The sequence below is a fragment of the Limanda limanda genome, chromosome 3 (genome assembly GCF_963576545.1).
Source record: "Limanda limanda chromosome 3, fLimLim1.1, whole genome shotgun sequence".
In the NCBI taxonomy this organism is placed as follows: domain Eukaryota; kingdom Metazoa; phylum Chordata; class Actinopteri; order Pleuronectiformes; family Pleuronectidae; genus Limanda; species Limanda limanda.
In genome coordinates, this window is record NC_083638.1 from 15,503,799 (window position 1) to 15,647,977 (window position 144,179).

Here is a 144,179-nt window from a genome sequence, read left to right on the forward strand (position 1 = left end):
CACACTGCCCAAACACATGCACGCTCTCATGCATGTATAAGTATATACTTAACCCTGCAAACAGCGCAGGCAAGAAAAAAAAAGCCAATGAGTGAAAAGCCAACTCAAATACAGCGTGTGCAAGGTGGCACTGTTCCAGTGATTAGGATTAATAGCTAAATTGTCACCGCAACAGCTACGGCTGAGCGCCTGCATATATAAGAATATGTTCCACTTCATGAGGCTGGTGGTGGCAGCACATTCACCCGAGCCACATCACTGTCAGCTGTCATGCTACACAGTTTGATGTGGCATTACAAGCATTATTGGCAGGTTGTCCATGAGCCTACCTTAGCGGTAACAGAAGGAAACCAGAGGGGCTCTTAATTGGTTCTGGTTTTAAACAACTGCAAATCACGTGTCAATCATATAAAATGTCAGGAGAAATAGCCCATGAACCAACTCGGAGAGGGTTTTATTTTCCCGTCGACATTCCTCTCATGCTCAGCTAAAGAGGTATTTAACAGTTCACTCCTGACTTAAAACCCTGTAAGCCGCGGTGCAGGAGACGGAGCCAGCGTTTACCTCTCAGCCAGGCTATAGGTTGGTCAGAGGTTCCCTGGATTCAGACTGAGCAGAGGCCCAAAGCTGTAATTACATGTGAACAGATGGCCTTGCTGGAGGACTCCCCTCCCTCCATTCCTCCCTCTCCCAGACCCTCTACACCTGCAGCGCTGTGAGCTCTCGCCGCCCTCACAGTGTTGTTCCTCATGGATTATTGTCCATGGTAAATGCAGGGCTGGCAGCTCGGCTTCACAGTCGGGGCAAGCGGCTGCGTTACCAGGGAGCAATGAGCTCCATCACGAAAACAGCAGAAGGCATCACGCCCTACCTGGCCAACAATCTGTGAGCACCATATCAAATAATGTGAGTCCTTGGGCTGCATGTTGTGTTACTGCTTCTACACACAAACCACGGAGAGATCTGAAAATTCCCAAAGGAACGGCATCCCTTTATCCAAAGATGTAGTAGGTATCCTGTTCTCACTGGGTATAAAATAGAAAATATTTACTTTTCCTGAGAGTTTAAATAAGAGCTGTGTTCACAGACTGCAGCTGCAAGAAAAGAAAAATGCAGAGCAGAGTGGAAAGGCGTTTTCTGAGAGTTATGTGGACTCCCATGAGATAGAGCCGGAGTGGGATAGATGCTTGCTGCTCTAACCATGTCCTTTGTTCTCAAAGCAGGTGATTTATGAGAGAGGGATATGAATAAAGGCTCTGTTGTGTTTCCATGCGATTCTTCGACCTGGTGAAGAAAAAGGCACAAAGATATATTTCAGGCCAACTCTGTGCAATTTGTCAGACAGGGACGATGGACAGAAAGAAAACAGGAGACAAAAAACAGGCAGAAACTCCTGGAGAATACACGTAGTTAGTTTAATAAGGCCTCATGCCAATAACTTGAGGCCACTGCATAAATGATTCAGGGGCCCTGCAGTTTCACAAACAGGAGATTGCAGATATTTCCTCTTTTTTTTTCTGGCCCCAGTTGAGCTGTTTTCCATGGCCTCATTTCTTGTTTTGAGTGTGTTTGATAGAGATAGGGCAGCTCCGGGCTTTAAAATGTAATGATTTGTCAAATCAAAATGATATATTTACCACTGAGCGATCCGTTCACCAGATTCTAGATGCACAAACTTCCTTTTTAATCAAAGGCAGCAAAATGACACTGTGCGCTGTCGACTGAAAACTGCACCCAGATGACTTTATCGCAGGAGGAAATAAATTATGTCTCCCCTCCCTCCCTTTGTCATGTGTGTTTGTTATAAAACTGTCAACCAGCAGAAGCAATTACAGCATTGTTTGTGCCCACTCCACGCTGACGGTTGGCTGCTCCTTGTCAGGGTTCAATCCAACATCTCATCCGTCAGGGTTCGAAACGCCAGGGCTGCCGTCCTGCACGCCGCTACAGAGGTTGCTGCAGAAATCTCCCACTGTGTCTAATGACTGTAAGATCACACCTCTTGCCTCTCTGGTGGTCCGTTACTTAGCGCTCAACAAGTACGCAGTCCACCTGCCTGCTTTAAGGGTCTGCTCTTTTGCAATGTGGCTGTGGACCTGCTTTCCCTGTGTTTAACAGCAGGAGGAGGAGCAGGCTCCCCGTGCCCAGAGACACACAGAGCTGTAATTACACTTAGAAGTGAGAGAAGGCAGGGCAACTGTGCAACGGTACACACCCACTCTCTCACACACACACACACACACATATAATCACATACTTTATAGATCATGATACGATTATAGGTCATGAGTAATACAACATAGGAACTGTACATCCACATGCAGGGGTTATCTTTCTTACAGCACCGTCTGTATATAGTTCACACACACACACACACACACACACACACACACACACACACACACACACACACACACACACACACACACACACACACACACACACACACACACACACACACACACACACACACACACACACACACACGGCAAAGGTGATTTACAATAGCAGTGAAAGGAGAACAGGCAGCAGTGAAGGAGAGGGAAGAGGAAGGCCATGGGGAGATGAAGTTGGGTGTAGACACAGACAACTTGTCACACTTATTCTGGAAACTGCTTGAGTGGAATCCACTTCCAAGGAGGAGGAGTCCAGAGAAGCTTTGGCTTACATCCACCCAACTCTGCTCCTTTGCTGCACCAGTTATGAAGCGACGACAGTAACTGTTAGTTTCTTATTTTTAAGCGGACCCAAAAGTGCAGACAGAGAACACGGCAGGTAGATGGTAGGAAAAGGTTTATTGGAAATTCCAATAAGGCAGGCAGGTAGCAAGCAGGTAGCAGGCAGGGAGCTGGCAGGTAGCAAGCAGGTAGCAGGTAGCACTCTGTGGCATAGAGTAGAGCCAGGAAGGTGTGCAGCTGAATCACACAGGTAAACAGACGATCTGGCAAAGACTGGGGAGATGAGCTGAGGCTTTATGGAGTGGAGGTGGAGTTGATTAGATGAGTCTCAGCTGCGAAGGTGTTCCACAGGAGGCCCCTCCCAGCTCCAGCCACCTATGGAAAGGGAACAGTGGGGGAAGGGATTACCTGGTCCTGACGTCCCCCTTTCATTGAAGTGTGCCACTGAGATACATTTATAAATGTCACTGACTATACCTGTGTTTGACAAGATAAACATCCGGCAATGTATGTTATGGCCTAATATATACAGCTATGAAATTATTAACTTTTAAGATTCCTGATCATTATTGTCATCACACTCAGGTACAATGAAATTATAAGAGGCTTCTCTCTCCTAGATATACACTATATGGACAAAAGTATAGGGACACACCTCTTAATCATCGAATTGAGGGGTTTCATTCAGTCCCATTGCCATTGGTTGGACCAGCTCCCTTAGTTGAGGTAAAGGGAAATCTTAATGCTTCAGCTTATCAAGACATTTAGGACAATTCTATGCTTCCAGCTTGGGGAAGGCCCATTTCTGTCCCAGCACACCTGTAGGTGTAATAGGAGGTGTCTCAATACCTTAGTTGAAATAGTATACGTATATAGGTGTACAAATAATAAAATATACAGAAATATAGCGGGAAAACAACAAAAGAAGCAGTGAAAACAACAATAGAAGCAGCCTACAAGAAATTATACAGTCCACATTCCCAAATTTGGCCAAAGGCTGGGTCTTGCCCTGCATGAACCTTCTTCTTGTTCACGGAATCTCCCCTCCCACCTATCCTTTGAGGGTAATGGGGCTGGGGGCGGGGTGCACCATGGACAGTTCACCAGCATATTACAACATACACAGACAAACATTCACATTTAGATCCTCCGATTAACCTAACCCCGATCTACATGTCTTTGGACTGTGGGAGAAAGCTGGAGTATATAGATTCATTGAACCTAGGATTCAAACCAGTTCTGGTGCTTACCACTGTATCACCATGCCGCCCTAAAGTCAAACACCCTGCTTTGAAAAAGTGCTGAAATTAATAAAAAACACAAATGCAGGTGTCCTCAAGGCTTCTGACACCATGTTCACCCTATTTGAAACATTCAAATTCATAATCACAGTAACATTTATACATTTCTCATAAGAAGATATAATATGGTTATTAGAACGTTACTTGTCGTAGAGCAGTGTCTTTAATAAATGTTTCTCCTTGGAGAACCCCTCTACTTTTGCTCTGTTACTTGAATCAATCAAATACAACAGGTAGCATGTGTATGCCACTTCCTTCCGCATTTCTCAGCAGTGTATTTGGTGGTTGAATTTAGTTAAAGTTTTGTATAGTATTTTCTTAATGTATAGAACAAGATAAGGTTGTATTTTCTTGTAACTTTCTTCACGTTGGACCATCAGCTTAAACACGTACACTGTGTCTGGATGTTGGGATCTTCAGCCTGGTTAAAAAAAGGTTCAGCTATGAATGAGTAATCCTTCTCCTGAGGTGGACTCCATCAATTTTCCCCTGAAGAGTAAACAGCCTCATGATGGACAAAGGAAAGTCCAGGCCGGGTGCATCGTGTCCTTTTAGCTTGTTACTCATACACGAGAGCTCATACATATATTATCACACAGATGTTGATGCGCCCCATAACTTCTAGATAATGTGGCTATAATGTTGTTGAGCTGTAATCGCTGTTTTCATCTGCCTGTCATATGCTCAATTAGCTGCCGATGGGAATTCCTCTGGGCTTTATTTGAGTCATTTAATCCAGTAAATATCATTTGAGAGAGAAATCAGCCGCTATAGGTCGGCTGCTTGACATCTGTGCACACCCATGATGTTAACAACACAGCCGTCATTTCACTTTTTAATCGTCAGACCTTTATAATTTGCCCACTATGCTTTTGAAATGTGCTGCGCATGATGACTAAACATTCCTGGAGGAGTTGAAAGTATGCAAATGAGAGGTCAAGGTTGTGGCAGTCAGACTTGATGTAATTTTGCATCTTGGCAGCTCCACAGTCGGAAGAGTCCAGTTTTTTTTTCCTCCTCTGTTTTCAGTTTCTTCTGGGAGTCCATGAGAATGTGACAGTGTTTCCATCCCCCTGCTACATTATGCACGTGGCCCTCTTATTACTTCCTGCTTCCACGCTCTCTGGCTACACGCGGAGGAAACAGGCTGGCGTGACTGACAGAACTGGCTCAGGAAAAGAAAATAATGGAAAATAAAGGAACTCTACACACTATTTCAGATGTAATTGGGGATTGCATCTGTAGGGTGAAGTGTTTTTTTTTCATTCAGAACAAAGTTACTAATGGCTCTAAATGCTGCTGCCTCACTGCACTCACACTGTTACACCGGTTACTATCAAAGCACAGTTTTCAGTTCTACAAAATACGGACACTTTTTATTGTTTGTGTGCTGGACGTTGTTTGCAGAGCTTTTTATAAACAAGTCTATGGTGCGGGGTGAAGTTAGAAAACTTTGTGTTCATCCTACCTGGTTCATCTGCAGTCCAGATTCTTGTTGTTCGGGATTTGTACCCTCATCATTGAATGCACTTAATGTAAGTTGCTTTGGATAAAAGCATCAGTAAAATGAAATGTGATGTATTGTAATACCGTTCATGTCTGTGGTTTTTAATACGTTTGGATGCTTTACTCAATCTGTGATTAGGTTTCATACTTGCATGTTGGGTATTTCAGAGGTCTGTTAAGCAATCCACACATCTTCATACCCAAGTTCACAACTTTTAAAAATCCATCGTGTACATATGCCAAGTCTGAAGTAGATACGATGAATTGTGCGCAAGATATGCATTCATTCCTACAGACAGTCAGTTCATGTTTGGTTATAAAGTCATAGTTTGTAAAAAATATAATTTTCAATGTTTGACTTGTTCCACCTATCACTGATTTCATGTGTCCTATACTTAATGTTAACGATCTGTATTCATCGCCTTTCACCCCTTCATTCATACAATGCATTCATCTGCAGCACGATTCTAGCACACATCACTCCTACACTGCTGGCACAACCTTCAGTGGCCATTTTAGGTTGAGTATCTTGCCCAAGGACCCTCACATGTGGAGGAGACTGGGATCAACCCTCTAACTAGAGGGCGCCCCGCTTTTCCACCTGAGACACAGCTTGATTTGTGACCCTTTTGTCAACCAGAAGGTTATACTCTTCATTTTAGAGAGGGCACTGATCCACATCTTTTATACAGTGTCAGTTATATTAGCTTAGTAAATGTTATCATGTCGATTACCACGTAATGTGATTTATTGGATCATTTGTCCCGTTGGTCATTCAACCAGAAAAAATACAACGATTAACATAGACACCAGGATATCGTCGTTATCTGTTGATAAAACTAGAATTTACACTCCCACAGATAATGAAGATATATTACACAGTAAATTAACACAAACATGGACTCCACAAATGTATCACTAACAGTAAGAAATTAAATCAGGAAATTTGCTACCTCCTCATCATCATTACATCTGTGTAAAATAAATTGATTATTCTCTACAAGCATTTCAACTCAGGACAAACAGTATCTCCTGTGTTTGTCGTCCAGGCACTGTCTGTGTCTCTGCTTTATTCTATAGTTTATCCACCGGCTTATTGCTCCGTCTTGAAATCTCTCACTTACTTCCAGGTGCTCTCTCCTGAACAAAGTTGACTACAAGTACAAAGAAAAGACAAAAAGGTGACACTGACAAATTGACTTACTTTGTCTCGGGCTCTTATATCATGGTTCCAGGTGATTACATTTACTGTGTGACCAGGGGACGGCCTGTGGCTAGAATAATCAGTTTTCTCTGAATGGTCATTTTCCTTTCAGTCACCTCTGATATTACAATGTTATTTCATTCAGCTACACTTCGTTGCGTGTGACTCATTTAATTGGGCTTCCCAATGTAATGCTTTTGGATACATCCTCCCATCGAAATTATCAGCTCTCTTAGCTCTAGCTGATGGACAAAAACATAAAACAAATGTGCCATTAAAATTTTGCCTGATTTTAAGTATCCTGAAATTATCTATTTTCTACAGTGAAAATCCTGAAATCATCTATTCCACAGTGAAAATGTTGGACTTTACTTTGAAAAATATCTAAATCTATAAAGTAAAAAGGTTTGATATTCAGTATGTACTTAGTCAGAGATGTCCTGAACACAGGCATATCAGTCTCTCTCTGACCTTTTTGGGCAAAGTGTTTTTACAGTACTTTGAACGATCCTGAAATGATCTACTTTCTACAGTGAAAATCCTGAAATCATCTATTCCACAGTGAAAATGTTGGACTTTACTTAAAAAAATCTCCAAATCTATACAGTAAAAATGTTTGATATTCAGTTACGTAGGTAGTCAGAGAGGTCCTGAACACAGGCATATCAGTCTCTCTCTGAACTTATTGAGCAAAGTGTTTTTACAGTACTTTGAAGTATCCTGAAATTATCTATTTTCTACAGTGAAAATCCTGAAATGATCTATTCCACAGTGAAAATGTTGTACTTTACTTTGAAAAATATCCAAATCTATAAAGTAAAAAGGTTGGATATTCAGTATGTACTTAGTCAGAGATTTCCTGAACACAGGCATATCAGTCTCTCTCTGAACTTATTGAGCAAAGTGATTTGACAGTACTTTGAAGTATCCAGAAATTAACTGATTTGATTGTACACATGTTGGACTTTACTTTGAAAAATATCTTAATCTATATAGTAAATATGTCTGATATGCAATACATTGATAGTTTGAGAGGTCCTGAACACAGGCCTTTCAGTCTCTCTCTGGAATTATTGATCAAAGTGTTTTTACAGTACTTTGAAATATCCAGAAATTAGCTACTTCAAGCTAAAAATGTGTGACTTTTATCTTGTAAAATCTCTAAATTGATACAGTCAAAATGCTTTTCATAAAAATGACACGTGAGACGATATATACTTCTTGTGAATATAATCCAATCCTTTTCCTTTTCAATAATGTGTTGTGTATATGCTCCCTGTCAACAGTTTATTTTGAAAAAATGCTTTGGATGCATTTACCATAAATGTCAGTATATGCGCGCAGTAGAATATCTGTGTTGGCTGATTTGACCACAGAGACACGAGTGTCGGCTGGCTTGACCGCAGTACACTGACGGACCAGCAGTGCATGCGGACACTGGGATGGAACCACTGACACTCTGTTAAGTGAACAACCCCTTTTACCTCCCACTCAGTCAATCCTAAACAAACGGACTGAAGTCGGACTCAACAAAAACAACACAACACACAATATGCCATTCCTGTAGCCTTCATCGAAACAGCCAACAGGTGAAGCAATAAAATACATTACTTACACCACATCCAACTCTGTTAACCATACCAAGGGTGGGAGGATCCCGGGTGTGAGTTCATCCTCATCACTTGCTGCTTTATCTGTGAATCGGGTTGCTCCTTTTTTTCTTGTCGATGTACTTTTCTAAAGAAATCACGAGATTTGCCGCAGTTCTCCTGAAGCCGGTCTGCTCGCAGCGGAAGTAACTTAGTGACGTCGGACGTACCTGAGACAGTGTCAAGGGTTGACCAATAAAATTAGATTAAAAAAAACCCATCATCAATACCTGTGAATAAAATTGGGAGTGTCCCGGGCACAAAGAGCAAAGGTTGCCAAAAGTTTCAGGACCCACAATCACATCCATTTGGCCGGCGCCACACACCCAGAAGTATTATGTATTTAGAAATGAACAAAATACTATTTTAAAATAACGTGTGTTGAATGCTCACAGGTGATAAGGGTCAACCAGGAGCATTGCTGAGGTAAAATATTATTATATAATAAAACTATGTTTAACAGTTTTATTGAGGATTTTTTTGTCTCAGGACGCCCCCCACTACCCGCATTTTAACCATCTGCTACTGGTTTTCACCTCCTTGAGGTTATTTAAGATTAAACATGAGAGACCTGCACGCAAACCTTGTTAAACTGCTTCACATACGTAGATGATTTCCTTTGATTCAAAGCCAATACGTTTTTATGAATGCTAGTTTTTCAGCCATCTTAACTCGATGCTTCAATGCTCCGAAACAGCAAATATTTGCCTTGTAGTGTGCAAGGGAATCTTACAGAACAATGGTTCAAAATGACCCAGATGTCTTAACACATTTGCACATACTTTATGCACATTGAAGAAAAGTAGACTTTTGTACAATATCTCACTAAATATATTTACATGACATACAATTCGCCATCAGTGCAATACATAGGAATGTTGCATATTTACCAAATGTTAGACTCTTTCCTTTATGAAGAAAAATAATTCCGATGACAGAAGCTGATATAACTAATGTGTAAAGTAACATGTGCAACTCTCATATTTGTTAACAGCTTCACAGGAAATAAAAAAAATAAAATCTTAGTACCACCCTATCAACAATCAAATAGTAAGCATTGAAAAAGTAATAGATCACATGTACATATTTATCTTCATACATGTAATGGATTGCTTTTGTACAAATATTTTAAATAACTTTGGCAGTTAATCAGGAACAAAGTTATCGGAAAAATATGAAACAATAATATCAAACTGTCAGCAATGTCATGTAAGCTTGCTTTCCAAAGCTCATGTTCACAGTGGTCATTCAGAAAGGCTGGAAGCCGATGGCTGAAAACAAAGAACGAAAAAGCCAAAGAAAAGGAAAAAAAAAAGTTTCCATCCTTTCTGCTAAGACTGTTAGCACTGGAGGCTGTCGTCATTGTTGTCATGGTTATAAAATTACAAACACCTATGAAGGTTTACATAGCAGTCATCGCCATTTAAAAAAACACGGTCTATTTTTCAGGTCGACTTAAAATACAAACAGTTTGAAGGCAAGGGGACAGGACCCTGCTCGGTGGTCACCGTGGAATCATGGGAGAGACATGACCGAGAAGAGGACATGCACAACAGTGCTGTGTGGAAGAACGTGAAGCCGAGAAACGAGGGTGCAAAATGAAAGACTTTGCAACAATCAGAACGCCACACGGTCAGAAAAGGACTTACACCGGACAACTTAATCGAGCAAATTTCAAACATACTAAGTTCACCATTAGTCATATACGTTGGTTCTGTTCTTTTTTTCCACTGGTTTGGCACTTTATTGGAACAAATCTCTGTTCAAAAAGACTAAATGTTGTACAAAAGGTATTTCATGTATCGTTAACATAACTTGTAGAATATAGTACTTAATAGTAAGCATACGGTAAGTAAACACTTGTACATACTGTAGTTTTAAAATGAACATTCCAACAGATGTTTTACGCACATGCACAAAAACAAACAAACAAACACAACTCTCTCTCTCTCTCTCTCTCTCTCTTTCTCCCGCTGCCTCGCCACACTTGGGCCTCCTCCGCTTCTCTTTGGACAATCTGTCTCTCCTGCTGTTTCCAGCCTCTACCCTGAAAGAACAACTGTTGCTACTGCTCTCTCTCCTCCCGCTGTTTCTCCTTGTCCCTCTATCGCTTACTTAAGACAACACAACTCTTTTTAATACTGCATTCTCGCTCATTACGACACTTCCTCCGCCGAGCGTGTGTCCGTCTTGAGACGCACAAACTCTTTGGCCACCTCGTCGTTGGTCCTTTGAGAGAGTATCCTCATGATGGTGAGACCCGTTTCGTCCATTGAGATGCTTTTCATCAGGGGGTAGCCGGCTGAGCAGCTGCCCTTGTCCGCCAGCTCTCGGAGCTGGATGACCGTCATGCCGATGATGCGGTCCTCGCGGGCGAAGCAGTAGTCCTTCACTGAAACGTGCAGCTCGTAGTACTCCGGACCGTGTTCATTACTCAGAACACTGCGGGAAATGACACAGGGAGATGAGAGAGGTGAAGTGAATCTTAATATAATGTGAAGTTCAAAAGTAATTGAAACTGTTATGATTCATCCTGCAGAACTGGACATGAGTGCAGACCTGTTGCTCTTTGGACACTGCTTTGCTCATAGCTGAATACAACGTCTCACTTAAGTGACTGGCTGAGACCTTTCCTAAATGAGAAGCCTAGTGGCGCAGCTGTGATTGGACAACTCAATCATGTTTGCCCACAGAATGAATGTGTCCATTCAAGTTAGTCTTTTTCTAATTATCCCCCTGCAACTTAATGGCTTCTTAAAAATTCAAATTACAAAGCCAGGAGTAAATCTATATGGAAATGGGCTTGTTTTGATTATGTTGCTGCTGCTACAACTCTCTAGGATCCCTTTAGCTCCGTCACTTCCCTCGGTCCGACTATTAGGAGTACAGTCCGGACCAGGGGACAGGCTTATACACCACTGTGTAGGGCTGCTCGATTATGGAAAAAATCATAATCACGATTATTTTGGGCAAAAACGAAATCACGATTATTCAAACGATTATTAATATGTGCCCTTATTTTTTTAAATGACTAACCGGAAGTACCAGTCACTTCTGGTTCCGGTAAACACCGATTACGGCTGTGTGTCTTATTCCTCCGTGAAACCATGCAGGATATCGGTGCCTGGGTGGGGGGCTATGAGGACCATCATCATTTACCCCTTAACCCCGACATTGAACGGGTTCCATACAGCAACAAGCGGAGAATCGCGAGCTGACCCGCGCGGGTCCGGTGAGAACAGCCGGCGGCTGCACGCTGGAGAGTGGACGCTGCTCGGTGCGGCCGCTAAACTGGATTCGTCGGATTCGTGTTCCCATACAACATAACTTTTTCTACACTTTTTGTCGATCAGACAGGGCTGCCCCCCCTCTGCCATTTTCCACTCGCGCTGTTTTTGAATTACCTCCGGTCCCCACACACACCTCGCCTCCTTCACTTCACAGCTGCTTGAGAGCGAGTGCCAGTCAGCGGGGCCGTGTTGAATGCTTTGGGGGAGGGACTGAATTGCGCATGCGCGTCTCTTTAGAAAAAAATGCCAAATAATTGTTTCAACTCGATTATAGTAGTTTGGAGATCGTTTGACCAAATAATGGTAATCACGATTATATTTCGATTAATTGAGCAGCCCTACCGCTGTAGTCTCTTGACCTTTTACAAACGTTCCAATAAAAAAGAGAAGAATTGCGGCATCTGCAGATGATTCAGTGCTTGGAACGATTGGGGGATTTGACAGTAAAGTATGAGAGGTATTATGCAGCATATAGGTTTCTGCAGGCTATTTTGTAGCGTGCAGATAGCTAATGAAGACTGGATTAAAGGTGGGGCAGCATACAGTACAGAATGATGCCCGACATTTTGTAGACTGATGCCTTTTCTAAACTTCTGCAGATATTTCTTAAACAGATATTTTACACTCAGTTTTAAACCATCAATTTACAAATATCTCCACCTAGACGAAAACACAAAAATAATTACAAATGGTCAAATGAGCATGCCTTGCCAGTAGGTGGCGTTAACCTCAGCTGTGGTCCAAGTAATGTTGGACGAGGCATAAGCCTGTGAATGTTACATTTAGACCAAGCAGTGTTAACCAAACTTAGTAACTTGATCTGAACTTGATGTACATCATTTCCATAGCTTCTCTCAACCTCTGTAACAAAAATGAAGGAAGCAGGATTACTCACTACTGGAATGTTTCATTGTACTTTGGTGACCAATTGTTATTCTTGGTCTTGGTGCTGAATTTGCGCTTCTTGTCAGCCAGGTGTGGTCCCACGGCGTTGACCTCCACAAATGGACGGAACATGGCGTTGGTCTGCCAGATGAGGTTGTCCACGCCAACAACTGAGAAATGCAGAGGAAAGAATAATCAGCAGCAACATCATAGGTTGAAGAAACTTAAAGAAAACCAATGTCAAACATTAACGCTATTCTGAAATTTTATAAAACCAAAAATAGAAATAATGTCTCAACAATAGATGCAACACAGCTGAAGTTCAGCTCCTCATCCTGTGATAATGGATTTTCCCTTCATTGCAACTTACAGTACATATATGGTTGCCATAGTAGCCTAACTAGCAATCACACTTTCACATTGCTGCTGCTGGCTGATCACAGCTGATTGCTGGTTGTTACTGCAGGGGGAGGATCAACCGATATTGCCGCTCATATGAGGGAGATGTTCTCATGTTAGTCTAGTTTTTGTTAAAGAAAATGAGAAAGCACAATCAAAGTGTGTGTGATTACAGCAGTGGACAGAAAACGGTGGTGCATATGCACAAAAGGAAATCACAGCAGAAAGATTTAAAAATGATTGAATCAAAAATTTGAAGCTCATTACTGCCACTCTCTCCCTTCTCGTCTTCCTCTCAAGCTTTTCCATGAATTCAATGGGTCCAGAAAGTAACTGCCTGGATCCTCACCACAACTCCTTCCATCGAACACATCACCTCTGTCTTCAAACAATCACACTGACTTCCTAGCAAACATCACATTAAGCTCAAGAGTCTCCTTCTTACCTTCTCTACCTCTCTGACCTCACCCAACACTCTTCCTCCTCCAACCTCCTCCTGCCTGCTTATCCCCCATGGAGTCGAGGGCCTACAGCTGTGCCGCCCCTCATCTCTGGAACTTTCTTCCAAAAGCGAATCCCTGCTATTAACTTATCCCCACATTCAAATCTTTTTATATTAGCTAACTTTGTGTGGCCATGCCCTGTCTGAACTCTTGTTTTACTCATGTTCATTTTATATTAATTTTATCGGTCATTTAACATATGTTGTTTAATTAGTGTCCTGATATTTTGCTGGTTTTGGACTGTTGTTGTATCTGTGAGATGTCCATAAGAAGGTGCCCATAATTAAAATACATTATTATTTATGATTATTATTTATAAAATTGAGTTAGATTCTGAACAAGTAAATACTAGATAATTTGGTAAATTAAGTAGCTCTATTCTGAATCAAGTCTCATCTATTGGCTCTGTGAGGCTGTGTTTAGGGACAGCGGAGCTTGGAGCTGATGCTAACATATTCCAAACAACAAGGCTAACATGCTGATGCTATAATATTTACAATGTTCACCATCGAAGCTCAGTGTTCTAGCATGCTAACCTATGCTCAATAGAATCAAACACAGCTGAATCTGATGGCAATGTCAGAAGTGTTGCAGATATTAGTTTTTTATGACACTTTACACCTGCTGATGTCGCTAGATGAGCTGTTAATGAGTCACCAAAGTTATTACAATTCTGCCTGAGGTAGACATGAATATGCAAATAAAGTTTTAAGGCTATACATTCAATTATATGCAAAACAACGAATATCAACCTCCTGCGGTGTTAGAGAAACATGCAGTCAGGGGATCATTAAGACCACCAGGCTGCATCCTCCTCGGAGCAAAAATGTCTCTAACAAATTTTATTGCCATCCATCCAATAGTTGATGGGATATTTCAATCTGAACGAAAGAGGTGGACCAACCTCTGGACCCACCAGTCAACCATAAAACCATGCTGCTTTACGAGCTTTACGACAAATACACACAATAAAAAGACAGATGATTCAGATCTATAAATCAGAAATGATGTAGCTGAGCTGCAGCTCTTTCACAGCCTCCGGCAGAACAGAGGAAACAAACCTACAGTGTGACTCCAGCTGTGGTATTGGTTTGCAAGGACTTTAATTATGTAATCAGTGAGTTAAGTTTAGATGATAATTATGTTGTTTGTATTTTTCTCTGAGAAACAAGCTCCAGGACTTATAACAATTCTTCTGAGCGGGGTCCCCACAGCACATATGAGATTACCAACATGAGCTGACAATGACGGGTTTTTGAATATTCACAGGTGTGTATACATTTGAATAGAGGAGACGATAAACAGGTTTGGGTATAGGGCGAGGCTCACCCTTCACGCTGACTTTGTGCTCCCCAGTGCCAGGGTGAGAGACGAGATTCACTTGCATCGACACCTCCCCCACCGATCCGTTGGATGACTGACCTGGACACACAACAAAACAGCAACAGGAGAATTGGAAAGAGTCTTGAATGAATCCGAGAGGCAGAGAAATAGAGAGATCAGGAAATGGGAACAAAAGACAGGGTATAAGGGCCGCATCCAAAACAGTGGGTGTTTTTTTTTCCCTATGTAGATGAGGTATTCAGAAATCGCTGTATAAACAGCTCTTTTTGTGTATATAAAACAGACAAACAAACAAAAGAACAGAAGAGTGTCGATTTCAAACCCATGACAGCCCGGTAGTGAACACAGCCGGGGTTTCCTTTTAGCTTCAGGCTAAGCAAAAACAACAAGAGGAAAAAACAACAATACCAGAAACATGAAATAATCTGCCAGGTTTGAAGAAACCACGGAAAAGAGGCAGATGGTGTGAGGACTTGCACTAAATAAATCATTTTATACAGGAGAAAATCCTTCAACCCAAAAGAGATACAAACAAAACATGGGATTTAACTGCATTCTGACATGTCGTGTGAAAATGAAAACTACAATTACTGTCTTGCGGTTTGTCATCTCGTAGTTTATGTCCATGTTGGTCCAGATTCATGATGAGTTACGGAGTTATAACATGTGCTGTGAGGTCAAATTGATGGAGTTGACTTTTGACAGCTAAATTCTTATCTGTTCATCCTTTGGTCAAAGTGAACATTTGTCCAAAATTTGAAAGACTTGTGCTCATTAGAGGGGTGGATGGCAGCATGGATGAACAACCTGAAAAGGTCGTGCCTCCAGCTTTGTGAAGCATCAGTGCAAAGGCAGAACAACCCATCAGTGAAGAGGTAGAGAGGGGACAAGGGTGAACAGGAAGAAAAAAAAACAGGAAACACCCTTTTGGGCATCAAGCGCTTCACAGTTCCTTCAGCATTACAGTTTCAATCATACCGGGACACGGTGTTGCCAGGAAACAATTACAATTGATTGCTGACCATGTGTCTGGTTTAACCAGATGCAGCAGGTCCTGCCCGTTTGAGCTGCCTCTAAAAAGAGCCTTGTGTGTCATCCAGCCAGGACAAACAGATGTTGAACACTGGCAAGCTAGTGTTGTTGACGAAGGAGCATGTTGATCCAATTGCTAATCAATATGTGCCAAACATGCAGTGCCCATTACGGCAGGTAATGAAGAAACAAGCCTTGTGATTTATTGTAATGATGCCCCGCGAGGGAGAGGAGAGGCAGAAAGAAACATTGCTGCTGCACAATTTAGGCACGGACTTGTGGGAAATTAACGGGCCGACGCTACAGCTGGTTTACGTCAGTTACATAACAAATGTAAAAACAAATAAGCTCTGTATGTTTGGAGGAAGTCAGGGATTAAACGTGGTCGGAATATGACAGGGAGGGACAGATTGAAGAATGAGAACAAGAGGAGATAAGATAAAGGAAAGCAGAGGAAAATAAAACTGAGGTGGCATTGAGGAGGGTCAGCTGATTAAAATACAAACAAAGGAACGGATAAGAAAGGCGAGTTGTAGGTGTCGGTTTGTTGTTTCACATTGCTCAATGAAATAGAATGGTTTTCGTTCATGCTACTGAGCAGTGATGATTCAACAGAAGATCACTTCACCAGAAAGAAACTGTGAGATATTCATACGATATGACTGCATGGTCAAACTTGTTCTTCATTTATGGTGTTACGTTATTTCCATTGAAGCATGAAGCAGCAACACAATCTCAGTCTGCTCCCTAACATACAGAGAGACAGACACGCGTCTGAGCGCACTCTTGGCAGGAATAAACCGGTGCATGCGTTGGTCTAAATGTGTCGCTGTCAGAGCACAGGGTCGGGTGATTAATGGAACAGTGTCCACTGTGCTACATCAAGCATCAGCACATCCCCACTGTGTTTACTGACCGAATGCACATCAACCACCTCACTACCTCCACTTATAGACATCACATCAGACCACTTCAGATAAAGAGCGACAACATGGTGTGAACTCGGAGGTGGGAAGGGATGGGAGGAGAGATTTAGCGAGGAAGAAAGAAAAGGAGGAACGCATCGAGTAAAGCTCAAAATAGCACACAGAGAAAAACGCCGTGCGTATATCCCCATCTGCCAGTCAGTGAGAGCGGCAGCGCTGATTGGCTCGCTGGCCGCCCGGCTGACTGGCTTTTTCCCACTGCCGTTCTGTTTTCCTGCCGCCTGCCTATGCATCGTTCTGCAAGGCTGAACTCACTGAGGCAACCAGGAGCTCGAAGCTCCACTGGGCTGAAGCCCCTCTCCACTCTCTGCGGACACCTGAAGGTTCTACCTCATTGTGGAGTCAGAGAGAGAGAGAGAGACGGAGGAGAAAAGTTCCACACAAAGAGATGAATGAGAGAACAATACAAAAGTGGGTCAGTGATGACAGAGAGGAAGAGGAGGGGCAGCAGAGCGGATAATTTATACTGATTTATACAACACATATAGCTTGTAAATTTGCCATGACAGTGTTTTTATGTGTTTCTAATGACGGAGAGAGCAAAGGAGCATTGGTGCAGCGAAACCCTCCAGGGCATAGGATGAGGAGGCCACAGATAACTTTGCTTATTTGTATTCCCTTTTTATTATTATATATTTACAGTGGCAGAGACAAATGACTGATAAAGTGCGACGATAAATGCAATTACTTCAATGTCCACTGCACAGTTAAGCCTGAAGAAAACGAAGTGACGCAGAGAGAGCTCCTCAGGACAAACACAGTGTAAAGAAAATGGAGCAGAGAATCATGGGAAAACGGCTCACTGCCGAGGCTGAACCAGCCAGAAATGATTATTTACAATCAATTCTAAATAGAAACAGAAGCTGGGAGTGATTTGGAGGTAATGAGAATTTTTTTTCCATTTATTATTTACAAAATATCTGACTATTATAGTGATAGAAACTATGACCAACAACAAGTTTGAAGTATCCGTAACTTACTTCTACGTTTATCAGAGTTTATTGAGATTAGTCAGAATATGTTTACTTACTGGTGGCTTAGAAAAGTAATATGTGTTGCTGGACAATAGAATCCAAAGTCTGTGCCTTTTTCACACCTTCTGGCAAACTTTGGCATAATTTTCTCAATATTTCTTGTTTTTATAGCAGCTTTCTTTTGGGCTGACTCCAAGCATGGAAAAAGGCTTAGAAAACTTTATTTAAAAAACAGTTTTGCGTGATTGAAACTAAGTTTTGAAGCCTTGCATAATGTTTCGATTAGCTGAAAAATAATTCAAATCTCTGCAAACATTATTTTGCATTTGAGTTTTTCCTCATCCAATTTTTCAGCAGTGTTTTTACAAAGTTTCTCCAACACATTTTCAGATTCAAATTTCATGTTTCAGATTTGTCACTGTTCTACCAGTTCATCCGTTTGTGAATCCCTGTCTGAAAACTTGGTCAACGTACAAGGGAGAAAAACACCTTCACTATCACAGTCTGTTATTTCAGAGGTGAGTTTCCCACACCATTTTTTTCACAGATTTACCCACACGTGTGAGCTTCCAAATCACATCAATTTTTGGCAGCAGCGTCCCGAAGCTCTGATCTGAAACTGTTGGTCAGAAGTCAGGATCCTGGTAACAGGTGTGTTTGCTCTGATCCAATTGATTGTTGCTGTTGAAGTACAGTATAATCACACGAGGTGTACCAGTTCAAAACCAAGTTTCAACCTTTCCAATTGTTTTTTTGCAGTATCGGAATATTTCATGATATTCATCCCATAGGATCCATGTGATTCCCATGTGAGAAATGTTTTATGGACAGAAAACAGCTGTTGATCAAAACATTCTTCACTTTTTGAGTAGTGAAGTGAATCCACTCCCGGAAATCACACATTAATGGGACCTGGCCTTGGCGAAAAAGCGAGATATCCTTACCTTGTGAGGTTTGGGTGCATATATATTTCTTGATCAAGGCATCTGTAGGTTGAGTGTAAAGGCTGAGAGCATATTTGAGGGACTTCATGTCAGGGCTCTTTTCGAGGAACGTTTTCTTCAACCCGTTTCCTCCAGCATGGAAATATTGCTGCAAAAAATAAAATAAAGAGAGTGAGAGGGAGAAACTCATATTTATGTATTACCAAGGTAAACGTAAACTTTGAAATGACTTGGGGATGTGATGGTAACGTCTTTTGAGTTCCAACACGACAGCGGGTTCATGTTTGCTGAGAAATAGATTATATGGACAGAATGTATACAAGGAGGAGCCAACACACACACAGAAACCAGCAGAGGAAACAAACACTTTTGCAGCGAGACAAAAAAGAAGCGAGGAGGGATGTAAGGACCTTATAGACTTCAACCTTCATGTATTTTATTCTTTGTTTAACATGATTTCTGCCTCTATAAAATAAATAAAGTTAATTCAAAGCACAGTGGATAGAAATAGGGCCAACAGATTATCTTCATCAGACGTGGGACGATGCATGATAGTAAATATTGTTTGACTGGTGTCAGGTCAATACTTCCCAGTGACTCGACACAGTCGGAGGCACAGTTCTCAGCCTCACCACTGACTCATGAGTCACAGAGTTTGACTGACACGTGCCTTCCATGAACTCAACATAATCTGACATGCAGGCCGGTGACTCACTGGGTGGAGGTATATTTATGCATGTTTGTACTCTCCGTCACACGTAAGCATTGAAACCAGAGCTGAGCTGAGTAATGATGAAGCTGTATCTTACTGTGAAATAATAACCAACTGTACACTGCATTGGTTAAAGCAACCTAGATAAGTGACATATTTTTCTTCTTAAGTATTTACAGTTTGTGTTACTAAATGACAAATTTTTTCAGGAAATTTAAGAATATTGCTTTTCATGGCATCTAGCTAACAATCCCATGAATCTCTGTTTGTCTGTATGGGGCTCACATATCTCGAGAGCTGTTCATCTATCCGGCTTCACACTCGGCATCTTTAGTTAAGGGCCAGAGGAAGTGCAGAGTTAAATTTTGCACATTTTGGACACACGATATGTTAAATATTAATAAACCTCCTTTAGACAGGTGAAAAGGTGTTTTGTAGCAGTGGCACTTTTACAGTTTCAGAAAGAAAACTGCATCCAGCATCACCACAGGGAAGCAAACAGCCCATTAATAACAGACGGGGTACTGCCCTATCATCATCACTTTAAGAATGTGTACTGGTCAAGAAAGTAATTCCATATTTTGAAATATGCCCATTATGTTACTGCCGGGCTGCATTTCTGCACTTCCTCTAGCAAAACAACCCAACAGCGACAACTAGCATGCTCAAAATATCAGCCTGCCTCTGGCAAAATGACCTGCCTAAATAACATCCTTCCACCATATCCTCCTTCTTGTCTTTTTTCCTCTTTCCTTATTTACCTTAACCTCGTTCTTTCTTAAATTTTTAATTTCCTTCTTTCTGTGTACTTTCATTTCCCCATCTTTCTTTGAGTCTTATCTTCTCCTCTGTCCTCACAGCTTACCAGGGGTGGACATTTAGTGGTGAATCAGTGGGAAGTAGCGCTTCTCTCTTTACTGACACATGTGTGTGGAAAGGGAAGCAATCTATTTATGTTCCAGCAAATTGGGGACGAGGATTAAATAGCTGCCTTTCTCCAACAATCCCTGGCAGGTGAGAGTTCAGAGAAAGGAACAAATGGTGCATTATTGTGTTTGTGTTAAATGGACTTCTCTGTGGGCCAGTGCATTTAGCCATTATCCCAGCCATTAGTTTTCAAGGGTTGAAGGTTCATGTCTATTTTCAGCGGGATAATCACTAAATGCACTCAAACTCAATATAATAAAGTACATACACAGCATTTGACGTCACTTATTAGTCCAAGTAAACGTGGTTAATGTAGTAAATACACAAATACTAGCAGTCAATAATAGCCTGTATATTATATGTTGTCACAATACAAAAATGTATAAAAATAATAACATACCTGCCCTAATATCTCAATAGTGATACTGAAGCTATACAATGGGCCTGTTGCCATTAATTGTTCATTTTAAATCTAATTTGACTAAATACAATGTGTTCAGTCGAGCGCAGACCTCTGAAAGAGAAGTATCAAGTCATTTTGTTCAGTTTATTTTAGTAATATACTGAGGTGTCATGGCTGATAATCCTGTGTTTGAGCTTCATCATCATGAACAGTTAGTATCAGATATTTTGATCAATGTCACACTCAATACAATGGTAGTTTATGTGTTAATAAACATTTTGTTGTTTGTTTTTTGTTTATGCAGGTGTGTTCTTTTTAATTAGCACATTCATGACATTGATGATTGGAATATTAAAAATAATTAGATCAATGTAACTGGGTTAATTAAAGTTTTAATGGGGTCGGTCTGACTATTGGCTTATTAAGTAAATAGCACCTTATTTCAAATTAAATGTCTGCCTTGTCAACAAGCAGTGGGTGGTTCATTTGAACACTTGTATTTGCATACGATCATATTCAGCCTCAGTAATAATTAAACTAAGACACTATTCTGACTTAAGCCGCATTATGAAGACATGTATAAGTCTTAATCACATTATAAAATCCTATTGGAGTTTTCACAGAGTTTTGTGAATGTCGAAATGCAACATTTACCAACTGCTTGACGATTCATGCCATAGGTGGAAACAAGGTGGAAAAATAAAAAGAAGTTGTAGCTTCTGCAAAATGCGAATGAAAACACCCAACTTGGTAGAGGGCAGCATCGTACAATTTACAGGCTGAGGATTTAAATCTGGTGGAATAAAGTTGGACGAGATGATGTAGTTGATGTACTGATGTGTGTCATAATGCTCTGTGATATGTTCAAGGTAATATTCTGTATTATTCTATCAGTAACTCATATAAACTCCTAAAACAAAATAATGCATTATTCTGAATGAAGTCAGAATATTGGCTTGCGTGTAAGCGAAGCCAGTGTCACTAAAAGTTAAAAGTACAAAAAAATGGGGTATGGTACCATTTTGAACGACAGGATATCGCAATACCTTTTATAAAATTGGTATAATGTGCTATAATAAAATGATTTGTGTATGAACACACACAAACATTGTTATTTGGCTTATTTTCAAAGCATGGCTCCCATTTAGTCTCTTTGAAAGCACCGATTTAAATATTGTGTGTGCAACTTGATCAGCCAACTCTCCTGCGACATTACTCAACTGTTAATTGACTGTTCTCATTGGAATACTGATGAAATTCCAGCGACATGATTGATCTAAACCTGCAGGTAGTTTCCTTGGAGACAGCAGAATCAATTCTTTTTTCTGGGCTCTTTATGACGCAGTGTTCCCCCTGTGGCACGTCACCGTAACTCTTCCCTTGTCCCTGAAGAACTGAGGCATGGTTCTTGAAATTGTCTCGTATCCCCTCACGATAAACAGTCGTATGGCTGTAATTTAACAGTGCTGCATTTCACACTTTTCTCTCGCCGAGAGGCGGTGGGCATCATTCCATATTCTTGGGATATTAATTACACATTTCTCAGATGGGGCTAAACTGGCATTGTGTCATGTTCGCCTGAAACTATTTTCTTCTCTCTGGCTTATTGAAAGTTAATTTCTGAGGCAATTTCTTGTGTCAACTACATTATGTCTCATCACGGCAAATGGGGGAGTCAGCCAGCACCTGTTACAAGTTAATATGCATCTGTGAGGTGACTGTGTAAGAATATTTCTTCAGTTTTAAGATTTAAACAGTCAGATGAAACAAAAATACACAAACAGTATTTTTTCTATTTCAGACATACTGTGTACCCCTGTCCCAGCACGTGAAATTGAAATATTAACATTACTATATATAAAAAATGTTCTACCAGTCCTCATTACCTGAGGCTTTTACACTTACCTTGCTTGTAAACACACTAATTTACAGTGCAGAGGAATAAATAAAGGAGAGGGGCCAATGACACTTCAGCCCTCGATGCCTAAAGCACATGACATGACTCACAGAAATTCAGCCTCCAGATACATTTAACAGCCTCTTATAAAATACTCATTTAAGTCAATTTGCATATCTGCGCTCTGCAGTGCCTTATGTAGCCCAGCTGTCCTTTATAAAAGGTCAAGTTTAGCCAGCCAGGTTTCTCTGGCTGCACAGCCAACAGTATAATCCATATAATACTCACCTTGATGGTAGGAAGCACAAGGTCCAAGGCTGCACACTGGCGTGGAGTCAGACTCCTGGCTTCCTCTCGAGTTACATGCTCCTGGAGGAACAACAGATCAAGTCAAACACACTGCAGAAGGCAACACAGCAACACAAGTCACATTCACACACTGAATTACGTGTAATGCCTCGACCTCAGGTGAACCATGATACTTGAGATATAGCATTAACTGTTTACAAAACCAGACAATTGCAGTCATTTTAAATGCAGTGTTTGATAAATTCATGACTCACAGCAGCCTAATAAATGTTTTTTATTGTCCAATTTGAATTTCTTTGGGTTGTTAATGTATTATATGAAAAACCTTTCCCAGGGTCTAGAAAACAATAAACTACACTGAAGCAAACTCAGATATAAAAGTATTCCACAGGATTCATGTAACTGCACATTAGTCCAAACCTTCACATGAGCGTGGTGTTGGCAGCTAACCTTCAATCAACACACAAAGGCAGAGGCTGGTACAATGAGCACTTCTGCAACAATAGTCAATCCTCTCTTTTGTATTCAGAATTAATTTGGCAGCTACTAAATTAACCATCAGTTTTATAATGATCTTGAAAAAATAAAATAAAAAACATTGCATGGTCTTTTTTGGATGCAAAAAACTCTGGTTATGGTGAGCTCCAAACTCGCTTTAGGATGCAGGCAAGTGGGAATACCCTTAAATTGATTTTTTTATTGATTTCTGGAGTAATTACTCATAAAAAGTGTGAATTATTTCAGCAAAATCTTACAATTTCTAGCTGTTTATAAGCAGTTAAAGAAAACTAGGTCAAATATGCTAATTGCAATTTTCATGACGTCATTGCATCACATTTGCATTCTGCCTGGTGTCAGCCAGTTTCAGCCCTTTATATGTTTTTGCCTCTCTCCGACTGTCTGTGCACACATATGCAGTATTCTACCACAGCTGGATTCCCATTAACGCTGTTCTCATTTACATGTTCTTCTGTTTCTGTTGTCAGACAACTAAACAAGTCTGAGATAGTGACTGAAATGAGGCACATTAAGATGAAGAGTTTAGCAGCAGTCACTTACAAGACTTTTCAAAGCTGCTGCTCTGCTCAGATATAATCCTGGAACATCGTCTGACAAAATCACTGTGTACTGTTGGTAAGCTACAGACAAAGTAGCGGCGCTGTGATTTCAGCCATAGTTACACGACAAATGATCACTCAGAGAGAAAGTTGGAAGCTCATTCAGGTCCAGATGAATGAGAAGCTCTGTGGGAATGTTGCAGTGCAGACAAAAACTGCACATCCTCCCTTCCATATGTGCTCGGACGGATAAGTGGCTCAATACAGAATCATTTGTTAGAGACAAACAGCCCCATAAAGTCCCTGCTGTTCCATGACTTCATGCCATTACATGTGTCAAGGGTCACAGCACTTTCAAAATGATGTGACACGTGATTCCTTTTGCGTGATAACCACCGTAGTTAATGAGGTTACAACCATTTATTTATAATTTTCTATAATAATTAATAAAAAAAACAGTGTGACTAATTGTAGCCCAACAACACAACAAGTAACACAATTAATTTAGTTTAGTTTAACAATATCACAGTATACACATACGCATCTAGACAAAAACAGTGATCTAGGTGTGCTGAGGATTATCCGTCATGATCAGGAGAAACGACAGAATGATAAACCACTTCAACGCTTAAGGAGGGAGACAGAGACACACCCATCTGTGCACTGATGTATACCATCCAGATGTTGCCTCAAAGGACATCCTGAACAAAACACAAATCCGACTACAAACACACCAACGTTCAGTTTGCAACCCCCAGTGGCTCAGAGTTAAAATACCTCTGTGAGGTGCAGACACGCAGCGGCTGTGAGTAAAACCAGTGAAACCACTGATCCAGTCCAACTACTCAGAGCACACGGGGGATTAAACATCCTCTGGTCACAACAGTAATTAGACACCAGCCTGGTTGTGTTGCACTAAGCTGCACTGTAATGCCAAAGCCTACAGTGGCTTACATGAGGATGTTTTAAAAAAAAAAATCCTCATATATTTCTTTTTAAAAGATGATAATGTGGATTAATAGGTTACGAGTGTCATGTTTCACATTTAACCTGTGCATGTCGGTATTATCTGTAGTGATTCTGAGCAGTGGATAATCACTTTGGATTCAGACATCATAGGGTTAGGTGGCGTAGGCTTTGTGTGTCTGCAACAATCTATTCGGACTTGTCGAAAAAATTACCTTCAGTTTTGACAGCTGGCCCAAGTCCTTGGCAGCACTGAAGATCATCTGAGCTCCTTGCTGTTGGAGAAACACACATTTTTTGGGGGGGTTATAACAGAATTAATAGAGAAACTGAATATGACGATAAGAGCAAACTAAAAAACATGATGCATGTGGCGAACATAAAGTAATTTCTATGATTTGTACCAAGGTTTAGGAAAACAACAGCTTGACATGATGGAATTAAAGCTCCACGTGTGAAGCCTTAGAGATGTCGTGTTGTTTCATCTCCTGTACAGTAATTTGTATGTTATGAGGGAGAGAGGTGGACAGATGGAGGAACTGGGAGACAGAGAAAAAGAGAGAGACAGGTGGAAGAGAAGAGGGGGGTGGAGGGAAAAGTCCGACAGATAAAAAGAGCAACAGAAAAAGGAAATTGTATCAAACTCACACTCTGGTCATTCAGCGGAGGGAGCACGATGGTCCTCTCGATGGTGTTCAGCACGATTTTCCACAGCTCTTTGAGGACTCGTTTCAGCACTGTCTTCTCACAAATCTTGGCGAATAACATCAGACTGCAAAGCGGCAAAAGAGAGGCCATTTGTCAGGTCAACTCTCAACAAGCACGAGCCTCAAACTGAGCCAACGCGGCTGAAAGCGATGACAAATCGTATAGAACAATTTTGAGTAAAGAAAGAAACACCTGTGATTCGTAGAATAAAAAGAAGCAGTTCTAAATGCTTTAATCTTGAGCTATTGTGAGTGCAAGGACTGGGAGACGGGGGGGGGGGGGGATTTGGTATCTCCATTATAAAGAGGATTCTCTGTAATACTCCATTGGCCTTAATGTTGTTCTGACAAATAGTTGACAGCGATTCTCGGAGCTCTGCTGAACCATATCATCGCTATTGTTCTTTCAAGAATGCCTCAAAAGTAAGTACGGAACCAGGGCTAAAATAAAAAAGACATTAACAGAGATGGAGATTGTTTCTATTGCAAAAAAACATATTTGATCTCATACTGTCCTAATAGAAATGGAAATATAATTATAGATGATGACCTCAGCCTTCACAGTGTCTGATGATTAAACATCAGTGATGAAGTGATCAACACAGAGCGAGGAGTCAATGGTTTTTCATCCTACGCGTGTGTCAACAAGTCTGCGTTCAAACAGATAAGAGCATCCTCTTCATTTAAATAGAATCACTGTGTTGACACAGCAGCAGGGGTGCAGACTCCAGAAACACAAGCAAAAAAATAGTGTAATCTGGCAATAAAGTTGAACCTGGCTCCTGCAACCGGTTTAAATAAGTAGAGCTTTGGTGTATTTGTAATGTGAAAGCTGTATTTCTACTGTTCACCTGTTATATTACTGTCTCACAGATACCTGACTCAATAGAAACACAATTCAGTTCGTGGGATTGTTTGAACACAGGCACCTTTTCGGTTTAAAATCCCATAAAGACTTTCTGCTGTGCTATAACTTAGAAATAATTGTTTTTTTCTCCTTAACAAGGCACAGAGGCTTCTGTTGTTTTCATTAACTTGCAGATCAATAAAAAATACTTGTAAAAATGTATAAGCTGGTACTTGAGTTTTACGCATGTGTGGTACTTGTGTTTCAAGAGGACAGTACATACAGTGGAGTGGATATAGGCCTCAGTTATTCATTGAGTTATGAATACAAGTTTTAATTAATAAAGATAAACTCAGAGATGATAGATGATCAACACTGACAGATGATTTATGTAATCAGGATATAACTATCAAACTTGAGGGCAATGAGGCTAAACCTGTGTTTGCTAGAGAGGGTCACACGTATTGCTTCTGTGTCACATGTTGAACAATAGACACCCACTTTTTATCCAGAAGGTCCATGAGAGGCCGGAGGACTGACTCTGCATCCATGGCAGCGTTGCTCCCTTTGGCCGGCCCTTTCATCTGCACCAGCTCCTGGTTCATCTGCTTCACACAGTCCTCGATCACAGGTTTGAAACTGGGTGAAAGGAAAACATCATCAAACATGATCCTTTTTGAGGAGGTGCAAGCTCGCTCCTGCTGGTCCCGTTAGATCATTGGAAAACTGTAAAGAGCAGGGGTGTCTTTTGTTTGAGCGGGAATGTTTAGCAACCTGCTGAGCTCTCTAAGCACTGTGCGCAGTAAGTGCTCAAGTCAATTACAGCCTGTCTTTCAGTAACTAAGAAGTCTTGCGCTGCAATTTCTTTGACATAATATGAAAATAAAGAGAGACATTAACCTTAATTAAAATGTTCTCATATAGAAACACACAGACTCACCTGGAGCCGAACACTCCGCTGAGCTCATCCAGCACCGTGTTGAGTCTATTCTGCAGCTCCTTTAGCAGACCACTGGCCTCTGCGTCCAGCTGTCAGTGAAAGACAGTCAGTTACTTCATTGTTACACTCCATATATTAGCACGCACTGACTAGAGCTATGTATCTCTGGAGGATGCCTCAACTGGGGCGGGGGGTGCTGGGCAGGAGGACGACAGGCACAGAGGAGAGTAACCTGTCTCGCTGGTGGCCTCCCACTCATTCTGCCTGCCATCTGTGCCGAGCGACATGCTGAATACAAATGGCTGGCTCACCTCCGAACACAATGATGACTGCTGGCCGAGTCATGAGACACGGTGTCAGCAAAGGAGGCATCCAGCGCTCTCGAAAGGAAACACTTTTGTGCACTATTACACATGTTACAGCAGAAAGTGTTTGTCAGCTAGTTACATCTCAGAGCATCAACTTGCGGTGACATATATACGCATATATATGTATCAAGTCTTGTATCTATGATCCGATGTTCAATCCTTTGACTGACTTTATATTTACGGGAATAAAATTCACACGTGTATTAAACGGCATTTATGTGCCCATGCATGGTTTGTGTTGGGTTTCTGCAGTGCCATAAATATGCATGTGATGGATGTCCGGATATGTTTTATGTCTGTGTTCGTCTGTGATTTTGGGCATGATCTGAGAAAATGCATGGGCGCATATTGGATATTTATGCTGTGTGATGTGTGAGTGTGTTTGTGCCAACTCCTGCATGTATGATGGCATTTTGTTTATCTCAGTGTGCATGATTTACATGTACAAATGTCCAAATATTGATGTTTTGGATGGAGGTGGAGGTCACACGCCGCCGAGGCTCAGTGCCCGAGATGGATGCGTGAGGCCAGGCACCGCATCACATGCATGACAGTTCGTCACATTAGAACTGAGAAGCCATGGAGCCGTTCATCTCACACATTTTAATGGCGGATGGCTCAGCTGGGAAGCAAATGTGTAGACTACACCTCTAATGGACGTTGTTCTTCTGCAGACAAGCCTCCAACTGCAGCATGACTGAGACACATTTATATAAGTGTGTGTATTTTTGTTCACACGCGTACTTGCTCATTGTGCTGTCACTTCAATGGAAGAGATTGCAACATGCAAGATTTTTCTGTCACAGATAAAAATGCTCATAAAGGTTAAAGATCTAATTTTGCTGTTTGATTAACGGATAAAATCTCTTCAAGTGATAGCAGAAAATACTGCAGGCCATGGTCCTTTATCAGCCCCCCTGTCCGGGGGAAAGTTTTAGACTGAGCTGTGATCTATAGCCTGGCAGTCTAAGAAATTAAGATTCTCAATTTTTTTTAAGGAACACTGTAAGTTAATGTAAATGCTGGCATAAGGAAGTTCCACCTGCTCTCTGATAAACCACTGCACCTGTCATTTCCTGAGGAGAAAACTCTGTTAATGACTCCGTGTGGTACCTGAGGCTTCACTCAAATGTCTACGACTACAGTCCTGTCAGAGAGGCTTTTAGTTAAATGTCATCGCAGACATTTCCATGCCTGTCTCTCCTCTAGTGTAGTCTCAATCGAAGATGCATCCCCTTAAATGTCAGGTTAAATGTATATGAAGGTACTATGAATAGATTCCTAATGTCTTTAACTTTTCATATGCACTGGAAAAGTAGTTTAAGTTGTCAAAAGGTGCACTTAATAATGTGAGGTCAATTTAACACATTCCTTGGACTCATTGATCGATGGAAGGTTTCATTATGGCGATCGAACTTTATGCAAAGGAAACATTATTTCTAGGATTTAGCTTCGGGCTTCACCATGGCAGCTTGTCTCACTGGACACTGACCGGCCTCCAGAGTCCTCCAGAGTGTACAACTCTCCCCTGGCTGACTGCCTATCAACTGTAGCTCAGCTTTGCTTTCCTTTCCCTGATTCAACAATGCATTGACTCACTGGCAGAGCGGTTAGTCCAAAAAATAATTTGCTCTTCACAGTGCCAAGTAAATAAAGGTTTGACAAACCGTCCTCGCAAAATGAGAAACGCATATCATCAAACAGGATGACACCCAAAATAAAGTCTGATATCACACCGGGGAGATCCGTCTGTGATGATTCCATAAATGTGGGCGCAGTGAGAGATTACTGCTAATCTCTGTTATTGGTAATGCTATGATAACAACTCCTGGTAATTAGACTGTCTCTCTGTGAGTTCATCACTGATAGGAAACTATTCTGTAATGAATAGGCCACTGTGCAAAGGGAGGACACTATCGGACAACTTTCACCTGAAATGCACTTTAGCTGCATCACCATCATTCAGGAGAAATTGCTTAAAATGCTCCTAAAGATAAAGCCTGATTGCCCATTAACCGTGAATGTTCACACCTTGACTTTTGGAGGCAATGTAAAGACTTGCGGTGCCGTTATTCTTCAGACAATAATGGCCTGGGAGTTAGCCAGGTCTAGATCTGCTCACTGTGAGAAAATAGCAGAACCTCGGCAGAGACAAACAGCTGGGGAGATTTGTAAGTGTTTGAGATGCTCATTAAACACAGCCTGAAAAATCGTATCCAAAGCATTTCATGGCTGCAGCCTGGGGGATGGATAGAGATGATCAAACCCACAGCCAGCAACCTGGTGAGCCTCTGCCTCCACTCCAAAAAAAGGGAGCAATAACGAATTAATATAAATACCACACCTCTAAATTAACCATGACTAGAGAAGTGTCAGACAGATATAAAGCCTTCTAGATTTAAAGATAGGATCGGGTGGGTTGAGCCACTATTCCCGAGAGCGCCTGGGATGGTGAGCTTGAGCAGCCTGTCCAGGGGGGTGATGGGTAATTCAGATTCCGTATGCTCTGTGGCACATGCTGCTAGAGGGGGGGGGTAGGGGATGAGAAGCGCGGGAGCGTGAGGGGTGGTGGGGAGGCACAGGGGGGAGGGGGCGTGCTTGTTTTATTCGTATCATTTGGTAAATGGCGGGAAGGGGTGTTGACGAGTCCTATTGCACACACCTTACAGAAGGACACAACCCCCTCCTCCTGGAGACAGAGAGAGAGAGCACAGAAAGGAAATGGGGGGAAGCAGAAGACACAACGACAGGAGACAAAACGCAAGGCAAGACAGGCATTAGATACTGGAAGAGAAACATGCGTGTAAGTCATAGGAAGCCGTGGTGACTGCTTCTCAGGTTAGACCGACAGAGTTGACAGGTCAACAGGGGAAATATTCAACGGTGCGTCACACCCAACACAAGGAATTACAAAGGTGGAACTCAATATTTACGAAAAATGTTAAGGAAACACGTTATACACAGGAGGATTAGAAATGAGGGAAACAGTGAAGGGGAACAAAGGATGGGGTCAGAAAGGTGATACCAACAAACTCATGTCTGATTAGTCGTTTTATTAGTAAGAACATAGCGAAGGGTTCAATTCACTTTCACTGATTTCATCTGAAATCATCATCTGAAATGATCACTGACATAGCAATGACACCGCATTTATTTCTCAGTGGAGAGCAGATCTGAGCCTTAATTTGAGGGTTATTTTAGCAACACAGAGAATCCTTTAAAGCCCTGGGAATGCTGTTTTTTTTGCCAACGTTGTGGTTTGACCTTCCCGTGGAAGGACGCACATCTTAGCAGCTCACATTATCATAAGTTTATAGGGGCAGAAAGTTAGATGTTTGTTTTACTTGTCTGTTTTAGAAACCTCAGTTGAGCTGAAAGTGCATTGCCTCAAACGTCAACGCAGACATAGCAGACACATGCACATGCACATAGGTAGGCACAGACCTGTTTTCCTCCCATGGACTCAAACATCTTCTCCAGTTGGACACGGAGCTGCTGGATGTTGTTGAGGAGGATGCATGGCTGTAGGAGCACAGTGAATAACATTAGTGCATTATTGTGTTTAAAAAAAACTGGTGCGCTACATTTCCTAGGGGCGCTGTGCTGGAACAGTTGCAGGCTCGAGCAAAACAAATCGTAAGAACAGTAAACTCCATCAGCTTTGATTTCCTGACACTTCATCTATACAGAGATACAAGGCTTCATACGCAGCAGTCAGCAGGGAAATGAGAGACAAACTACAACAGGCGGAGAAACGTCTGCACTGAATATATCAGGTATTATCGATTCTCAGCTCCACACAAAGTTTAACGGATGACAGACATTAATCACACGGCTTTTTATGGAGGCTGAGGGTAATCCTTCAAAGCTTTCAGTCAGTCGCACGTTATCTACATTATCAGCCCCAACAAAACAACAACTGACAAACATACAACACCCCAAAATTATGACAGTGGTAATGGATAGCACTAATCATAATTATACACCCCACAGGAGAGTGAGCTGAAAGCAGATAATGACCCATAGTGCCTCTGTAGTAACACACAATGATTTACAGGCACATCGGTATGAGGGTGATTTGATATTCAAATTAAGAACTAAAACAAATTGAGATTTACCACAGCTTCATGTGTCTAACTCTCTAACCAAAACATAAAGATCAGAGGTTCTTCACTTGGGGTCACTCCAGGTGGTCGCACAAGGTCACTTGAGGTTTTCTCAACAAATAGATCTGGTGTGACATTTGTAAATTTAATTCTTTTTTTATGTTAAATATACCTTCACCTCTTAACGCAAACATTACAAAAAAATTTAATTGTGTGGTCCAATAAACATGTCAAGTGCGTTTCAGCCCATAACAGAATTTTGCAATGGCAATTTTGTAAACATTTGGATCCAGTATTCCATATGTCTTTGTTAGCACATTGCTGCACATCTGGATGTGTTGATATATGCCAACGTTGGTAGGAATTATTAATTTGCACACACATTTTGTATCTTTAGAAAGTACTCATAGAAAACCACTCTGTGGTGCTAGAAGTGGTCTGGAACCTCATGAGTTGCAATATTGGGAACCTCTGATTCTAGCTCCTCATCTGTACTTATACCACCACTGCTCTCCTCTATGTTTGCTTGAGTTTGTTGACAACATACGGTCTTGGAAATAGATTGCAATGGCATGTGTCAGGTATTGTGTATGTGAAAGTCTAACAAATTAAAGATAAGGTTTAATTTAATGTAATCCTGCCACTGCTCTTCTACTTTTGCCTCTCATTCCTTTTCTTTCAGGCATCATCTTCAGTCCTCTCTCCAAAATGATCACTTCACGTTTTCTCTGGGATAACTGTAATAAGACTGTCAACACTGTGAAAGAAATGTGTTGCCTCTTACTGCAACTTTAAAGACCAATGTGGATAATTATGCGGCTCACAATGCTCTTTGTTTGGTCAGCCGTCACATTAAACAATTGTCAGAGAGCCCAGTAAATACAAATGGCTTTCCCTCATCAGCTACGGGCTGTAAAATGAATAATTGCAGCTCTAAATTAAGATTATGCTTAACTCAGACCAGGGCTCAGTTTAGAGAAGCCTGACTGTCTATTTAAACAGTTTCCCACATGGTCTCCATGCCAACTGGTGCCAACGGTTATCATGGAAACACCATCATCAGACTAAGCACATATGTATTTAAAAACAAACAAAAAACTTAGTTTCTAACATTGCAGGCTTTGAGTGGGCACTTACCACATTCTCCTTACTCAGATGTAATGGAAAGTCCTTGGATATGATTGCAGCATACTGCAGGAGAACTTTGTTGATAGTCTGTAGAGAGAGAGAGAGAGACAGTTTTATAATAACAGCTTGTCAGCTCTTCTTTTATTGAATTTTCTGGACCTGAACTTGAAAAACTTAAAGCAGTCACAAGATAATATCAAGATGATTTCAAATGGAATTAATATACCAAAGAGTCTCGTTAGATCAATGTCAAACTCTTAAAGTGGGAGTTACTACTCCCAGCAGGAGTATTCAGTGGGGGGTCTTTTCCAAAGATGCTGACCTTTGCAAAGCGGCACATGAAGTGAGCCAGAGCCTGTGGGTTCGGACACTCCAACTTCTTGATAATCTCAAAACTCTGGTTTAGTTGAGTAAACACGTCCACCACCGAACAAGAAAAGAGGGCGTGGTCTGAGGTTTGCTGGAACTGTGGAAAGAAGGAACAGTATTAGTGACGGCGGCCGTGAAAAGGAGGAGAAGGATGAAGGGTTGGGGAGAAAGAGGGGAAAGACAAGAGAGAAAGACAGATGTTTCTGTTTTCTCAGATCTCAAGACCTTTAAGCCCTTCATCATGGTGTAACTTTGGAGCGGACATCTCATAAATGTTTCAATTACTCTGGGACTACATCACAGTTTCTGTAGCATGGTGATGTACTATCAACTGTTTATAGTTAATAAGTGAAACCTTGATTTACACATAACTGTTGACGTGCACATTAAAGCCCCTACAAGGAGATCTTAATTGCTTATTTGAATATCGCTGCCTCTTTATGACCTACAAAAGCAAATAAGAAAATCAGGAAGAAAATTGGCTTCATCGATAAACTATTCTCTTTATCTGTGGTCGGGATGGATTACACGTGAAGTCAGAGCAATGATTTGCGGCAGAAAAATGTTTAGGCAGACGCAGAGAAAACAGAAATGCTCCAGGCTACGCGCTAGGATAACAGTCAAGGCCAAAGGCTAACCCATACAGAACAGCGCTCTCGAGTCTGTTCCTCACCAACTCGACGTCTCTTACAAATAAGATGTATGGGAATAGGAGGAGAAACACGATACATTACCTCATAGCTATGTATCCTGCAAACAGCTGTAATGGTGTGGTTTGACATTCCAGCCAACTTTACGCCCCTATACTACTCGGTATTGTGTCAGGGGGAGGAGGGATGAAGTATGGAAGTATGGTAAAACTCAAGGGTATTGTTAAATCAGTTCAAATATATTTTATGTATGAAGAGGTTGTAAACTGTTGTTGTTTCATGTTATAGCTAGCCTGGGTGCCAGACGAACTTAGCCCCGCCCACACAACTTTTGAGTTCGGGAAGTTCGGTCTGGCATTGCTCCGTTGGGGAGAAACTATGATCAAACCGAAGCGGTTCGGATCCAATCAAATTGTCAGGGCGGGCTTTATACGATGATGGACAGATGATCTACAGTGACGTAATCAACCACGTCACCAAAGAGCGCTGCCTGTCGCTGGAGAGCTGAGATGTGTAGATGCTGCCATTGAGTCTGTTTCAGCAGACATATAAATAAAAAGAGAGTTGGGGGGGGGGGGCACTGAGCTCCTCAGCACATATGAGACCAAAAAGACACATGTTGGGACGCTGTTAATGTTGGAGCAACAAGGAAGTGTATGCTTGAAAAAACGATTAACTGCCGTTTCTCCTCCTCCCTGGCCTCCTGCAGAGCCATGACAGCGGAGCTCTGCAGCGCAGCTGGCGGATCAGCAGCTCCGTAGATTTCTGGTAGCGACGGATCTCTCTCAGAGCCTCGGTACCGGCCGGTAACGGTACCGGGCCGGTCGCGGTACCGGGCATTGGGGCTTCTTAACGCCGCCGACGGCCGGGGCTCTCACGAGAAGCCCTGGTCTCCAGCTGCTTCCTGGGGGCTTTGCCTCCGGTGGATATACGAGCGGCATTTGCAGCATTTCCATTGATTTATTTAGAGAGTGAATAAACTAGTTAAACAGACAACTGACAACTATGCGTCGCTTGACATACGTCACATACTACGTTGCTCCGATTGGTTGTAGGTCTATCCAATTGAGCGAAAGAGACATTTTGTTTCCTGGTGCGGTTGAAACACGCCCCATAATCACAGCCCAATGGAGCAGTATCAGACTCATATTCTGACTAGAATTATGAGTATGACAACGTCAGGCTATGTTATAGCATGACAGTTAAAACAATCTAAAGAGAGCTGCAGTGTTGGGGTGTTTTCTCGGTGTGTGTGTCCTGAACTCGCTACATGTGTGTTTCTTTTTCACTTATTCCAATACAAATGCTCATGCTGTCTAGAACGAGGTTTTTACGACAGGTGTCAGGGGAAACATTACCGCCTTTGTGAACAGAGTTGCCAAAATCAACGCAATTGAAACGATCCTTGTAGGAGCTTCAACTTATCTTTTGCCAAGTCTAGAAAACTTTGTTACACCGGTGAAGTTCCCTTGTATGGGTATTGACGTGTTTTATGGTACAGCTAACATGTCTGTACAAATGTGTAAATAAATATTGCTTTTACTATTCAATTGAAAATATCAAAAGTGTGTCGCTATTCGCTAATGCTAATGAAAATGAATGCAAATGCAAATAAATGTGGGAAAGTGCACCGATTATTCTTTCCTTTATACATTTTCTCTTGTCTTTTGATGTCACTGTGAGAGAAGTTTTTTTTTAAACTCCCTACTCCATTTACTCTGGTAAATCCAGTCTTTGGAGGGAGCGTCTAAGCCTTAACCAACACAGCCTTAAGTGGCTGTGTTGGTTAAATATAAAGATACATTGAGGAATAATTGAATGCTGTACTCACTCCGTCTTTCTTGTCCCTCTCCAGTGCTCCGTTTAAGAAATCCATGGCGACATCCTCGTTCTCAGCAAGCCACTGAATGACAAATGGCTCGAACCACCTAAAAAAGAAAAACCTTCTATCATCGAGGGGTCAAAGCACATTTCATCTGACCGCAGAACCACATCAGTGAGAGTTTACTTCATGAGAACATATCAGAGGCCAGGGGCTTTTAGTTTTTCAAAAATGATTGAGGAAATATTGCGTGTAAGGGAAATGTGATTTTTGCCAAGGCTGCACTTCTTTTGAGCATTGATATCAGGTTTCAGTTTGTGGACAGCTTGGACTGCAAGGCCCAGACAGAGGACAGCAAAGGACAGGCTGGGCCGGATTATGTGGGTAAGGAAGTACATTTGTTAGTGGAATTGTAATGCTGTTCTGTCTGTTTCACTTTGCCATTTCTTTGTTTAATATAGTGCCTGAGCTTGTCCTCAGAGCAACGGATGTCCCCTAAAACTGCTTTGTACTTACGCTAAGGGCATCTGCTACGGGAGGGCAGGCCAATAAATCGGGTGGGTGTGGCGGCAGAGAACGAGAGGCAGACTGTGTGTGTGTGTGTGTGTCTTTGTATGATGTGTATGCCTCTGGAAAAATCAATCCTGCAAGAGATGGTGTTTGAGTGACAGTGTTGGAGATGGTGAGGGCAAGCCATTACTCTGATTCGTAGACGGACAGGAGAGAGAGAGAGTTGCGTGCGCTGCTTGCATTACACATTTATATTCTGGTTATCTGTTTTGCTATACGTGATTTTATAAATTTGTTCGCTAATGAAATGCAGTTTATGATCAGTGTGTTTTCCGTGCACGTAAAACAATTGTGCCGATTCAGGCTCAAACAGGAACTAAGGTGAGGCCTCTTCACATTTAAATCCCTGACCATTCAAATATCTTTCTTATGAGGGCTTGAAAGTAGCAATGAAACATTTACTCAAGCTACAAAACAGTCTCATGTGGAGTCCCACAGAGATCTATCTTTGAGCCACTACGTCTGCAAATGTTTAACTCATTGACAGCAAATATTATTTAAGTAAATAAACATTATGATAAATATAACTTGCTAGACTTAATTATTTAATTTTGATTGGTGAGGATGGGCAATAACTAGAGGCAGAATTGGCCAATAAAAATGTATCTATCAACCACATCTCTCTGTTAATTTATCCGAAGGTAAATACAACTTTATGCTGAAGCTATTGAACTATTTATCATTTAACTTTTTCTTTGCATCAAATTTCTCAAATCTGATTAGGACAATATTTTTCTCTTAGATTCCTCTTGCCTTATTAGATAACTGGGGTCTTACAAGCAACCCGTTCATGTTTTATTTATATTCCCATTGATTCCCATTAACAGTGCATCTTTTGTACATACTAAAAATACATGTGAATACATTTTGTGTGAAAATGAGAAGACACGTACAGAGAATACTCCGGAGGAACACCCTTGAAAGCCGGCAGTTCACGGACGTACTCATTATGGAACCATTTGACTTTGAAGTGAAGATTCATATATTCCGTACTTTTGCATAGGCGGTGCTTATCATGCTCTGTAATGAAAAAAAAAGAAACACACATGTTAGCATGTACAGTATTCATTAACAACACAATTACTATAAACCATAATGAGTCTCAAACAACAGTGTCACTGGTCATACCAAACAGCGTAGTAATGTAATCGCAGTTATAGTACACATTATATTTTGGGTTATTTTAATCAGTTAGGTTAGTATGACAATTTTATTAAATTCAATATTATTTGTGAACTGCCAAATTATAATAAACATTATCTCAAGGCACTTTACATACAATGTCTAGACCTTAAGAAAGATAACCCAACAGTTCAGACAATGACAAAGCACCTGGGCGACTGTTGAGAGACAAAACTCCCTCATTAACTGGAAGAAACCTCGAGCAGAACCAGACTAAATGTGGGCGGCCATCTGCCTGAACAGTTGGGGTTAGCAGAGAAAAATGGGGATAATAAAAACAATATGAGTGATAATTATGAATGCAATGAATCATATTCTTAGTATCTGAGTACTCTGGAATTATATATTTCAATAGGAATGATTCCACAGCATTATTGTGCAGTGGCAGAGTTAAGTTTACTTTCAATACATCATTCTTTTATAGCACTTTAATTATTGTGGTATCATTTAAGTTGCAGCTGCATGTACCTTTGCCAGAGATTAATTAGTTCCCAGAGGGGGGCAGGTATGAAAGTGACAGATCCTCGGGCAACAGGAGAAAAAAAGAGAGGTGACTGTTAAACCAGAGAGAGAGTTGAGTTGGGAAACTGTTGCCGTGTTGGTGTGGACGAAAGAAGAAGATTAAAGAGCTGTGCATAAAGAGAAGTTTTAGCCTGTTTGTTGCCCACTGTCCAGAAGAGCTGATGCACCTTACACACTGAGAAAATACGCTTACAGTAACTTGTAAGTCAGAACTGCAGCATCAAACCTTTGATATATAAAGTAATCAATTTGCTTTTTTGAAAATCTTCCTGCAGAAAATAGTACATGGCACAAGTGTAGAAACACACAGAGAGCAAAGTGCAAATGTGTTGATGTGCATAAAATGGACCAAGGTAGCTGTGGTCGCTTTAAATCTGACATCTCAACAGACTTAAATATAGTGTGAAGCTATCAAAGAATGAGAAAAAACCCAGCTTCCAAAAGCCTCCAGTTCTCTAAAAAGGAAGGAAGCCATTGAATGACTGCAAACAAACTGAAGCCGCAATGGATTAAGACTTTCATGTCGGCTGACATGGCTGCTGAGTCATTCAGTCAAGCTCACTGTAGACATTTCAAAACAACTAAACATTTCTATGGGATCCCCCGGAGGAGAAATGGATGGTGATGGTGCAAGAGAGGGAGAGTAGAAAGGAGAGATGAGGGAAAATAAACAAAACCAACGAAGCAAAAACAGTGGGAGGAATATGAGGTTACAGAGGCAAAAACAAGGGAAGAAAACGCAATAAGAAAAAAAGTATTCTGCTACCGCAAGGCTGAGAAAACTGAATTGTCCTTCCTATATTTGTGCAGATGATTCAACGACAATAAGAAGAAGGAGAGCGAAGAGATAAGGAAGTATTTTGGAAGTATGGATGATCATGGAGGCATTTGTTCTGTCATTGAAATAAAGGTAGGGGAGACCATCTTTGCAACACAGATATGGCAGAATATATATCAAAGACAAGTGAGAGAGAGAAAATTGCAAAGGACTACAAAGTAAGAAGAGAGCGAGGAAAGGCTGACTTTTAGGCCAAATTCGTTACAGTATTTGTTTGTATGACACGTAAGGTGTGTGGTCTTAACAACAGTCAGTTATTTTTTTATTTTACAAGGATCTTTCTACAAGTTTTGTTATGAACAGTAGACAAAGACACACAACTTGTTCTTCAGGAACAAGGACAAGGGGAAACTTTACTGATTTCACAGCTGAAGATCAATTTACTTGTCACATGAAATATGACTCAACAACAAAACTATTAATAAATTGTACAATTGTGCTATCTGGTTGTGAAGAAGAATTTCTAGTTTGTTTTTTGTTCAAATGCATAATTCAATGGAGATGGTGGGTTTGAAATACGACACATGGGTCAAGTGAAAAATGTTCATACAACAGTAAGAGAATCCTGGTTGAATGTCCTACAGTCCATATCTAGTGTTACAACAATAGCATCATGAATACACCCACAAATCTATAACTACAGTTATTTTCGGGGCTTTTTATTCACTACACACATTAGCCATGTAATGTTATTTTCTACAGTAAAGTGCATATATGCATGTCATGGTTTAGCAGGTGTTGCAGCTTTCAACATATTATATATGGGGAGCAAGCAAACTGCATCTGATCATAAAATGATAGTCGGAAACACATTTTATTTTATTTGCTTGTGTGCACTGTGACAGACGAAATTGAGCTCTTAAGAGGTAACTACAAAGAGCAGAAGAAGCAGGGGAATTAAAAGAAGCGTGAGAGATTTCTTTTACATTTGCATCAGGTGTGTTTCTAAATAGTAAATCAGAAATAGACAAACATATTCTCTTCCAGATGGAAACGCATCCAAAGAACGTCAAAGAAATGTTTAATTCCGACACGTTGCACCTTAGCTGTCGTGCTTTAATCCTGATAAGACCCTGAGAGCTTACCCCAATGAATAGTGCAACGCATGCTACCCGACGCTCGTCTCAATTCCATATTTCATATACGTTATTAACATACATTATTTACCTGTATTTGTTCAAATGGAAAATTCAATATTTTAATCCTTAGAAAGGAAAAGATACACTGCCTTTTATTCATACAGAAATTGTACAAGACTCATATTTCCCCCCAAAAGCATGAGGAGCACGAGAGTTTCAAGGGACTTTGTGAACCCCAGGCATTGGTAAATTGAAAATGTTATTTGGACTGTACTTATATTGGACTTTTACAGTGTTATCGACAACTCAAAGAGCTTTGCAGTACAAGTTGCATCAACCCATTCACATACACATACAGCTCTTCTATACACAGACCTTTTTCCATTGCACATCATTCATACACTGTCAAGGGTGGTTCAAACCATCAAGCATCTTTATCTTCCTGACTATGGTGCCGTTGCAGTCTCCTGTACAAAGGCGATTGTACAATTTAAGGGGGCCTCTCGAAAACGTATCATTTCTATGGACTAACCTCATCGGCCGTTCTCGGGGGCCTCTCTCAGCTTGGTGCCCCAGACAATTGCCTGCTTTTTCATCCCTGTTGCATTGATGAGGTGTAGCCGCTGTCGTCTTAAATTAACATCTACTGAACAAAATGGTTCTCCCAAATATTGGCATATACAATGTTTCATTCAGAATCCGTAGTGAGAAGACAGGGATCTGTGCCAGAGGTTAACAGAGCGCACAGACCTCCTGAAAGCTTTCGTCTTTGAAAAACTCTTCAGTTTAGAAATCACAAAGCTCATATCCTCTCTCTAGACATCAGAAGCACAGAGGGACAGAGTGCGCTTCTTTGCACGCTCTGAATGGAAGCAAAAGGAAATCATTTTCCACTCACTGGTTCCAATGTGATTGTTCGAATAGAGGAGAGAGTCAGTAAAACACTAGGCGGCAGGAAGCAGCGTTTTTAAAAACCTTGCAATAATACACATGTCGTGACTATCTAAATACAGAGTGAGACGTCTTTTAATTTTCTAATATGTAATAATTCCAGAGGCAAATGTTCTAGGTGATGGACACTTGTATTATTTTTAATTAAACATTCACAGTCTCCTCAAAGTTAATTACAGGTTGTGGAACCTCAATATGATTAATTTATCATTCATTGATGAATTTCACTCCAATGACAGTAATTATTTTGAAAGCCTCGGTGTCAGATTTTCTCAAATGGACGATCTTTCATTTTGTGAGAGCAGGCAGTTCATATTTATTCATGCTTTTTATGCAAATATATCCTCTTGTGTCCTCGTTTTGGTGTCACAGGTAATGACACGCGAAGAAAAAAAAAAAGCCTTTCACATTCTGTGCATGGGTGTGTACTCTGTATGCCTGAATCTGTGCTATTTTTTAGGTGTCACAAAGACCGGAGCAAGCAGCACTACAATCTGTTATTTTACTGACCTTGAAATCTGTGTTGTCTATTAATATGACACGTGTGCAGCCCGCACCCTGTGACTGATGCAAAGGTTTGAAGAGAGGGACAACAATAACACAACAACACTTGACTGCAAATGACACAAGGGACAAGATTTCTTGTAAATCTGGACCTAATGCCCAAGTGTAATTTAATGTTAAAATGTGGAATTAATAAAAAAAATCCTCACATAGAAGCTATTTGACAATAAACTGCAAGTTGTTGTGATTGTAGCAAAACTGACAGACAGGCAAAACCTGCAAAATGCACATTACGAATTCATGATTCACAGCATCAGTCATCATGACTGTGTGTAGACTATATGAAGACCGTCCTATTAATTCATCTGGGGTGGCAGGTCTGATAAGCGTTACATCTGTCTCTGGCTGGAAAGAGGGATGAGGGACCAACGCACGGCTGACTTGCAGTAACCCCCCTTCCTGATGCAAGTGTTGCAAACAACACATGTACTGTAGGTGCCAGATTCTGGATGCACTGAACACAGTTAACACAACCATTTAAAAAAATCACTCTAAATCGCTGGTTTTAACATCTTTTTAAAAATGTTTTCATCTCTGCCAGTCTTCCAACACAGATAAAGGCTTATTTATACTAAGCGTTGGATGCGTATATTGAAACGGACAGAGCCTCCTGTTTTTGCATTCATTTCTTCCATATTTGTGCACGTCATCTGAAAGCTTAAAGAGCCGACAAATCGTGGGGTGTGGTGTAGCTAACAGGTCAAGACCATAGGACACGGCAGAATCTTTTGAGTGGAGGTTTAGCGAGCTGGTAAGAAACTACAGGCTGGGCACCGGCAAAGTAAAATCATACTTACCACATGAAAGCATGTGGGCAAAGCTGGTGACATTGTTTGATTTTGTACAAAAAGTCAGCATAAATTAGCTTTTATGGATATTTTGTGTTTATACAATCATGCAAATGGCTTGCGGCAGTGTTCATTTGCACATCACCACTCTCTACCTCCTGGTTAACAACAGGACATGTAGAGAGGCCAGTCATGGTCTCTCCTCTACATTTGGAGAGACACTTTGATTACAGGCTACTGTGATTGGCAGAGCTGTTTCATAGATAATGGAACTAGCTGAAAAGACAATGATTAATCACCATGCTTATCCTATTCAAATTCCAATGAGTCCGTGCACATACGTTACCAAAACATATTAAAAGCGTTTCTGAGTGTGCTCTGATTGTCTGTAGGCACGTACATAATGAAGCGTTGCAATCAGGCTGTTAAGATAGGGCCCTCATGTGTGTGTATGCATGTGTGTGCTTGTGTGTGCCTTTGTGCCCCGCTGGTGGTAAACAGTGTGGGCTGTCCAGAGGGAGGAGTAGGCTCCAGGTCCCTGGTGGGGATGTCATCCTGTCTGACTCAGCCCACAGGGACAGTCAAAACCCACTCGCTGCCTCATTGATTTAAATGCCGTGGATATGATGATGAAGTGCGGCGGTTCACCACAGCCTTTCCATCCTCCAGTTACTATTCGGTAAACATATCTATAGGAGCGTGTGGTTGGACTGATTTGTTTGAAGCAGAAGACTCGGAGGACCAGAGTGGTATCAGCCAAAGTCTGTATGGTTTCCGCTGCGACATAAGTCCTTCATCTTGGCTCACGACCCAGTTCTGTCAGAGGGCTTCCTAAGCTGTAACACAGGACCTACTGACACAGCTATAACACATTAAACTACACATTAAGCATTAGGATATACCCATATTAGTGACACACTAATAATAGTCCATTCTTGATCACTGTATATCATTATAATATATGTTCATCAGTTTATAAATTCCTTTCCTATTTTTCCATATTTAATACACTAGAGTAGAAAACATTATACATGAAATTCCTGAAGAACAAGGACTTATCGGACCCTGAAGATGGATCTCTGCCTTAAAAGATGGAGAGAATTGATTAAGGATTTATGAGATCTGTGTAGGAATTGAATGCACCTATGCTCTATAGATTCCATCAGTGTAAAAGCCAGGAGTTGTTAGCTGAGGAGCAGAGAGATCAGAGATAAATGTAAAGTGCCACGCTGAACATCTGAAGGGAGGCATTAGAGACGAACAGTTGGAGCTTGTTAAATATCGCAGTGCAACACAGAACCTATAGCCATGCCTCAGTCCCATAAACAACATCTTTCAGTGGAAAAACAAAACTCCCCCTGCTGAGGTAAATTAATTGAAATACAATTAAAATATTCTGCGGAGTGAAGCTGTTCCAACAGACTGAAGATGAGTTAATGGGCTGCTGGAGCACTGGATCTTTAATGACATGCCCCAGAGACCACAGCCATAAAACAGCTATACATTGCATATACAGCGTGTACTGTATCTAAGTTACAATAGTTTTCCTCCACTTAATCTGGGATTCTTTGTTGCCAAAACTGAGTAATATTATGAATAATAACCCTTTATCTAAGTACTGTTTAGAATTTAAAAGTATAATGGTTTTACATTAGCTTCTGAAAAACAAAAAATAGAGAAAACATGAAACCCTGTCAATAATTGGAACAAAGAAAATGGTGGTAATTATTGTATTCGATAATTATTATGTTAAACCTGATCTTACAACCAGAGTTCCATTGTCGGTCACAGTGACTAAGTGAATGAGAAAATGAGTTCAGCTTCAGCCATCTTCATTCACTCACTCTTACATCCTCCTCCTTTTCTCTGTCTTCTCTTTTTGTGTCCTCCCTCCCCCCCTTCTTCTGTGTCTCTCTCTCGCTCACACATTTAGAGATCCACACAGAGATGCTAAAATTAGCAGCATCCATTTCTGCACCAGCACCGAAGGCCTCAGAGCAGGAAGCAGAGGATGCATCAAAGACTTCATTAAGTAATGCGCATACACGCACACACTCACACACAAATTCCTCTTTTATTCTCATTCATTCTCTCTTACATACTTGCACAACTGAATGCTTGTGCAAATGCGTAGTTGCATACATGGGCTGACACACACACAGACACACACACGAATGGAGAGACACAGACCAACAGAGCAGGCCATTCTAGCCCGCCTCCTTCAGGGTGTCTCTGTCAGCCGCCACTTCTCTGAGCCTCCTTATGTAAACAGGTCAGTCTGAACACAAGCACAACCTGGACCCGGAAAACTGAGCAACTCCTTCCATCTCGAGCCTCATTATGCACATATGACGGAAAGTCAACATGCACACTGCTGGACTCATGTGTGTACAGTATACATACATTACAAATGTGGCAAGGTCACATTTGTAATTTATGTATACTGTACACATGTATAGTTGCCGTTTGTGCACAGTTCTGCTGTCTTTGCTAAAGATCATCACACACACACACACACACACACACACACAGACACACACGCACACACGTACATACTAATGAGGCATGTCAATATCAAAACTTTAGGAGTCGATACCCATACAATGAAATTTCTATGATTCTCAATACCCAATTTGATATGATGGCAAAAATACAAAATAAGCCAATACATCTCACGCTCCTCTAAACAATATTTGAATAAACAAAAAACAACGGTGACTATGTAGCCTTCAAGTAATAAAGAAAAGAAAAGACTAGGAACATAAAACAGAACAGTGGCATGTAGAAAAATCATGAGATTTCCGTTATCAGGTAAAGCTTAATGAGAGGCTGCATAGCAATGTACTAACACTCACCCCCCCCCACCCCCCAGGACATGTGACATGGTAAAGGCCAATTCATGTTTCTGCGTCAGAGCTATGTGGTAGGTGCACATGTAGCCTCTGCATGTAGCCTACGCCCAGGGCTGAGCATCCATGGTTTCTAGAGCTTCTATGCTGGTGTTGAGTGTCTTCTGGTTTCCGGTTCGCTTATTTACAAATTCTCTGATGTCTCTGTTTACTTCAGTAGAATGGCGAGTGTAACTTAGCGGATCGTGTTGGAGCTGATGGACGATGAAGAGCGATTACTTTTTCTTAAAGGACTGCGACGAAGAAAAGAAAGAAGTGGTCCGTGTTATATCTGATAATATATAGGGTGAGAAACTGCTCTCATCTGTGACAGTCCTGTTTTTTGTTGAACCATTCATTGAAACCAACCTTCTGCCAATGTGAACTTCCTATCACCTGACTCCCTCCTGACGACTGCGGGTGCCAAGGGTCGCCTAAGAGCAGAACGTGACTACAGCTCATAGTAAACTGTTAGGTAGGAGACGCACACATCACCTATGAGCTCTTCTTTTTGTCTTTTACAAGAGGAGGAAAGTCTCTAAGTTTCGACTCACCCCCTCTGTTTTTCGTGTTGTTTGACAATCTATCTAGTAAAGCATATTATTTTTGATTTATGTTTGCACCACAGCATTATGTGGTTTATGAGCTGTCAAACTCAACAATGCAGCTACCACCCTGATTCATATACACACACCTACGAACACAGAGCCACAGTTCCTCTCTCTGTCTCTTGATTTACTGTGTGTATACAGTGCAAAGACAAATTATCTTACTGTACTAAAATAAAACCACTCTGTTTAGCTAAACAGCAAAGAAACCTTGAGAATAATAAATCTGCTGTGGCGGAGTGTAGTTCTGTTTAAGTTTAGCTGAGTTGCCTGTGGTAGAAAAAACTTGTAAACCATTGTAATTCCCTGCAGGTCGCGAGATCTGCTCTTTCACACATGGTGCACGAGACATAAAGATACTTATATGTTGCAGCTGATACCCAACGCTCAAAGTAAAGAAAACACAACTTTCAAACTTTGGCTTTTAACACGTTCCGGGGTATTCACTTTAGTATCAGAGAAGTCTTTTACAGTTTGCTCATTCAATTTTCTCAAACCAGATTTCTGGGTTACATCTCAGAAATCTTCCAACTTATTTTCGAAGATGACAGTAAATAAGATTTTGTGCAAAATGCGCTGGTTTGTATTAAAACATAGTGTAGATGTCACAAACATTGGAATAATCATTTTTTAAATGTTTCTCCCTTTAGGGCACAGCAAGGCAATGAGGTTACAACTAGCATTATCCTATTTATGACCGAAAGCAGGGAGAGTCTGAGAATAACTCGATTACACCACCAGTGTCATGCAGAGGCTGCTGATAGCTTTGACTGCTGCTTCATTAGTTTTCAGTAAATACACCACAAAGACATCACTAGAATGTGTTGAATGTAAAAATCAACAACTGAAAAGGAAAGAAAAAAGGATCTGATTTCATTTAAATCTCAGCTCGCAAAATCCCGGCATGCTACTTTAAGGTTGCTCATTACCTCACTGCAGAAATGCAAATCCACACCTATGAATCTACACCTGTCTCTTTAAAATCTAATGCATGGGCCCATTTTTTATGTTTAATACTCAATATGCCCTCTGTAGATATCTCTGGCCAAAAGCAGATCACATTATACACTATCGCACATTAAATCCTACTGCATGCACAGAATCTATACGCTCTGTATATGCACCCGGTGAGTTTATCAAGATGCAGGTACTTGCAGTGTCTCCACTTGGCACCTGGTTACCATAGCAACTCAAGATGATTTGGTATGGGGAGAGCAGTGGAAATGTTCCCGGTAAATGAGGATAAATCACCAATAATATAACAGTGTGCGGTCTAGAGCTGCTCTATATGAAATGTGCCCTGAGATAACTCCTGCTCCGACCTGTTGCTTTATAGATAAAATGGACCACACCAATAAGCTCTGCCTTTTCTCTCACTCACAGTGGAATAAAACATTTTCATCTCTGACCTCAGGCCAATTACACAGCTTATCTTGCAGCACCATCTCCACCTCTTCTGTCATCATTAAAGTAGTGAATCTCACACCCATCATTCAACATGGATGTGGTTCACAGGATCAACATGGGACAAGGAAAGATGCATATGAAAAACATTGCAGTAGTTTGAATGATATAGTGGGGAGATAATAACAGATAAGAGCGTAACATACTGTGGAATATTTGGTTGAAAATATTTGATCAGATTTCCAAAATTGTGTTGGGAATTGTAATCTTCTTCACCCTAGAGCCACTGCAACTCCCCCACCGGTGCCCTATATGCCCCTGAGAGATAAACCTATCATGTATCCCCCCTGGGAGGCAGCCGGTCACAAAATAATGACCGAGCACATGGATGAGATTCAGCGAGGAATTGGCTGTGACAACCCAATGGATTGGAGGCCAAGGAAAGCCTGTATCCAAGAACTGCCGCAGTGGCCTTTGGATTCAGTATTATTTATTTAATTATTTCTGTGTATTTCTGAGTTTAATTATTTGTCTGGTCTGGTAGATGGGGCTATGACTTATTGTTGAGCAACATGTTTTCCTCAAGGTTACCAAGAAGTAACAACGATATGTAATTGCAGCAGTATGAGTGCCTGTGTGCCTGTGAGTGTGTGTTTGTCCCGAAATGTTTGTGTTCATCACAAATGACCTGATTCAACCTCACCTCTGCTCTCACGTCATTTCATCCCATGATCTAAGGTTTCAGATTCAAGTAATTTAGTTTTTTTACATTTTATACTTTCAAGCTGTGTGTTTTCACATTGAGGTTTTTTTTGTCCTTAAAAGAAAAAACGAACATGGTTAACAACTTAAGCTAACCCTAACTATTTTTTTGATTAAGCTTCGAATGTCCTGGATTACTGAGCTACACTGTGGGTCGAGCAGTGCTGATGGTTCATTGTGGACAGGAGTAACAATATTTCGCACAATATGGGACCTTTACTCAAAAATGCCATTATCAATCGTATTGCTTCCATGTTTTCTTACATCCTACGTTTTCCACTTTTTTGGTAAACTTGAGAATATGAATGTCATGTTGCATGATTTCTGCATATTAAAGCTCAAAAAGCCTCACGGCTGTTTAGACACATGATGATGAGTAAAAGTTCATAGCAAACATTCAAACAAAATCATAACCCCGGGTTCTCCCTTGCTGTACACGTATACACACACAGGCATGCGCACACGCACGCACACACACACACACACACAGCCTTTTCAACATTCATCCACAACCCCAGTACCATTAATCCCCTTATGCATTGCACCTCCCGGACATATATCCTGTTATTTTTGATTTTGGTTTGATCCAGGGGCCTCCAACCTAGAGAAGCATAGTTCAATAACCGTCTGAAGGATTTTTCTGCCTTTTGGGAGGTGAGATGGAGAAAGAGGGGGTGGGGACCCACATCCAATGTGCTAGAAGAGCAGATTCGGGATTTACTACTCGATCACTGCAAGTCTCTGCTGTCTTTGGAAAAAAACTAGACTACCTTGTGTTGACACAATCTATTTGAATCTATTGAAGATTACACTACCACTGAATGTAACTTACACTTTGGACATGTATTCTATTGGATTAGGAACCACATGACTGCTATGCTGAATTACACAGTATTTAGTGGTAGTGGAGGTATTGATTATTTTGGTCCATGGTAGACAACAGATCGTAGGTCCCTCCGTTCCTAAGGTGCCATGTTTTCTTTTCAATGCCTTTTTTCAACAAGATTTTTTTCTGTAAATTGCATTTTACTTTTACACTGGAATATATTCATGTCAACGAGGACCATTACATACTGATGGCCATGTTTTAAAATGCCGAAAATGAGTCATGTGTTTATATGAGAGACACAACAGTGATTCTCATAATAATTGGTAAAATACGCTTGCAATACATGGGTACCAAAATACAGAAACTCACACATGTACACCTAAACATATAAAGCTAAGCAACATCTGTTTCCTATTGTGCCATTGACTTGTGAATTGTTTATCTTGAAGGAGAGGAACAGGGAAACGTAAGAGTTTCTCTATCGTGATCAATTGAGTGAAATCAGGAAAGTCTAATCTAGATAGGCAGTGGAGCTGACCACAGCCAGACGCAGCCGATAAACGACACTGTGACACCGGCCGATAAACTGGGCTCAGATACACAGAGGTACAAGGCACTAACACGTCCAACGTGCCTCAGTGATGTTGCATTGGAGGGAGAGAGCATCAGATTAGAGTGTAGTTCACCTTCTTGTAAAGGGTTGACCATTATTCCTTTGTCATCAATCATTCAATCCATTAATCAATAAATCAACCAATATATAATTTGTATTCAGCTCTCATTCACTACACACCCTCAGGCAGGAGATACGGGCGTTTGACGGGCGGCTTCACTGACCTTCCATTGCATACTTCATATCCTGGGCGAAGAGGGTCCACGTCATCTCGGCGCTGATCTTGCCCACGCTCATCTCCTGTGGAAACCTGGTGGAATTGGAAGGGATTCCAATCAGACTCATTTCTGTACAATGATACGCTCGACTGGGTGGTCTGATGGCTCGGCCCAGGCCAGAAATATCCTAACAAACGATTTAACAGATGTGCGAGAAGACACGCTTCGTGAATCTGATAATCTAATAATCCCACCCGTCATTTCCGAACCTGGCTGAATTGGGGTGGATCTGGTTTAAAGATGAGAAACGGTGCAGGAGGAAATGACACAGTGAAGGAAGGAGTCAGAGGGTGGCAACCTATTTGGTAAGTCATCTGCTATTTTGAATGCCTATGGATTTTCAGTCAAAGCTTGAATGCGAGATGTCAGTGGTTTAATTGTCTGTGTCTTCAGACAGTGATGGGAGGACACTAATGGATGACTTGACCGCGTACTGAGTAAGTTCAATCTATCTGGAAATGTTTTACTTCTGCCGGCGACCGCCTTATTTTCCAACAACGAACACATTTGTCTGCTGTTATACATTGAGGCAGCAATCATCTGCTCAGCGACGGCCCTCCCGCAGACACTAGTGACCAGGTTTGCACAAACACACACACGTACTGAACACACAAACACTTTCCTTCACCAACCCCCAACTGTGATGCATTATTAAGAGGAGCAAGGGAACAAACACTGAGGCTATAGGTTGGATTTATGCTCCCATTGAATCCTGCAGGAAAGAAAAAAGTCTCCCGGACCAATAGTTAAGAATCAGAATCTCACCTCCTCCCTTCGGCCTCAGTCTCGCACGCCCACATGCAGTAGGCTGAGGCAGACAATCAAAACCCTTCACAGCAAAAAATCTATGTAACATCTGCAGCTGCTGTGCATGCCATGTAGATGGTTTAAAATATATTTCATTTGGATGAAATAAATGATGTTTTGTGGTTTACAATCTGCGGTATTTCTGGAAATAATCTCTAAAGCTTCTTATCCTCTACACTTCTAAAAACAACAGCAGCATCCAATTTTACATTTCCATTTAAATAATGAATTCTGTTGATCAGTCTATCGCCTTGAAAATCTCCGGGCTACATTCCTATGTAACCATTCGCATTACAGAGCAATAGACTAACATGTTTTTCTCTCTGGCAGCAGCTCCCGTTATTTAAAAAAGGCACCAATTCAAATCATAGGTTTATCGTGGAAAAGCATCCACATTTCTGTCACTCTGGACAAGGGAATGTGGAGGAAATGGACATGAATATTGCAAATAAAGCATTAGACAGTGTAGGAGAGGGAGCTCAGGGCATAAACAAGTCTTAATAAGCATCATAAATCAGCAAGGAGGAAAAAAAGAAAAACAAGGAGGGAATGTGAAAGTGTGAGAGGATGTGTGTGTGCACGAGTGAGGCGGGAAGAAAAATATGCTTCATTTTATTTCTTCTGAGGCGAGCTGCATTTTCTCTACGTTGTATAATTTATTTGATTCTATCAACTAAATCATCTGTAGGACACAAACTCAAATGCTTTGCACCTTTCGCAGCTCGACATCACCACCAGCCCCCTGTCCCCGTTTCTTTTTTCTCAGACAAATCTCTCATGATTATGTAATTCAGCTACACCGAGTTCCCCTTTCATCCATTCATACTCAGGCTCAGCACACAAAGTGATGTGATGCTCTGGCTGCCTCACAATTCTCATGCACAACACTGAACTCCTCATGTGTCTACAACAAATACAATATTTTCATAGGAGTACATTTGTTTCCACCTTAAATTCTCAAAGAAACAAAACAACAAGATGATTTCAAATTAAATTAATATGATGTGCTTATTTAAGGATTTCTCTTCCGTATCCATCCAATCACTTTTGTTGAATAATAAAGCCCAAATTGACCTTAAAAAATAGGCTAATTAAATGAATAAATGCATTGACAATAACAAAAACATTGAGTAAACAAATAAAAACTTAAATAAATCTTTAATCAACATGAGGATTTTGTAGAGTCAATACTTACTATCAGCTTGTTATCTAATATGTTTAATTTAAAAACACACACAATCTGAACAAATAAAAACAAGATCTCTACCACCAATCATATAAAATAAAAAGATTCAGAGTGAAAACACCCTTTATCATAATCAATGGGATTTCAGATTATTTTTCATAGCTTGAAGTTGAAACAATTTAAACAGTGTTAGATGAAAAAATATCGTTAAGTTCAAGCAATGTTCAACTATGTATGAGTAAGGAAATCATTGTACCATAGAAATTGGCATAACAACCCCTTGGGTGCAGTTTTATGTATTTAATTGATTTCTTAGTAAACAGCATGTATAGTTCAGTAAAGAGGAACATACTGGTTTACGACTGGGGTGTAGGCCGTCCGGTCCTCGTCGATAACAGACACCATGAGAGTGATGAGTTTTGGCCAGAAGTCCAGGTTCTTTATCGATGGACCCTGCTCCTCTCGGGGAATATCTTGCTTCCGGCTCTGTGGGGGAGGACATTAAGAAGGTGAGAGTTAGAAGACAGCGTGAGTATGTTGAGGGTGAGACGTCTGTTTTAGTTGTGTGTTTTTGAGAAAGGAAAACTGAAAAGTTGATCAGAGAGAGAAATACAAAGATGGATGTTGCACAAACAGACTCATGCATTTGAGCTTTACTTATTGCATTGAAGATTCCTATCACGCATAAGTGCAATTTTCTACTGCACTTGCAGGTCATAAAAAAGTTTATTATGGACGACTTTCCTTAAAAAAAAGGACAAAAGTCATTTCACTATATCATCTCTCATGACCTATACTAGATGTGTGTGACGGTGCATTTTTTCAGCAGGGACCCTCCTGCCCTCTGACGGTGATTTCATGTTTGTCTTTCTTTGCTGTGCTCAGGACGTCTCTGGGCTGTGACCTTTGGGTGTGCAGTCAGCCAACAACAGCACAAAGAGTATAAGCGCGGAAAGCTGTAAAAATAATGTGATCAGTTTACATTGCTGTGTCCATCTCTCTGCTCGGCTGGCTGTTTGGGTAATAGTTGTATAAAAAGGTGCATGTCTCTGTCGGTCTGACAAAGGGCAGAGCTCAGCCACAGACACGCACACACAGATTATAATTACCAGAGCTACATGTCTTTGGACTGTGGGAGGAAGTCAGAGTACCTGCACATGGGATTTCTACCCTCTTTCTGTGACACAACAGTGCTAATCACTGCACCACTGTGTTGCCCTGGCGTTGAATGCTACATAGTACAACCTCAAATTGAACTAAAAAGGTAGTAGAGGGGGAGGTTCCACTTGTGGCGGATGTTCACAGTGTGAAGACATGGAAATGTAATATTCAAGTGAATCATGCAGACTTCATTTGAGCCTTGATCGCCCACAACTAAATTTTAAACATTATTATCTCCAAGAATTTCAAGTTAAATGCCAGGTAGGGTGAGCGTTTTCTCCCTAACAGCCTTTCAATGTTTTTATTTTCTGTGGTTGCCAAACCTAGCAGTCATTGCTGTTGGAGGTGAAGAGTGGCTTTTATTGTGAAGCTGTCAAAATAAATGCAGTGTATCTGACAAGATGAGGCGTTTTTTTCTGCAGTTTTGTGACACTGGATTCGTCATAATATACGGTTGAAAGTATAATGCGACAAGAAAGACCTGCATCAAGTGAGCACAAGATCACGGTTTCTCATAACATGGTGGAAAAAGGCAGATCTTGTAAGTTGATTTGGTTGTACTGGAAATGTATGCACTCAATGTTCTCCTGTTGTTTTTAAATCTAAACGAGTTGTCACTAGTCATGGCGAGTGAAAAATCAGTTAGAACTAAGTATTTTTAAACATTATTACTCTTCAGTAATCTGTCTATGAAGAGTGTTGTAGAAAATCCTTGTTTCAGCCCCGGGGTGAGAGGTGTCGACTCTAAAACCACTTACTGACTCCACCATCTGTTCACCCCACACTGGGTGCGACCACACTGATCTGCAGTCAGCAAGTAACTGTCAGGGCCTTTCACTCTGCCACACACACAGAAAGTGAGTGAGTGGAGATACTGTAAAAACTCGGTCATTCGGACAGCTCTGTATCATAAGCAGACACGATTTTTCGCAAACACACCCACGCTTATGCACACTGACAGCAGCAAATATAAACTAGGACTGTAGGGCCTACCTCCCAAAAGGAGGCTCTAATACACAGTTTTCTCATTTCTGTATGTAATCCCGACTAGCGCGAAATGTACTTCGGATTAATAGAAAAATGTGTTAAAAATGAAACATGCTCCAATCAGTTAGGTTGAATTATTTAACAACCTTCAGCGTATTGACTGTGGTGCGGCAGACAGGGGACACATTGTTTGGGGAGCTGGGGAAATGAAACTGCAACATGAATCAATTTATTCTCAGGACAATCTTTGGAGTCTAATCAATCCCTACAATAATCAACTTGTGTCTGGTGATGTCACTGATGGTCGGTGTAAATATTTAGTAATGCAGAGCATGTAATGCTGTTGCATGTCTTACAGACGTTGCAGCAGAAGAAGCGGCTGACTTTAATCTCATAGGAACAAGGAACACAGAGACGGATTACATCTGATTCCGTGACAGCCGATCATGTCGCCCCATGATGATAAAAGATGCAGAAGTGTACCAAGTTGTGTGCCATGGTCAAAGAAATAGATTAAAACGCTTCCAAGAAATGGTGTCATCCAATTCTCATATCATCATATTTAATACACTCATGAATTTCTTATTTATGTTTTCTGTGATGCTTGCTGTGTTGTAATACATGAAAGATGAGCTGCTTTCCAATAGGAAGGCGACAGGGAGGTGGTCTGAGCTTCATGTTAAGCAGAAGTCAAAGTAGGTGTTGGGCAGTTTAAGATGGACACGTGTTCAAAAGAAGGGTAAATTATCTGAACATTATGTGCATCTAGCTGAAGAAGGGCTGACAAGTCAATTTACAATCTTAAACTCTTCGTCTGGCACCCCCACAATTATGCAGACATGACAGAAACTGCTCAACATCTTAGGCTGACAACCTGTTGCCCTGACTTTCTGACTACGTCTTTTGTTTTGCGTTATATGATCAAAATATATGCATACATATATATATATATGTATATATATATATATATATATATATATATATATATATATATTATATCCAGTCATGCAATAAAACCCTCCAAAGTAATTTAATATTGTTGATCGAAAATGCAAGTAGGTATTGTGTTTTCTCTATTTGGAAATGTAAAACATGCTTTTAATCTTTACATTTTAAAGTATATTTGCCTAAATGCAATTTAAGTGTTTTCTTATTATTCTGTTTATGGTTTTACTTATTCAGTGCCTCTGTGAAACACATGACTCGCCTTGTTTTTATTGCTTTTTGAATGTTATTTTAATTTAATTTCAAATTTTCTCTGTATTTATAACAGAACTTTGATTTTCCTTGTGACTGAGCTGAGCTGTATAAATAAACTTGACTTGCTTTTCTCAGAGTGATCATCAATCAAGAGAAGAAAGAAAGACATCTTTGCTTGGTAAATTAATCACGGAGATCAAAATACTGCCAGATTAACAAGTGATTACCACTGAAAAGAAATTAGCAATTTATGAGTTTAGATCAAAGATAGAGAAGACACAGGCCTTCAATACAATTTGGCCACTAACTCAGAGTTTATAAAATTAGAATAGTGATGCCTACTTCAAAGGGAAAAGCCTGTTATGAGAATTCTGGACCATGTGGGGTGGGGTATGCAGCAAGGTAAAGTTCTGTTAAATTGGACACATGAATAATAAAACAAATGTCTCAGCAGGAGGCTGGTCAGCTTAGCAAAACCTGTCTGTGTGTGTAGCTCTATGTGTGTGTGTGCATAACTGTACGCATATATGAAGGACACTGAAGGTTGTGTCCAGCCACACTCAACTGGATGCAGTAGAGTCCCTTTGCTTATCTGTATTCACCGCAGGTAAGTGTAAACACATTTTTAAGGTGATTACGAACGCCTGCTGTCTTGTTGCAGTCAACAACCCACCCATGGGCTAGTTGCATTGGGAGCTGAAAACTGTACTGAGCTAAGAGTGCAGTGTACTTCTGCTCCTTGGAACAATGTGATGGGGGGGACCAGCAGAAATATGCATGCAGCATCTCTCTCCTCTGGAGGGTAGCTGGTGGTTTATGTTTATTGTTTGGCACTTTCAGTCCCTGTGTGGGAGAAATCGGCATTAGCATACGACTGGCTCTTCATCAATTTTCACAATGTGACACAAACATAGTCACTGATGGAAGGTTGTTCTCTGAGAATGTGACCAATTCCCCAAAGAGAAAGAGAGAGAGCTGTGGGTAGAGCTGAGGCTGCTGCGATGGAATATTGGACGCGGTGAAAATCGGTTGTACGTGTACACATGTATGGAAAATACACTTAAAGACACATAGCTCTGAAAACAAACAGCTTCTTCAAACGCAGCTAAACCGACCACATGGGTATTGTTGCCGAATATGAGATAATGTCGGTGAGAGAGACACTTAACAAATCAATTGGAATCGCTTGCTCAGAACAAGTGCAGTTGACTCCTCACTCCTCTGTGGCTCTCTCACAAACAGGCGTAGTGGATTCCTGCATCTGTGCACCTGCCAGCGATCACAAACCTCCCTCTTCAAAACCAGATTGCTTCAGCTTATGCATTCATATTTGCATAATGTATCAGCAAGTATGAATATATATATATGTGTGCATTTTCTCATCGGTGCAAGTGGATTATTTCTATCCAGCGCACCATCGTCGCTCCACATTCCTTCACACTGGATGAGCCAGGAGAAAATGATAGTCGTTTTTCCCTTCTGCCCTTTCCCATGATGCGGTTCAAAATCCCCTCTCTCCTGCTGGGGTTTAAGAAACTGTTAAGCCACATTTCCCCCCAGCCCAACCCCCTCTCATTTTAGTCATTTTATGCCCAGGCAGAAGCAGTAGAGAGCTGTGTTGTCATGTTATGCAAGACGCCTCGCTGTGGCTGGGAGATTTCACCGCCCTCCTGGCCACCATGTCAGCTGTTCTGTCGCCGCACTCACTCATTATTAGCAACTGGAGAATTGGGGTCTGGAATGGGTTCTATCCTCTGAATCAAAGGCTACCTAGTGTACGTGGACATAATAATTTAAAGCCACAGTGAGGTTTGCTTTGGGTTGAAGCTGACGTATTTTTCTTCTGCCTCGGAGGAAAAACTGATGGAGAGGCTGTCTACTGTGAAACTGTGGTCGACAAAGATGTAATTAGTGAACGTGTCTATCTTTGCGGTTTGGTAATTTCTTACAACGCCTCAGGCTGTCTAAACACAGGAAGCCTATTATTCAGCTTTTGAGTGGATTACACCCAATTACAACCTTAAGATATTGGGCTCTGTTTCACAGATCTAAGCACATGGTTCACCTAAATTTAGTGCATTTCGAAGTCCGTGTTTGTTACTTAGAAAAACTATTCCTATTTGGATTATAGAGCCCTAAAATAATTTCAGATTGAATTTAGGTATAATCATTGAAGGTTAGTGTGGGTCAATAGCGGCCTGAGGATAGCAATTTAGCAACAATGGACCAAACGACAGATCATTTTAGAGGGATAGTTGACCGAAAAATGAAAATTCACTCATTATCTACTCAGCACTATGCCGATGGAGGGGTGGGTGAATTGTTGAGTCCACAAAACATTTTAGGAGTCTCATGGGTAAACAGTGTTTATGCCAAAGTGACCCATCTTTAAGACAGCACTGTTTACTCCTGATGTTGTGGACTCAAGACTTTACCCACCCCCCCATCGGAATAGTGGTGAGTGAATAATGAGTGAATTTTCCATTTCCGGTGAACTACCCGGAAAACTAGCAATAGGCCCATGGGCGCTCACATGGCCGAGCTGCCAACGAGGATATACGAATAATTAAGATTAGTCTATAGGAAGGAACATTAGTTTATAATGTGGAAGAGGCATCATAGTTGGGCTTTGATAGCCAAATATTTTTTCCTAATAGGGTTAGCTTTCTAGCTAACTTACTGACTACTGTTGTCATTGGCTTAATGCTCCAGAAAGCCAATGTCTTAATCAGTGCATATCTAAATGAGTTTGTCTACTAGATTGTAAACACGCAGTAAATTGTTGTTAAGAAGAATTAGGGTTCTTGTTTGTTCTGGATTTTATCATAAAATATCTCCTCCAGACTGATCGTAACTTTTGCAATTTGCAAGACATCTTTTTATTATTATTTATTGACAAATGATGATCGAGAAAATCATAAAGATAATGAGCATCCTTGTGAATGGCCTCTTTCCTCTCCCTTTTCTTCTCTACTGATATACTCCACACCAATGGGCGTGGTAAGCACATGAAAATAAAAGTGGGAGAAAGCTAGTCAATGACTTGATAACCAAAGATGTAAACAATTAATAAAACTGTTTCAATAGCTTCAAAATGTAATGTTATAAAATGGCCAGCTTGACTTAATGAAAAGATGGTTATTTGGACGGCATGCAGAGCTTAAGGCTATGGATGCAAGTGCAAGTGCTTTAACTATTTAGCCACATGGGGGGGTGGACAGGAACATGACAACTTCATCAATGTGGAAACAGCAACGATGTAAGATAGGGTCTATTATCTTCTGTGGTGTGGAGCCTATTCTCATTGGGGAGTTAACCACACGATAATTAGGTAGAGCTGCCTGTTGCCTGACAATGTTCGGCTGAAGCATGTAAACTATCACATGAAAATCATCATGTGTTAAAATGAGCAAACTATTACTGAGGGCTGAGTAACACTTCCTCAAATATAATATAATTTGCTGTTACTTCTCAATTGGAGAAACTACACCAGGTAAGTTCTGCTCAACGTTTGGCTGCTTTATCTTTTCACCGTGGAGTCTCTCACTTTCTCTGAAGGTTGAAGTCCTTCATGCAAAGTCTGCAACATTTTCACAGTCGGGGGAAACGTCAGTCATGATATATAGCCTATTGATTTCCAGTCATGCTGGATTGAATTTATATTTTCTCGGAACAGTCACACATCAACACAAAGCACACTAAAGCTATAAGGGAATGTGTGATGTGAGATTTCTGATGGTGATACCATATTAACACATGAGGTGAGAAATGGAAAAACAGCTTCTGGCACCTATCAAAAATTGTAAAAAAGTTTTTTTCACTTTGAGTTTCTGGATAAAAATAGAGTGGCCCTGGCCTGAACTATAACTGAGTTCAATATGAAATACTTTTCAGGAAAACTCGAAATTAAAGGCAGGTTTCCAGGTTTTCTTTGACATGAATTTATGCTCATCATTAAGTTAATTGAAACTACAGCTAACATCTGTTATCTAGTCTAATGATTCAGATTTTGAGAGCCATGCATCTGGACTGTGTGAGAGAAGGATCAAGTTTGAGAGGTGTGACACGAGAACCATGCAGGAGGCCTCATTTAGATTAAAACCAGAAAAATTTGAAATATCCATACACCAGTTAATGCTCCCACAAACATTTTTATCAGGTAGGTAACATTTTGGGAAAAGGCTCTTCTTCTCTCATGCACTTAGACGTCATCTGACAGATGATGTAACTACCTAAATAATAAATATATAAAACAAATAAATAAATGATAAAAATGAATAATAAATGCATTTGTCTGGCACCTAGTGTTCACCAGGTTTGGAAGCACGTGATTTTGTATACTTGTTTTAACCATAACACAACTAACATCATACCTCCTCCAGCTTATGGTTCTCTGAATGTTTCTGTGAATACTTTGACTAGACATTATGGTTTTGATATACAAAACAATTGAAACCAAGTAAGGAATTATTCATAGGATTTTACTGTTAGCTGAGTTTGTCACGCTGGCATGTGCGAGACTTACAAAACAAAACGTTCTCTCTAGTCACTGGCACGGTCACAGAGGCTGTTCACTGCGGGTGGAGACCACGGTGTTTTGAACAAGACCATTTGTATCACAGGACAGCTAACCCCTGCTCGGGGGCTGCAGGAGAAACCCATGTAATTACAGTGTAGCTGACAGCAGGCTCCTGAGAAAACTTTAACTGCTGAGGTAGCACATTGTTTTCTGTGTACATCACTAAATGTGCTTTATGTAATGTGAGAAATATAAAGATCTCAATGCTTTGGCAGCTGTTGCTGTTGTACAGTCTTTATGTTCACCAGTGTAAAACAAGTCAAACATTCATGAACTGGGAAACTTGAAGCAGTGATCTATAGGAATCGAATGCTCTTTACCTGGTCGAGGAGTTGATTGTAAAGTTCATGGCAGTTATCAAAAATGTATTTGTATGTCGAGTCCAGGCATGCTTTCACGCAGTCCTTCACCACCATACTGGCTCTCGGTGGACTCTGGAGCTCTTGTACCTGCACAGACACAAATACAGTGTTAGATTCAGGGTTAGGTGTTCACCTTGGCCTTACAGCTGTTTATACTGAACAACAGGAGTGTTTTCCACAGTGTTAATTCAATCCATGGCCGTAGTGGGGGTGCATGCGCATGAAGGTCATACTGCGCTAAAATATTCTGAGAGACAGGCACACAGCTACTCTCTGACAGCCAGGAAGCTGTCAGAGAGGTTCACAATGCTATACTTCCAAATGTGTGACAGTGAGTGAAAGACAATGCAAGAGAGAGAACTGCATTGCATGCCACTTGCCAGTTACGTGCACAACTGCAGCTGAAACTATGACTATCTATGAGGGCAGTAAAGTCTTGATGGACGATAGCACAAGCATGCGGCAAATACCTCTGCACACAGTTATACAGTAGCGGCCAATCAAAAAGTTAGAGGTGTCTAATGTTATCATGAGAAGTATGAACATATTTATGTTCATTATGAAACTGTGGTCGGAGAAATTTGAATGTGGCGGACCACCACAGACGCTTACTTGGAATCACTATTACAGCCTTTCAAAATCCGAACTTAATGTGAGCAACCTAAATCAGGGGCAGCTACTTTATCTTAAATGCATTTATATAGGTACAGTAGCATCCTTCAATCCAGTGATAATGTAATGATATATTATTACATGTTATTACAAATATATACATTCTTTGTAGATAAAAATAGCTACCTACATATATACATTATGTATACCCAGGCAGACATTGGGCGAGAGTGGGACTTTAGGTGTATGTTCAGTGTATTGTATATACTGAACAGTCACTGTAGCTCCTGTGTATGAGCAACGATGCGTATACACAGAAAAACCCTGCTTGGGCATGACACAGAGTGAAAGCCTTGGTAACCTATAGTGACAGTTTTCATTCCTTTGCTCACAGCTGCCATCTTAGTTATGCCTCAGTGCTCCAGCGCTACATCCCCTCCACACACACTGCCCCCTCCTCCGAAAGAACTGAATGGAGTCAAGCTTTACATGGAGTGGGAAACGGCGAGGGGAGAGGGGACAAGATAGAGCTGGAAGCATTAAGAGCATAGAAGCCTACTGTTGTATGCAGGTCAACATACATCACACAAACACAACCCAGATGCATTAGCTTGTTGTGGAGACATTGTAAAGCAATGAATCATTTGGTTGGTTAATGGCGTTGGGGAGGCGGGACCGAGGGGTTTCCATGAATTATGAGCGTGAATTGATTTCACCTGTAAAAAAACATGGCAAAAATCAATCTGGGTTTATGTTTGTAATTGAACAGTGGCAGATTTTACGGTCATTGTGTATTGAAGGTGTATCAGTCAGTCGATGGCACAGCACTTCTCTGATGAAACCTTATGATTGGCATTTACCTCAGGAAGCCACGGTACTCAGTGTTGTGTAACATTATTTATTGCAATGTTTGTGTCCTTTAGATTCTCTCAAACTGAGTGTTCCTCTATAGTGCTCAACAGTGTAGTACCGTGAGTAAAAATCTGTTTTTATTTATGAATAGGGATTTGGATCATCAGCCATAACGTTGTTGTAACCATCAAATTTAGATTTAGCTCAGGTTAGTAGATTGGGAAACAATGTCATGTGCCACAAGTTTAGATGATATAACTGTGTTTTTAGAAAAGGTGGTTTGTTTGTGATGACAAGAGGTTGTACTATACTACCACACAATCCTAAAGTGAAGCAGAAACATATTTGAATGGTGGAGGTCACTGTTTCCATGGAAATGTTTAGCAAAACCACGAAAACCATGTCTGCTATTTGTGGGTATTTCAGTGTTACTTCAATAGGATTCTACACCATATTAAACACTATATACACACATTCATGATACAAACTATAATATATATATATATTTATATTGCAAAACTATATTTACAACAATTATAAATTAAAGGAAATTGCTTTGGATGTTTTGGGAAAAGGATGATTTGCAATGGTTTGTAGGCAGGTGGTGGTTACTTCACTCTTAAAATAGCAATGCACACAGTATTTTACTTTTTACTTTTTTTTTGTCCTTAAATATTTTTTTGGCTCCGCATTAAATGGTCATGAATCAACTTGAAGCTGGTCGGTCTTGTTCCGGGCATTAAACTCCTTCTAAACTGATTTTCTGAAAATGAATTGGAAATTTACATCCGGAGCCAGAGCCGTTCTAAAAGTGGGAAGTCAATGTAACGCTCTATTGCTCTTCAATCAACTACCTGCTCATTCAACTTGGACTTTTTCTGTCTCACTTACACACACACACACACACACACACACAGACTATACCTTCATCCTGAAGAAGGTGATGCTGGTTAGCAGATCGACAGTAGACTTCAGATCTTGGAGTCGCTCTGCGTTTCCTGCAGGGAAATTATCCTGGAGTAAGAGGGGGAGGGAGAGAGAGGAAGACAACGTGAGGAGAGGGGACATCTTGTTGAAAACAACCTTTTAATGTCACCACCACCACATTACATCACTTAGGCCAAAACATTGAAATTGATTACAGTGCAACGCCCAGCAATCATAACGAAATGACTGTCTGTCTAATCGTTTAGTGGACGAGGGAGGTCTCTGCTGATGAAAACCTCTATTTCAGGGCCATGAAGTCATCAGACGGAGCAGAACGGCGTGACGGGGAGCATATAAAGCCCTGACAGCCCTGAGGAAAGGCATCGCTGCCCCATACATTATCCTACTTCTCCTTCTCTCTCTCAGTGCTCTAATAAAAAAACAAAAAAACATTCTTGTTTCCTATCCCTCCTCTGCCTTGTCAATAAATGCCCACCAGAGATTCAGGAAATCAAGCCAAATCCTTGCAGCGACCTGTGGGGTTGACAGCTCATTTGCGGAGGAGGTCTGTCCGAGATCAACAAGGCAAAACTCGACTGAGAAAGCTGACACATTTCGGACGTGAGCAGCCAAGAGAGTTTTACTGGGATGATAAATGATTCAAAATGAGCAGTTTTCAAAGAAGCAGAAACATTTAGCAGATGATAGGCATGGTCACAGCCATCCTACAGAGTAGGAGACCTGTGCCAACTGCCTGACAGACAGTTATTGGTCTACTGAGAGCTGACACTATATTTCTCTAGAGGAATTATAAGTATGGAAAGTCTGGTTTAAATGTGAAAGTGTAGACCTCAATAAAGTAAACCAAACAGCCTGCGGGCAACAAACAAGCTTGACACACAGCTTGCACCACTTATACTAGATCTGCCTGCTGATCGAAAAAATAAAAACAACATCACTTCAATAAAGTAATTTTTTTTCAATAAGAAGAGATTGCGGCCATATATTTTAAAATTTGATTTGAGGGGTTAGAGAACCCCGTCTCTCAGCAGATTACTTTTAATATAAATCCTTCACTTACAGCGAAAGAAAATTATTTTCTTGCAGCTACTGCACCGACACCTGTCTCAATCACAGCATGGAGCCCAGAATTGCCATCAGTCATTAACCTCTCTTTCTCCTTTATCCCCCCCCTCTCTCTCGCTCTCTCGCTTTCTCTGCTGACACTGAAATTCTCTTACAATATTGTCACACAGGTGTAGCCTTCAGTCACAAGAGAAACCATCAGTCCCTGTGGTTATTATAGCTTCTACTACTGCAACCTTGAGAGCTGCTGTCTGTTGACCTCCTGGAATCACCTTGTTGGAACTGATATTATAACAGTTTAAAAATGTGTTTTATCTGTTCATTTTTGGAGTAAGAATTGTGACTTTGACACAGATTAGGTGTGCAATGTGATAATCTCTCTTGTAGTTACAGACACATCTGTCTCTCTGTCTTTGACTCACATATCTCTAGAACCGTGCATCTTATCTGTTTCACACTCACACCAACACAAACCTTGAGAAGAGAGGCAACGGGCGCTTTGAACCAGCGATGTATGGGACTCATCAACCATATGAGTCCCATACATCAGTACCAAGTTCTCAATCATGGTACTGAGCCGAGCTTTACTGAACATTGAATAAACAGGTGAACAGCTCTTTGTGCAGCTCGATGGTTCAGCACACAGAGTCCCACAGCAGGTCTTTACTTGCTCTGGCTCAATAGCTGCCACTTTTACAGTTTCAGAAAGAAAGCTGCAGCCAGCATAATTACAGGCCAAGTAAACAGCCCATTCCAAACAGGCAGGTTTAGAACAGATACTGCACTCGTGCTGCTAATTAGGGATTCTAGTGAATGAAAGTAAGCCACAAAAATAAAGAACATATATTCCTGAAGTTGTGTCAAATAAGTCTGAGCTTTGTTGCTTTTCCAACATCAACATCTTTATCTTGGACAATACAATCACAGTTATATTACAGGTAAATTACACAACAAATTAGCAGTTTACACTACTTCCACTTTGTATTCCACTGACACTGGAGTCCTGATCCACTGCTTGCTTATGAAATGATAAATTCAAAATGCAAACAAAATTTGTTATCATATTGAACCCATTTAAATTGAATCATACTTCACAATGTAGCATGTCAATGAATGGGTTATTATGTAATATTTAGAGACAGGTGCTAATTGAAACTCATTATGTTTCAACAAATGAGGTAGCTGTGTTCCTCACAAAAAAAACGACAAAAAATGTTCTCGTCTTTTAGTCAATTTGGTTTTAGACAACTTGGATTGGAGAAAAGTGCTCAGGTCATTACATCTAGAATAACTAAACAGCTTAAAAACAGCATGAACATGATAACTGGTGGAGAGAATGTAAATTGTAATTCATCCTCTCTCTCTCTCTCTCTCTATTGCTGTTAAACAATGATGAATCATCCAGGGCCCAACTTAAATAATTCTGATGTTAATAGAAAATCCACAAATATATATTTCTCTGGAGAAACACTAATCTCAATGTTAGGTGTTTGCAGAAGCATTAATAATCGTGGAAATACATTGTATACAGCTTTCCTATATCTGAATACAGAAAGACCAGAAATGAGAAACTCCAGCTTCATCAGCAGAAAAACAAAAAGGAAACGAAGAAAGATTTATTGCCCAGAATCAGGGAAGCATACTAATAAAGCCAAACTTCCATCTCTGAACGAGAAGTAGAGACAACATCAGCACTGCCGTTCGGAGATGTCAGAGAGTGCATCATGAGATGGGACAAAGACTGAGCGATGATGATGAGCTTTTAGTTCCTTGTCTTTCTGATAGCCCATTCTCATTGTTGGACCAGGGCCAGCAATGAGAGACAAACTCTAAGGGGCTATAACTGCTTAACTTCAGAAACCATTTACAGCTAAAACTTGTTTTTACCACAACTTGACAATCCGAAATGTGCTGTTAGTCAGTTGAACTACAGTATGGTATGATAATCAGGGTTTCCCCCAGAAAACTTGCTAAGCCTGGTGGTAGGGCTGCTAGAAGGCACCCGCGGGGGGGGGAGTCGGATTTTGAGCTGGACACCATTGTTTCTTATACTCTAAACATGTTGCACTTTGTTTAATATGCACACCTAACTTTTTTATTTTGATAAGGGGTTAAATAGATACTTTGATATCTTTTTGAGTTGCACTGCTGACTTAACTTATAAGCCCTCTTTTTTATTTATTTTTATCACGTTGGAGTTGCTAGTTTAAACCTACAGTTTTGCACTTTAATATTTGAGCCTTTGTTTACATTTTGTTTTGTGCTGCATTATATGGTGACATACAGTTTGTTGTTATCAAAATAAAATTAACTGAATTGAAATGGTCAATTTGATTTTTTTGGAGGAAAATTAATTGTTTAGATTAATCGACTAATCGATAAAATAGTCGTCAGATTAATCGATAGAAAAATAGTCGTTAGTGGCAGCCCTACTTAATATTAAAAAAAATTCAAGTTTGCTGTGAACATAGCAGTCAGGCCTCTTATTTCAGAAACAATGAACCGTAACAGTTTGGTTACCAATAAAAGATAAGCGTACTACTTCTTTGCTTTCAGCCAGCTATTCAAACAGACAAGCAACAAAATAACAAACAAACAAAATACACAGGCAAGTGTCGGCCTACTTTGAAATAAATTAAACACAGAACTTTGTAGGGCTATTTGAGTCCTCCTCATATTTGTGGAAAATGTATGAAATAAGAAGTACCCTATTTTTAAATAAATAAAACCAAATAGCTGCAGCCTAATAGTGTAACGGACTAGGTTTATGTTTATGTTTGGTTTTGACTTATGTTCAGTAAAACACTGTGTTGAAGGAGCGTTCTGATGTCTGAGGGTCAGTGAAGGCGACGTATGTTCAGTAAAACACTGTGTTGAAGGAGCGTTCTGATGTCCGAGGGTCAGTGAAGGCGTCTGGGTGGGACTTGTGACTGTTTGGACCAATAGGATGGTTGCTTGGGGATCGGGGCCATGTCTGTGATCGGGGCTCAATGAGGAAGTGAAGTGTTGTTGATGTGCGCGAGTGACAGATTTTTTTTTTTTTTTTTAAATAAAAAAAACATGCGACGCTTAGCCTGGCGGGGGGGGAAGTAAGGCCTGGCGGCCCGCCAGGCCTATACAGCACTGGGGGAAACCCTGATAATGTCAGGTCAGGTCATGGGCAAAGGGAGACTGATCAAACCTCTCCTCATGTCATGTAGCTCTACTGAGTGTGTATACTATAAAGGTTGCACACCCTTTCAAGTTTTTGTCCCTCGAATATTAATATGCATTCAAGTAGAAAACTCTGCTAAGGAGCTTTGGTGCATTGTACTTCACCATCATTGGTCCTGAAGATGCTTTAATAACTTGATTTGAATTCACCGTACTTCAATAATTGCTTTAATAAAGTTAATAAATGCATAAACTCATCTTGGGCACACCTGTATACCATTGACTTCTATAGGGTTCTTTTCACAATTGTGGAAGTCTTTCCAGATGCTGAACTTGTGTGGAATCTTCCTTACATTGTTGTGATTGTCATTTGATCACGGGTCACTATTGCTGGTAACGTTGAATGAGACATGTGATGTACAAAACTATCTGTATCCAAGATTAAATAGGTTCTTGTTTTGAGAATTAACATTAGTAAAAGTTGATGTGGCACTGAGCATCACCTCATTAAAAACACCCTTCCAGTCAAACACAGGGTTGTGGGCAGCATAATATTTTGGGGATATTTTTCTGAGACAGGAAACGGGAGATTAGCGGATAGAAGAAAAGATTAATGAAGAGCCAAATAGTGCTCAGGGGTTAGGTTAGAGGGAGGTCATACAATATGTAATGACCCAAAGTCAGGGGAACGGCTTCCAGAGAACCCTGGACTGAACCCAACAGAGCATCTCTGGAAAGACGTGAAAATGACTGTGCGATGCTCCGAATCTAACCTGGCCAAGCTTGGAGCAAAAGTGTGCCAAGACTGTAGGATCATTTCCAAAAAGGTGTGTCATTGTCATTGCTGCCAAAGGTGCTTAAAACTAAGAGAATGACCTGAATATTTATGACAATCATTTACTTTAGGGGGGGTTTTTTGGAAAGAAAAACAAATTTCGATTTTAAGATTCGATTGAAACATAACAAATAGTGGAAAACCTGCACAACTCAACTCTATGTATGTAACACTAACCCACTTATTCCTACTGTTTGTGTCCCTGGTTTGTCTACCTGTGCACAAAGGTGTGTCTGTCTACCTCGACCTATGTGCCTCACCAAACATCCAGCTCATCTACTCCCCCTCAACCCAAAAATATAAAAACCCATTCCGTCGCCCCCTCATGGGGCTCAGTGTATCCATGCAGCACAAAAGTTATGGCCGAACCGCCCTGTGAAATCAGGTTCTAAATAATGTCCTTGAGTTTGAGTTTTGCCTGGCAAACCTTTGTTCTCTCTCTGTCTCAGATTGATGCTCCCCCTTTCTATGGTCCGCCTCCTGAATCAGAAGATGCCTGTCTCAGCTGTCACACGCCATTACCTATCCTGGATCTGCTCTCGTCGCCCCTGCCTGCCCCGCTCTGCCATTTTAGGATGCATTTAAATTCACAGTAATCTAACCTACTTCAACTTTCTCCATTTCTGTGTCTGAGCAATAGCATCTGGGGTAGTCTGAAAATAAATTGTGGTTACAGTGTGTGATGCACTGATGTCATGTATTGTAATATTAAAGATAATAACACAACATGTTTCTTTAAATGATGCAACAGCACAAAATGAAATGCAAGTCAAAAGCAACAGGTTGCATGCAAGAAATTATCAGTTACCATCTTCTGTGCTCAATGTTTTAAATGTATCATTTACTTATTCTAGTGGCTCTGGCTGTCTGACTCTGGCTCGCATATCTCCACAACCGCTCATCTTATCGGCTGCACACTTCATACTTCATCAGTCTGTTACGGGCCCGAGAAAATGCAGTGTTGAGTTTGGTGTGATTTTTACACTTGATACGTTCAATATTAATAAACCTTAAGATCAGATAAAATAAAATCTGTTGCAGCGGTGACTGGGACTGGAACAGCTCGTTCAGGATAAGGACAACAACTGATTTTCCAGGTCGAAGTTCTGCGTATCGAGGTGAGATTCATTCAACTTTAAATTAACAGGTGAATAGCTCTTTGTTCAGCAGTTATATCGCAGTTGCAGGGTTCTGTGGACTAAGCCCTGCCTCCGGTCTTTATTTGCCATGGCTAAATTAATGCAGGTCACTTTCGAAATTTCAGAAAAAAAAGCGGCGACCAGCATTACAGGTCTAGAATATGCATTACAGTAGCTGTCAAACATTTCAGAGACTTAAATCTGGATTATGCAGACATTTTCTTCCTGCAGAGACTTTAAAATGTCCCATGTGGTTTTGAGGTTGTGTGTTTCTCTAGAACAGAGGTCTTCAACAGGGGGTACTGCAGGGGGGGCCGCGAAATCTTTGGTTGATTAGACAATTTTTTAAATTTTTTATAATTTTTTTTTTTTTACAAATTTAATTGTCTTTCAATACACATTAACATGCATCCAACATATTGTGAGGCTGATTTGACCTTCTGTCTGACAACCTCCATCCATCCAAGATTAGATAAGTTGTGTGCTACCCATCAGGGTCCGACATCTCACTAATGTAGGAGTATGTGTGCCATCCACAGATGAGGATTCACTGTCTCTTCTACATGTATGTTTAAAATAAAAACATGAATCTGTGAATTACTTTAATAGCTCAGTGTTGTTTGCAAGATGTACAGTGGGTACGGGAAGTATTCAGAACCCTATAAATATTTCACTCTTTGTTTCATTGCAGCAATTTGCAAAAATCAAAAAAGTTAATTTTATTTCTCATTAATGTACACTCAGCACCCCATCTTGACAGAAAAAACAGAAATTTAGAATTTTTTTCAAATTTATTAAAAAAGAAAAACTGAAATATCACATGGTCATAAGTATTCAGACCCTTTGCTGTGACACTCATATTTAACTCACATGCTGTCCATTTCTTCTGATCCTCCTTGAGATGGTTCTACTCCTTCATTGGAGTCCAGCTGTGTTTAATTAAACTGATTGGACTCCATTAGGAAAGGCACACACGTCTATATAAGACCTTACAGCTCACAGTGCATGTCAGAGCAAATGAGAATCATGAGGTCGAAGGAACTGCCCAAAGAGCTCAGAGACAGAATTGTGGCAAGGCACAGATCTGGCCAAGGTTACAAAAGAATTTCTGCAGCACTCAAGGTTCCTAAGAGCACAGTGGCCTCCATAATCTTTAAATGGAAGAAGTTTGGGACGACCAGAACTCTTCCTAGACCTGGCCGTCCAGCCAAACTGAGCAATCGTGGGAGAAGAGCCTTGGTGAGAGCGGTAAAGAAGAACCCAAAGATCACTGTGGCTGAGCTCCAGAGATGCAGTAGGGAGATTGGAGAAAGTTCCACAAAGTCAACTATCACTGCAGCCCTCCACCAGTCGGGGCTTTTTGGCAGAGTGGCCCGACGGAAGCCTCTCCTCAGTGCAAGACATATGAAAGCCCGCAGAGAGTTTGCCAAAAAACACATGGAGAACACTCCCAGACTATGAGAAATAAAATTCTCTGGTCTGATGAGACCAAGATTGAACTTGTTGGCGTTAATTCTAAGCGGTATGTGTGGAGAAAACCAGGCACTGCTCATCATCTGCCCAATACAATCCCAACAGTGAAACATGGTGGTGGCAACATGAATGCGGCCAAGTACAGAGATATCCTGGAAGAAAACCTCTTCCAGAGTGCTCTGGACCTCAGACTGGGCCGAAGGTTCACCTTACAACAAGGCAATGACCCTAAGCAGACAGCTAAAATAACAAAGGAGTGGCTTCTGAACAACTCTGTGACCATTCTTGACTCGCCCAGCCAGAGCCCTGACCTAAACCCAATTGAGCATCTCTGGAGAGACCTGAAAATGGCTGTCCACCAACGTGTACCATCCAACCTGACGGGCCTGGAGAGGATCTGCAAGGAAGAATGGCAGAGAATCCCCAAATCCAGACGTGCCCTGGAACGACGCTGCAGACAGTCTGGGCTCACTGTCCATAAACTGGCCTATCGTGAGCATCAAAGGGCCTACTCCAACTCCCTTAAAGATGCTCGCTCACAGTTCTATTCCGGGTTAATCAATAAAAACCCTGGCAACTCCAAACAGCTATTTTCCACCATAAGCCATCTCCTGAAACCACAACCACCCTCTTCAACTGAGGCTACAGAGGAGCAATGCAACAGCTTCATTGACTTTTTTAGATCAAAGGTCAACACCATTCGCGCTCTAATGTCCAGCTCTCCATCTCTGCTTCCCTCTGACACCAACTCCCTAACTACGAGTATGCTGTCTCCTCTACATCTCGCTGAGGTTCAGGAGAGCCATGTTGAGGCAATCCTCAAAAAAATGAAATCCTGTACCTGTACTCTGGACCCGATTCCCACTGCTCTGCTCAAGGCACATATCCCCACTCTCAGTCCTTTCATCACCAAGGTTGTTAACCTTTCCCTTCAGTCTGGCTGTGTCCCACCTACTCTCAAGGTTGCTGTCATCCGTCCCCTTCTCAAGAAACCCACCCTGGACCCGGAGGTTCTAGCCAATTACAGGCCTATCTCCAACCTTGCCTTCCTGTCCAAGGTGTTAGAGAAGGTAGTCGCTTCTCAACTTCAGGACCACCTCAAACATAACAGCTTGTTTGAAAAGTTTCAGTCAGGATTTCGTTCAGCCCACAGCACTGAAACGGCTTTGCTCAAGGTTACAAATGACCTGCTGATGACAGCCGATGCAGGATCCCCCTCACTCCTCATCCTCCTTGACCTGACAGCCGCATTTGACACAGTGGATCACACTCTCCTCCTAGAGCGCCTCTACAACGCTGTTGGACTATCAGACTCTGCACTCAAGTGGTTTCAATCCTACCTCTCTGGCAGAACTGAATATGTCTCACTGGGAAGATGCAAGTCCAGACTGCTCCCTGTCTCCTGTGGTGTTCCGCAAGGGTCGGTCCTTGGCCCCATCCTCTTCATTATTTACATGCTCCCCCTCGGTCGTGTCATCAGCAAACATAGGATGTCCTTCCACTGTTATGCTGACGACACACAGCTTTACATCAAAACTGCCCCAAACCCCTCTGCAGCCATTTCATGTCTCACCGCCTGTCTTGGGGAGATTAAGACATGGATGAGCAGCAACTTTCTCAAGTTAAACAGTAGCAAAACTGAAGCCCTCCTTGTTGGAACTCCACACCAGGTTCAGTCATCCTCCATAACTCAGCTCACCTTCGACGGTCAGGTCATACCCCTCTCCTCCACAGTCACTAATCTGGGAGTTAGGTTTGATTCTCACCTGACCTTTAATGACCATATAAAAAACCTGTGCAAAACCTCCTTCTACCATCTCAAAAACATCTCCAAACTCCGCCCCACTTTAACCCTGTCAGATGCAGAGAAGCTCGTCCACGCATTCATCTCCTCTAGACTGGACTACTGCAATTCCCTTTTCACTGGGATCACTGGCAAGAACATCCAAAAACTGCAATTCATTCAAAACAGCGCTGCCAGGATCCTGATGAGAGTCCGTAAATATGAGCACATAACACCAATTCTCCACTCACTCCACTGGCTCCCTGTCTCAACCCGGATTGAATACAAAGTCCTACTCCTCACCTATAACTGCATAAATGGACATGCACCTCCCTACCTACAAGAACTCATCACTCCCCAAACCTCCACCCGCACCCTCAGATCTACAAGTAGCTCGCTCCTTCGGGTTCCCAACACCAAGCTCCGCACCATGGGCGACCGGGCCTTTTGCTCAGCAGCGCCCCGCCTATGGAATGGTCTCCCTGACCACCTGAGGGCAACACAGACCCTGGACTCTTTTAAGACTGGCCTAAAAACCTTTTTATTCAAGAAGGCGTTTTTACTTTGAGTTGAGTTTTTTTTTTTAGGACTTTGTTTTTAACTATGTACTTGTGGCACTCTGAGATCCTCGGATGAAGAGTGCCTTACAAATAAAATGAATTATTATTATTATTATTGAAAAACTTGTTGCATCATTCCAAAGAAGACTCATGGCTGGACTAGCTCAAAAGGGTGCTTCTACTCAATACTGAGCAAAGGGTCTGAATACTTATGACCATGTGATATTTCAGTTTTTCTTTTTTAATACATTTGCAAAAATTTCTACATTTCTGTTTTTTTTTCTGTCAAGATGGGGTGCTAAATGTACATTGATGAGAAATAAAATGAACCTTTTTAGATTTTAGCAAATGGCTGCAATGAAACAGAGTGAAACATTTAAAGGGGTATGAATACTTTCTAAATTAAAAACATGAATATATGAACCCGTGTAATATTTGAATAGCTTAGTATTGAATGCACAATATCAGGGTAGTTATGTTGAACATGGCACTAGGTCCAGTTTAATATAATACACCATTTTATGCAATATATATAGTAGGGGGTCCCTGCTCCATCTCTCCACCTGCTTGGGGTCCTTGGCCTGAAAAACGTTGAAGACCTCTGCTCTAGAAGACAGTTTTGTAGAGAACACCTCTGGAATTTGACTGCAATTTTGGTCACTTGAGGCCTTATCAGCTTTAAAAAAACTTCAGTGTGGGTGATGCCATCCTGCTCTACATTATGGAACATCTATATCCCTCTGCTCCTCTCAGCACAGGAGGCTGCAGAATCTCCTGCACCACACAAAACAAACCAGCTGTTAGCATGAAATAACCTTTTCGCTAAAGGACCAATGTAATTCTGCCGAGTTCCAGTTTAAGAAAATGGTACACAACTCCTAGGGGAGCTTACAGAACAAACCTCACTTCATATCAAACTGAGCTAACAGCTCAAATCCCTTGCAGCGCTCTCTGAATACTGAGATTTTATGTCCGACCCAGAGAAACTTGCTAATCTCGGCTGGGACAGCCTGGCTATACAAGGTGTCGCTGTGTATCACGGCCCTTAGAGTAAAGTTTAAGGGGGAGAAATGCATATGCAGCAAATGTAGAGTGGCAGCGGCACCCGGGCTCTCTCGCTGCGGATTCAAACCCTCTGTTTTACAAAAGCAAACTCAATCTCCCTCAGAATGTCATTATAGGAAAACCCGTACGGTGAACTGGCGGAGGAGCCGGATCTGAATCTTATTACTGTCCAAGAGTGGCAGGCTCGGTCTGCAGGACAGCTTTAGAAAGTGAGAGTATGAACTGCGTGTGTGTGTGTGTGTGTGTGTGTGTGTGTGTGTGTGTGTGTGTGTGTGTGTGTGTGTGTGTGTGTGTGTGTGTGTGTGTGTGTGTGTGTGCGTGCGTGTGTGTGCATGTGTGTGCAGGAACCACTGGTCTGTGGCAGGCTTGACAAGAGAGCAGCAGGGCAGCGCTGGCAGGTGAGGCCAATGTGATGTTCTGTGACTGGTCTCGGTGAATGTGTTATCGCCAGACAGCCAGGCCATCTGAAAATAAAAGAGGCCATCTCTCCGTCACTTAACCCTCTCCCTCCTGCAGGCACCCACCCATCGTACCTACTGTTTTTCTTTATCTGTTTGTCCTCTCCTCTTTTTCCAAATCCATCTCTGCGCCCTCTTTGTCCAAATCCCCTCTCCTCTAACTCCCTCTCTGTCTTCTTGTTTCATCCACCTCTCTCTCCAAATCCTCTCTATCCCTCCCCCGTTCTATATACAACTCCATTCTGTGTGTCCCTCAAGTCCCCTCTCTTCCTCACTACTTACTCGCTGGCCGCCAGCTGAATGTGCTGCAATCAGGGTGTGTCCCTGTAAGCACATGTGGTTTCACACACACGCCGTGACAAAGAACAGAGGAGCTAAAGCAATCACACAGTCAAAGACACGCTGCATTGTGTCACATTAGAGATGACAGGGTCATCTTTCACTTTCAGCTCACTGTATAACGCCACCGGAAAGAAAGGTGGAGATGTGTGGGTCTTTGGCTGTTCTGGTGCATAGCCGTGTGTGAGTCGGTGATAGTTTGCGGTCAAACTGCACAGTGGATGTCTGCACACGTGCGAGAGTGTGTGCGAGGGATGCTGTTGTCATATGTATGTGAGTGTGTGTGTGTGAGGGAGTGAGGGAGAGAGAGAGAGAGAGAGAGAGTGAAAGTAAGGGAGAGAGGGGGAGGATAAAAGCCTGTGTGCATGTCCACAGCTCTGTGCATGTTTGTGTTATGTTCCTTCATCTCTGTATAAAGGGTGAGGCAAATGAGTGTGAGTGAGTGAGTGTGTATGTGTGTGTGTGTGTGTGTGTGTGCGCGTGCAGTGTCTAACAGGATTACACTCTTCTGGGATTCTTCTAGAAGATTATGTTCTGTATGTCAGGATTTCAATCTGCCAGAGTAAAATACAGCGGCACCCTCACTGGCCTGGGAGCGGCACATTTCTGACAATCAGAGTTGAGTGTCTGGCTGCAAGACGCCAGTTTCTTCACTTCCCCATTTTTTGGGGCTGTTTAATCTCAGCAATTTGTTGAAGTGATAACTTTTATTGCATGTTTAGGGTGCGGGGAGGGTGACAACATTTTGTATTGTTTCTTTCTAATCAATTCCATCTTCATTTTGGGAGTTTAAAAGGGTGAACAGTTGCAAGGGTTGAACAAAACCAACATGGACACATTAAATGTTTTTGTTAACACATATGTGTTCATTCTAAATTAAAAATGATATAGGCAATATTTATCTTACTTTGTCACATATACATTTAAGTGGCCGCACTCAATGTGATTTTAAATCAAATATAATTCTAGATTTTTAAATTGTAGCTTACCACCCTTATTGAAGGCAATGTTGCCTTAGGGTAATCGCTAAAAATCTCAAATAAAATAAAATTTGATCTTTCATTTATTATGTCAGTTCACATTCTCCCGCTCTCTAATCAGTACAGTTTTGTAAGTTTACATACAAATAGTTACAAAGAAGTATATATATGGATAGCATAAAAAACTATGAATTATTTCTCCTTATTTAAATAAAACTTGATGCATGTATAGTTGTCTCTTAAAACATGTTTTATTGTAATAGATATAGCCAACATTAAATCAATCTGCTACAGTCTATACAAAGAGATGTGGAATTACATAGCGCACTCCAAGGTGTTGAATGCACTAAATCCATGAACGTCTGTGGCAGGGTGAGTGCTGGACACCCGACAGGGTCTATTTATTGGACCATGAGGAGCACTATTTCATCAGATGCCAATGGTCGTGCTTAACACCACAGGCGGATTATTGATATTTGTGTGTCTGAATACACTGCTGGTTGAAAGCTGTGAAAGCGCCCAGGGATTGAAGAAAAATAACAAACAACTTCTGACTTTTCAGAGTCATTTGATCTTCAACTAAAACAAGTGACAGAGGAAACATGTTCACACAGTCCAGCTTTTTCTTTGTTTTTTTGAAGAAAGGGGGGGAGGTGCATGCTGTTGCTTCTCTGGCAGCATTTTAATCAAATCAGTCTTTTTTGTTTTTGTTGAGCAACAGTGATATATGTCCCTGTCTCTCATACATCACAAATCTCGTACTTTTCATGTCCTTCCTTGTGATCTCACCTTAAAACCACCAGATCTTCCTACACATATATTATATGCTTTTGATATTTACTTAATGTTAAGATGAGTGAAGCAAATGTGACCTTACCAAATGACATTCTCCGTGGCATCAATTTTAAAATGACCTTTACCTCATCATTATCTTCATAAGAGATAGAACACCTTTACATCAATGTGCAGTCCGTGGGATTTGACTGTGGGATGAAAATGGAAACATACACCCAACACAGAGTGAACTGAATCCAGCAAAGAGGAGGATCCAGTCAATAAGTACATTTGGAGGGTGACACACACATTTGGCATCGACAGCAAGGTGTAAATGGATTGTTGCTGCACACCAGATCTAGAGAGCACACAGTGTACTGCAAACAGAGTTGAATCAAGCTGGAAGTCTCTATCAAATCAGCCAGATGGCAAGTGGCTTAAATGGCATCACTTCTGTCAAAGGAGAAAGCTAAACAACCAACTGCATTTTTCCCAGAGAATGAACATTGTCCCTACAATGTGAACCAGAGACACATTGTGAGAATACACTCCCTCCAGATGATATTACTATGGACGTGAGATGAGATTTAACTGAAAACTTTGAAAAGAGCCTCACTTGGAGATGACAGGTCGTGGTGACAAACAAGCCATCGTCTATACCGTCGATCATGTGAGGGTCTCACATGATCAGGTCTCTTGAGCGGCTGAGGGGTACACCCTGACAGGTCGCCAGTCCATCACAAGGCTGACACGTGGAGACAACCAGTCACACCTATGGGCGATTTAACTAAACCTGCAGGTTTTTTGCTTACCACTGCGTTACCGTGCCGCCCGGCGCTTGCAAAGACAAACACGGTGTCAGCAGACGCACCACATGTAACAAAAAACTCAAACGTACCCGATACTTGGAGAGATCGATCCTCAGAGAGTTATGCAGCTGATCCAGTAGTTTGACAAATTTCTCCCTCTGTCAGGAAAACAATGACATAAATCAGTTCAACATCTAAAGCTTGTGAAGAGTGAAAAATGTATATCACTGCGTGGACTCAAGCATTACTTTGCCTGCAGTGATTCATTTTTACTTCCTGGAACAAAATTGTGTGATGCAGCCAAACTGCCAGCTCGGCTTTCTGCCTGGAAATATAATTTGATGCCTATTAACATTAGCATATTAAAAGTTAAATTATAAAGGGTTGGCAACCTCTGATACTCTGATAAGGATATAAGAGAGCAACAGATGTTTTAACTATAGACCATAGATAACCCATATTATTTTTAAGCATTGTATGAGTGTAAATCACTGATTCGGTGTTTTCACAAGTCAGATTACAGGACAAGAACAAGCACACTTACTCCAAAGTTAGAGGCGGCGAATCTGTCAGAAGCAGAGGCTGTGGTTGTGGTGGTGGTGGTGGTGTGGGCGAAGTAGGCATTGATATTAGCGAGCAGGTTGCTCATGACTGCTGGCACACCCGGACACATGTACTTGCCGGACAGGCATGAGAAATGCCTGCGGAGGAAAAAAGAGCAGCTATTATTCCATCTGGCACAAGGGGCAGTGCTGCAGCCATTTCGGAGCAACGTAATCTTTTCACCAAGGTTCAATAGACAAAAACATTAAGAAAACAGAGATAATGTGAGAGTCAGCATCAAGCGCAAAATTGAAATAGACAAAGAAAATGATAAAGGAATCGATACACCCTTAGGAAAGTCATAAAATTGATAGGTTACAGAGTGCTGAAAGATATGTGTTTTATAGCTGAGGAAATGTTCCCTTCCAGTATATAATGTATATAATATTCTTACCATATGTATTGTATCTATCTACTATAAAACAAAAACTGAGCAGAAACACTGCAGTATTTCTTTCTTTTTTATATTCACCTTTCATCTTCTGAGGAGACAGCACATTTTTATGTTCCAAACAATTACTCCTGGTGCATAAGAAGTTTACTGACCTGTTCATCTAGTAAAAAGTGTCTTCAATGACTATCTATAGCAAATTATGTCATAAATTACAGCTATATAACCTATGCTATTACTGAAAGAAAGCTGCAAAGAAATAGATGAAGTACGTGAGTTTGATTCCAGGGTTCCTCCCAATCCAAAGAGGTGATATATATTTATTTTACAGTGTGCCATTAAACTTAGGTGCTTGTTTCATTCTTTAAGAAATACCACTGAGACAAAAAAGTATGTGCACTTCCAAGTTCAAATCTTTACCACTGAGGTGAATACACAAACTGTGGTTCAGTATTCTGCAGTGAGCTAAAATTACTCAAGTCATCTTCCCCAGAGGAGGAACTGAAACATTGTTCTTTTACTAATGCAAACATGACATCTTTTGTCCTTTTCTCCCGTCTTCAGCACTTTTCTAACTTCATGGACTTGAAGCAATACACACAATGGGAGAGAAAGAAACCCATGCATCGCTGCTTCAGATTTTTCAAATTTGCCATTCGCTCTCTCTCAATTTTCTGTCCAATATGCTTTAGCTAAGAAGAATGGACAATATCAGAGAAAAGGAGAAATTAGGAAATGAGAAAAATAGTTAAATGAAGAAGAAAATGTCAGGGAAGAGTACACTCTCTCTCTCTCTCCCTTCCCCCCCCCCCACACACACACGGCTGATAGAGCACTACAGCAGTAATTAAGTGCTGCAGCCTGAGAGGCCTGTTTCAAACAGCGATCCCTAGCTGAGTGAAGAGCATATGCTTATCTCAAGACTTCATACTGCTGCTTCACAAGCCATATGGAATACCTCCAACATTATAATTCATATATATACACCATGTACATATATATATAGCGAACATACAGACTGGCTGCCAGCTGCCTTCTCATTCATACAGCATGTCGACAGTATGTCATATAAAATTACATATACACTATAATGTGTGTATTTAACGTTTTATGTGAAAACACACTGACTGGATCAATGTGTTCTATGTATTTATTGGCAAATTAATTGTTTACAGTGTTTACAGTTGCCTCATTCTCAGGCACCGCTTTACATCGCTTGTGAGTGAGCGACTTACATTATTGGTCGGCTAAATGTGTTGCGTGACAAACGTTCTAGCATTGGTTGGCTGTCTTGTGCGTGTTGATAGTTCCCCCATTGGCTGTTGCTCTTTCCAAATTAATTGGCATGAACAAACATCCGACCCCTTCAAGCATCTTTTTTTCGAAAAAGCACCTTGCAGCAATTCTAGCAGCCTTCTGGATAAACCTTTGCAACTTGTGGAAAGAAGCTGCCAGTGCTTCCAGCCGAGTGAGAGGCTCACTTCTCTCTGTGTCGACACCGTGAGAGGCAGAGCTGCAGCTTGTTACCCAGACAGAGGCTGTGCACTGTGTGAAACTGCTGCTCTAACACATCCACTGCACACCTCAACTCTTCTGAACATTACCTGGAGGAGCTGTAGGGGTGAATGCAAATGCCTGAATCTGTCAACTCGGACGATAATCAGTCTTTATCCTGCCAGCTCCCGAGAACAAAGTCTGGGTAATGTTTGACTGAGCGGATGTGCAAACAGGTCAAGGATTTAAACTGTCAGACACCAGTCAGAAAACGAACACAATGCTACAACATCATGAAAATGTTAATTGCTGTTTTCAACATTGTAATCAAGTCCACATATTGATACACATTCATATACTAGATTTATTTATACTAGAGTTTGATAAAGTCTTGTTACAGAAAAAATGCCTGGGAATTTAAAACAAGACAAAAGTATAGGCTGGGCTCTAGAAATATAGAATTTCTTAAAAGCTCATTCTTTTGCCTTTAGACACATGTATATTGTTCACAACTGCAATTTCAGATGCTGTCAACAGAAATGAAAGCTTGATTTATGAAAACAAAATGATGTTCCATTCATATTTGTGTGTTTTTGTGTGTATCACAAGTGCAGGTGACCATATGTACAAAAGATTTGAAAAGAAGAACATCTGGCTCATTGTCTTATTGCTTCATGAAGTGGTTGAAAATGCATCAAGTTATGCAGAGTAATGATTACAGATTTGCTCTCCTTCAAACACACACACACACACACACACACACACAGACACACACACACGAGCACGCACAAACACAAAATATACTCTCATCGGGAGGCCTATTTAATTACTATGCTTTCAGCCTCCAAATTACCCAGGAGCACTTGGGGTTAGGCGAGCAAAGGCAGTGATGTGAAGAGAGTGGTGTTGGCATCCGCTAAATTCCCACAGCGCTTTTAGAGCTGGATCTCCTGAGCCAAATTTCAAGAGGGAGATGTTTCTCCTCCTCTCGTCACCCTGCCTTGGTTTTCACCAGCGGATGCATATAACAACAGACACACACACTCCCATATTATTTAATGGCTTCAGATTGCTGTGAGAAATGAGAAAAAGATGATGAGACGTGGGTAAACGGGGGAAGTGGGAGGTGAGGGTGGTGATAGAGTGAGTGAGATGAAGATAAAGGAAGATGAGGGAGGGGTATGGGTCGTGGTGATGGGGAAACACAGGAGGGTGAGTGTCGCAGCTGCAGTGATTTATACAGCCTTCATGTCAGGAGTGACTGGGAGTTAAGGTTCTATGATGAAGCAAACAGAGAGGTAAGGCCGTTCATAAATTCCTGGAGAGGCATAATAAGCGAAGATGTGAGAAACGCCAGGTTTAAATAAAGGCAAGAGCCTGAAGCATTAACTCCACCTAAGAAAGCTGGTAATAAGGCTGCTTACTGTTTCACTTATCTGCACTTAAACACTTCAAATGTTGCAATACCTTGTCACGCTGAAACGACAGCCTGCCACTTCAGCTCCATACCATTTTGCAGCTTTAATATGTCAACAACACTTATGCTATAGTGTTGCTGTGGTAACTGCCGCACTTCTTATTTATGTGGACACAATGGCGAATGGTGTTGGATGTTTAAGAATCCTTGAAACAGCTTTACAGCAGCTCAACAGGATCCCAGTGACACGTCCCACCTCCAGGGCCAGTAGGGGAGCAGATGAAAGAGCTGCTGTAGGATCTATGAGACCAAATCGAGATCAGTGGAACCAGAAAGATAGGAGAGAAGTATACAAATTAAAAAAAAGAGTACACTTAGTAACCTGATGTAACATCCTGCTTTAGGAACCATCGGTTTGGTTTTGCTACACAACATAAAACAAATCATTTAATACGTTAAAGAAATAATTGTATCATAATTTCCTATCAGGGTTGCTTTATCTCAGGATTACAAGTGGTCAGATTTGTAAACATTAAAGCTCAAATGTGTTGGCAATTTTCATTAAATTTGCCAACACAGTCTGTGAGCAATTAGTGTCTGATTTAGTGAAGCAGCAGGTAATTACACAGGCAGCTACTGGGACTGTCCAACAAGTGCATCCTGCAGAGCAGAGAGAGCTGGAAAGGTGCATGTTGGGATGTGATATGAGAGTTTCAGCTCAGGCTGATGAAGGGATGCTGAGAGGGATACTGATTAGCTCATCATTCGAAATGCAACAGAAGTCAAAAGCAAACAAGGAACAAGAGATAAAGGGATGTAACACAAAGCTGCCGTGTGTATTTGTGTATGTGTATCTGTGACGGCTAATGAAGAGAGGAAATGGAGCAGTAGGTTTTGCATTTGCACATATGGCCAATTAAAAAACAAATAAGAGTATACAACAAAACTGAGTACCCCTCTGTGGTTAATATACATGTCATTGCATCTATGATTTTAATTTAAATGTTATCTCTCTCTTCATATTTGAATAAGTGTTTTTATCCCACTTTATTAAAATATATATCCTGTATTAACTGTATGTCTTTATTGTTTTAATAACTTTTTAAATATTTTTTATGGAATTTTACTGTTGAAATGTTTGGTTTAGTCTATTCTTGGCTCATTAGTTAATTGTGGAGCACGTTGAAGTGCACTAACTTGGAACTAAGGTGCTATAAAAAAGGTTTGATTGATTGATTAACTGATGTGTAATATCACTTAGCTGTCAAATTATTCAAAACTTTCACGTTATTGAAGTGTTTGATCTTGTGAATAATGATCAACTCACTGGTTGTATTGAAAATACAGTCTCCAAAGTGCAGCCTCAACGTAACTCAAGTCAGTTTTGGCCTTTCTCCATTGTGTTTGATGTGGAAAGGCTCCATATGGTAGGAAAGTGCCTTAGGGCTGCTGCACACATAAAAACGTGGTTGGAGATCAAAGACAAAATGACAGATTTAATTGATTTTATAATTGTCTGAACGCACACACCTGACAATTTGGCAAGAACGTCATGCCACACACCCGCCGTTTGTTGGAAACAATTTCACAGTAGTGATTCCAGAGACTTTTACGTTTACAGTTTTTTATGGTGGTTCGCAAACGACTTTTAGGAACATTACCGCCACCTTCTGACCTGGAATGTGGAGCACTCATATGATTGAACCTGACTTCAAAAGAAACAAATGGAGAAGGACCGTTATATTGTGTGTTCTGTTTGGAAAAAAAAAGGAAAAACTCTGGACGAAGTCATGGCTGAGAAGGCTTATACACTATACGCTTTTGTGGGTTTCTGTCGGTACAGATTATCGTAAATATGCAGCATGTTTTGAGGGGTCGTAGCATTAAGATTACTTTGTAAACCTCCCACACTTCAGGATTATTTGTATAGATAATCGTCACCAAGTGACCTCCAGGAGAGAACCCCCCTGTGATTGTCGGAAGAGGGAAATCAGGTCTAAAGTCTGCCTGATAACCGTCTAGTGTGCAGCAGCCCTTAGCAAGCCACAACCAGATAGTGAGACTTCATGTCGATGAAATACGACATAAGCTCAGCATGAGTCGACACAGTTGCAGTAGTGGTTGGAAGTTACCCAAAGTGAAAACATTACAAACAAATCTGATGGATTAAACTTTGGCAACAGGCATGAAAGAAGGTCTGATGAATACTGGCAAGAGCTTCTGTGGACAGATGAGGAGTGGGAGTGGACACAGTCAGGTGGGAGTCTGCTGATGTGGGGCAGACAACGTTTATAGATGAATGAATGTGCCAAATACTGAATGACGAGATTACTTCAAGGCTCAAGAACCTTAACAGGTAGAGCAATATTCAGACATGACAATGATCCCAATCACAGCTCAAACCCACTTGTGGACCTGAAAGTAGTACAATTCAATAGAAACACTTCTGGAGGATGTTTAAAGGTCCAGTGTATAAGATTTAGGTGAAAGGGATCTATTGGCAGATATTGAATATAAAATAATCAAAGTGATCTTTTCACTAGTGTGTTTCATCTAAATTGTTTTCTTTACACTAGAATGAGCCCTCTACATGAAGCTGGTCCTCTCTATGGAGGTCGCCATGTTTTTTTACAGTAGCCCAAACTGGACAAACAACTTTTGATTTTTTTAAGATGACTGAGGGCTAACACAGGTTCTCTTTCATGTTTGGAAGGGGTGGGTGAGGTGTGGGGTGTTCAGCTGCAACACCACTACATGTCACAAAATTCTACACACTGAACCTTTAATTAGGAGGCGGAGGATAAAAAACCTCTCCAGCAAAGGGCCGCTGAACAGAATCATTTGTGAAAAGTAACAGAACATCTTTCCACAGATTTGTGCAAGAATAGTATTATCCCTACTCAGTCAGATTGAACCTCTTAAAATCCAGAATATTAAAAAACAGAAAGAATGGAGCCTCATGAAAAAAAGCATTTAGCCTTTTTTGATGCAGCTGCTTCACTTCATTTCATTATATTAGTCACTAGTAAGTCTATCAGTGAAGTTAAATGGTTTCTATGACACAAAACTTTTGTTTATTTCAGATTAACTGGTTTATTCATCTTGGGCTCTGGCTACAAAGAAACCAAACCAAGAAAACTCTAAATCTCAAAAAGCCCTCTTGACCATTGTGTATGCAATTTAAGTTTGTCCCCAACATCAGCCAGCTTCCTGTAGAAAAGGGCAATGTATTGCAGCTAGAACTCAGATGTCGTAGGTAAATAAGTGCATAGTATAAGGCAAATTGTGCAGTTTAAAACTGTGGTAATATGTAGGTTAGCTGACATTCATATCCTGAAGGTGGTAAACCAATAAATATATTATGTAGGCAACTTTTGTGACTTCTGGGTAAGTTGTCATAAAATGACTCAAAGGGGTGCATCAGACTTTTAAGAACAATGTCTGGTGTATAATGACAAGGCAAAGCTACAGTGGCCACTGTACTGGTAGACAGATGTATCTAAAGCCGTTTTCAGACCTGAGCTGTGGTTCAACTCCATATCCAATTCACTGGATTCTACCTGCAGTTTGCCTTCCACACATCACAGTGGGGGGGATCTGTGCACAGATCGCATTCACAACATTTTTGTCGGTTTCTTCAATATGTGTGTCACCGCTTTTTCCCTGGGAGATATTTTTTTTCTTTAGTTTTTTTCATTCTTGCATCGGTCGCGCTTTATAAGTGCAGTCAACCCCCCTCACTCTCTCATTCGCAGGGATCCCCCGCTGTGTCGAATCGCATTCCCCTGACTTTCTACAGATTTTATACCAGGAGGCCAGGCATAGAAAGTCAGCAGAAACTGCAGAGCCTCTCACTCGGCCATGTGCGTTCGCACCTCCTCTGGGGAAAACACGAGTGTAGCTGCAAAGTTCAGTTCATGTCTACAACAGCTTAGGAGTAAATAGTGATGATGCAGACTTCTGTAGGGGTAACCAACACATCAACACTGCACAGTGTAACACTGCCTGACCTTGATCAATATGCAATTGATTTTTGAGTGACAGTTGGCTTGTCTTTGCATGTGCCTGTGTGTGTGTGTGTGTGTGTGTGTGTGTGTGTGTGTGTGTGTGTGTGTGTTTGTGTGCATGCGTGTGAGTGTGTATGGGACAAAGGGGGACAGAGACATTCATTGTTGGACAGGGTCAGAGAGGTTCACAGAGACAAAGAGAGAGAAGAGGAAGTGAGACTGTCTATATATGTTCATGATCACTGTGACCAAGGTAGGTTAGGAGTTCTTTCAAACTTGGGAGCTCAACAGTTCTCCCAGCTCTGATTCCGCTGAGGGGACATCTTTACTACGTGTCTGGTCTTCTGGTCTCTTCCTCTCCACCTCTCCTCTCTGTCTCTCCTCCACTTCGCCGAATTAGACAGTGACAGATTGGTGAGGTAAAAGGCCATAGATCAGGGTGGTACTAACGTCATAGCCTGATAGATGGATTCCACTCCGTATCTCATGGCGAACTCATCCACTATCTCCTGAGACACGTCGTCAAAGTAGACCTTCCACGCCTCTTCCCCTTTCACCTGCGGGATCTTCACCACCCCGTTGTTCTTCATCTCAGTCAGGTAGTGGAACAGGTTCTGTGAGTGGCACAATAAATTAGGAGCAACGGGTTATGCTGATGTAGAATGGTTTCATATGAAAGAACCCATAACGACCCGTATCGCAGCTGGAAACAGCTGTTTTGGTTAGATTAATGTTTCTTTTTGCAACTGTTACCTCATGTAAACAGGTGTACTGGCCGTGAGGAGGAACCACGTTCTCCTCCCCCTTCATCTCCACACTGATCTTGAGTCGGATGGCCCCAGATACAGCAGACTTGTCTGTCCTCTTATCTGTAAAACAAACAAGCTGAATTTGAACATAACTGGAAATCAGTTAAAATGAGACAAGCCACTTCTTTAGAGGGCAAAAAGTTGACTAATGTCCTTAGAACCACAAAATAATAGATCAGTGTAAAACATTATACAAAACTATTACACTGTACGCTTTGTTTGTATAGCACTGTTCTTACGTGTTTTAAAAGGGATAAAAACAACAACTAAACAAATACAATTCAGAAGGAGAGACTAGATTTCTAGTTTTGTCTCTGAGTTACATTTCAATATGTTTTCAAAGTATCAGATAGAGGAACAAGTTTAATTCTCAGGGTTTTACAATAGTCAGTGAAAATAAGAAAAGTTCAAGGACATAAATAGTGACTCCACTCAGTGAGAACAATGTAAAAGTCATTTCAGAATATTACTTTCCACCTCGTTAGAAATGTGTCCTTGACAAAATTCATGACATATCAAACACATAAAAGAGAAATGACATTAATGAGACATGGGGTATGACATCATGTCCAAGACATCAGCAATGACTGATTCACCGCATGTGTGTACAACAAAACACTTTCACTAGATTATCAGTAGCTGAAATGACTTGTATTTTGGGGAATTTCATTTATCTTCTGTAATTATATTTAAAAGCATGTACAGTAGATACACGCAGAGTCACAAAACCACACAAATGCAGTGAGACACACTGCCAAGAGGCCCTGGAGCAAATGACTTCACAGCTGTTGGGGTGCCTTCACAGATGCCCCCCCCCCCCTCCCATGTGTGTGCTCATATAAAAATCATCGTCTCTGTTTCAAATGTGTGACATGTTCCTCTACAGTCAGATCAAGAGTCAGACAAGTGAAACATAATAACGTGACAAAGCGACAGTGCTGCAAGTGCAAAAGCCGAGATTGAAGAGGAGATGAAGAGGCTTAGAGAGGAGAGCAGCTGGAGGGGGTGACACCCACACCCTCAATGGCCTGTTTAGATATTCATTTTGGACATTTAAAAATGCACAGGGCAGCAGCAGTGGGCAGGGGTCACTATTAGCACAGATTGCTTCCTTTAAGCTCGAGAGGCAAACAATGACAGCAGCCGCCAGTCACTTCAACAGAAGTGGGAGCTCCCATCATGCTGCCAACCTCGTGCTGTGTAGTGAAACCAGTGACATACGAGAGGGAAAGACTAAAGCATCAACATCAACTGGTAAATATCCACAACTTTCAGATTCAACAACCCAGTTTATAATGATAAAAAGATCCCAAGCTGAGATGATTCCGCTAACAACACTGACATCATCAGAGTTGATTTCTGAGACAAACCTGCAGATTAACCACTGTTATCACAGGGTCAAAAAATGGTGATTGAAATAATGTTTAATAAACCAAACTCCATGTGTACAATTTTTATAGTGCACCTTAAATGAACAAAGTATTATAATAACCCTAGGCTTTTTTTTACTCAGGACAGATTCTTGAGTGGCTGCATGTGTTAAAACAATATTCAACATTTAAGAGGTTACTTTTGGAAGATAGAAATGTTACTTTAATACCAATATAAGGTACGAAACGTGCCCTTACTGCCAAAAAGAGATACGTCTTATTCAAACTATGTAATCGCTCATACTCCCATGATTCCTTTATTTTGGCATGGTTGTAAACCAATACGATCACTAAAGGGAAGTGTAGAATCTAGAGTTTCTGACAACTTCAAACAAATAGACTGTGGAAGAGGTTGTGTTAGAGTATCTTTTAAGAAAGACTTATCTTGACCAGCTTGTCCCAGGTGAAGTTACATCATAAAGAGGCCTGCAGTTTTTACCCACTAACAAAGTCTCAAAAAGTTCTCCCATCGTTTGAATTTTAGTTTTTTATCATATAGTCGTCTCCCTTGAACTACTCCCCACCCCCATGATTTTAGGATGGTACTTCTCCATTTTGTCTGTTTCATATTTCGAGTATGATGGAAGGCTCAGTCTGTTTCTCTATATTTATCTACTGATGAGCAAAATTGAGCCTCATCAGTAGAAAATCAATCTAATGTTTATTTTATAGCCATGAGTATATGACAAAAAATTGAATCATCACTAGCCCTAAAAATAAGAGAGGGGTCTTATTTCAAAAGCATTTTTTTCCCAAACGAGTCATCATTTTATTTGAATTAGTGCTGTATTATGTTCCGCTATCATTTCATCATTGCATCTAAGCTGTAACAAAAGACACAGAGCTAAAATGGGTAACATACCGAGATTGTACCAAACATCCATCTCTCCACTGAGAGTGCGAACCTCGATGATGGTCTGGCCCAGAAAATCATCTGACTCGCGCTTAAAGTGCTGCTTCACCCGTGATTTGATGTCATCGTCTTCGTCCCACACACGCACCTTGATGCGGTCAGTGGCGTTGTGACATTCGCTGCAAGACGAGAGATGATTATGCCAGGTCAAAACAATCACAACAACATGAGCAGCACAAACAGCAACAGCACATTCAGTGCCAGCTCATAGGAGTGGGGCATTCAGTGGAGCAGCAAATGCACAATTCAAGCATGAATGTAAAGTCAGAGATATATATATCTCGCCCCTTTTCTAAGTATCATATGCAGAAAAATGTCTTGCCAGGGATTCAAATGAAGGGAATGTGTGTATTTAGTGTGTGAACATGGATGGTTATGAGTGAGTATGCGTTTTTAGAACGGGATTGTGGACAGGGGCTCTGTAGCTGGCAGGAAGAATTACCCCGAGACATTGCATGACCTTTACCGTGCATCTTTGTATTTATATTCTGTCCAAATGTATGCTAAGCTCATCAGGGAAGGGATTTTGTTATTCCTGAAAGCGCTATATCTCTTTGGCCCTTCTTGCATTAGTGCAGATTTTGCCGGACATTTCACATGACACTGCTAAACAGAACAGAGGTGGCCACAGCACTTAGTGCTAGATGGGGTCAGATGGTTGGGCTCTGGAATTAAAACCAACAGATTACATTTTGCTCTAATGACATCTTGGGTGCCACAGCCAGAGAAAGAGTATCTGCAGTTTTTTTTTTAAGCAATCCCTTTCCAGCGCTAGCAATTGCTGCTGCTGCACCACAAGTCCGAGGCTTTGCTCTCTGCCAAACACAGAGTAATGTATCGCTCTATTAATCTACATCCCTGTAGTAATGGGAAAAAGTTTTATTATAGCCCCTCCTGGAGTCTCATTACAGGTGTGGAACCTAGTCTGTGTCTGAAACACAAACACACAGAAAATCGTAATATAGTTCACACATGTCAGTATAAGTTTTCAAAAATAACTAACAAAAACTAATATCAATAAAAACTGAAGCATAAATTCAGGATCTAAATTCTGTGGGTGGAATGTTAAATAAATGAAAAACAAAAAGTGTTTTATTATTTGCCATTAACATTTCTAAGAAAATATATTTTGGAAAATATTTATGGCTTCTTTTATGGATATCAGCTAAAAATCTCAGCTCTTGCATGAATAATGAAATGCCATTAAGCTGCTCTCTCTTCGGGTTAAGTCAACATGACGAGCCCTCACTGATCCTTTCCCCTTTCACAGCAAGAGGATTACAGTTTAAAGAAAAGAAAAAGATGAATAAGTAATGCAAGGGGATCTTCTGGAGCACCGTGGGTTGGAAGCAAGACCTGGGTCAAATGTTCACGTCAGTTTTGTACAGTTTTCTTTTGTGGTGCAAAGAGCTGAAATCTTAGAACAACTTTCCTCTGAAAGTTTTAACTATATAGGTACAGGTTTTCTATGTAGAAGAAAACTGCTTCTAAGTTTTAACTCTGATTTTGCACCCAGGTTTCGGTTGAGCTATTACACAGCTTTGATTTTCAATTTATTTTTATTTCAGACATGGCATGTGTTGCAGAGCGTTCTCAAAGGCTACATTTTATACTCTTTTCTACAAACATCATAATCATTCATTGCAATCTACTTGCTGGAAAACCTATGATTTAACAAGTGCTCAACAGTGTTATTTCCTGCTGTTGTAGAACAAAATAAGAGTATGAACAAATGAAGCAGAGGGAGAACAATGGCAACTATGAATGCCTTTACTGACCAAGAAGAATAGCTTAAAGAGGGGACCTTTCAACACAATAAAGAAGTTATGAGGCATTAGAAGTGCCTCTAAAGCACTAAAGTACAGATGGATTTATTTTGTTGTTGAAATAACAGGGCTAGGACTCGTGTTCTCTGAATGGATGGAAGCCATCATAAAGCTGATGTGTTCAGCTGGATCTCCAAAGTCGGTGGAGTGTAGCTGGTGAGTAACATGTCATAACAGTGGATATTTCCCCGAGCCATTAAAAAAAAATTGTCTAAATGTATTTACTAATGCTTTGAGATTCCGTGGATGTGATCCTTCTTAATCTTGGTGGGGGCAATCTGGTTGGATAGAGGTCAAATGAATAAAGAGCACTCACAAGAAGAACTTCTCATCCCACACTGGATTGAGGTTGCCAAAGATGGTCTTTGTCCTGCGCTTGGTCTTGCCCACCTGGACGGTGACGTACGGGTCGCTGGAGCCGGTTTTATCCTTGGCCTGTAAGCCCTGTGCACTCATGACTGGAGACGAGACAGAGATGGAAAGAGAATATCCATATAAACACTGTATAGGCAAAACATCTGACATTTTTTGTGCATAAAAATATTGAATCCTTACAATTATATTTGTTGGCCTTATCTAAATTATAACACAGTGGCATGACATTTTAACTTTCTTTTTGGAAGTCTAAAATAGGAAGCACTGGGCTTGGTGGGTGAGGTTTTACATATGTTTCTAAATCCCATTGAATGACCTACCACTATATTTTCATTTTAGTATTTACTAGTTACTTGCCTGAACATGGTCTATTTACTTGGATTGTGTGTGGGCTCCTTACAGATTCCAATTTTAAAATCAAGAACCGTCACTGCCAAAAGCCAAAAGCTGAGGCAACAAAGAAGCTCTTTGGTTCAATGACAACTGCAGGTATTCATCTTTTTGGAGATATGCTGAGTTTTTCTATGATTTAGCTATTTCTACATCCTGGCTATAGGTAGCCATCCACCCCTGTGTGTGCCCACTACTTTAAAATGATCCTGCTGAGCTAAGACTTGGCCACAAAGAAAGATCGGTGATTCAGGATCTTACTTCTACGCAGAGAGAGGGAAAGGTGCAGAGATGGAGAGACAGTAGTATTTCACAGCGCCACAAAGGGGAAAAAGGACACTGGAGCATCAAATATGCATAAGTGACAGTCTAAATAATTCAGGGTACATATATATCCCTGAGCCCAATGCTGACAGGAGTAGGTGGGCAGGATGTAGAGGTTTCAAGAGCCACGGCCTGCCTGCTCCAGGAGTACTGAAAATCAAATGGCTCCTGTGGTAAAGGAGGGGCCTAAGACACTGACGAATGAATAAAGAGGTCAGGGTGCTTCAAACTAAGTGCTTGTAGGATCACCAAGCCGTGGCTGAAGCCCCCTCCCCCACATCTTTTTACGGAGAAATTGGGGGAGGGGCTACAACTGACATTATATGCTAACTCTCCACAACTGTCCATATACCAATCTCGCTTATATCCGGTAGCTATTGACTATGTTCATTCTTCACAAAAATACCACTCATGCATCACATTTACTGTATAGAAAATCACTATGAAGTAAGTTCTTGAGTAAAAAATATTGCCCATTTGAGCAATAACTTATCCCTCTAAATAATGGCTGTACTTTCACTTTTCTCTAAAGCACAATTTAGTTTTCCTTTATTAAATGTAACTGGATTAATGTTTTTTGTTTCATCACCTGAACAGTTTATCAAGCTCTTTGCTAGTAAGATGAATAACTTGCCAAAAGATGTTTTGCCCGAACCAAATAAGTTATGATTGGCTTGTTTAAATAAAGACTGGAGTAACAAAGACCCCATATCAGAAAGTGTCAACAGATAAAATCTTCCTTCTGCGTGCAGAGAATCATTTCTCATCGTTCCAATTTAATACATTAACCAAGCGTGTGAGTGAGGCATTCATGAAGTATTGTAATTCAAAACATTGTCAGGAGATATTGTAAGACAATAAAAAACAGGACATATCAAAAACACTAGTGTACTGATGCAATATATTACCTCACTGCATGTTTACTAGTGAGGTATTTGGTGCATTAACAGGGACAATAGTAGAAGTAAAGATTAGCAGATTTTAAAATAGCAGATGATAGAATGCCTGGTCTTCAGGTTCGTATTGGTATTTCCAGCCTGGCCTTCGAATTCACCCGATACACAATGTCTCATGGTCACTGTCAGAGCTAATGCCAGTGGGTCTTTATTGAACAAGTGATAAATAAAAAACAAATCAAAAGCTTCAGTCTAAAATGGGCCGCTCAATAAACCCCTGTGAAATTGTCCGAGGCAACGTTGGATCTTTCTCAGCATCCAGTCTCTTTCTCCCAGGTTTCCCTCTTTTTACTTTTTCCTCTTTTCTTCTCAATCCTCCAATCCAATGATTTGACTCTCGCTCTCTAACTGTCTCCCTTTCTCTTTCTTTTTTTCTTGGGGACATTGACAAGAAGTGGCAGGCACTAAACAAGCTGGGCCTGGCACTGTTACCAAAGAGATGGACTGGAGTCCAGGTTTGAGGTTAGAGATGCAAGTTTATGACCGTTTTTGATTAGTCAGTTAATTGCAGTCATTGCCATTAATTACTTAGACTGTGGCAGCTGGCCAAAGTTGGATTTGTCCTGCCACCGTTTCATAATTACCCAGATTTCATTTACATGAAATCTGGGTAATTTATTTTATTTTCTCTCTCTCTCTCTCTCTCTCTCTCTCTCTCTCTCTCTCTCTCTCTCTCTCTCTCTCTCTCTCTCTCTCTCTCTCTCTCTCTCTCTCTCTCTCTCCCTCTTCCTCTCGACAAACACATTGACCCATCTGTCATTGCTGGACTGGCCATTGGCAGCACCGAAAAAAATGCCAGTGCCTATTTGAGCAGTAAAAACACCAGTAAAGTTTTTACTGTGCTTGGGTGGCAGGCAGAAGTCATCAGGTAGTTTCTGCTGTAGCTGTTCATGTCCCCACGATGGACATTCAGTTCTCAGCAGGCAGGCAGAGCTCGGCTTTACACCTGCCTCCTCTCTACACCTCAAACTGTGTGTGTGTTGATTATAACTTCATATTAAAGGATCAACTAATTACGTGATGGCATTTACTGTGTATGTAAATTAAATGGACAAATTCCAGTTCAACAGAATGCACAAATTTTCAACAGTCACCCTCAGAGAAAACCCAGGGAACACCTGATTGACTGGGATTGTGTCCCACATCCTGCTTCCCATCAGCCCCTCACAGGTAAATGCCCAAATTGTTTTCATCACCTAATGTGTAATATCAACTTCTACACAGTGTGTGTATAACAGATTAGCATGCTAGTGAGCTGTGAAAAAGATATTAACATCTCTGTCGGCTGCAGCAAGTACTTTGACCTATAATAAGACTCAGCACAGTCTCTTTATTACAGACCTTGATGTGCTTTGTATTTACTCTGCAACAGTCTAACATTGGTAAAGCAATATTATAACCCAATATACACTCCCATTGCTCAACCTGTGTCTTGTTTTCATTATAACTACTTGTCATGGAATGAGTTCCTATTTAAATTAACGTTTTTGTTTAAACAGAACTAGGCTAGGTGAATAAGTAGACAGAATATTGTTATAACAAGTTGTGTTTTGATTTCAAAATCAATATGATGACCAACAGTGTCTTTGATTACTGCCATCACAACAGTGATTCAGCAGTAGCCATCAAAGCAATATTAAAAAACTACTCACAAAGCCACCGCATCAATTTTTATTTCTAATTAAATGTGCACTGCTGTTTGTGGTGTCATGTCAGAGGTTAATGACCACAATCTTGAGGTTAATAGCAAGTAAATACTAATTACAATAGCAGTGTTTATCATTTGAGATGAGCTCGACTTGTAATGACAGTTTCACTTATTTGGGGTTAAAGGACTGAGCAAAGGGTTAACGGTCATAGTTCAGAGGTCAAGGGTCACCTGAAGCCATTACTAGGTAAAACATATTTGTCACTGTTTGGCTGCTGGATAAATGTGTGAGTGAAGCTTCTATAAACAATGTTATATCCTTCATAGATATATATATATATATATATTTACACACATGCTAAATGTAATACATAGTTTCTGTTCATGTAATGTAAATATGCTGTACGGAAAATCCTGTATTATTTATTATATATAATATTATTTCCACTTTTGTTGTTCATTATGTAAATTTTTAATGTTTTGATATTTATTTTACTATATTATTATGTCTTACAGATGTTTCTATTTTTACTTTCCACTTTGCTTATGTAACATGGCAAATGTCCCCCACTAATAAAGAATGATCTTATCTTATTATTGTATCTTGTATTATCTAGTCTTATCAGGTTAACCTGTGATGCTGATTTTGGCAGACCACTTGGAGGTCCCGTCAAGCACAGCCTGCTTGGCCGTCTTCAGGTGGCTGATGACCTCCTCTTTGGAGACTTGGAACATCTCCTGGATCACCTCAAACACTTCAGGACGGTTCTTCTCCCTTATCTTCATGCGCTCCTTCATAGCCATGATGATATTGTGGGTCTTGTCTTCCGCCCCATGCTTGGAGCTCTTCTCCACAGCCCCTGAAACAAGCAAATGGTGATAGAGTGTCTAAGCACACTGGTCTGCATATTTAATACAGAGGCACTGAAAGTGGTGATGCATCTCAGTGGCAGGGCATTTGTTCTGCGTATCCATCATATGACTTACAGTTCCATTTTTTAAATAAAGATTATGCTGTACAACATTAAAGCATCCAGCATAAAATCCGATCTAATGTGCATCAGGGTGACTTTACACACTGACTGTGTGAGCTTGAGTGCAAGATGAGAAATCATGCATTAATGTTGGTGTGTGTGCGTCTTTATTCATGTGAATGCCTCTACAAGACAAGCGTGAAGCTTAATTCTCTTTATCTGTGTCATGTATCTGCAGTGCTAAGAGTTCAGAAAATGACATAGATGAACTGTTCTACTAGTGTGTAACTGATATAATAACACAAACTTTTATGGGTGTAGCTAATCCACTTAAGGTGTGTGAGAATTGCTGTGGGGGGAATCATCCTGAAGCCTGCATGTCCATTGTTCCCTTTATTGTCAGTGTAACAACAGGGGTGTGCTTGATTGGAAAAGCTGATTAGAGCCTGTAATGAATGCAAGTGACTGGACTGAGGGAAATATATGCACCATGTCACTTGAAGCAATGAGTGTAAGGGGAAGATGTTTTATGTATTACACACATGCCCATAACAACACCCATGTTGTGCAGCTGTACTGATGGTATTTAATGATTCAGAAACGTCAAGCAAAGGAAAAACTACAGAGTTAATATCATAGATCAAGTTTAACACAAGCACTTTGCATTTCCCAGACCAACCACATGGTTTTAGAATCAATCCATCTCGATGTATCAATTCATTGTTAGAAGAAATAATCAATCGTAACTGACATCATGACAATTAACATAGTTCTCTATAAGATGCTGTTAAGGCCACAAATCATACTTGCTCTCTGACAGTCTTTTTCTCTCTGTGTCTCTCTCACTCGCTCACTCACACACACACATAGACACACACACACACACACAGTGTTTTGAGTTTTTGAATTTTCTCAGCCAGTGCCTATTAGTGTTGATGAGCACATCAATCTCTTTCCTTACTTTGTAAACAATCTGCATTGAGCAGGTCCTGGCACTTCTCGTGACATTTAACGCCGCACTCCGAGCAGCGCATGCCCTGACGGGCGATGCCCCACAGCAGTCCCTCACACTCATGGCAGTAGGTGGGTGCAGTCGCCGTCCACACCTCAAAGTTATGGGGTGTTGTGGATGAAATTGGGTAGATCAGAGCCTGGAGAGTCTTCTTGAAGACATGTTGTTTCTGAAAAAGAAAGGGAAGGCGTTGTGGACATGTAATATTAACTCTGGTATAATGACAATGCTAAAAAGGATCTGGGGCTGAGGTAAACCATATAGGTGCAGCTCATGTTGTAAGACTCATGGCAGTGCTGATCTCAACCTGCTGAGGGAACACTATGGCCAACATAATAACACAAAGATTGGGTAAAGTTTACACAAAAACAGCCCAACCATAATGTTGATAATTATGCAGCTTTCGCAGCAATCATTCATCAGTGCAGCAGTATTTTTCAAGCTTCTCTCTTCTTTCCCTGGATTTCATTATTCCTGGAGATAACATGTAGGGGGCTACGTTGGTCCCTTCCTGAATACCTTATCGTCAACAGAGAGAGTAAATCAGACTTACATCTAATTAACCTTAGATTAACGACATCCTTTACACAGGCTTTATTCCCATTGAGTGGTCTACTGACAAAAACTCCTCTAGACAAAAATACTTAAGTCTACTAGGGGCCTGTCTCGACTGATTGCTGTGTAAGAGAAGGCCTCTTCAAATTGAACGCTTTACTGCCACAGCCCTTCCATCCGCAAGGAGAGGAAAAGGAAGCGGGACTTGCCAATTCTTGGAGGCAGAATCAATGGATGCTGTAAATAAGGTTTTAAAAGTGAGCATTATCTAGATTGAGAGAGCGAGAGAGCAAGCGCGAAAGAAAGTGACAGAGAAAGAGAAGGAGATGTATGGCGGCTAAATAAATCTTCAAGAGGCACTTGCTCTCCTCTCCTCACCCCTTCCCCGCTGCCCTTCCCCCGGCTGCCAGCTCCCAGTGTGTTGACAATGCGCTTTAACACCTGAACAGTAGCTCTGCACTCTACCGCTCAGACTTCAGCGCTGCCCACTCAGAAAGGCAGAGACACACTAACACACACACTCTTGCAGAGATGATTAAAAGGCAGCAGATGACAGGACAACGGGGCTATCTAACGTTGTAAGAGTTTGCTGATGCAACTGAGAGGCAGCAGAACGCTGGAGGACCTTTAATAAAAAACAGAAGGAGACAGAGAGATTTCTCTTTTAATCTGAGGACGATGAGATGAAGCAGATGTCGAAGATTTAGCCACAACTACATTAAGGTCACGACTGGAAGCCTTCTACTCACCAAACGTAATACTGAACTGTCTAATTCTGACACAGCCTGCAGGAGATGAGTGAGTCACATTAAGATTGCAACTAATTTCCGATTAGTTCTTTGAATGATGTACTGTATAAGTAATTCAATGGTGATTTCATTGACACATCTATTTCTGTTCTATGAAAAGTTCCCACCTTCCTTCTCTATCCCTCTCTTTCTCCACAGTCTCAGTCCTGACACCATATGTCACACAGCTCAGCAGATTTAGGAAGAGTGCAGCATGTGTGAGTCTCATGTGTTACACTGTGAGGTAACCCTGATGATTTTGTGCAAGACACTGCTCGAAGTGATTGACAGCTGCAGTTTTCGCTTGAGACCAACATGACAGAGAAGAATCTAATCTCTCCTCCTTTCCAGTTGCACAACCTCCGGTCAGCTGACATCCTCCTCATCCTCAAAGTCTTTATATTAACCAATAACCACTGTATGTTTTCAGCCTAAACAACAAATCCATGTTTTTGGTCCTGTTTTTTTTTTCACAATACATGTTGGAAGTATCACATTTAGACCATTTCCAGTATTTATTTCAGTCTGGCAAAATTCAAAAATGACCTCAAACTAGAAAAGCTTCAGTAGTCGTCCAGATCTGATACCACATCCTTTCACCAAGTTTCGTAGGAGTCTATCTAGATTTTGTGTAATCTTGCTTAAAAACAAACCAACCAACAACCAGACTGTCAAGGGTGGAAACATAAAATCAATGGTTGAGGTATTTGGATTGAAAGCACAGGCAAGCATTGTAAAACCAGTGATATATTTTACCGCTGATCAGTGGTCTGATATGTTAAGTTACCTTAAGTATCACATGGGGCCTGACGATATGATTGATATGTATGGCAGAGAATGACAAACCCTTGATCAAGAGCTGAATATTTTATAAATCTGGAGTAGATCATATATCCCCTCTGTACTTACACATTGCATAAGCTTTTTTATCCATATAAATTGAACTTTTGATATAATGCTATTTATGGAAATTAAATGGCAATAATTATTGATATTGTTTTATTGCCAAATAGCAGCAACGCATCACATTTTATTTCCAGGCAGTCCTTGAACTACGTTAGATCCTGGCTTTGTTCTTCCTCAGTACAAGTGAGACTGAGCTTCTGTCTCAGCAGGTAATGGCCCCAGTTGCTGTTGCCAGTCACAGTTAAAAGTCTGTGTTGCTCAGATCACATGCAGCTCTGAACACTGATGTACATAATGTTCCATTCTGCTCTAAAAAGCAGATACATGGGAAACATGACGCAGAAGGAAAACACATCAGGCGGTCTATAGGTCGCCAATGACGGAGCAAGTCATTTTCATCATGTGTTTTAAGCTGAAAGAGGTAAAAACCAACAGGAGGGTGCTGATGGAAGCCAAGGTGAAGACAGAAATTGGAGAAAAAGAGGAAAAAATGAAGGACGCACTCTACATATATTCAAACATCTCTCCAAGGACCAGAGGGCGGATTGTTCAACATGGCTGCCTGATCAGGGACTTCAGGGCCAGGGGGTCATGGTGACAAGTCACTCTCTGCTCTGATCTTCTCTGATTCAATGCTCATCTCCTTCCTTTTTCTCGCAGTCCTTTTCTTATTCCTTTCTGCATTCTGCGCCTGGATCCTCTGCACTCTACAACCGCATATGGTCGTTCATATTCGCTCGCAGTCCTCACAGGGAAGCACTCTCCTGGACTTAATGCAGCAGATAAAACTCTGACATCTGCTTGTCCTACTTAACACAACTACACAATCTGCATTTGTTCTGAACTCAGCTCCCCTCAGCCAACCACTATTAACTCTTTCCTCTTTGTTCCTAATCAGAACACTGGACGTCTATCCCTAAAGTCCAAGCCTTACTTACCACTGTAGCCAAAGAATATGCTCCCTTTATACACCAATCAACACAATGCATCTATCACATCATTTCCCCCTCATCGCAGACATGAGCTGTTCATCCCTAAAGCTCCTTTAATCAAATCCAGCTATTAGTAAGCAATCAAGACCCTTACACTTTAGGGCAACTGGCCATGTGCACCATGAGCACCAAGTCAAGAGAAAGAAAAAGCTAAGTGATGTGTACAAATTCAGGGCCATGTCTCCTGTATGTAATATTTGTGCATTGTTTACACAGAAATGTGTATGACTAAGCTCATCGTATATTATAAGTGTCTACTGGTGTAATGAGTAAATGTTACTCCTTAAATTTTTTTTGTAAGTGACGATGAAAGGGGTAAAAAATGACGTTGGGAATGTATTCTGTGCTAGTTTCTTCTCAAAATATAAGCAGACCCTCAGTCAGTGAATGTAGACTGTGTGTCAGAGCTCTTCCAACAGCTTAGAAGCTGAAACCTCTTTCAGAAGGTTTATCTATAATCCAAAAATGCATTTCTCTGGGTCGAGATCATAAAACTATTATTTGTTTAAGAATCATTTTTATCTATTAATTTTATCTATTAAGTTAAAATCCCTTTGGTCCCAAAACTAATAAGACAATACTCAATGCAGCATAGGTTATTAAACACACTAAGGCTTTTGTTAAATGACAGAAATGTGTATTAGAGTTATTTTTAACAACATCAGTAACAGTGTAAAATAAAGTTCACATTAAAAGTAACTCAAAGTAATACTTGTATTTAAAAGGGTTAAAAGTAAATTTGCAGTAAATTAAAATAAAAAAAGTTTAAATGATTAGTAATAATTTCCCTTAATTTACTGTTTCAGATTATTTTTTGTGTCTCAACCCAGTGACCATTATCATGGCTCACAGTAGAAAAATGAATAGCCGGCTACAGAGACCATTTTAATAAAGGGTTATTATAGACAGAGAGACAGGCAGACAGACAGATGCCGTAACTCTGTGTACATGTAAAGAAATAAAGCCACTGACTAATGCAGTCCATCTCATTTTCATTTTGGAACCCTGCTTTCCTGGCAACGTGCTCCTGAGCCCTGGAGTACAATGGCCACAGCAAAACAGAGCGGCAATAAAAATCCGTCTCAGCTCCAGCAACCTCTTCTCCAAACACCTCCCTGACATATAATGAGAACATTGGTCCTGCAGCCCATGTCCCTGAAGAACCCTCCATTATCCAGTAAGACTTGATAATAGCCAGTAGCTGATTTTCGTGCAAGCAATGCGAGGATGTTAGTACTCACCAGGTCCTCATTATTCAGGGTGGACCGGTTCACCAGAGCGAACGAGATGCCTGCCTTTCGAGCAGTGAGGGTCTGAGGGACAGAGAAGAAGATGAAAAGGAATAAATTCACCGAGCCGTTTTACCTTTCCGCACTTTTATGCAGTATTCATCGCGATGAATGTACACATGTAGAAAACACATCTATGCAGAGTTAAATGGCTTGTGAACGGGTGATCAAAGTGCACAGAGAAAGTAGGCTTACCAAAGCCTGTGATTTCCAGGAGGCCGTAAACAGGGGATGAAAGAATAAAGACATCTAATTAGCACAGGAGTGGGAGGAGGCGAATGTTAAAGGCACAAACAGCAGAGGAATTTGTGGTATTTATTTTCCATACTGAGAGCATAGGTGCCTCAACTGCCATGCAGGACTGCTTGATAGGGCATAGAGCTCTAGAAAGATTCAGCTATTCATCAAGAGAGTTTATACAGCCGTTGCATGATTCTTTATCCACTCATGCATTGGAGGTTGCTAAACTGCAGTCATGCTTGGCATTTATATTCACTTCTCTATTGGATGAAGCTTTGACCATATTTTCTGCTGTCTGCTCTGCACATTAGTTTGACACAAACAGAAATACAAGACACACACACACACACACACACACACACACACACACACACACACACACACACACATGTATGGGTGAAGCCAGCTCACTGCACAACACAGACTCACACTCACACACTTTGAAGAAAGAAAACACACACACACACACATCTGCCCAAACATCCAATAACTTACTCAAACATGTGAAGTACACACACGCACAAACACAAACAGGTAACACACAAGTACAGACGCACAAATACACACAAGTAAATTAGCCATTATATAATAATCCATTGAGTCTGGGTGACCAGTAATTGATCAACATGTATCCCATACTGGAGGAAGTTACGTGACAGAGGAATGCAGACATGGACAGCTGACAATATTGGATCAGTCTTTACCACGACCCTCTCGTCCGTACAGCCCAGCTATGGTAAAGATCCATGGAAGCCATGGAGAATGTAGGAGGAGTCGTGACCTCTACATGAACTGTGAGTGTTGATGTAAGTTTATCAACATGCACCAGCACTGCTGAGGTTGCTGCGGGCAATACAATATGACCTCTGTCCAGATATGATCTATTCAGCTACAATATAGCGCTCAGTGCCTTGTGAATTAATTTTCGACATTCCTTTTTTTGGGGGAGGGTTTTATTTCTTAGTTTTCGCATCCCGACATTATACGGGGGACCCTACTGTCTGTTCCAATCAAACGCTGTTGCTGCCCTGAAGCAATCGCACAGCAAATGTGGGACATTGACAAAGGAGAGGCATGAAAGGGGACCAATTTGTTTGCTGACTAGTGACTTCATCCCAAGTGTAAAAGGCTTGCTCAGTGTCACTTTTACATGATTTAAAAGCCTCACACAGTTAAATCAGAAGTCAATGAAGTCTCTCGTATATATTTTTGGGTTGAGTTGTCAACATTTCAAGTTGCAAATTTTTCGACACCTGCCGAGCAACGAGAAAAAAAAGGGAGAAAAATGGCCAAGCATCGGCGAGGGTGAAATCTGACAACTCACTGAAAAATATCACCCATAGCTGTTATGGGTCTATGTAGGGATGGTAAATATACACGCAAAATCCAAATAAATTGAAAATTAAAAACGACATCCTATACTTACCAAGACATTGTTGGTTATTAATTTCATGAGAGATATGGACAAATACAGCATCAACTCATGTTGGTCACTGTGGTATAAACATTCATCAGCATCTATGTGTATGACATCAAGCTGTATTATAAATTTGAATAAACGGCTATTTGCATTATTTCACAGTAAACTCTAAATCAACAGGTAGAGGTTTGTTTTTAAAGAGACTTAAATTAGTGAGTGGAATAATATTTCCGTTGTTTTGGCTGAAACACATAAAGATGAGTAACAAACAGACACAAGACAGAACATAATAGACAAACAGTTATATACAGACAGAAATAATAACTGGTCTTACAACAGCCTGCTCTCTATCAGAAAGACTAAACGCGTTGTACAGTGCTCAAGTGGGCTGCACTGTAACAGGCCTCCCTGTGGGATATGTTACAACACATTATGTCACAGTAAAAAACAAATGGAGAAGCATCACTGTGATGCAATGCCTTAAACACTCTCTGGGGTAATTAATCAAGCCATAGCGTTATGGCTTAGGTTATATTTAACATCCCCACTAGGCAGTGCTCTACACTACACAGCAAGGGACTTAAGTGGTTGCTTTAATCACCATATAAACTTCTTATTGGCTTGATTGTATCACAATTCAACTTTTTATAAAATATAATATAATATATATAATTTGCATATCAGGTCTACATATGTTAGGTAAGTATCATCTCTATCATTTAGTGACCCAAACATGTCATAATTCAAAATGCCAAACTCAGACAAAGATAACAAAGCCCAAAGAATATTAGGGTCCTGGGGAAATTAAGATAAGAAACAAACACTGTCACTCTTCATCACATTATAGCAGGTTGCCAATTAAAATAATTGTCTGCAGCAGGGGTTCATACTCACTCTGTGTGGTTTAATTTGGGGTCACTGAGATAGAGTTGACATAAATCACACATAACCTTGTTGGGGCAGATGACTCACCAGGTCTCGGACAAGCGGCACTATCCTCTTGCGGCGTAAATCAGGCATGCTGTCAATACCATAAAGAATACTGCCAGCCCTGGAGAAGCAGACAGATTTAAGGTGTATTAATAACATAATAATGCCACACTGGGGGAGACATTACTACGGTGAAAGAGTGGGGTCTTGATTTACACACAGTAAACACAATGGATCATGGCTCCGACCTAACCTGTCTCACCCCTTCCTCTTGACTTCACATGGTGTTGACCATCTACACTGGAGCTCCTCTCAACCTCTGTCATTCCCACAGGCTCCCCCGTCATCCATTTGATCTCAATTTGCACGGGTATTGCTGCAGACATGCTTTTACAGATACATACCCATTGGATTTATAATACACACTATGAATGCAGAAGATAGTAATCTGCACGTTGGTCAAGGCCAACAGCAGCTAAATCTATGCAAATCCACGTATCGGAAAAAGTTATTTTAAGATGATTCTCTCAGTCTTCGCCACACTTTTGGTTCTCTTGCGCTCTCCTTCTTCCAACTGTCGTGTGCACAATCCCTCAGTGCTTTCCCAGCAGTCCTTCTCCTTTCTTGTTCAGCTCTCGATGGCATCACCTAAACTGTCAATCAACGCCTCCCTAATGACCTCAACATGACATCCAGGCCCCAATGCCTCCACGCAGATAAAGCTGCTCGAGCTCTCCTGTCAGCCCTCTCAGTGACATCAGTGGTATGACCCTAAAGATACACAACATGAGGAGCTGCACAGGCCCCCTGCTCTCGCTGCATTTATGCACAGTACACGCTGCAGGTGGCTGCATAGTCTTGTCATGAGCTTGGGTAAATATATGTACTAGCCATTCTTAACTCTCGTGACCTATGACAACAGCTGGCTTCATCACTGATCCCAAATCCCCAATCACTTTCATAATTAACCATTCGTAAACAATCGCTTAGTGCATCCAAGGGGATGAGTTCCTTTACAGATGTCATGGAGGCATGAGGCATCTTGTATATCAGCCTTCTCTCTGTGGTATGACACAAAAACTAGGGAGCATCATATCCCTCATTGCGGCTGCACGTCAGACAATCTGTGTGTTTGCAACTTCTCTGCTTCATGTGGCGCAGCATGGGGGCACACAACAGCCGCTCAGATTTGTGTAATTGCAAACTGATCAGATCAGTGTGTGAGCCACCACTCACCCATCAGTCTGCAAGCCGAGCACTTTGGGATCCAAAAGACTGCGAGGCTGTGGAGAGAAAGATCACTTAATGTAAGACAAGGAATACGATGTGAGTGCACACAACTAAACACAAAGCACTCAGAAGGACTTTTAAACAACAAAAATACAGTGCAACAAAATGTACTTAGGGGAAATACAGTATATTTGGAGGTCAACTCAGGATAAGATAAATGATAGGCTGGAAGAATTGCAGCACAGGGAGAAGGGAGGGAAGCACCACAGGCAAAAGACCAAATTATTCCACATCAATGTAATTTGTGGGCTCAAGACTGAGAGTTTTGCCGCTCTTGGTGCTTCAGGCCAGTTTTGCCTATTGTGTAATGCTCCCTCCTCACTGGCCAAAATGTCCACTTTGAAACACAAATCATTTTCTGAAAAGAGACTGATAAAAGGACAACCAGCACAAAGTGACAACAACACGACTCAAAGAACCCATGCTGCATTCTCTTTTATAACTTACATCTAATTATCTACAAGAAAAAAGACACAAACTCTGACTGTACAGGTGGATACGACAAGAACGCACAATCACACAACACAAAAAAAACAAAATACATATGCACATGCAATGAAATCAAAAGTGATTTTGATGGTTGTACTGTAGATGATAACTGATAAACAATGACTTAAAACCTGAGAATCCAAAGCACTGGCGTCTGGAAGGAGAAAAATGACAGGAGGATGCAGAGTTAGAAAAGAGCAGTTCACCAAAAGACAAAGACATTATGGGCTCTCTGGACACTAATCTACTATTACTGTCTTTTGACAACAAATTATGCAGAAATGGAAACAAAGTCAACATGTGCCTCAAGGAGGAAGGCTATAAACACAGGGACACAGTACACAGAGTCTAACCAGTAAGCTCTGTTGTACAACAAATGATGAAATATGAAGATCATTCCTTAAACCAGTACAGCACAAATAAAATAAAATAAATCCCTCTGTTCGGTAACATTACCTATGATAGCTATGGAGACACGGGACATTAGGTTAGTGTAAGCGCTTAGAATCATTTTGCCATTTTGGAGATGAACTGTGAAATGGCCAACCCTTCGCATAAGCAAGGCTGCAGAGGTGCAATTACTGTGCTATTGACCCATGGGTGATAAATGACGACATAACCATGATCTAATGTGCTACAAACATAAAACAGCTGTTCACAAGAAAAAGATCAAATTGCTCATCTGATTCAACTGACATTGAAACACTGTTAACATGCAGTTGTTTTCACACCAACAATGTGAATCATCGTCCTCATTTTGTTCTCAGTTTACCTGAAAGTTGACAAAAAAAACACTTAAAAATGAATTGATAATCATTAAATAGGAATTACTCTGGTGCTGCACATGTATTGAGAACGAAGCCCAGAGTATTTGGTGGGTGCTATTACCCAGAGTGCTTCATACAGCCATTAGTGCTCACCACAAGCACACATCTTTTCATGATGAGTGGTCCTTGTGGAGGCACTGATATTTTAAAAACATTAAAAATGCATTCTAGTCAACATAAAAACAATTCGATTGTATATCTTTGTAAGTGCTATTCGAAGCCAGCTGGATTCTTCAATATGTTTCGCCTCTCATGTAAAAGGCCCCTTCAGTCCTTATTGCCTGGGACTCCACCAGTCAATGAAGAGGCCGTTTGAGTGAGAGTTGAAATGTCATCAAGTAGGGCTGGACGATATGGCAAAAAATTATATTAAAATACATATATTTCAGTCAATACTGACAATTACCACAATAAATGATTATTTCAAAATTGAAAGGGCTGATCTTTGTTCCTGGGTGAAGGCTTCTTTATGAGCAGAGAATGATAAACACTTAATATATAGGTAAAATATTTTACAAATCTGAGCTAGATCAATGTGTCATTCTTTTTCATGTGTCGTGCTTTCATAATACATAATCAATACACCGATATAAATCGAATCCTTTATATATTGCTATCGACAACATTTTGGTTCCGAGATTTATTGATATTGCTTTATTGCCAAGCAACTATCTTCTATCTGGAGCAGGTCCTGTCACTTCCTTTGTAAACCACTTTACCATAAACCACATCAACCACACATATCATACTTACATACACTATGAAACTCCACAGACAATTAGTTTGTATAAATTCTTTAACAAGTTTTGATTTATGTAAAGACACTACATGTGTGTATCTGTGAAAATATATGAAAGTGTGTGAGGGGGCATCAAAAGCTCCACACACACACACTGAGACACAGCACTCAGCAAGGAGCTGAGCTCAGAGTGGGTACCATGGACAGCGATCAGCTAAGCTACTTTCAGCACGGCTTTACAGATAGAGCCATCTCCTCCACCAGCAAGCCCACACAGATAGAGTACAGGGTACTGATATAAACCTCATTCCACACCTGCCTTATATGTGTGGCACAAAAATAGAATCGATAGGTAGAAAACCTCTGTGAGTGCGTGCAGGCAAAAGTATAGAGGTAGCAACAGCAGCAGTAAATCCTGAACTTCAGTGTCGACACACATGGTCACACTGTGCATAGATCAGAGCTCACTGAAGCGGAAAAGCCTGCACGTGGCTGATAGTACAACCAGGACTGAGCCCCCCTCCGACACATACAGCCATATTTGAACACGTTCACATTCGCAGTGCACTGAGCTGCACACCGGGGTTTGAATATAAGTCAATCAAAATTATAAAATATTTCCCCCTAATATCTATAATGTTTTTACTGCAGGTGTTAGGAACACCCTACTCTAAGAGTACACAGCAGAGAGCAACAGACGACAACTGAGCAGTAATGGGGAAACAGACTATGGGGTCCATGGTGACATACAGTATTTTATTTCTGTCCAGGGACCGAGACAGACTGCATCTGCTCTGGTAAGCATCATCAACTAAAGAGATTTTACATGTATAATCATTAGTTTATTCATCATTTAGCAAAGACGCAGCTGGCGATAGAAATGTTTACAAATTCTGTAAACATAAACAGCATCTCCAATCTTCACGGATAACTTTTCTGTTCAACATATATTCCTTTCTAAATATATATATATATTTTAGATTTTGGGAGAGTTTTTATTTACCTCAGGTCAGTTATAATTTTTTTTTGGAATGTTGTGGTAAAAAGTCTGGAGGCCAGTTTCTATCCGTGCCAACTGACAAACAGCACTTTAGCTCAATATTCATGACATGTAATATATTTATCAAAGTTTGCCTTAGGTGAGTTGAAGAAACACGGATGAAAAAATGTCATGTGTGGGTGGTATGGATGACTGACCTCACCAGATGAACCTCGTTTCGGGTTAATGTGGTTTTACCGTTTAAAAAAGACCATATTTCCAGTTAGTGTCAGGACTTGAATTTGAGTTTATTGTTGCTATAAATCTGCAGTTCAAAGATTTCTTCTACAGACTGAACAACAAAAAACATTGATTTAACTCCTGGCATCAAACAAGTCAAATATTTGTATCTGACTAAACCTGACAAAAATACTACTTATATATTAATATCAATATTATTAATAACTATTCATGGTCTGGTCTGGTGTTTCTTAATCGCAGATCTAGATTAATTAACATTGCAATCTATTAGTTGACTGTGTAACTAATTAAACTGTAATCATTTACTTATCCATGATATTTTTTACATTCTATGGTTGAAAAATAGAGATGTAAGTAATTTCAAATCACTTTCCAATAACTTCACAACTAAGACACATGATATTGTTCACAGTGGCTCATTGGGATGGTTTTCTGATTCACACAGATAGGACAGGTTCCATAACAGATGTGATTAAAATGTCTACCATGAAACATCTCTATCCATCAGCGTCATCATTAGATACGTTGCTTTTTTATAACCTCAGTTGCAGTCTTCAGTGTAAAGTCAATTTTATGAAACGAGATTGATTAAAGTTGCAGAGAGTGTAAACATCACGGAGGAGGAACCCTCACCTCGTATCAAACTCTGCAACTGTTTTACAATGCAAACTGACACGTAACAATTTTACTTTGTCAGGTAACTCTTAAACCAACAGTATCAGCCTCTTAGCAATTAGCTGCTAGCTCACTCACCACACAACCTGCCTGCAGGATGTTGTCTCTGTCAGAAAGCTGTCTAAAGAAAGCCGCCTGTGTGACAAAAACTTTAAACTGACATGTTTCTCCTGACAGCCGCCATGATGCTCGTCAGTGAGAACCCAAACACCTGCGTTGGTTACCTGACAGTCAAACACCCGCAGGAGGGGACCACCCGGAGGAACACGTTATCTTTCGTGTTATATTCTTCTACCAAAGTAAAAAAGAATTGCTTGTCGTGGAATCGCATTTCTGTTTGGCTTTTTGTATAAACGTTTATCAACCATAAGGCTCTCCCACTCCTGCAGTAGAGCTCAGCTCTTCACTGACATCAACACAACAGCTAGCCTAGCTGAGATCAGGTGAGTCCCCTCCTCAGTCACACACTACGAGTGAAGGGATGCCAAGATGACTTGATACTTATGAAGGCTGCTATGAACACTAAAATTACAACCTTTGTGTTAAAGGACTGTGTGCTCCCCCCCTCTTTGGCACAGGCTAATCACTGGCAGCGGTAAACTAGCATGCCTCAGTCAAGCAACACCACTGGACCCTTACTCCACTTTCAGTAAGTCCAGACGAAAACCTTTGATAAAGTCTGCATCATAGCCGTATGGTATTTCTTTAAATGTTATCCGTCACCTTTTCATTACTGATACTGGTTATCACACCAACTAGCTCTGCCTTTATTTGTTGTTTTCAGTGGTGTAATTCAGCATCATTTGAGACTGAAAAATAACTAATGTGCTGTTTGACAAGTCTTCTGAACAACTGGACATTATTGTCAATAATGTGTCCACGTACTTATTTGTCTATTGATTTGTTGGATTCATTTGATATTTTTTCATATCTAACCCATTTCTAGTTGTCATGTATTCATAATTCCAGGGGGTGATCAGTGCTTGCAACTATTTTACAGATATTGAAAAGATTCACATCATTTTCTAGAACTACTTATGTATCTGGATACTTTGTTATTCTTTAACAATACAAAATCTACAATCAAATCAAAATCACATATGAAGGTCATCCCAAAACAATTTTTATGTTATCATATATTAGTGAAGGCCCGACAGTGGTGCGATGTTTAGTCGCTCACAGCAAGAAGTTTCCTGGTTCGAATCCCTGTTCAGCCTGGGGTCTTTCTGTGTGGAGTTTGCATGTTCTTCTATGTGTCCGTGTGGGTTTTATCCAGGTACTCTGGCTTCCTCCCCCAGTCCAAAGACATACAGCTTGGGGTTAGGTTAATCAGATAGACCAAATGTGTGAATATGAGTGGGAATTGTTGCTTGTCACTGTTTGTTGGCCCTGCTTTGCTGGCAATCTGTCCAGTGTGTACACCGCCTCTTGCCCAAGTCAGCTGGGATGGCTCCAGCTCCCCCTATGACCCTCAAAGAACATTGGCATAGATAATGGATGGATGGATATATTAGCCAATTACCACTTGCATCTTTAATAGTCTCACTGGGACAAAACAAAACATGACAGAATAAGTCTGTAGTGAGAGGTTGAAGCCCGCCAGGCTTGGACTTAATGAAATGTGGTAGCTGAGAATGAGATATGAATGTCCCAAATGCCTGTGCCTACCATTCTGTTCACTGATGAACAGATGAATGATTATACCAAAGGATCAGGCCATTTCCTTCTATAGAAATGCATCAACTACAGTCGTGATGTTAGAACTCACTGTTCTCCTTCAGTCCTATTTTATTCAACAATGACACATTTTGTCATTTGGCGGGCAGGTTTATTTAGTTCAATTCTCTTCTATTCAATTATATTACTGTTTTATGCCCTTTAGGCATGAAACCTGTAGGCATGAAACTGCATTGGGTTAAAATGGCTACTGTGCCCTCATCTTATCAAATAAACTTGCTTCTATTGTCATTCAGATGAGATATGCATTGTACAGATAAAGTCAAAACTGTGGCTTTGATCTGAATTATTAAGAACGTGTCCTAGTGCAAGTTCAGGGATGAATTACAAGTTTAAGATAGAACGATTAAGCAAAACTTTAATCAATGGGCCCTCTTCAGGCCTTGTGTCAACATCAGTCTCATGTGATCTGACCACAGCGCTAAGTACCTCAGTCCACACCTGCCATTAGAATTCATCTCCACACTTGTCTCCTGTGACCCCTTGTGACCCAATGTGATTGGATCTCACTTCCCTGCTCTATATGTAAATAATCAAGGACATAATTTCTGTTTTTAAAGAGCAAAATTATGTTGTTTTTAGCTATTCCGAAAGGGACTAATGTAAGTATGTATATGTGTGCGTGTGTGTGCGTGTTTAAAGAGTGGCTGACCTGAACAATGCGGCGCAAGCGGCTGTGAAAAACATTAAATTAAAAATTAAATATAATAAACAATATGTGGAAGTAAGTGCTTCTGGAGTTAGCAACAATTTAATACACTGGGAAACACCAAGTGTAAAAATATTTTGTCATTCAATGGTGGCCATGCTTAATTTGCGTACTTAGAGCTGACCACTTGTGATTAGGATCACTTGAGATTGATGTCAATGGTATGTCTGATAGGTTTGTATGTGTTCAATCTGAAGCCTGGCGCTACAGTTAGCTATAGCGTAGCTCATCTGGGTTGTGAGCATAAACTGTGGAGAAAAGGATTTCCCTGTTTACAACAATCAGATGAAAACAACTGTATTGTTTGTTTTCAGTTTCAGTATTGTATCAGTCAGTGCTTCGAATTGGATGATTTCACTTGAAACAATAAAGATCTTTCATTCCCTGCATTAGTATTTTCATATCCACACTTTCTTAGGAAATGTTGCACTAGGCATAAAGAGGATCTACCTCCCTTGCCTCCCCAGGAGAAAACAGCAAACTTCACTAGCAGCAGACCTCTATAAATATTCCAAGCAAGGCTGACCTGGTTACAGAATGCCCTTGGGAGTGTGAATTAGCATCTGAATACAGACGCTGCTGTAGCCAGTTGAAGAAAGGCCTGGCAAAAGTGGTAGCACTGCTGAGACTCCCTTCACAGCTACCACCAAGACCAGCCAGCATGCTCAAGAGCACGAGCAGGGGTAGCACACATCAGCTACAAAGACACAAAGCTTATTTGCTCTGTGAATGTAAATCATTGGTTTAGGCTTAAAAAGGTTGGTGTCCAACCTTACTTGAACATTTTAATTAACTCAGTATAATGAATTGAAGAAGACAATTTGAAGTAACGTTGTAATTAAAAGAAACATTTGTCAAATACAAATTTTAAATTCATTTGTGAAAACATGATTTAGTTCCCTCAACAGTTCTATATAACCATAGAGTCTTTAATTCCAAAACTGTGGAAAAATCTACACTTCAGTCTTCTTGCAATATGCGTGCTAAAATCTCTGGCGGTTTCTACATCATGAGTTTTCATTGACAGTCTTCAATGACACAAAAATAATCTCTGATGTTTCTATAAACTCTTTTAGATTTATCAAAAAACCATCTGTGATATTAAGTGTAATTGTAGAATTATCAAGCTACGATATAACCTCTCAGCATCAACATAAGCACAAACTTTAAAAAATGAATCAGGACAGCCAGATATATAACTTTAATTTGTATGGTGAGTATATAAGGGTTAGTTGATTGTGGTCACAAAATTCAGACTTCTTCCCAGAAGTTTTAAACACATATTAGCTGTTTCTCCGACCTCACATTTCTTCCCCTTGCCCCTTTCAACAAGAATAACTAATGTTTTCCGAATGAAAATATTTCTAATATGTTATAATGTATGTGTGGGGCTATACTAATAATTAGAGAGCAATGTGTATTTTATGGTAATTTATATCTTGGCTCATAGCATCTCATATTACCTTTAAATTTCTGGTCTCTTTCAGGCTAGAAAGCCTGGTTAGTTACAACCATTTATCTGGATAAAGCTCCCATAATTTAAGAGTTTAATTTAATAACAGTGCTGTGTTTATTCTCTGCAGGATGTTTGCGCTTGTGGCCACTGAACAAGTTTGTGCACACAATCTGTCACACTGCCTTACAATATTCAGGTGTAGCCTGTATTCCCTGAACTGCAGGGCCTACTTCACCATGAGTATCGCAGCCGTAGCTATGTATGTAGGTCAAGAGCTTTTTCATTTTAAGTAAGAGTGGAAATTCCCTTGTCTCTTTTTTTCATTCCAGTTGAAAGACTACTTCCCCCTCAATGAATCAATTCAACAATTTGAACAGCGATGCTGATTTTTTAATCAAAGTTCATGTTAGTAAGACTTGTCTCATCAATTATACAGTATTTTGATTTGGGAAATTACTGAAGCAAAAGAAAATTATTACTAAAAAATTTAAGTGAGAGTACTGGTCCAATACGCAGCTATATTTAGTGATTTTTTTTTTTTTTAATGTCTAGAACCTTCCGGGTAGTAGTCAAAATGAACAGGTCATCACATTGGGTTTTGCTGTCGGCCACCACAATGATACCCAAGATTAGACAATAATCATGTTTTTTGCAAAAATATGTTGATACTTTTGGAGTACAGTCCCATTGTTTTAAATGTGTGTTAAATTTTCTAACAATGCCAGAAAACGTTTTTGTTGGTCTTATCCTTTGAGCCAAAGTACTACAGAAAGTCCAATGCTGTACCATGGCAATAACAAAACAATGTCAATACCACACTGCTTTCCACCCTCAGAGAAAGTCCCATCTTCAGTTTTCATTTCAAGTCTCAAGGTGAATCAAGTGTGAGTATATACTCTCATTGAGACTCAAAACAAGGCTTCTGTTGGATGAATAAAAAGAACAGAAAATACCTATTGTTTATTTTTACGTTGTTTTCAAACACATTTAATATCCCTTGTATGTTGAAGGGTCAAGTGAATTACCTTGCTGACAATGTTCTAGTTCCAAATAATTAATCCAATATTCCACCATGTAGGCAGCCTTTCTAAAATGGGCTGATGCTTAGATGTTGGCTTGTTTGTAAAGTAATGTTAAGTATTCACAACCAAAGATATATTTGTATTTTCCTTGATGAGCAGTTAATATTGTATGTATGCCACAGAAAAACACAGATATGATCGGTCATGTGAGTAACAATGTAAAGCTTAATATTTCAGAAAGATATGTGACACCATGACAAATAAAAAGGAGTAAAGAGTCATACCCCCGGCCAGGATCTGCTGCTCCAGTTCCGACATCTGCTTTCTGTAGGCCCTGAGTGCTGCTTCCTTGAATGTGGGTCGAAGACGCTTCTTGGGTGGGGCCTCTGCAGGCTTCTCGTCGGCAACATTTTTGTTTTCATCCTCCGTTTGTTGCTCCACTTTTTCAGACACCTCAGTGGCCTCCTCAATTATTTCATCTAGCTCCTCTAACTCTTCATCAGCCTCGTCCATCTCCTCTGTCAAATCATTGTCCTCAGTCTCATCCGGCTCCTCTACATCAACATACTCCACCATTGCATCATATTCAGCAGTGTCCTCAGTGAATGGTGTTTCATAATCCTCATTGTACTCTTCGTTATACTGCCCATCCAAAGTGCAATCATAGTCCAGAACACATGCCTCTTTACCTTCCTCGAAGTCCTCTGTAGCTTCAAAATCTTGTGATGCCTCAAAATCCTGACAGACATTATCTTGAGATTCCTCAATGTCGTCAAACACATCATTGTCCTGAGAGGTCTCATACTCCTCTGTTGGTTCTTCTTCCTCCTCTGTCTCATTTGCATTAGTTCTGTTCTCCAAGTTTGCTAGTACCTGCTCCATCACCTCAACATAGTGAGTCTCATTGTCTACTGGTTGTTCACCAGCTTTAGGTTCTTCACCTGTTTTCTCATCCTCTGCTTTGCAGGAAACAGGTTCAGTGCATGCATCTGAGTCTACTGTGGAGCTGGCTGCATTGGAGGTGGACAGGGTGCGGAAACGTCCCATAAATGATGAAGGGGGGTTGGTGGGCTCCTCTGGAGGAGTAGGGGTAGCCTGAGCACCTGTCTTCCAAACAACTTCCAGAGCTGACTTGGCCCTCTGCAGTGAAGAGCCAAAGCCAAAACCAAAGGACTTCTCACTAAGATCTATACTGAGCCTACTGCTCCAAGACTTTGGAACCTCCTCAACCTTCTCAGTTCTAATCTCACTCTGGCTGCGGTACATACTTGAGGTCTTATTCTGGGTCTGGTGAAAGCTATGATTCACATCCAATTCAGGGAATTTGTCTCTGGGAAGTGTTTGGGAATTTACCTTGGGGGCTTCTTTAGAGGCTATCTTGGATGTTACTTTAGGGGCTTCTGTTGGGGTGTCTTTTGGGGGAACTTTAGAACTCTCTTTCTGGGCTTCTTTCGGGGCTACTTTAGGGGCTTCTTTAGGGGCTTCTTTAGGGGCTTCTTTAGATGGAATTTGTGAAACTTCTTTTGTGGGTACTTTACCAATCTCCTTAGATGCGACTTTTGTCATCTCTTTTGGTGCCTCTTTTGTGGGTAGTTTTGCAGCTTCTTTGGTAACCTCTTTAGCAGCAGCTGTCAGACCTTCTTTAGATGCAACTTGTGGGAACTCTTTAGCAATGACTTTAGGGGAATCTTTTGGGGAATCTTTAGGGGAATCTTTAGGGGTTGAAATAGGACTCATAATTGGGGTTATTTTCGGGCTCTCTTTGGGGGACTCTTTAGGACTTACTTTAGGAGTCATTATGGGGCTATCTTTTGGGGCCACTTTTGGAGCTACTTTAGCAACCTCACCAGAAGCTGCCTTAGATGTCACTTTAGATAATTCTTTAACAGTGGGCTTTGTGGCATTTTTAGGTGTCTGTTTAGAACTGTCTTTAGGGGGAGCTTGAGTGGCTTCTTTAGCTACGGATTTCTGAATCTCTCTAGGTAACTCTTTAGGTGCTGCTTTAGAGGTCACTTTAGGCATAGCCTTTGCAGTTACCTTGTTACAACTCTCCTTTGGCAATATTTTGGTGCTTTCTTCTTTAGTAGCCAATTTAGTTTGTTTATGTGTCACTTTAGCAGCAGCTTTAGGGGCATCTTTAGATGGTACTTTTGTGGTTTCTTTTGTCATCGCCTTACATCCTTCTTTAGACTGGCGAGCAGATGTCTTGACAGACTCCCGCTCTGTCATGTGAGGAATGATGTGCGTGGTTATTGGTGGAAGAGAAGGTTCTCTGTCAAACATCATGAATTCTTCATCTCCCTCAAATTGCAAATCAACCTCCTGACATTTAGTGATGTTCTCTGGAAAACCAGGGATGGTTGATGGGTCAAAGGGACTACTGACCTCTATCGAGGCTTCCAAGCCAGAGTCTGCACCTTGTTCCAGATGATGCCAGTCTTTCCACGGTGATAGATCACCTTGCAGAGAAACCTGGGAGCCACTATAGTGGCTTCTGTCCCCAGACATGCAGACAAGTCCATTGCTCACCCCACTGTCAATAGTTTCTGTTGTCTCAACCTCATTGTGTTCATAGGTTGGATTTTCGTGGCTGAGTGGGACACTAGGGCCGGCATACCAGGAGGTAGACATGTCTTCTTGTTTTCTCTGCCACAGTTCCTGATCTGAGGAGGACAGCAAGGAGCAGCCATTGACCCGTGTAAAGTACTGGCTCTCTGAAAAGTCTTCTGAGTAAGACTGGCAAAGTTTGGAGCAGTCAGACTCAGAGCGGCTGAGTTTAGGGGTGGAATACTCACTCTGAGAAAGCCAACCAGGGGTCAGATCAGAGTAATAAGCCTTGGCATGCTTGTCTGGGTCATAGTAAGATTCATCAGCATAATGAGCTGCTCCTGAGAAGCCTGCTTCTTCTTCTGACCTGCTATGGTCATGGGTTCGCCTCTTCTCTGATTTACTCTTGTGAACAGGCTTTGAAATCACCATTGCATATTTATTTCTGCTTAATTCCTCCAATTCTTTATCACTGTCCATTGAGTCCCAATCATCACTCTCTTTATCCTTTCCAGAGGCCTTCAGATCCATGCTCTCGTAGGTTTGTGAGGAGGGCAATGCTTTGTCTTTTCTCTCTTTTCCATCATGAGTTAAGCTATCAGTAGAGACTGTAATGCCTGTTCCTTTAAGTTTGTAGCATTTTTTCAAGACTATATCCCTATCTTGTGTTGTCGCAAAAATTACGATAATAGGGCGGGGTTTCGCATTTGAACATTCTCTCTGTTGCCCTAGCCTATGAGCAAGTTCAATTTTTATTGTTTTGTGGGGATCAATGAAACCCATTTTGTCTTTTAGTAATTTATATATCAGACTCTCTGTTTTCTCGTGCTTTTCTTCAGGAACATTGATAAACCGCAAGGTTGAATTATTGGCCTGGTGGCTAACTTGTTTAATGTAGTCATGGATATCACGTGTCTCTCTTCTAGACTGGACAAATCCTGAGCGAAGCTGCTCAATCTCACTCTGAACGACTTCAACACTACTGGAAATCTCATCAATTGAGCTTTTAAGAGCATTGACATGGCCACGCAGCTCAGACAGTTCTGTCTCTATCTGACTGATTCCTTGAAGCTCCTTAAAAATCATCTCCATGACATCCTGTGTTTGACTGATGCAACCTGTGGAGGAGGAGCCAGGCTCCAGGGTTGAACTCTTTTGCTGCCGTCCAGCACGGTCCAAAGACTTGCTCCGAATGCCCAGGGTTTTCCTCCAATTGCTCACCTCGGAGTCTGAGGAGACACATTCCTGACTCTTTTTCCATTTTCTTAATTTGCGTAGAGCACCCAGCCTAAGTGTGTGTAGACTGGAGCGTTCCACTCTTTCCCCCTCAGAACTTCCATCAGAGGGAGCCAAACTGATGAGGCTCTTCCTGTTTCGTCTTACTGGCATTGTGTGTGATTTATGCTCATCCAGTCTCCGGACAGGTTTTGTTTCACTCAAAGAGTCAGGGTAACTACTATCAATCGAAAGAACCTCAGGAAAGATGCTTTCATTATTATTCAAAAAAGGAGAGCTTTTTGGGAGTCCATTTGCTATAGCTACACGATAACTGAAAGTGGGTGACAAGGATGAGCAGTCGTTCTTTCCGTCGTCGTCTTCAAGCGATATGTTACGTGCCGAAGAGCATTTGGAAATCTTAGATTGAGTTAGATTGTGTGCTTGCAAATCAGCGGCCGATTTAGGCTCTTTATTTTGGCTTCTCTCTTTCTTCTTTATTGGGTTTGCCAATTTCTTTGTAAACATTCCTTTGCAAATCTTTTCAATGTAGGATGATATGGTCTTGATTAGGGCAGAAACCATGGATGACTATCCGTTGGACTGTTTTTGATCATCTAGTGAAAGGAGAAGATGGCCGAGAATACTGTGGTATTGAGCCAAGCAAAATCAACCTGTGCTCTGCTGTGAGTAGCTCACAATCACTCAAACTGTAGGCCACGTAGAGAATCAGCAATAGTCCTGAATCCAGTCGCCTTCCTCCAGAAAAGAAACATCTCTCTGAAAGACAAAAGAATATTTAATTTACATTTTTGACAGATTCTCATTTCACATTAATTGCAAACAGGAAATACTTTCTTGGTATCTGCTTTGAGTTAAATACTTAAAAGGCACTCAATGATTGCTCTCACTGAGTTATCTCAAAACCTAATGCAAAAGAAACAGATGATTCACATGAAGAAAATACAGTTCTTCATTTGAGCATTCAAACAAAGGACAGCTTTTTTCTGTTTTATTGTCTAATGATATGTGTTATTAAAACAGTTAGCTGCGTGCATGGCTATATAGCAAACCCCATAGAGCATTGAAGTCACCCATCCAACTTAGACATCACTTAAACTCTATACCAGACATGCTTACAGAGAGAGGGGAAGGGAGAGACATAGAGTGAGATTCAAATTGTGTGTGTGTGTGTGTGTGCGTGTGCGTGTGTGTGTGTGTGTGATTGCGTGTGGCAGTGCAGGGATTGGGAGTTGGATTAATCATTTCCCATTTGCATGCACATATATTTATGACTTTGTGTACATTAATGTATGTATGAAAGTGTCAGTCAAGGTCAATAGACGCACTGGCTACACTGTTATATCAAACATCTACAGCAGGAGATAGACATTTATTCTAATTGCCTCACAATACTCTTAAGAGAGTGTATATGATAAACAGGAAGCACAAAGCTATGGTCATAGTTCAACAGTGAGTTTATCCTAAATAAATATTTAGCTTAATGAAAAAATGGTGGTGTTAAAAAAAATGATATTTGGTCATAATACTTGGTAATTGTTTAAATCAGTATAACTATTATTTATTTTCAACATAGAAACTGAACACACAACACAGACTATCTAAAATCATATTCAACGCTAAAACAAAATCTGGTTATAGCTGTATTTTCCATATATTGATTATATTGATGTGGCTGATGACGATTTGCTTCATTAATTATCTTCCTGGAATATAATTAATTCGTCATTTTGTGTCTAAAGCAAAACTTGAAAATATTTTTTAATGAGACTAGGATAATTAGTGTAGCTTGAAGCTAGACGGACTAGCTAGCTCCCCTCCCAGCTAGCTTCAACCCCAGCTTCCACACACAGTCAGTAGGGACTCCCGACACTAACTACTACCCAGTGTTTGCTTCTAACCTGGGGGTATTCTAGAAACAGTGTCATGATAGAAGTGGAATTAAAGTCGTGACGGCGGGTTTTTGCACTGTTACCACCGCAGTTAGCATGGTTGCTAGCCCGCTAGCCTAGCCTGCTAGCGCCGTTTTGAAAGCTCGTTATAACCGTATGTGACCGTGCACACATGCCGTCAGTACTCTAACGAGCCACCGTCAGCCGGACAACTCCGCTGGCTTAACACACACGTCACATTAATCATAGAATCGTAGTTGTGTTTATTGTGAAGCAAACCTATGTTGTCATACATGTTTTGTCCGAATTAGAATAATTTTTATGGTTCACCCATGCAAGTATGAAAATCCACATGTGCAACTAACCAAAGTGGACAAATCCACCACCCTAGTCCTGTTGAAAACAGGCCAGAAACCTTTTGAGTCCTCTATTAGACGTTTAACAGCTCTGAGTTGTTTGAGAGGTGGGTTTTCTATAGAGTGGAAGTGGCTAGCTGAGTCGAAAGAGGGGTGTTTGTTGGGCAGAAGATCCGACAGCTGCTCCACATTAGTTCTGCTGTTTAGAGCATGATGTGTCTACAGTCTCATGACCACAGAGACATGCTCACTTCAAATGAGCTGTGATACACAGCATCACAGTTAGCTTTTATTGCAGGGCTCTGAAGACTGACCAGACATTAGCAAAAAGAGTTTAAGACCAGGTTGCCAGCATTGTGTGGTGGAATGAGTCCAGGAGGTTGACTATTGGAATGAGGTTTGTGGTAGGCCTTAGGTTGCTTGTTCAAAGAATTAACATTTGACTATTTTTAATATTAAAAGGTCCTGTGCAATAGAACCATTCAGAAAAATGAGCTGCAGTTTACTAATTGTACTCTAACCTAAATGTTTTTCAAATCTATAAAACACATACCATTAGAATCTGTCCCAAAACTATCCTGGTGCAGTCACAATTGAAAATAAGTCAAATCTCGTTATCAAAATTACTTGACAGAAATGGATTGAGAACAGGCTGAGGTGAAGAGGGATTACAGTATATTTTATGGTATGAGAAGGTTCATGACTCAGCTCTCTTGAAGACTGGGATGAAGCCAAGAGAAGCCTTTTGCAACTGATGGGTCAAGACCTGAAACTGTCCCCACCATAAATAATCACATCAGATATTGTATGAAATATGTCCTGACATTGCCTCTACTACTTTCACCGACATGTTCAGCTCTCGTCTGAACTTACATCTGCATGTGAAAACTGAGAGGTGTCGCAGCACAAGGGTCAACTTACTCCACCAGGATAAGATCATTTTCAAGTTGTTTTGTCATTGATATAGTATGACGTCACAATACAATTGTTACATTGGCAATTCACTATATATTTGTTTGTTTTTTACCAAGGAGGTTATGTTGTCATTTTTTGTTTGTCTGCAATTTCCCCCACAAATAACCGATGGACCTTAATGGAAACAAAGTTATTTAAAGGGGACTTATATCTATGACTGTTTACAATTTGATGCGGCTTGATTGCATTTGAGTACCAATCTAATATTGAAATGTGGCTGTTTGTATCTACATATCATAGACAGATGTCCAGCTGAGACCAAATTTCATCATCTAAAAATAAATTGTTTATCAAAACACTCCAGACAACAAAGCCAGCGTTGAATAGCCAACGGGTTTGCTGTGATGGATCTCTCAGGATGGCAGAACAAATTGTCCGACCGGTCAACTCAGGGGCTAACTGCTGTTCTCAACCAGCAGGTGGGTCCTCACATCCCTGAAAATGCCAGAGCGATTTTTCTAACAGCCATCATTTGGATAAACTGACAGAAAATCCTAAATATAAAGCCCCCCACTTAGGTTGTGTTGTCTGATTAGATCAAATAGCATGTACAAATCACTTAGATCATTTAGCATGTACAAGCAGAGGCCTCCCTCAAACTTATTTTAGCTTTGTAGCAAAGGATGGTGGGAGAACTTACTGTTAGAAATAAGATCAGATAGAAATGAGCTGGGTGACATCAATAGCAGTTTATAGAAACTGAAAAATAAATGTGTAGACTATTGTGGATGATTCTAAAATATTGATTAAGATCAGCCGCAGCAAATAAAATATACTGTTATAGCTGAACGCTTGATGTTGGCCCCTGCAAGACATTGTTACATTGTTCAGCGTGAGATTTGTCTTTTCTCGTTATCTGATCAAACTAACTTGTGTTTGCGGGGGGCTGCAGGGGTGCATGTGATGCATGCATAGCATGGGCTGTTGTTACTGGAACATAGCACAGTCTGAAGCTTTGTTGCTCTGTGCTTGTCTGCGTTAGGCAGTGCTGGATACTGACCAGATATGGCCTCTAACTAAACTTCAACATTCAAATATCTATGCAAAGAGTTTAAAGGATATTCATTCGTAGTATAATTTGTAAAAATGATAGCTCATTTTGGAAAATCTTTAGCATACTTTTAATCTGGTTCTTGTGGAATGGCTCACCCATTACGGACCAACAATTTGAATGCATGTTTGATTCTGTTTTGCAATGTACTGCATGAAATTAATTGAGTTACAGCCTCAATCATGTCCGTCGGCATCTGGAATATGTCACTGTTTACTGTAGCAGACACTGAAACATCACTTGTTTACAGCAGTGTGCTGCACTGTGGCTGCCCTCTGTCCAGACAAATCACACTAAGAGAGTAGTAATGTTTAATGAGTGCTGATTACCAATTAGGGAGCTGCCTTTCTCTTTACAGAGCCAACACCCTGACATCTGCATGTTAAGGTTTGACAAATGAAGCATTCACACTCTTCTAGAGCTGGAGTTGATTCGGAAATGACTTGATAATGCCCACGAGGTATCGCCTGTATCGTCCCATTAGAGCGTAATGATGCAAGAATTGGGAGAAAAGGATGACAGATAACTAGACCACCTCATCCCACTTGTGCATGTGCATTTTGAGCACAGAATCTGCGAAGATATGGGGGTGTATGGAGACTTGGCGGCAAATGAGCCACAAATGAAATGGTTCCATTTAGTCAGAGCCATCATGACAAGCACGTTTGAAAATGAGATTACATGTTGAGTTATCTATGTGTACGCTATCTGAGCTATTGTTCACCCTTACTGATGTGTGTAGCATAATAAACGCAGATTCATTGTAATAGAAGTCCTCATGAAGCACCTTTAAGAAAGATAAGTGGACAGCAGTTATTGTTTTAATAATAGAAGGACTGGATTTATCAAAGTTTGTGCCCACACAAACACACCTTCTACCCACCATAAAATAATAGTAATCTCAGTCCCTACTTTAGATAGCGGTTATTGTGCTTCTACATATGATGTGGTACATAATAACATTTTGTGCCCATGTGTTCAAGCTATAATTATACTGTATGTTCCATAGCCTAAAGCATGTACGCTGCTTGTTCTAGCTGATAAAATCCTGAGGACCTTTGAGCAACGCACTGAACTTCCAACTACATCAATTCTTATTTGCAACTTACTCACCAACTAAGAGTCTAGCCTTTTATAAAATGACTTCATCCATAATCAATCTGCTTGGTCAGAAAAGAGCTCCCACACATTTGTTGCCAGCTAGTGCTACTATGACAAAACAAAATCTGGGAACTCCTGGGGTCCTGAGGTAGAGTCCCTCCCACATGTGAGTCAGACTGGAGAAACCTCCAGAGAAAAGGGGAACACCTCAGCCACACCCACTCCTTCTGCTCTGAGCCACTACTACCCCAGGCCCTGCATTATTGTCCAGGGACCAATTTCCAGCCCACTTCCCCCAACCACCTAAATGCATCTGATGAGCAGAGCATTCTAAAACACTGAGCTTCTCTCCCTTGCACAATCTCTGCCACTCTCCTTCAACGGAAATGAGTGTCAGTAGGAGGCACAATAACCTATTTCTCACAACTGTTCAATCTGCTCTAGTTTCCTGATGAAAAGCGCCTGCACGCCAATTTGAGTTTATTATGCTGCAGGTGATGATACTACACGCTGCATGGGCTTTTCAGCTTCTTGTCGTTCCGAGTCAAACATGGGGGAAGATCTTTTTGTGCAAACCTTAAGAAACAGATGCATACAGATGAGAGATGCTCATGCGTTACGTCATGTCTTTAGAACACATTAGTGTGGATTATGGCCGAGTGTGGATTAGTGTACATGTGGGAGTGTGTGTGCATGCCTGTGTGTGTGTGTGCAGCCGTGCGTGCACACACATGTGCACCATCTCTGCATGGGTGCTTTAAAGCATGCATTTGCTCCTCTGAGAGGAAAGCGAGGCATCATAGTGGGGGGATGAGCGTGTGAGGGTGTGTGCATCCTCAGATCATATTGCCCTCACGCCCATCCTCAGCCTTCCCTTCTCCCAACCTGTGCATTTCCCAGCAGTGAAATATCTGCCTGCAGCCGTATAGGAAGCCAGCCAACCTCACAACAGATTGCCTGCTCTCGTACATCAAAATATCACCGTTCATTTGGCCAGCATGACAAGACCCACGTCTCATCGCCTTTGCTTAGTGTGAAACAACAGCATTGCTCACATGCGTGCATGTTGTGCGTGCTGCATGACAACATAAGGAAAGGTGAGAATAAGAGCAATGGGACATGTGTAGGCTCGACAGTGTTGGTGTCAAATCTGGGTTTTTGGGAGCAAAAAGCCAAACGACTAAATAGCATTTATCATGTTGGAGTGTTTTTCGCCTAAGCTATAGGTCGTTAGATAGATGATGCCATCTGTCCGCATCATTCTCAAATATCCTTTCATTCATCCGGTGACAGGGCCACAGAGGGAGGGAAGGGAAGCAACAAGAAGATTTAGGATGAAGTCGCTATAACACTCAGCCTCCACACACACACACGGTGCATATGCACACACACAACACGCACCCAGTGCCCGGCCGAGGCTCTGCCTGCTGCACATACCTGCTTGTGTCGAATCCCCTCCTTGCAGCTGCAGCAGCAGGACGCCAGCGGTGTGTAGTGATCCCAGCGAGCCGTGTGGAGCCGAGTCCCGCGGTTTCAGCGACTGGTCGGTGCGATGGGAGAGCAGCGATGATGCTGGAGAGGAGAGGCAGGGAGGGAGGGGGGGAAGAGCGGCTCGGTGCGCAGCTGGCTGCTAGTACCCGAGCTCAGAGCATCTCCCCGCGTCCGTCAGACACCTCGTCCCACAGCCCAGCCTCGGCGAGCACGCACAACTCTCCTCCATGTCTGCACCTCCTCCTCCGCCGCCTCACCCGCTCCTCCGCCGCGCTCCCTGTCTGCGTTATAGGGGTGGGTGGGGGGGGGCACAGATGCTGCCTTTTGAGTTGCTCCACGATTGGCACCCACACACGCGCACACACCCTCCTCGGAGGAGACAGTGTTACGGTGTCTAGTCCAAATATGGGCTGCAGACAGACTGGAGGTGCTGGTGCTGATGATGGGGAGGCAGACAGCGATGCGGCTGTTCCAGGGCTGTTCCAGACTGAGACTGTGCTGTCCGGCTGGAGAATGTCTGTCCCTCCCCTGTACAAAACTCTCTCTCTCTCTCTCTCTCTCTCTCTCTCTCTCTCTCTCTCTCTCTCTCTCTCTCTCTATCTATCTATCTCTCTCTCTCTCTCTCTCTCGCTCACTCTCGCTCACTCTCGTTCACTCTCTCTCTCTCTCTCTCTCTCCCTCTCTCTCTCTCCCTCTCCCTCTCCCTCTCCCTCTCCCTCTCTCTCCCTCTCCCTCTCTCTCTCTCGCCTTACTCAATGAGAGAGCTCTGCACCCCCACCCCACACCCCGCACAAGACGCCTTGACTGAGAGGTAAGCAGAGACGTGCAGAAACTGACAGAATAAGCGTGTGTATATATTCTATATTATATATTATATAGGGCTATATATAACTGCTTGATCTGCAGAGACACCCGCACATTGCGATAGACACCGAGTGATGTAATGAGCCAATGAACCTTGGAAACCACAGATACGCGCTGAGGAACAGTGTGACGCTACGGGGCTGTTGCTTTCATTTTTTTCTTGTAAGGGGGGGGTGTGGGGGGTGCAAGTGTCGTGCACGCGCGCCCAGAACTAGTATTGCGCGCGGGCTCGTGGGCATGCCTGAGGGGCACGAGGAGCACACTGTCATCATTTTCTGCCGAGCATGCCGACCTACTCTGACCATTGCCACAAGTAACCTAACCCAAACCTTAACCAGGGACCCACCAATCTGATTATTCACAATTTTATATGCAGCTGTGTCTTTAGGCTTAAATGTGCCCATGAAGGTAACCTGTGACACACACACACTGCATACACAACCGTATTATTCTATCTTAATGAGGAAACTCATTGGTGTATTGCATTCTATAGCCCAGGGATCTTCAATATTTTTCAGGCCATGACCCCCAAACTGGTGGAGAGATGGAGCAGGGACCCCATACTATATATAGTGTATAAAATTGTGTTTTATATTGAATTGGGCCTGGTGCCATGTATAAACAGATCTACCCTTTTATTGTGCATTCAATACTCAACTATTCAAATATTACACAGTTTCATATATTCATGTTTTTAATTAAAACATGTGCAAGGTACAGGGTGTCCATGCCACTGCCTTTTATAAACAAACGTCTTGCATACAACACTGAGCTATTACAATAATTCACATATTCATGTTTTTATTTTAAACATGTAGAAGAGACAGTGAATCCTCAAGCCATCTGTGGATGGCACACATACTCCCGAATTAGAATTAAATAAAAATTTATTTAAAAAAATAAAAAATGGTCTCAACCAAAAATTCAGCAACCCCCCCCCCCCCTGCAGTACCTCCACGGACCCCCTAGGGGTCGCGGACCCCCTGTTGAACCCCTCTGCTTTAGTCCTTTACCTCAAACTTAGCCATCACAATTACATATCTAACCCTTACCCCAACCCGAACAGTTAGCTAATTCTAACCATTAACCAAAGCAAGTCTTTATCCTCAAACGGTCAATTGAAAGTGGGTCAGAAAGTGGGGGTCCACCAAAATGTCCTCACAATGATAGTACACACACACGTTGGGACAGCTGTCCTTATCAGGATTTTGCATTAACTTCCATTCATTGTAGAATACCTTATCCCTAACACTAATCATGACCACTATCCATGTAACCACATCAACCTAACCACAATCCACATCTTACCCCTGGCCTTAACATATGAAGATTTGCCTCATTAGGACCACGCTCTGATTCCTATTAAGTCAATTGGTCCCGACAAGGTCAGTGTTAAGGCTGGAAAAGGTCCTAAATAGTTAATAATATCACACACACACACACACACACACACACACTTTGTATTATGCCAGCCAATGTCCGGGCTCTACAAGACCATTCCCATCTGTATCACACACACACACACACACACACACACACACACACACACACACACGCCAGCCAATGTCCGGGCTCTACAAGACCATTCCCATCTGTATCACACACACACACACACACACACACACACACACACACACACACACACACACACACACACACACACACACAACAGAGCTCCCAACACGCTCACACATCATCTAATTATGTCTCTCACTGGAAATTTCACCGCACACGATTGCTCATTGGCACTGCAGATTAGTCCTCAACGTACTCCGGCGTATTAAAACACCACCGGCTTCGTGAAATGTATGTGGCACAGATTCACAGCTGTGGTAAAAAAATACACACTTGTTTTGAAAAGAGAAAAAGAACAGAATGCACTCAACCTCATGACAAAAAAGCAACGAAGGAGAGGCAGCTGAAGACAATTGCCTTAATTTGTCCTTGTGTGACATTTGGCTAATTGAGTCCTTTTTTAATTCCTCGTTGACAGGGACAAATGAAGACGGACAGAACGAAATGAAAACATTACAGGTAGAGTGTCACATGATAGTCCACATCATTTCACCCACTCCTCCTGCTTTCTTGGTGATTAAGCATACATACTAAACCCATCTCTCTCTCTCTCTCTCTCTCTCTCTCTCTATCTCTCTCTCTCTGCTCTGGTGCGCGTGAGCCTGCCTCCCTCCCTCTGTCAGTCTTGCTCTCCTCTCTCAGCTGAGATGTGTGTCATGCGTTCCTCCAACAGCCACTAATTGTCTGGCCTTCTAGCGCAATCACATTTCCCTCCCCACTCTCTCTATCTTTTCTCTCTGTCACATGGGAGAGTGGTAGGATGTTGGGAGATGTGTGCATGTGTGTGGTTGTGTGTTGTGAGGCAGTGGGGGTGGGAGGATGGAGGATGCTGTGTGTGTGGCTCCTGCTCGTCCCCTGCTGGTCGTAACAGTAGCTGCAACCCCGGAATCTCAGCTGTTCGTGAGCCAATCTGACCCAAATGATCTCCTCCAATTACCGCAGCACACGTGTGTTCAGATACCAGAGCAAATGCTGATTTATTTAATCAATTGTCATGGTGCAGTTCAAATCTAATGTGATATGAGGCTGGGGTAAATGGGCAAATTAATTGTATCTGGACAATATTAGGATGGTTTTCAATTGTGCAACATGGATTGCTGTCTTTCACAGATGATTCACTGAATACAGTAATTTCCCAATCCACCATCTCTATATTTCAGTTTCTTACACTATCCTTTGATACGCTTGTGTGTTTCATTCTCCCACTTTCTGCCATTCCGGAGGCAGAGACCCTAGCTCCTGATCTGCTGTTAGTTCCCAATAGGGACAGCCAGACAAGACTCCTGGGCTCTTTTTCCACCTTCATCCCCCACTCTCTTCTCTCCAGCCTCAGCCTTCCCAAGCTTGTGCAACAAATACAATACATCTCCCTTCTCTGGTTCTCTGTCTCTGACTGTGACCAATCAGAATGGTCAAATTGAACACGTCCTTTAAAGACAAATACATCTTTGGAAATCAGCTGAATATTTGCTAGTTAGCAAGTTACACTGTGCTAAGAGATTTTTCGGCAAAAACCTTCTGCCTATAACCACCTATAACCTCAGTACACCCCAGTGACCTGGTAAACAGATTTAATGAGCACTGTTTCTCAGCCTTGCAACACTAGCGTTCTGTTATAAACAAGGCCTTCTCCAGTTGTCTGTCATTCTCCGTGATGATACAGAGCATTGTTTCAAACACAAATTCAGGCAGGCCAAGGGCTGATAGAAGATAAACAACCTAGAGGTGCATCTCTTGTTGCTCTGGAAGCTTCTTGCTTTGTATAGAGTGAGGAATCACACCTGATCACAAATGACCAAATTAAATCTGTGTTTATTCTTCAGAAAAAAAAATCACCATCATCTAATCTAAAACCCTGCAACTATGTGTAAATAACATTCAGTTTTTTTTCTTTAACTCAGCCAATTGACATTGTACAGCCATCTGCTCTGACTCAGTGACACTATTGGCCTCAGTCTACATCCAACTGTTATGAGCAAACAACAGTGTGAGCAATATGCACCTTTATTGAAAAGACTAATTTAGATCGCCCAATCCTTCAGAATTATAGACTTATCTCTTTAAAAAATACACTTTTTGGGCAAATCTTAACCAAACAGAAACTTACACCCTGGATCTGTGTTATTAATTTGTTGTGTGGGCAGGCTCCACGCTGCTTCCAACCACTATCAGCTATTCATTTGACACGATATGTCTGGATTGACTGAAAAGTACACGGACACAAAACGATCAGTATGGTTTAAATGTCCGTCTCCATAGATGATGCGATGCTCTAACAGCCCCTCAGTTCCTCAGGGATCAATCCTCAGTACAATCTTGTGTCATGCATGCCCCTGTCGTACTTGCGGTTTGCTGTTTTGAGCTCCCTTATCATTGAAGCTGATGATACACTGGCAACAGTATCTATGTTATTTAGCCCTACTGACGGCTTGAAGATGGATGCATTTTAAAAACGCCTCGGACTCTCTGCAATCAAACTGTGACGAAACCAACTTTGAGCCAAAATGGTACACCCACTTTCAATATGATTGACCCCGTGTTAGGTTTGATTAATGTTGATTTCTGCCCAGAACAGATTTCATTTCATCCTTGCATCCATGACAACACTTAACAAGTTGTTCCTAGTCTCTATCAAAGCTCCGACATATATGTTACTACATGTTTAGGTTCTGATCATTTTGACCCATACAGATTACAAACTAAATTTTGGAGGCTTTGCGAGCTGGTTTTCAGTGTTTGATAGATTTAGCTGAAATCCAGTAATTCTTTGTATTTGGATTTATTTATTTGGATTCAAGAATCTATCATTGCAGCTCATCCATCTGCTGGAGAGTTGTTGTGCCTTGTCAACACTGAGAGGAGTCTGAGATCCACAGAAGGATTGTTTGCTGTTTCAGAGTCAGGGCTGAAAGCGAGATGTGATTGTGTTTCCTATCACTGCTCTGCAGGAACAGTTTTGATCAGAGTGTCACGACAATGTTTTAAAAAGCATCTTAAAATGAATTTGCTGTCATCTGTAAATTTGTGAACTGTCTTTTGACCATGTCTTTTTTGAACGTGTTAGTTTGCATACTTACTTGCATCAGTCTGTATTTGTGCTCTGTTCCCTTCTCTGTTGGCCGAGCTCCTGTGATTATTATTATACCCCATATATTCAATTTCTCCTCCTAATCTGTTGTTGGCGAGGTTCACAGCTCTGCAGAAAACACAGACCTCTGGCTAGCTTTGTTAGCGTACACATGCGCGTATGCTGATGCTGTTTTCTGACCTGCAGGATTGACACCAAATGCTGAGCCACTGTGTGACTGTGACTTTTGCAGATAATAAACTTGTATACTATGATTTGCATTTGTCTAACAAAGGTCATGGTCCTAGAGTTGAAGTTTTCATCTTAACCCAGAAGAATTGAAATGTCACTTCACCATCTCCCCTGACAGACCTTTATCCTCTGGAGGCAGAAACACACGATAGCTGGCACTAATGAGACAGGCAGATGGCCTTTCTTTGCATAGCCTTTTAGTGGTTGAAATCCTTCCATTGAAGCATTAAGGCATAGCTGTGGGCTGATGTAGCATTAAATCTAGCACATGAGCATCAGCTTGAAGGAAAATATATTTTCATTTATATTGAGAAGAGAGGGAGAGAGAGAGACCACATTTAAAGGAGTGCATTCAGATCACACAGCCGTCAACACACAGCTGGCATCAACTCACGCTGCCTTCAGCACTATAGAAAAGGAATACGATTTTCATCATATCAGCAGCCGGTGAACCAGAGAGAGCTTAGTATTGTTGCTGAGGATCTAGAGTATAGTAAAGAAAGATGGTTGTAAATTAGGACGGGGGGGATTTAAATAATTTTTGCACCTATCCATGTAACCTTTCCCAAACTGATACAATCTGAAAGTTGTGCTCTAGTAAATTCCAACCTGAAGCATTTTGAGGAATACATTTCCAGGGGTCTATTAAAATATCATAGAAATGAAGATGGTATATGAAGTAGAAGGAAGAGAAATCCAATTCTGTGGAGCATGGCCATCACTGTTTCTCAATTTCCTCCAATTTGCCACCAGGGATTCAACGCCATATTAGTGGCTACATGTGACTCCACTGTACTTTAACCAGGGCTTCTTTGAGCTAAATGTTAATGACATCATGTTAAAATGTCCACACATACAATACATATTAATGAGGATTGAGCAGGAATAATGCTTTCCTTCTTCCCCATCTTAGTTTAGTATATTAGCATGCTTACATTTGCTAATTATCATTAAACACAGACTACAGCCGAGGCTGATTGGAATTTTGACTCAATCACTACGTTTACATGATGGCTATCCATGGGGGGTTAACTGCTCTATCTCAGGGTACATGGCACTGAGAAATCCGACTCTTGTCCGAAACGGTTTCATACCCCGCTACGATAGGTGGCGCTGTTTTCATTACAGCTAGTGGTGATACAGCCATTTCCGCTTGACCTCGTCACCACTAGCAACCATAAACAACAACAGCCTTCAACTCAGCATGCGAGAAAGATGACGAACGGAGAGCAAGGTGAAGCTACGTCCCTCTACATGATGTTGTGCATGTTTACTCTAGGAGTACTGCGAATGCGAACGGCGCATTTGATTAGAATGGTAATGGCGAGTGCCGGCCGGCACCGGGCAGCGACATTTTATCTACGTGTCGACTTCCGGGTCACGGCCAGGGAGGGAGGGAGGGAGGAGGGAGGAGGGAGGGGGGGCAGGATCTCAAGCATGCGCAAAGACGTCTTCTCCAGTTGTTGTCTAGCTTCCAGAGTTACATGCGCGCGTTGTCCGATATACGGCCAAATCCGATCTACTTATCTGGGGGTGGTTATCCGACTTCAGTCGGACACAAGAAATCTAGATTTGCGGAGTTACATGACATGGATCTTCGATTGAAACCGGACAACGCCAGAAATCGGGTTTCAATCGGACACATGTAACCGCAGTGAATGATGGTGCTAGATTGAAGGTGAAGGGACCGGATTATTTTTACAATCATCCTGATTGAGACATGAATGCTTGCATCAAATGTCATGACAAAATTGACCTTAGCAGTGAAGGGATCATCCTCAGGGGACCCAAAAATGTAGTGGTAATCCATCCAGTAGTTAGCAGGATTTTTTTCCTGGATATGTGAAAACTGTGACCTTTATGGTGGCACTATAGGGAAAGTACAGGATCACATACTATGCCTGGGAACAATGGTATCTTCACAAAAGGTCATGGCAATCCATCAAATACAGTAGTTGTACTTGATTGTTGGACCTACTATCCAATTTTGCCATCCCATGCAGAGGTGTGGCTCAAAATGTCGACAGTTGAACTATTAGGTGATTACCATAATATAGAAGAGAACTAAATGTAGATAAAGGAAAAAGTTCAACAAACACAGGACAGTGTGAGGATTAGGTACAGGTCAGCAGGACTGGTTCCCCATCTCATGTGTGCAGCATTGGACCAAAATCATTACGTTAATGCTACTGAACCCTGGTTTCCTGAGGGACTGTGAATCTTCCTAAGGGACAGAGCATGCAAAATATTTAAAGATGGTCATTTTGTCTGATATTTATAATATTCTGCCCAGTATCTTATGACTATTCTAGTTAATCAGTTGCCAGCCTTTGGTATTATTATTATCATGTGGGAAAAAAACTAACCAGACTTAAGCCTAATTTCATTGTGATTGGATTTTACCATGAAAAGAGATCCATTCAATCTGAGTGAAAAAAACAAGTTTCAGTTTCATTCAGTATACAAAGCTTCAAAATGGGACACTGCTGTGAAATCTTAAACAGGGCCCTCATTGGTGATGAGTGATAAAGTAGTTAAAGTGGGTTGTATACTGACTTGTTTTCAGTGCATGATACACATATGAGTTCACTAGATATTGAGAGAAAAGCAAAAGATCAATCAGAGGATGTTTAAGTCGCTGGCAGAGTCAGACTCCTGCGTCCAACTGCTGCATTGCAGATAAAAAACCCACACACAAACAGGGGTGGCTCTTAATAAATATGCATTAGGTGGCAAGAGGGTAGCATGTAGTCATCTTAAAGCTTGGAAAAGCCCCCAAATGAGTGTGAAATAATTGTTTGTTTTTACTCCTGGTGGGTCTATCTTGCATTTTAGAGTGTCATTACCTTATTAATACCAATTTAACCTTTTCCAAAAGAAGTGTAAAAATGCAACAAAGGTAAGAGTCCCTTTAAGTGGACAATCCTGTTCACTTAGCTTCAATTTGAAAATGTGGTGAAAGTGCAAACTCTCAAGCTTTTAATGAATTGTCACTGCATTGCTATCTAATGAGAGAAGGATTTTCATGCTTTTTAAATGCATGTTGAAATTTGGAGGTTTGTCTGCAGAATGAGCAGTTTCACAGATGTCGGTAGCTGCAGGCAAGTTTAGTCAGATCTAATCCGTCCCTTAATCAAGCACAAATTATCACTATTAAACAAATACACTTTGAATGTGCAACCCTGACACTACAAAGGCTATGCTGTATTTCTACTGGTGGAACAATAAGCCATCAGCATTCAGTATGTTAAGCCAAGGCCAAGGGCGAGGCCATTAGGGGAGGGGTGGAACCCAGGAGGATAAAAAGTTGATCATCTCCAGCTGCATTCAATAGCATTAAGACTATAATAGGGTCTTTTTGTACATTTCCTACAACCCATAAAATGTAATTTCTTTATTTTCAAATTAGATTGTCCAAACGTGTGGTGGCACCTGAGGTGAAATATTATTTTTGTATTGGTGGCAGCTGCCACCTGATACCAACCCAGTAGATCCACCCCTGTGCATGTCAGCTAACCTCCTTACTTAAACACTGGTTTTATTGGAAATGACAAAGTCAATATGTGTTATTAGGATGCGGATTTACTGTTGAAAATGTTGTTTGTTAGCCTCACAGCATTCCTGAACATGAAAACACACCTTAAAACCTTCAAACATCCACACTAATAAAATGTATTTGTCCATACACAAGTAGCTCTGAATAATTATGATTATTCTCTCAGGTGTTTAAAGGGTCCTTAAGTAAGTATTTCATATGGCTACTTAACAAACATTGGCATTAACAGCTCATTACTTACTAATCTAATATAATCATTGTCAGCATCACACATTTCCTCACTGGCAATAAGAGTTTCACCAATGAAAAGAAGCATTAATATTAACTTTTGTAATGTTGCTATATAGCATTCTAGCTCCAGCAACTTTCTCTGCAACTCAATGAATGCATGGATGTCTTTCACACAATTTATGAGAGAGGAGAGATGAGAATATTTTAAACTAAAATACTTATAGGTCCTTTAATGACAGAGATCACAGCACTAAATGGCGTGATTGTGTTTGGTGCCGTTCAAACAACATCAGTGGGTTTCATAATCATGTGATGTTGTTTGCCAGAATTGTTAATTATGAATATAGCTTCAGAATTCAGGCATGGCAAATAGATTGGTATCCACCCAGCTACTGTGTGCTACCTCCTCTGCTGCAGCTCTAAGCTAAGTAATTATCGTCTTCGCTGTTGACTGTGACAGAAAAACCAAGATGTTTTGAGGGACTGTGTCTCAACACTTAAAGCCTTAATGTGCTGAGAGCTTAGCCCTGAAAAACAATGTGTTAGGCCACAGTTGACAAACTGCTCTGCTTCTGTGAAAACCCCTGGCTTTCTCTGAGTGGAATATTTCACAGCTATCATCACAGGGGCCATTCTTGTTGCTCACACGGCAACATTGTCTCAATTACTGCGACTGTTTACACCCTAGATGTGATTAGCCGGCAGTTTGGAGTGAAAGGTTGATTTGTCAGTACTGCACAACTGTAAACGGGTGAGTAGAGGTGCAAGAGGCCCTTTTTCTTGATTGTTATAATTGGGAGGCAGGTTGAGGAGCCGTTTGACACCTGTAACTTCCATCTTCTTCTTCTGGCAGTGATGTGGTCACAGTGTGTTAATTAAAATATGTACTCAGTGTGATGCACACGTGGAAAACAAACTTTTTGTTTATGGTAAATTGCATTTAAAAGACTTAATGTCATATTGATGAATGCTGAAATAGGACTAAAGGTTCAACCGTCCCTATTACCCTGGTTCCAGTTCAAGTGATAAACTAAGCCAAACAGCTACTGACGACATTATGATTATTCGTTTGAAAATATAATACAGTACAATAATAAATTAAAGAGTTAGTTATTGTCATTGTAGCATTTACTCCAGTAAACCCAATGATTGCCTGATGTGGGCTGTCTGCTCAACCTTAGCAATGTTGGGACTGAGGCCCAGTGATCTGAGTTTTCAACAAAGGCCCATAAAACGTGAGGCCTAAACGCGATCCTGAGACCAGCCCTAGAGTGTTCCGGGGTGTCGACACTCCAACCCCCCCCCCAGCAGCAGGCCCTGGTGGGAGATGCTGCAATCAGCTCTGCTGAGATCCAAATGAAACCTGAGATGTCCGCTGAGGGCGAAGCCCGCCCCTTGGGGCCAAATTCTGATAGTTAATTGGCCGGGGGGCCACACTGACCCCTGACCCCTCCTCCCAGGGGGGAGTCACCTGGAACATGACTTAAAAAGGCTGTGCTCCCAGAAACCTCTCTCTTTTCCACGCTGCTCAAGTTGTTTTCTGACCTCAAGAGGTCTAACCACACGACTCAGTAACTAAGGAGGCGATTAGACGTTTGTTTAATATCATTTTATTTGAAGTCGTTTCATTTTCTTCTTTTATCTCAGTCAAAGTTTTATCTTGATAGGATTTTTGCTGTCTTAACTTGAAAGACCGAAACAGGAAGTGCCTCTTTTTTCCAACGATCCACAAACGGCTTCCACAAAGCCGTTCCCTGCAGAAGCGCGACGTTCATCCCGCTGAGGAGTAAGAGACAATTCCCTCCGTTCCTGTAAACCAGCACGTTCTCCGCTGTTACAGAAGAAAGGCGAAGTTTCATTCCGTCAAGGCAGCAAGAAGAATTCGCTTCCTTTTCCGGTCCAGCGGCCGAGCCCGGAGCTCCACTCGTGAGAGAGACCACGTGATTCACTGGCCCCCGACACATTCGCGCAGACGCGCAGGCACATCGCGAGGGTTGTACAGTAAGAGACTTGATTATCTGGGCAGATACGTAGCATATTGTTTAATATTTGAGTGTATTTGTTTGTGGGACCTCCGTGTCTCATTGTTTAGCCACGACGATTCGGCTACTTCCGGTTCATTTCCGGTTACGGCCTTGTGCCACAGTTTTTAAGCGCCGTGACTAAACGTCTCCGGCTGCACTCGTTCCCGTCTGAAGAACCTTACAGAGATTATACCGTCAGACTTCAGCACACAACGCCGTTTGAGTGCTGAGCGGTAAAGTAAATGTAACTTGTTTCTGACGGTGTTTTTAAGAGCTTCTTTGAACTCTCCTTGCATGCCTTCTCTTCTCTCTCTCTCTCTCCTTCTAAACCGACCTATAAACCCGTTTGTTCTGTATTTAGAATACAGTTCATGTAACAGTTAAATCTATATTTAAAGGGCCTGAAAACATCTGGCCGCCATTTTGAAGCCAAAGCTAAACCAGAACAAAGAATACTTTGTTCCACCTCCTCCTTTGTGCCTCACACGTGGTCCGGCGGCCATTTGAGATTATTCATCGGTAGACCCGCCCTCAATTCTGGCTCTAAATTCATAACGAACCCGCCATTTTGTTTTGTAGTTTTAAGCCTAACATTGTCGGCCTCCATCTTGGATGTGACGTCACTACGTGACTGCGTCATCGCCACGCCCCCTTCCTTTTCTCTCTCGCTCTCTCACACACACACACACCCACACACACCCACACAGACACTTTGATAGACACAGACAGATGCATACACACTCAGATACACATAGGTGGATACATGTGTCTTCTAAATTGTGATAAATGCTGCTGCTGTTGTGATCTTTGAAATATGGGAGTTTGTTAAGATGATGAATCATTAAATAACACTAACTTTATTTCACACACACATAGACACACACACACAGAGAGACATTTTGACACAGACACACACACACATAGAGACAGACATACATAGGTAGACCGCAGGTTGTCCATGTATTTTCTGAATTGTGATAAGTGCTGCTGCTGTGTTTATCTTTGAAATATTGGAGCTTGTTAAAATGAGGAATCATTGAATAACATTATAACTTTATTTCCCCTTTTTAATAAATACTTTTGTAATTAAAGTATCTGTAGTCTGTGATTATTTGTGCATAAGTGTGTGAATACAGCTGGATTATGATTGCCTGTGCTCGAACTTAGAAGCCTTCACTGTTTATTAAGTAATCGTTAATATTAAAATATTGACATTATTAATTTGACATTTATCATTATGAGACTGATAATTATAGCTTGACATCGTTGGTCCCTGGAAACCAGGGTGGTGCCCCCCTTTCTCAATTATTAATATAGATAGTATTATTCTTAAATTGATAATTTTATTGTTTTTGACTAATTATTTTCATTATTCTTGGTTGATAACCTTATCATTGTTAATTGATAGCTTGTACTTTCTAATTGATAATTCCTATTTTCTCATTAGTGGTTTTATTGTTATTTGATTACTGATCATCTTCAATTAATAATTTCATTATTTTTGATAGATAATTTTTATTATTTTAATAATCATATTTCATGATTATTAATAATTAGCCAACGTCAAGTCTACTCCTATTGCACAACAGCAATTACACTGAACTGCAAATGAATAGCAAGGCACCATGTGGGACTTGTTGTGACTAAATAAATAAGGACTCGAAACTCGGTCTGAGAACAGGCCCCTTGGCTCAGGACGTCACATTTGGGAACTTGTGACCAGCGAGGGTGAATGGGCCTCACCTATGCGTAATGATGCCACTGAATGATTCAGCCTCATCTCACCTCCCCTCACCCCACATCTGTGTGTAGTTGCAGCTAAGTGCCGACACCATACACACATTCACACTGATCTCACTGCTGTGCACAACAATAAGCCTCAAGGTGAAATATTTCACCCAGAATTCATTAGCTCCTGTAGGAATCTGATTCACCAGGACTGAATAATAAAGTCTCTCTCTCTCTCTCTCTCTCTCTCTCTTTCTCTCTCTCTCTCTCTCTCTCTCTCTCTCTCTGTCATTTAAAAACATCAAATCTGCTGTAGGCAGATACACCTGGCGACCAAACTAATATGGAGTTTTAACTTCTAAAGCGGAGGAATTTGACAAAACTGCTCACCCTTTTCTTGTTTGAAAACTCTGGGGCTGCATTTTAATGTGGAGAGGAAGAAAATTGAGATGCTTGCAAACAGCTAAGTAAACACTCACTCCCCTAATTTGTCAGGATCATATCACATGACACCCACCAATAAGAAAACAACCGGCATTAGCATTGCCTACAAGTGTCCCACGTATTGTACATCCTTAACCACAAGTGTGGGACAATTCAAGGCATTTTGCTATAATGATAAGTTCCTACAAGTGTAGAACTGAACTTGTTGTGTGAATGCTTACATGCGTAGGAGAGAGGATATTATTTGAGCAATCTGCAACATATCTGCAATTTACAGCCAGGTGTATCTGAGCAGTCACGTCCTTATGCATTTTCCGACTTGTTAGTATGGATTAGGATTAAAACTGATACAGAGCCAAAATGCTCTTGTTGACATAGTTATCAGTTTGAAAATGCTGTTTGTAGCTCTCTCTCTCTCTCTCTCTCTCTCTCTCTCTCTCTCTCTCTCTCTCTCTCTCTCTCTCTCTCTCTCTCTCTCTCTCTCCCCCAAACACAGTTGCTCAGGTGTAGATGTGTGGTGCTCCAACATGAGAAAGAACGTAGCTGATAATCATTCAAATGAGCTCTGAGTCCTGTGAAGGCTCTTTACAGTATGGCATTAGCGTCATGGCTGTGTCAGCACAGCCCTTTCTGTTCACTATTTAGTCCCACAGCAGGCTGCAGACACCAGATAACAACAGCACAAAGCATGCTGGGAAACACCAGCAAAATGTACTGGGGCCCCCAAAGCGCCTGTCGTTACCTGATGTGGCGTCAGTCAGTATTACTGCTGGGAACCGCTCTCTCTCTCAAACAACTCCTGCATGGCTGAGGACGAGGGGGTGATGCAAGAAATGAAAAACAAAGAGAGATTAGTGGGTTCATGATACAGTTGGCATATTGTTTGGTTAAACATTTCAAAAGCACAACAACTACAGTACTTTTAGAAATTGCACATTTCATTTGGGTATTATGCAAATTGCACTCAAAGTCAGGAACATTTTGACTGTGATCCATCTGTTTGTGTTTGGAGGATCTCAGTTTTGCTTGAAACTGAAGCAAGTGCTTCAATTCACACTATCAATAAGGTTCACTGGAACCTTGATGAAGACACATTTCTTTTTCAGAGTCATTAATGCCTGATCTTGATGTGGTCTGATAAAGAAAACTAAAGGAGGTGTGTTGGTATTTCCAGATTCAAGATTCAACAGTTTATTATCAAATGCACAACAATAACAATAAGCAGTCGCTGGCAATGCAATGCTTGAGTCACAGGCTCTCTTCTAGCAATGCTCAAAGTATTACAACCAAAAAAACAAAATTTAAATAAAATAGTATAAAACAGAATTTAAAATTTTTTAAATAAAATATAAATATATACACCTGAAGAAAAACAATCGTGCAATTATGTGCAATAGTGCAAATATACCACGGTGCTGGTTTAGTGGAGTTATTGCAGATCGGAGGAGTTTTAAAGTCTTCATTTCAAAATTAAATAGATGTTCTCTCCGTCAGGACCATACACTCTTTATATTTATACAAAGTGTGCAGCTAAGTTTAAACAATGAAACAATGACCATGGGGTTTAAGTGCTGATGCAATGATTGCACTGCAATTGTGTTTCTCCACAGTCCTCGATGATGGCAACAGGAAAGTGAAGCCAAAGTTCCCCTTGGCTGACGGCAGTATGGGTCATATGAAAGATTGATTCTGGGATTTTGGGTAGTTTGATTCACTTTGATGTTTGTTGTTTGATTTAATGCTATAAGAACAGATGGAAACGTCATTATTGAAACTGATTCACAAGAACTCAGTATGCGGCTCCATCCTCACACTGTGTGCAGAGTGTCTCCGTATGTGTAGATGGGGGTGTTTTTATAGCCGGCATATTTGAGCTACATTTCTTAAGGATCGGAGGGAGTGGAGGCAAATTGTCCATCGTTATATACAGTTTGTGGTTTACTGCAAATTAGTGTTCACACCAACTTAAGTGTAACAACACTTTTGTTGGATTCATGATCTCTAAATGAGAATATTGACCTGGTAGTGCAATATGTTACTTGCACTTTATCTGCAAACACCTCACAGACATAAATTATAAGGCAAAGAGTCTCCTGCCGTGCTGAGTCAGTGACACTGCACAGCGGTGCTTTGGGTTTAATGCTTACATGAGCATCATTACACGCTCACAATGGCAAAACAAACATGCTGATTATTGAAGAACTATCACATTTAAAACTGTAGGGAGAAATACCTTCTGCACAGACATGCAACATGTTGTAATGCAAACATTTACTGCTAAGGCTGATTGGAAAGTTACAACTTTGACAAGTAATGCATACCTCTGCCATGGCTAACGCCATATCTCGCCATATTACAGAAAGTGAAAATCCAACCCTGAATCGTCTCATTTATCCGGCTACCCTCAATTTAATGGATTCTTCCTCGGGTCTTTTTGTTAATCCATGCTGAGAGACAGACAAACAAACAAACAAACAAACAGCAATAGAAAGGTTAACTGTTTTTAAGGACCATGAATATCTTTGCAAAATGTAATGGCACTCACCTGGTTGACTTAGGGCCATGGGCTATCACGAATAAAGAAATAGTAATCCTTGCTTTAAAGAGTGCAAAGATTCTCACCCAACTGTTGAATGTATGCTACAAAAAAGCAATTTAAACTTGAAGCAGGCATCTACTGAGTGTAAGAAGGTCACAGCCATTGCTGTTTGTGCTTAATGTTTTCTACGCTGATTCCACCTTAAGAGTTCAACAGCCATTTTCACAGAGCACAGCTGGTGCAGAGGCCATTCTCACCCACACTGCCCACACTTGGAATAGCCTCAATTGGGAAGCATGACTGCACCCATGAGAGGATTTATAGGAGGGAGTCCAAACTTACATTCTCACATTCAGTAGATGTACTTTTATCCCTTCACTGACATCCACGCCTGCGCCATAACTCTATCCTGAGACATATGTAGCACATGCCGCATCCACTGTACAATCGAATTCCCAAATGTCCTGGCTTCGCAAAAGTGTCCACACTCAAGTAAAGGGTTGCAGGCTTGCACAATGCTGCACTGTACCTCACAAACCAAACATGTGCAGAACAATTACACCTAGCACATACTGTAGAAGAAAAATGTGTTGTATAATACACGGTGTTACCTGGCTAAAATGAAGCTATAGAGGTCTGCTACTAGAGAATATGTCTGTCCTCACTACAACAGGCTCATTACATTTCAGCATCTGTGAAAAATGAGGCTATGTTTTGAATTACTTGCAGCTGCCCTCATTTAATTCATAGCCATAGTCTTTCCCATCTCCCTCTCGCACACACCGACCCTAATGCACACACGTACACCAAGCTGAATTCCCCCTGAGAGCAATTATCATGGAGTTCTTCAGTATGTACTTGTGTTATTAATCTCTTCTCTGACTTTGCTGTGACAATATAGCACTTTTTGCTGTTATTTAGAGAACAATTTCCGGCCAGTGGGTTTTACTTGGGCCTGCTATTGCATGTACAAATAAGCTGATGCAAAGATTTGAAGCAAAGTGTGAGTTAACGTATTATTGGGGTAGGTGGAGAACCAGTGGAGTCCCTCAGCTAACTGTTACAGTAATCACATGTGAACAGAGAAACACAGTGTATCTGTATCTGCATCTATATGGATTACAACTTACCCAGAAAACCAAAACACTGAATAAATGATGATGGAAATGTGATGCAATTCATGGAACAGTGAAACATTAGCTCACATTTAATATCGTATTTAAGGAGCAGTGGAAAGTAGTTTTTTGATGGAGAAGAATATGAATGAACCGGTTTGGGGTGTCCCTAAATTGTGGTCTGTTGGTACAAATGCGCCTTTCACATTCATTATTTTGGTTTGGGTTCAACTGAAAAGTCTCAAGGGTGGGACCAAACAAAGTGGGTGTGAAAGCAACGGTCAAAGGAAACTGGATTTGCTGTTTTAGTCTTGATCAGTGGATTTTATATAGATATATAGAATTGACAAAAACACTATACACTTTTCTTTTAATCAGTATTCAGCAGTTCACACTTCTTACCCAAATCCCTCGTTTCCACCTCTGGAATCTGATCACATCCTTCACAGCCCCCTCCGTCATGTCAGTGTGGAGCACTTGGGATTTTGATTAGTGTTCACAGACAGTAGTCAGGTCATAGAGGTAGAGGGAGGAGGTGGAAGCTGTGACAGCGTAAACAACAGGGGTTACTAAAGGGAGCAAGAGTAGAGGCGATATCGCAACAGATGGCCTTTCTCTGGACTGTGTCCATAGGCTTCTGTTCGTTAACACACACACACACAAGCACATTCACAGCAAGTATTCAAGCACTCGCCTGTTGAGGTATCACAGATGATCAGGATATTAAGCTTCCTGTTTTGTTTGCAACTAAGAAACATAGAATCACTTCAAGCTCCGGGGTCAGTTCGCTGCTGCAAAGCTTCTTCCCATCACCGATGAAAAAACTGTGAAAATAACAAGACTGTATTTTAACTGCTCAAATATTTCTCCTCATTTATTCCTCCATTAAACCGAAAAATGCCATTATCCATACATATCCATTACTGTCACCTTTCTAACTCACTCGAAGCTAAAGGAGACTAATTGGAAAAAGTCACTAAATGTTCCGTTATCATCTTTCTGCCAACACCAGGGAACATAAAACGAGATCTGAACCATTCCTCTACTGAGTAGCAATTAGCTTGTTCATTGAACATGTAACCTCCCCCTTGTTAACCGCTAGTAATTGTAGGTCTTGTCGTAAAGCTCTTGTGTATTGTTGCAATAAATAGAACAAACTAGAACGCAGGGTGTTGTTGGGGTTGTAAGATCATAATAAAGGTGCCTGCTGAGGTTCTTACTCCAAACCAACTCCTTAGAGACTGTATGAGCAACAAAGCTGAAGGGGACTCTCTAAATTATGATTAATCGTTCAAGAACTTCTTTGCAATTAAATTTAAACAAGTGATGCATGAGGCCACGAACTTGTTTCACCAAGATACATTTGTAATAATTATATAAAGAATTATCTAAACTGCCCTCCCCAGAGATATGGAGTTGTAGAAGAACCGAGGAATTGAATTCTTGCATTCAGCCATCTAAGTTGCTTTTTTGGTCATATAGTCTCAACACTTCAGCACTACACACCTACCTGTAAAGATCTAAACCACCACTTTGACAAATGCAGTGGGTAAAGTCAACATTTACACTAAAGCATTTGATTAGAGTTTGTCGACACTCGGGTTAACAGCTTTCTCCAATCATCGCAATGGCTTCCATTTATCAAGCAAAATCGCACTTATCAATCAGAGCTTGGTCCAATCCATTCCAATGGCCGTCGGTTAGTAAACCAAGCAGACAAATGTTTTCTGCAGTCATCTGCACAATGGATTCATATGAATATGATGAATGTGTGCGCACTGTGGAATGTGAATTGACCTTCAACCTGCACTCACTCAAATTCCTGAATGACCACTTCCTCAGAAGCCTGATATTAAAGTACTTGATTTAAACCCTTAACCAATCAATAACACTGCATGTACCTTTCACCTCTGCATTGTACCAGGGCTTCAGGTTCAAAACTAATTCATCTTAGTTGACATTAACACAAGGACATTATAAGAGTGTGGACATTTCTGTGTGTAAAATTTTTCTCAGTTTGGATAAGAAAATGAATTTTAGTGGCACATGTTCGAGGTAAACTTGTCCCTAAACAGCTCTAGAGTAGCTCAGACAGTGTAGGCCTAAAGCAACAATATATTAACTGGCCCCATAAATAGATATCCATCCAAAAGTGTCTCTTATTTACAATTTGATTGATTTTCTCCACAGACTGTTTTAGCTGAAGGTCTTGCTTCATCTTTTAGTTTCAATTGGCCTGACATGAGGAGAGTCATGCACGTCAGTGATATTTGTGAACATGTAACGATCTCTTTATTCAGAAATCTCACTGCACTGGACACTCATTATTTTTCCCAGTGTTTGCATGCAATGCAATTTGTGGTCTTTAAACTGATTATACAGTTGAACTCGCAAAACATCGTCAGTTGCCAGCCCTGGGGGATGACCATGGGTTATGCAGCGGTCAACATTAGATGCCAAAATAATGACACAGTTATCAAACTCCTAACCGCAGTTTTATAACACTAATGAGAATCATACGCAATACATATGAGGTACTTTTCCAAATATGTAAAATATGTATGAGCGTGATAAAGTATAGTAGCTTGTCATATGTGTTTTTCCTTTATAAAGATTGAGAAAATGTCATTATGTAGAAATGAATCAAGCTGCACTGAAGGGGGACTGGGATTGGTTTAGAGGTTCTATCGTCCTTTATCACTTGTATTGTGATTTCAGAATCCTTACACCCTACTTGATATAGTTCTAATTTTACTAATTTGTATGCTTTGCTTGGATCCATCTCATTAGAATTGCATGAAAATCTGATCTTTTAAGCCCCATGAGTGTATTTTTGCAAGGTTTTTTGAGCCTTAGATATGAGGGGGTTAATCCATGCTTTAGCATTTACACAGATGAATCCATCGGGGGAATTTCAATGCTTGCTTCACTTTGTGGCACCCCATGCTTTTCTCTACCATCAGTCTAACCGTGTCCTCCTTTCGCTGCCTTACACCACCTTACACCACCTTACGACCTCTTGATTTGCACAGTAAGCTCTGCGATCAAGCCTAAGAATCCTCTGGTGCAGAAAGCTTGTTGATGCTCCATTAGAGCAGACAAGATCTGGAGTGGATTGTGAGAGGGGGGAAGAGTGAATGGGTTATAGAGCATCTGACCTGTGACACTAGTCTTGATGAACAGAATCAGTATTCAAAGTAAGCAATGTCAATGAACCCACAGTATATTTTCTTTGCTATTGTCTCCATCTTCTTGCAAATGTAAAGTAGCTGTAATTTTTTTTAATTGAAAACAGCAGCATTAGTTTCCCCCTCTGAGCATTGGTGGCCAGCATATCCAATGAAAAGGAAAAGGA

General features: G+C 41.1%; 1 protein-coding gene across 1 annotated transcript; it reads right to left on the reverse strand.

Annotated features, from left to right (window-relative positions):
• Nucleotides 1-10,494: 10,494 nt before the first annotated feature.
• Nucleotides 10,495-117,127, reverse strand: LOC132998896 (protein unc-13 homolog C). Its single transcript, XM_061068641.1, has 32 exons — nucleotides 113,065-117,127; nucleotides 104,507-104,529; nucleotides 103,833-103,879; nucleotides 102,639-102,717; nucleotides 100,202-100,207; nucleotides 99,959-100,030; nucleotides 95,426-95,645; nucleotides 94,123-94,350; nucleotides 90,114-90,255; nucleotides 87,921-88,090; nucleotides 85,573-85,688; nucleotides 85,270-85,433; nucleotides 77,452-77,608; nucleotides 76,997-77,065; nucleotides 62,451-62,540; nucleotides 60,021-60,149; nucleotides 52,126-52,259; nucleotides 49,727-49,812; nucleotides 37,368-37,494; nucleotides 35,914-36,010; nucleotides 33,386-33,529; nucleotides 33,073-33,150; nucleotides 31,274-31,351; nucleotides 27,462-27,550; nucleotides 27,023-27,160; nucleotides 25,612-25,739; nucleotides 25,183-25,235; nucleotides 22,923-23,003; nucleotides 18,696-18,843; nucleotides 14,745-14,837; nucleotides 12,524-12,683; nucleotides 10,495-10,780 (listed from the first exon to the last, which is right to left on the reverse strand). The coding sequence occupies exons 1-32, from the start codon at nucleotides 117,125-117,127 to the stop codon at nucleotides 10,495-10,497; spliced, it is 7,695 nt and encodes a 2,564-aa protein (XP_060924624.1).
• Nucleotides 117,128-144,179: the final 27,052 nt, after the last annotated feature.

Excerpts from the sequence above, each read along its gene's own strand:
- LOC132998896 (XM_061068641.1), bottom strand. The coding sequence starts at position 117,127 with ATGGTTTCTGCCCTAATCAAGACCATATCATCCTACATTGAAAAGATT. Across the intron at positions 90,256-94,122 it reads TGCCAAAATCAGCATCACAG|TCATGAGTGCACAGGGCTTA; the intron begins GTTAACCTGATA and ends TCTCGTCTCCAG. Across the intron at positions 62,541-76,996 it reads TCGATCTCTCCAAGTATCGG|GATAATTTCCCTGCAGGAAA; the intron begins GTACGTTTGAGT and ends CTCTTACTCCAG.